The sequence below is a fragment of the Pyrus communis genome, chromosome 12, assembly GCF_041283825.1.
Source record: "Pyrus communis isolate YQ-2024b chromosome 12, ASM4128382v1, whole genome shotgun sequence".
NCBI lineage: Eukaryota > Viridiplantae > Streptophyta > Magnoliopsida > Rosales > Rosaceae > Pyrus > Pyrus communis.
The window spans coordinates 7,052,710-7,188,349 of record NC_142576.1 but is presented as its reverse complement, the minus strand read 5'-3'; the positions used below and the strand labels follow the sequence as shown (position 1 = coordinate 7,188,349).

The 135,640-nt window shown below is 38.2% G+C and overlaps 22 protein-coding genes, 2 non-coding genes and 5 pseudogenes across 32 annotated transcripts; 15 read left to right on the top strand and 14 right to left on the bottom strand.

The window, feature by feature from the left end:
- The first annotated feature begins 3,831 nt into the window (after positions 1–3,831).
- Positions 3,832–6,618, top strand: LOC137744019 (laccase-7-like). The gene is made up of 6 exons (XM_068483880.2): positions 3,832–4,009; positions 4,243–4,394; positions 4,687–4,931; positions 5,039–5,167; positions 5,261–6,208; positions 6,306–6,618. The coding sequence occupies exons 1-6, from the start codon at positions 3,920–3,922 to the stop codon at positions 6,434–6,436; spliced, it is 1,695 nt and encodes a 564-aa protein (XP_068339981.2). The 5' UTR covers positions 3,832–3,919; the 3' UTR covers positions 6,437–6,618.
- Positions 6,619–9,570: 2,952 nt separating this feature from the next.
- On the bottom strand, positions 9,571–11,292 carry LOC137746006 (uncharacterized). The gene is made up of 3 exons (XM_068486048.2): positions 11,085–11,292; positions 10,642–10,968; positions 9,571–9,963 (listed from the first exon to the last, which is right to left on the bottom strand). Exons 1-3 carry the CDS (start codon positions 11,146–11,148, stop codon positions 9,782–9,784), a joined length of 573 nt encoding a protein of 190 aa, XP_068342149.2. The 5' UTR covers positions 11,149–11,292; the 3' UTR covers positions 9,571–9,781.
- A 3,532-nt stretch (positions 11,293–14,824) lies between these two features.
- On the top strand, positions 14,825–17,159 carry LOC137744872 (fructose-1,6-bisphosphatase, chloroplastic). Its single transcript, XM_068484681.2, has 4 exons — positions 14,825–15,351; positions 15,845–16,069; positions 16,408–16,914; positions 16,988–17,159. The coding sequence occupies exons 1-4, from the start codon at positions 14,920–14,922 to the stop codon at positions 17,057–17,059; spliced, it is 1,236 nt and encodes a 411-aa protein (XP_068340782.2). The 5' UTR covers positions 14,825–14,919; the 3' UTR covers positions 17,060–17,159.
- Positions 15,684–15,756, bottom strand: TRNAE-CUC (transfer RNA glutamic acid (anticodon CUC)). The gene has a single exon. It is a non-coding gene; the product is annotated as a tRNA-Glu (tRNA).
- A 41-nt stretch (positions 17,160–17,200) lies between the features above and the next one.
- LOC137744871 (uncharacterized) lies at positions 17,201–20,027 on the bottom strand. 2 transcript variants are annotated; one of them, XM_088681610.1, is made up of 8 exons: positions 19,678–19,983; positions 19,324–19,582; positions 18,689–18,868; positions 18,572–18,595; positions 17,965–18,481; positions 17,752–17,858; positions 17,605–17,664; positions 17,345–17,519 (listed from the first exon to the last, which is right to left on the bottom strand). In XM_088681610.1, the coding sequence occupies exons 1-8, from the start codon at positions 19,849–19,851 to the stop codon at positions 17,491–17,493; spliced, it is 1,350 nt and encodes a 449-aa protein (XP_088537736.1). In that variant the 5' UTR covers positions 19,852–19,983; the 3' UTR covers positions 17,345–17,490. The 2 variants fall into 2 exon arrangements, with proteins under 2 accessions (XP_068340781.2, XP_088537736.1); XM_068484680.2 differs by having other exon boundaries at positions 17,201–17,519; positions 17,965–18,595; positions 19,678–20,027.
- Positions 20,028–20,128: 101 nt separating this feature from the next.
- Positions 20,129–24,630, top strand: LOC137745705 (uncharacterized). 4 transcript variants are annotated; one of them, XM_088680714.1, is made up of 5 exons: positions 20,129–20,649; positions 20,942–21,117; positions 21,597–21,915; positions 22,130–22,267; positions 24,300–24,630. In XM_088680714.1, exons 1-4 carry the CDS (start codon positions 20,218–20,220, stop codon positions 22,235–22,237), a joined length of 1,035 nt encoding a protein of 344 aa, XP_088536840.1. In that variant the 5' UTR covers positions 20,129–20,217; the 3' UTR covers positions 22,238–22,267; positions 24,300–24,630. The 4 variants fall into 4 exon arrangements, with proteins under 4 accessions (XP_088536840.1, XP_088536841.1, XP_088536839.1 ...); XM_088680715.1 differs by lacking the exon at positions 24,300–24,630 and adding an exon at positions 22,897–23,204; XM_088680713.1 differs by lacking the exon at positions 24,300–24,630 and adding an exon at positions 22,813–23,204.
- Positions 24,631–28,095: 3,465 nt separating this feature from the next.
- LOC137746084 (bark lectin) lies at positions 28,096–29,608 on the top strand. Its single transcript, XM_068486145.2, has one exon. It carries the CDS (start codon positions 28,336–28,338, stop codon positions 29,389–29,391), a length of 1,056 nt encoding a protein of 351 aa, XP_068342246.2. The 5' UTR covers positions 28,096–28,335; the 3' UTR covers positions 29,392–29,608.
- A 686-nt stretch (positions 29,609–30,294) lies between these two features.
- On the bottom strand, positions 30,295–32,683 carry LOC137744909 (tubulin beta chain). Its single transcript, XM_068484723.2, has 3 exons — positions 32,078–32,683; positions 31,248–31,517; positions 30,295–31,162 (listed from the first exon to the last, which is right to left on the bottom strand). Exons 1-3 carry the CDS (start codon positions 32,469–32,471, stop codon positions 30,483–30,485), a joined length of 1,344 nt encoding a protein of 447 aa, XP_068340824.1. The 5' UTR covers positions 32,472–32,683; the 3' UTR covers positions 30,295–30,482.
- Positions 32,684–35,428: 2,745 nt separating this feature from the next.
- LOC137746371 (small nucleolar RNA snoR27) lies at positions 35,429–35,519 on the bottom strand. The gene has a single exon (XR_011069841.1). It is a non-coding gene; the product is annotated as a small nucleolar RNA snoR27 (small nucleolar RNA).
- Positions 35,520–36,882: 1,363 nt separating this feature from the next.
- LOC137745767 (heme-binding-like protein At3g10130, chloroplastic) lies at positions 36,883–37,767 on the top strand. Its single transcript, XM_068485775.2, has one exon. The coding sequence runs from the start codon at positions 37,064–37,066 to the stop codon at positions 37,670–37,672; it is 609 nt and encodes a 202-aa protein (XP_068341876.1). The 5' UTR covers positions 36,883–37,063; the 3' UTR covers positions 37,673–37,767.
- A 2,487-nt stretch (positions 37,768–40,254) lies between these two features.
- On the bottom strand, positions 40,255–41,337 carry LOC137745015 (protein transport protein yos1). Its single transcript, XM_068484862.2, has 2 exons — positions 41,199–41,337; positions 40,255–40,679 (listed from the first exon to the last, which is right to left on the bottom strand). The coding sequence occupies exon 2, from the start codon at positions 40,674–40,676 to the stop codon at positions 40,443–40,445; it is 234 nt and encodes a 77-aa protein (XP_068340963.1). The 5' UTR covers positions 40,677–40,679; positions 41,199–41,337; the 3' UTR covers positions 40,255–40,442.
- A 198-nt stretch (positions 41,338–41,535) lies between these two features.
- LOC137745014 (fructokinase-like 1, chloroplastic) lies at positions 41,536–43,913 on the top strand (annotated as a pseudogene). Its single transcript, XR_015954128.1, has 2 exons — positions 41,536–42,327; positions 43,037–43,913. The product of XR_015954128.1 is annotated as a fructokinase-like 1, chloroplastic (transcript).
- A 411-nt stretch (positions 43,914–44,324) lies between these two features.
- LOC137745013 (O-fucosyltransferase 19) lies at positions 44,325–48,103 on the bottom strand. Its single transcript, XM_068484860.2, has 8 exons — positions 47,049–48,103; positions 46,595–46,667; positions 46,435–46,505; positions 46,198–46,286; positions 45,968–46,100; positions 45,657–45,889; positions 45,097–45,573; positions 44,325–45,016 (listed from the first exon to the last, which is right to left on the bottom strand). Exons 1-8 carry the CDS (start codon positions 47,715–47,717, stop codon positions 44,761–44,763), a joined length of 2,001 nt encoding a protein of 666 aa, XP_068340961.2. The 5' UTR covers positions 47,718–48,103; the 3' UTR covers positions 44,325–44,760.
- A 7,754-nt stretch (positions 48,104–55,857) lies between these two features.
- Positions 55,858–59,507, bottom strand: LOC137744824 (uncharacterized). The gene is made up of 7 exons (XM_068484631.2): positions 59,294–59,507; positions 58,965–59,171; positions 58,505–58,571; positions 57,551–57,882; positions 57,250–57,391; positions 56,961–57,086; positions 55,858–56,597 (listed from the first exon to the last, which is right to left on the bottom strand). Exons 1-7 carry the CDS (start codon positions 59,316–59,318, stop codon positions 56,207–56,209), a joined length of 1,290 nt encoding a protein of 429 aa, XP_068340732.2. The 5' UTR covers positions 59,319–59,507; the 3' UTR covers positions 55,858–56,206.
- A 667-nt stretch (positions 59,508–60,174) lies between these two features.
- On the top strand, positions 60,175–61,655 carry LOC137745727 (large ribosomal subunit protein eL33w). The gene is made up of 5 exons (XM_068485729.2): positions 60,175–60,327; positions 60,444–60,479; positions 60,584–60,812; positions 60,916–60,958; positions 61,465–61,655. The coding sequence occupies exons 1-4, from the start codon at positions 60,296–60,298 to the stop codon at positions 60,955–60,957; spliced, it is 339 nt and encodes a 112-aa protein (XP_068341830.2). The 5' UTR covers positions 60,175–60,295; the 3' UTR covers position 60,958; positions 61,465–61,655.
- An 877-nt stretch (positions 61,656–62,532) lies between these two features.
- LOC137745724 (neutral ceramidase 2) lies at positions 62,533–66,733 on the top strand. The gene is made up of 10 exons (XM_068485727.2): positions 62,533–62,785; positions 63,054–63,390; positions 63,804–64,012; positions 64,094–64,447; positions 64,525–64,789; positions 64,876–65,140; positions 65,241–65,366; positions 65,552–65,615; positions 65,707–65,876; positions 66,020–66,733. Exons 2-10 carry the CDS (start codon positions 63,077–63,079, stop codon positions 66,569–66,571), a joined length of 2,319 nt encoding a protein of 772 aa, XP_068341828.2. The 5' UTR covers positions 62,533–62,785; positions 63,054–63,076; the 3' UTR covers positions 66,572–66,733.
- Positions 66,734–70,798: 4,065 nt separating this feature from the next.
- Positions 70,799–73,172, top strand: LOC137745726 (putative sugar phosphate/phosphate translocator At3g11320). Its single transcript, XM_068485728.2, has 4 exons — positions 70,799–71,378; positions 71,885–71,988; positions 72,086–72,314; positions 72,581–73,172. Exons 1-4 carry the CDS (start codon positions 70,932–70,934, stop codon positions 72,737–72,739), a joined length of 939 nt encoding a protein of 312 aa, XP_068341829.2. The 5' UTR covers positions 70,799–70,931; the 3' UTR covers positions 72,740–73,172.
- Positions 73,173–74,599: 1,427 nt separating this feature from the next.
- LOC137745301 (E3 ubiquitin-protein ligase HAKAI homolog) lies at positions 74,600–78,358 on the top strand. The gene is made up of 5 exons (XM_068485233.2): positions 74,600–74,750; positions 74,853–74,943; positions 75,611–75,975; positions 76,137–76,195; positions 77,079–78,358. The coding sequence occupies exons 3-5, from the start codon at positions 75,721–75,723 to the stop codon at positions 78,190–78,192; spliced, it is 1,428 nt and encodes a 475-aa protein (XP_068341334.2). The 5' UTR covers positions 74,600–74,750; positions 74,853–74,943; positions 75,611–75,720; the 3' UTR covers positions 78,193–78,358.
- Positions 78,359–80,797: 2,439 nt separating this feature from the next.
- LOC137744289 (F-box/LRR-repeat protein At4g14103-like) lies at positions 80,798–83,905 on the top strand (annotated as a pseudogene). Its single transcript, XR_015954495.1, has 3 exons — positions 80,798–82,002; positions 82,310–82,493; positions 83,445–83,905. The product of XR_015954495.1 is annotated as an F-box/LRR-repeat protein At4g14103-like (transcript).
- Positions 83,906–85,989: 2,084 nt separating this feature from the next.
- LOC137744288 (putative F-box/FBD/LRR-repeat protein At4g03220) lies at positions 85,990–87,667 on the top strand (annotated as a pseudogene).
- Positions 87,668–88,275: 608 nt separating this feature from the next.
- LOC137744170 (reticulon-like protein B12) lies at positions 88,276–89,922 on the bottom strand. Its single transcript, XM_068484038.2, has 4 exons — positions 89,743–89,922; positions 89,236–89,416; positions 88,777–88,988; positions 88,276–88,673 (listed from the first exon to the last, which is right to left on the bottom strand). Exons 1-4 carry the CDS (start codon positions 89,807–89,809, stop codon positions 88,504–88,506), a joined length of 630 nt encoding a protein of 209 aa, XP_068340139.1. The 5' UTR covers positions 89,810–89,922; the 3' UTR covers positions 88,276–88,503.
- Positions 89,923–90,605: 683 nt separating this feature from the next.
- LOC137745236 (ataxin-3 homolog) lies at positions 90,606–94,244 on the bottom strand. Its single transcript, XM_068485150.2, has 2 exons — positions 93,718–94,244; positions 90,606–91,716 (listed from the first exon to the last, which is right to left on the bottom strand). Exons 1-2 carry the CDS (start codon positions 93,961–93,963, stop codon positions 90,820–90,822), a joined length of 1,143 nt encoding a protein of 380 aa, XP_068341251.2. The 5' UTR covers positions 93,964–94,244; the 3' UTR covers positions 90,606–90,819.
- A 943-nt stretch (positions 94,245–95,187) lies between these two features.
- Positions 95,188–97,613, bottom strand: LOC137746155 (OVARIAN TUMOR DOMAIN-containing deubiquitinating enzyme 3). The gene is made up of 7 exons (XM_068486236.2): positions 97,312–97,613; positions 97,154–97,235; positions 96,931–96,994; positions 96,571–96,676; positions 96,392–96,446; positions 95,938–95,991; positions 95,188–95,780 (listed from the first exon to the last, which is right to left on the bottom strand). Exons 1-7 carry the CDS (start codon positions 97,470–97,472, stop codon positions 95,637–95,639), a joined length of 666 nt encoding a protein of 221 aa, XP_068342337.2. The 5' UTR covers positions 97,473–97,613; the 3' UTR covers positions 95,188–95,636.
- Positions 97,614–99,146: 1,533 nt separating this feature from the next.
- Positions 99,147–105,071, top strand: LOC137745238 (acetyl-coenzyme A carboxylase carboxyl transferase subunit alpha, chloroplastic). Its single transcript, XM_068485154.2, has 12 exons — positions 99,147–99,527; positions 99,889–100,306; positions 100,400–100,474; positions 100,597–100,704; positions 100,860–101,020; positions 101,136–101,250; positions 101,340–101,494; positions 101,855–101,906; positions 101,991–102,059; positions 102,552–102,629; positions 102,703–103,840; positions 104,620–105,071. Exons 2-11 carry the CDS (start codon positions 99,980–99,982, stop codon positions 103,837–103,839), a joined length of 2,277 nt encoding a protein of 758 aa, XP_068341255.2. The 5' UTR covers positions 99,147–99,527; positions 99,889–99,979; the 3' UTR covers position 103,840; positions 104,620–105,071.
- A 4,083-nt stretch (positions 105,072–109,154) lies between these two features.
- Positions 109,155–109,946, bottom strand: LOC137744287 (steroid 5-alpha-reductase DET2-like; annotated as a pseudogene).
- Positions 109,947–111,998: 2,052 nt separating this feature from the next.
- On the bottom strand, positions 111,999–113,882 carry LOC137744286 (endoglucanase 9 pseudogene; annotated as a pseudogene).
- Positions 113,883–116,732: 2,850 nt separating this feature from the next.
- On the top strand, positions 116,733–125,598 carry LOC137745895 (uncharacterized). Of its 3 annotated transcripts, none has more exons than XM_068485931.2 (18): positions 116,733–117,059; positions 117,583–117,723; positions 118,418–118,553; positions 119,750–119,901; positions 120,125–120,208; positions 120,295–120,357; positions 120,640–120,771; positions 120,879–121,091; positions 121,406–121,528; positions 121,705–121,754; positions 122,457–122,619; positions 122,756–122,893; positions 123,469–123,591; positions 123,684–123,782; positions 123,953–124,042; positions 124,187–124,271; positions 124,803–124,933; positions 125,013–125,598. In XM_068485931.2, the coding sequence occupies exons 2-18, from the start codon at positions 117,598–117,600 to the stop codon at positions 125,157–125,159; spliced, it is 2,055 nt and encodes a 684-aa protein (XP_068342032.2). In that variant the 5' UTR covers positions 116,733–117,059; positions 117,583–117,597; the 3' UTR covers positions 125,160–125,598. The 3 variants fall into 3 exon arrangements, with proteins under 3 accessions (XP_068342032.2, XP_068342031.2, XP_088537526.1); XM_068485930.2 differs by having other exon boundaries at positions 117,489–117,723; XM_088681400.1 differs by lacking the exons at positions 124,803–124,933; positions 125,013–125,598 and having other exon boundaries at positions 117,489–117,723; positions 123,953–124,064; positions 124,187–124,240.
- A 1,648-nt stretch (positions 125,599–127,246) lies between these two features.
- On the top strand, positions 127,247–132,570 carry LOC137745067 (protein DEFECTIVE IN EXINE FORMATION 1). The gene is made up of 13 exons (XM_068484940.2): positions 127,247–127,604; positions 127,741–127,851; positions 127,990–128,072; positions 128,161–128,278; positions 128,398–128,552; positions 128,758–129,335; positions 129,474–129,544; positions 130,026–130,285; positions 130,452–130,633; positions 130,957–131,240; positions 131,335–131,452; positions 131,577–131,759; positions 131,906–132,570. The coding sequence occupies exons 1-13, from the start codon at positions 127,465–127,467 to the stop codon at positions 132,218–132,220; spliced, it is 2,598 nt and encodes an 865-aa protein (XP_068341041.2). The 5' UTR covers positions 127,247–127,464; the 3' UTR covers positions 132,221–132,570.
- A 485-nt stretch (positions 132,571–133,055) lies between these two features.
- On the bottom strand, positions 133,056–133,788 carry LOC137746240 (uncharacterized). Its single transcript, XM_068486315.2, has one exon. It carries the CDS (start codon positions 133,636–133,638, stop codon positions 133,300–133,302), a length of 339 nt encoding a protein of 112 aa, XP_068342416.1. The 5' UTR covers positions 133,639–133,788; the 3' UTR covers positions 133,056–133,299.
- Positions 133,789–135,640: the final 1,852 nt, after the last annotated feature.

The following is a 135,640-nucleotide window of genomic DNA, read 5'->3' as shown; positions in this document are numbered from 1 at the left end:
CTGTGTTCGATCGGGTCCCAATCCCATGTGGGCACCCGTAAAGTTAAAAAATTGGAGAAAACCCAGTTGAGAAAACGAGCAGAGAACGCAGAAATTCAAACAATTTTATCAATTGGCGTCGCCCATTGATTACTGAGTGAGTTTTGTGATACATGAAATGTAAAGATAGCAGCCTTGATGAACATTTCTTGTGAGAAAGTGAGCTTGTAGTGAAAGGGAACCCATCAGGATTTTCAAATTCGAAAATATCTAGTGCAGGTTGTTGTGTTTTCGAATGAACAATAATCGCTGAGAAATACCCATCAATCGTTTTTTGTTTAATTAGTGCGAAAAATAAATAAATCTGAATTTCCCTTTTTTCTGTAGCAATATTTGACACAACAGTGTGTACAAACCCACGAAACAGAGAGGCTGTAGCAAACTGTGCAGAGTCACAACAGTGTGTACAGGATTTTCAAATTGGAATTGAGATTGGGCTCGAGGGATTGGATTGTTGTGGTCTGGATTCTTGGGGAGAAGGACCTTTTGGGGTTTTGGGACACCCTTGCTTCTGGCGGGTCGGGGGTGAGACTTTCAGTTCGACATGTTCTCCCTCGCACTGAGTCCGATCGGATTTCGATTTCAGTTCGACATGTTCTCCCTCGCACTGAGTCCGATCGGATTTCGATTGAGGGCAAGAAGAAAGGAGGGGATGGAGGGGTGGAGCCGTGGAGGGGGGGAGGGGATGGAGGGATGTCGGGTGGGGAAGACGTTCTGGGTTTCTTTTTTTTTTTAAATACTTTTATTTAATTAACTATTTTAATATTTTAAATTTGGACGGGAATTTTTCTTTTTTTGAATTTTTAATTTTCACGTGGATCACTTAATGACACGAGGTATTCAGTTATTGTTCACATGGACGTCACATCATTAGTTAATGGGAACTTAAGACAGAGACTAACGTATATATGAGATTGTCTCAAAATTAACATTTTAGGTATGACTCTAGAACGAAAAAAAACTTCATCTACTAAATGTTAAAAACCATAAAACTTTAGATAGTAAACTGAGATTTACCCAACAAAATAAAAGCACGTAATTAGGCCACCATATATAGACTCGATCAAAGGTATTTTACGTGTGAATTTTTAGGGTTCTGTACAGTTTTTTTTTTTTTTTCTTTTTCCTGATACGATTTCAATATATCACCAAATCATCAACCACGGAAAGTTAATATATATAAATGAGAAGGCGACAAAAGGGAAATAGATAGAGCGATTACTTTTTTTTTTAATACCTGTAGTTTCCCCCAACAAAGACAGACGAAATCGTTGATTCCATAGAAGAACTTTTAAGCCTAATTAATAATTTAATTAGATGAGTCAACCAAGTTAAAATAAATTTTGAATGTCCTTGCATCTTCAAAGGTGGTGGCTGTGATGGTTTGGTGTTACGGGAGGATGATTCTTTACCTTTTTAATTTCTTTATCTTTCTATGTTTTTCTATTTGAATAATTATAATTAAATCATGTTAATATCTTATACTGATTTTTTATAAAGATAATAAGACAAAAAATAATGTATGAAAGAAGAGAATAGAAGGAAATGAGCATATAAAGATAGAGAATCCTCCGATGTTACGGGTTAATTCAAGGTTTCTGTGATGTGAAATATATGGATGTCGTCCGTTTCAGTCATGCGGCTTTGTTCTGCTTTAATGTTTTCATTTTTGAAATTATTATTTTTTACATTAGTCCCTTTGATGTATAATTAAAGTATATAATAAATATCGTTTTTATATATAACTTACTTTTGCAATTGTACGGGTATCTGTGGTAAATTCATGATTCAAATTTTGGGGAGTCTCAATGTTAGATAGTAACGAAGCGCAAAGCGAGTAAAAAATATTTTAGTTTATTCAGTAAGGTATTTTGTCGAACATTTGATGGATTTGTTATCATTAATCAAATCATATTACACATATATTAACAAATATTAACATATGTTGAAATAATTTAATGAGCGATATCGAGAGAACTTGTATTGTCGCACAATCTATTAAGATATGTTTAATACTTATTACATCAAATACTTAATATGTATAAAAAAAAAATCCGTATTAAACATTTGGAGGTTCCTCACATTTATGTTCTAAAATTTTGGATAGTCTTACGCTCAAAACGAATAATAAAAATTCTTGGGTAGTATGTTTATTCATCCACGATATCGACACGAATGATTTTGATTCTTGAATAGTCGATTTGAGTCACAAAATATTTTTGTCAACAGCTGCACCGCATGCGTATTGACCATGACAGCTTCAGGAATCAGAACGTGTCTTTTGAATATGACACGATGATTAAAATAGGCTTGACAATGTTTTTGAAGTGACCATTGATACAACTGTGGAAGGTGCCCTGCAGAAGTTTTGTATTTCTGGGATTTTAATAGGGATAAAGATTGTCTACCTTATCATTTTAATGTTTTCTTGTGCTCTTCTGTTTTGTATGATAATGATTTAAATCATGTTCATATTTTATATTATTTTTTATAAATATAATAAGATAAAAATAAATAATAATATAAAATATTAACGTGACATAACCGTGATCACATAAACAAAACGGCACGGAAAGACATCGAAAGTAAGAAAGCAGAGTATCTTTGTCCTTTTAGGTCAAAGATGGAATGTACGTGTAGTAGTTTAGCCTAGGGTTTCACCAAATGAGAAAATGAGCTGAAAATACCAATTGAGTCCCTGTCCGTCACACGGCAACGAAAATAAAGTAGTTTTTTTTACTCAATTTACGGAATAGCATAAAGTAAGACACGAATGATACAAGGAGTTCAGATACACAAATATAAAGTTTAGGGATAAAAATCAAATTTTATATCGGGGATAGCTAAAAGTAAAATTTTAATTTATATAAAAATTGCATCCCCCTTTAAGGAGATGAGCACATTCTTTTTTGTGAATAATGTATCTTGATTGTACAAAATTTATAATTGAAATTATTCAATTTTTTAATCTTCATTCGAATAACATCTATATCAAAAATAACTTTAATCGGAGATCATTTAATCATTTAAATGTATAGAACGAATCGACGGTGTAAGTATTAAGTAACATATTCATGATGAACCGTCTATTTTTTCGATATATTCGGATGCTTAAACGATCTCCACTTCAAATAATTATTTGTATGAGTGATCTTCAAATGAAGATTAATAAATTGAACATTTTCAATCATTGATTTTATTTGGTTAAAATAAGTTATTCGTAAATACATAATATATACGTCCTCACATTGAGAAATGCAAGCATTATTCTTAATTTATTAAGTACTGAGAATTCCTCCTAAATTAAATTAAAAGAAAGAAAGAAAAAAAATTTACAAACACACACGAACTTTTCCACTTTATAAAAAAACGAAATTTGGTATTTCCAATGTCAACGTTCTTCGAGCCGATCAGTTGTTTACCAATCGAGAAGAAGTCTTATTATGTTTACATTGATAATTCAAATCCAAATCCAAACGTGTTCTTCTAGTTCGTCAGCCTGTAAAGTACGTAGATTGGCCACGGTCAAAAGGATCTTATTCAACATGGTTTGTTTTCTTCCAGAACCAAGTTTCTGACTTCTGTTCATATATCTTTATGCTAGCATTCTCCGATGAATCGCCTACTTAATCAAACTGTTAGCTGGATATACAATACCAGTCATTTTGTTCTACTTTTCAAAGTCCTTAATTAACAAAATGATAAAAATTTATTACCTACTTGTGGAAATAATGGGTTCGCAGCTTCTTTCCAAATGCCTATATATGAACAACATATATCGATCTCTAAGACATCACAAGAGTAATACAATACCTTCATAACAGTATACGATTCTCAAACTTCTCATTTCCCCTTCAGCTAGTTCTTTAATTTCTTCCCCATGGCACGCTTAGCATTTGTGCTAGTTTGTGCTGTAGCTCTATTGGCTTCTTCAGTAGCCTCTGGTGCAATTGTTGAGCATTCTTTTAATGTAAGTCTGTTCCCATAATGGCTAAAGAGCATTCTGACATCCAAAATTACTTCTGATTCAATTTGACAGAAAAATTCAAAATATTTTTGGGTCATAGAAGCGGCTTTTAGAAACAATATTCAAACAAGCCCTTTGGGATCCTTGTTTTGTCATGCATATTTCCTCACTAATTATTTGAATGTTTCCTTTGAATAATAGTAGTCATAATTTTCTTTTTATTTCTATTGTTTCAGGTAAACAACATGACAGTTAGCCGACTGTGCCGGAATCAATCGATTACTGTAGTAAATGGGAGCTATCCAGGACCGACAATATATGCACGAGATGGAGACACACTTATTGTCCACGTTTTAAACCAATCACCCTACAACATTACTATTCACTGGTAAATATTAGTTTACATATCCAAAATCATTTACCCCTCAACATATTCTAGAACAAAACAAGAATTCTATTTGAACACAGTTACTAACGCACCCTTCAATAAAGATGACCCAACCAAATTATTTAGGACCCGCATGTGTTACAGAGTGTGAGTTTTATGTATCTAAACCACTTTACTTGGAACAAAATGCAAACCCATATTTTCTTAGTCATTTTTTTTCCTGATTAACAATCCCCCAGGGGAACGTTGGGTTATGTTTTGTTCATGTTGTAAAGTTTCTTTCTTAATGCAGGCATGGAATCTTTCAGCTTCTGAGTGCATGGGCGGATGGACCTGCATATGTAACTCAATGCCCTATACGTCCTGGACAAAGCTTTACATACAAATTTAATATCACTGGACAAGAAGGTACCCTTTGGTGGCATGCCCACGTTTCGTGGCTCCGCGCAACCGTCCACGGAGCACTCATAATCCACCCGAAAGTCGGTCGATCCTTCCCCTTCCCCAAGCCCGCCAAAGAAGTTCCCATATTATTAGGTAATTAACAATCAAACTATACAATTCAACTTAGTTTACATTAATCATGAAACGCACTTAAACGGTGATTTTTATGACTAATTATAAACCGGTTGATGGAATTGCAGGAGAGTGGTACAATGGTAATGTTGTTGACATTGAGGAAGAAGCCCTAGCTACCGGAATTGCTCCTAACGGTTCAAATGCTTACACCATAAATGGACTTCCCGGCGATCTATACGACTGCTCTCAAAATCGTATGTAATCATGCATGCATGCACGTCAATTTATTTATTGTTATACACTACTTTTGCATGATGAATATTACTAATTTAACATCAATTTATCAGACACATATCAGCTCAGTGTGGTAAGAGGAAAGACCTACCTTCTACGCCTTATCAATGCTGCACTTAATAACCAACTCTTCTTCAAGATAGCCAATCACAACATGACAGTTGTCGCTATTGACGCCACCTATACCACTCCTTATGTCACCGACGTGGTGGTTACTGGACCAGGCCAAACCACTGACGTTCTCGTCAAATTCAATCAACCTATCGGATCCTATTTCATGGCCGCCACTCCGTATGCTAGTGCAAACATTAACTTTGATAACACAACCACCAGAGGCATCATCATCTACAAGGGCTCTAGGTCATCAACCCCCATTATGCCCTCAATGCCTAACCCTCGCAACACACCGTTGGCCCACAAGTTCTTCACCAATCTCACCGGCCTCGCCGGCGGGCCCCAGTGGGTCCCGGTCCCACTCAAGGTGGACGAGCGCATGTTTGTGACAATTAGCGTCAACTTGGAGGTGTGTCCGGAAAATGCCACATGTCAGGGTCCGCTTTTTAACCGATTGTCCGCTAGCATGAACAACGAGTCATTCGTGCTTCCGAGCAATACATCCATGATGGAAGCACAATTTAACAACGTGAGCGGGGTTTACACCAGAGATTTTCCTGACGAGCCTCCGGTCAAGTTTGACTACACTGACACGAACGTTAGCTTTGACCTGTCGTTGATATACGCCCCAAAATCAACCAAGGTCAAGACATTGAAATTCAATTCAACGGTGGAGGTCGTGCTTCAAAACACAGCGTTCTTGGCGATCGAGAACCATCCGATGCATCTCCACGGCTTCAATTTCCATGTGTTGGCACAAGGGTTTGGTAATTACAACCCGATTAATGACCCCAAAAAATTTAACTTCATTAATCCACAAATACGTAACACAATTGGTGTGCCGGTCGGAGGATGGGCTGTCATCAGGTTTCAAGCAAATAATCCAGGTTAGTTTTCCTAAGCACCACAGCAGTTAAATGTCTTGCATTTTAATTATATTATTAATAAGTAATTCTGATTATTTGTTGTAAACTATTGTCTCAGGTATCTGGTACATGCACTGTCATTTGGACGTTCATGTGCCGTGGGGGCTAGGCATGGCTTTTGAGGTTGAAAATGGACCGACGCCAGAATCCACTTTGCCTCCTCCGCCACTTGATCTGCCCAAATGTTAGAAGTTGTTTGGAAGACCTCAAAATATTGTTTCGTTTTTTGTATTCTTTAAATTATAATGTCGTGGTCGATTTCATTCTTTTGGTTACCAATCAATAACTTCGTAATAAAATTAGTCACAGATGTATTGTAAAAGTTGGTCATCATTGTTTGGCTAAAATCACAATAAATTATTTAATCATAATATTTCAAGTAGTGTCCTAATTTATCGAATGACTTGACAACCTTTTGTTTACTTAATCCCGTTAGCTCTAGTCTCTTTTCGTTTTTTTTTTTTTTTTTTTTTTTTTTTTTTTTTTTTTTTTTTTTTTTGTGAACAAGTAAAATTATCTAGTCGTATTCTTATTCATTAGTACATAAAAAATCTCATGTTCGATTTATATTGATGATAACAAAATTTAATATTTATGTTAATTATGATACCTAATTATGTCTGATTCATTGATTACTTCGTATAGACACTCCTCCTCTTAGAATTACACTGGAATATCCTTGTTTGAAAAGGGCAAAAAGAAAAAAAAAAAAAAAAAAGACAACTACATCACTTGGATCACTCTGGGCTGTATTCCCTTTTTGAGAAGCAGGCTTAGGCCTAAATGATCTGAATCATAAAAAAGTTATTAAAGATAATCTTTAGTTTAGATCTTATAAACTAACAGCTGTTAATAATATCTTAAGAAAAAATGCATTCCTTGTAAGCTTTTTTACTGAATCTTCACTTTACCTTACGTATAACATGCTAACAACTATGGACATGACTGCTTACAATTTAATATTGTCCTAACTGACTATTACAATTTTATTTCACATGTATTAATGATTTCTCCAGCATGTGATTAAGTTGTGCCCTTGTTGTCCAAGTTGACTTCGAAATGAGTTGGCATCTTGTTATGATAGCCTTGATCACATTGAATGGTCGATTTCTATATCTGGGACGTGTATTCACCTATCTAATAGAGGTGATGAGTAAAAGTGAATCAAATTACATTACTGGTTTAAATGTGTGCGTTTTCTGGCATCATCTACTCTTAAACGATAAGGCTCTCGTACATGCATACTATTTGAAACAGAAATTTGGTGGTCTAGTATTAGGGATTACGCTTCATTAATGTTACAAATCTCCTCCAAAATTCCTTGCTACTAACATTCCAGAGGAGCACCATGCAACATGCATGGCTATAAGGGACGAGGGGAAAATGCAGGATGAAGCTTTCTTCATGAATATTCTTGCGAAACAGGACGAGGGGCATTTGCAGAAGCATCATCATAACTCGAAATTTCTTCCATGGCACGGTGAGGATTGGAACGTTGTTTTTCGCATCGATAAGGCAAGAATACTCCTGCATTTTAATTAAAACAGTTGACAAAGAATGTAAGTACATTTTTTTACCCAAAAAAAAAAAAAGTTAGTACATCAAGTTAGAACACTCTAATACCACGTTAGATAATCACTAAAGCTCTAAGATTAAGAAAAATCGTCAATCTTCTGCGCGTAGATTTTGCGAGATCTTGATTACGTAACTTCTCCAACAGCCATGTTGAAGTAAAGCTCAATAATGTTAGGGCACCTGTGATAACACGCTGTTGAACAAAGCATATTGAGAACTCGAGGGTCGAAGAGGGTATCAGAGGAAATTCTAATTGCCTTCCTATCAATACCGCATGCCTTGATGCACTCATCCGTCTCTATGTACTCCGCCATCTTCTCTACCACCACTCCCGACGTCTTGCATTCGTGTCCAACCTTTCTGCCTTTCTTCACCATCGTCTCCAACAAGCGCTGTTTACCGAAAATGCGCAAATCTCATTTGGAAAATACTCACAAATAATCTCACCTAGAAATTAAAACCAAGATTCTAAACACAACGCACAATGTTCTTAAGTTTAATTAATTTCGAAATGAACTATTAACACTTTAAAAATTTCATTCTACACTCCTCACAAGTGTATTTTTCTTTCTAATTATAGAAAGTTTGAAGTGCAAAATGAGAATTTTGGAGTGCTAATAACAATTCTCATTTCAATCTAACCATGTTTAATGATTAAACGTAATGACATATGTGTACGTAGAGATGCATGGATGAACAGGGAAGAGAGGAAGAGAAGAAAAAGAAAAAGAAAAAAAAAATCAATAAATCCATGTGGTTAATTTGTGTAAGATTGTCGCTAATTGACAAACAAAAAGAGATTAGTCTGTGAGTGGAGAGGTTTAAGTGAAAAGTAAAAGGAGATTATTATGAACTATATATAGGGAGGACACCGGTTTAAAGGTTCTTAATTGTTTCTAGTTTAGCTCCATGAAATTTCAAGCTCTTGATATTTTTATTTTTTTTTCCTTATAACGGGAACTAGTAGCTTGGCAGTCCACTCTTGCGGAGCGAAAAGACTCACAAAAGTATTTCAATCTTCCATACCATCATCGTGTGATACACCAGCGTTAGAAATCGAATTCTTGACGTGTCGTGTGGAATATGAACATGAAATTCATCCCTAACCACAAAATCATTTCGTGATGGTTCTCTTGTATTGATATTGCAAATATCGTATTTCTGCCATTGAAGTTTCAAGAAATTGTGCGGTACTTGTATATGTGGGTTTTAACAAGTGACTGAATTACAGTACCACAAAATACATGAACGTGGAAGTAAAAATGTATTTAGAGGCCCATCTAAGTCGGACCAAACTATCCAGAAATCGTAGCCCAATTCCGAAGGAGTTCGACAAAATTGGACTTCTTGCTGGATGGCAAATCAATAACTTCACTGTGGTTTGTGGACAATTACGTTAGCACATGACCAAAATTTGCACCATATTTGTTGGCCTTTTAATTTTTATTTTTGCACCATATTTGTTGGCCTTTTAATTTTTATTTTTTATATAGAAGCCGCAGCGTGAGTTTCAAAAAAAAAAAAAAAAACAAAGAAGCCTCAGCGTGAGAGTGGCAATTCAAACACAGAACCTCAGTGCATGATAAATGTTTTTAATTACTTGAGTTATAATTACTTTTGGTTCATTTATCATGAATGGTGAGTTCGATACCAAATTGTTACTATAGCAAAGCAAAGCATAGCAAGGAAATAAATTTTAATCAATTGAAAACCCCCAAATTAGATTTTTTGGAATTTTGGAGAAGAAATGTATAAGCATTGTATGTATTGATCTGACATTTGTAAAGTAATACAATTACTTTTGATATAAAGGTTGTATATCTAAACAAATCCCACCCACAAACAAAATGAACCGAATTTCCCCCTCTTCTTTTCCAACTAATTTAATTATTCCTCACTTAATATACACTAATATTATATAATTCAAAAGAAATTATTTGCAGAAACTACATAGCATGATTACATAGGACTAGGAGCAGATGCAGGTTCAAATGCCTCAGAAGGGGGATATGCCGCACTCAACCCTGATGGTAATTGGGAGCCGTGAGGACTAGGGGCGGCCTCGCCAGAGCTCAGAAGCGCGATCATGGCACGGTGAGGGTTGGAACGCTGCTTGTCGCAGAGATCGGGCAAGAATACACCTGCATTTTTCAAAACATATAATTAAGTTCTATATTAGATTATGTTGCATTGTACAGTTCTTACATACAAGAAGAATAAGATGTATAATATACAATCGTAGTAAAACTTGGTCATGTGATCAACATATGATACAATCAAATTATAAAAAAAAATGTTGCATATACCAGTTGTATGTAAGAATATTTCGTTGAATCACATGCCTCCATTTTATTAAAGTGTACCATAGTAAAAGGGGTTGATTAAATTAGAAGGAAATCCATCACAAGGAAGGTATCACAATGCCATCAACATGACAGAAAAAGAAAACGAAAGCAGACCAAAGTGACATATTCCTAGGCAACATTTTTAAGCATGCCTAAAAGTATTATGGGGTTTTTCTATAATAAATCAGTGTATAAGATATATCAGTGATTAAATGTTTAAATTAAAATTTTTAAAATAGCTATGCATATCAAACCGATTAATGCACTAGTGTAACCCATACACCAATAAATTAAAGAATTCTCGATCTATCTTACTCTTCTTTTGTTTTAATATTAGTCCTAAAAAGAAGAGAAGGAATGTTTTAGGTGTGACAAAACAATCATTCTTAACCACTTGGAAGTTTGGAACCACTAAATAATATAATTAATCGAAAATAAAAAAAATTAATTAATGATTTGTGAAAATATTCTTACCCTCTCCAGCTGCCAAGTTGAAGTAAAGGTCAGCAATGTTGGGGCACTTTTGGTAACAAGGAGCAGAGCAGAGCTTAGCCATGAACTGAGGCTCAAGGAGGGCATCAGACGAAATCCCAACAGACTTCCTATCAATCCCACAAGCCTGCACGCACTGATCTGTCTCTATGTAATCAGCCACTCCCTCCACCACAACTTCTGATGTCCTGCACTGATACTCTATGCTTCCATCTTTCTTGGACATGGTCTCTAACAAGCACCTTTTCCCGGCCGACGACACCGAAAATGCACAAACATCGTTCGGCAAATCCTCGCATATAAACTCACCTGAAAAAAAAAATGATCAAAACAAGTTTAATAACTGCAAACCATTTAATTAAGTAGTTAAAGAACATTGTATATAACCATTGCCAATCGAAGACACATTGTCATAACCAACTGACCTAGAACTACATGGATGGATAGGAAGGAGAGGAAGAGAGCCAAAAACTTGGTGGAAACCGCCATGTGTGGAGGATCTGAGAACTAATGTGGGGTTTTGTTGGACAAACAAAACCTCAGGAGAGAGATTTATTTGTGATATTAGAGTGAAGGGAGAAGGGTGGATTTATAACGAGGAGGAGGTTATGAACTGTGAAACAACAAAAGGCAACGACTAGCTATATATAGAGATGGGAACGTTGAAATATAAGGCGGCGTCTCTACATTCATGGACGCGTTTGCAACCTTCCTGCAGGTTGGTGAAACTGTACGTCTACGATCCTCTTTGAATTTTTTATGTTGGAGCCCAATTTGTCATTTGTTCTATTTTCTATTTTTTCTTATTTGTTTTTTGGTTATTATTATTATTTTTTTTTTTTTGTTTTGATTTTGTTATTGTTTATTGACTTGTTTTATTTGATACGTGTTTTATTCTTGACCCCTATAGTTAAAATGCAAAGGTGTGGAAAGCCTGCAATTTGAAATTTCTTCTCTCTCTCCATTTGTGGTGTTAGGGTTTGTTGACATTTAATTCGTATAGATGCATGACCGACGTTGTACATGTACATATTGAACTTTCTGTGTGGCTTCTTGATTATATATTCCTTTTCCATTCAACAAGTTGAAAATTAATATATGGCTTTTTAGCCAAAATAATTATGAGAATGACGTAATTCCTCATTTTGATCTATGAAATTTAAATTAATAGAATTTGTGTCTGAGTTTGTCCATCATCAATCATTTTAGTCTTTTCATGAAAAATCCCCATTAAATAAGAATAAAATAACAAAATATCCTCAATTTTGTCAAATCATTTTTACCTATTGTTAGGGTATTTTTATCATTTTGATCCTTATTTAACAGAGATTTTCATGGAACAACCAAAGCGATTAATGTGAACAAACTCAGGGGCCACTCCTATTAATTTCAAATCTCAAAGACCAAAAGAATGAGTTAATTATGTCAATCTCAGAAACTATTTTAGCTAAAATGCCTTTATATATATTAATGAAGTACTTTAACTAATATAAGTTCTTGTAACTTATTATCTTTGTGATATAACTAAAAGCCAGCAAGGTTAGAGTTGGATATGATTACCATAAAGACCTTAATTAACAAATTTGGTCAAGGTAAACGAAAAATTAAAAAAATATATTTCTACTTCTATTTATTTGTCTTGTTTAGCTAAACTAGACAAACCATTAAGCAAATATTGCATAGTCACGAAAGTTTGTTGGACCTGAATAACATGACAAATGCAATGAATTTGACTTTTCGACACCTGTAATAAATTAAGAAAATAGAAATATCATGTACCCATGCTGTGCGTTTCCAATATTTTTGCTTTACAACTTATAAATTCCATTTGATTTGGACTAGGTCATATTAACGTGGCTAACAACCATCTCGAACCATGAATATGTTGATGGCTAAACCAAAAGTCGTCATCTTGGCGGTGAAGTTAATTTCCTTTGTGTACATTAAACGACAGCTAGGGTTACACGCGTGAACTACTGTATGGTTCACTCGGCTTCAAAGGAAAGTCTAGATCTTCATGAATGAATGTCGTCTCGTTTTTTCTCGGTAATTTTCAGGTGCATGCCATGTCGTGTCGCTGTTTAGAGAAATAACTAATAGAAACAAGCCAATAAATTAGGTTCCGATGATTTCTAGAACACCAGATCATTGCTGCGAATTTATTCACACGGTAAACGACCTAATCATTTGTCAAAGATTATACTTTTTGAGATGTACGGTGTTTAGTCTATTGACCCAAAAAGAAGTATGAATGAAGTATTATAACCTCATGCTGCATGGCTTGAGCATCACCACCCGGTCAAGTACCGTCGGACGAGTGTAATTTATTCTCTTTACTCAACAAATTTCAAAACTTAAACCTGTCTAGGACAACTAATATGGTAGTGATGCTCACGGTCGGATAAGGAATGCGAGCAAAAGTGCTCCCTAAGTTTATAATTACTAGTAAAGAATATGGCTATTCACATTAATTCCATAATTCCATATGGCTAAAAAGTTAACAACTTAAAAAATAAAATTTCTCACCACTTACATAAAAACAAGTGGTGTACCACCCGTATTTCGGTTACAATAAAAAATTTCTCCACCATGCATCCCCTAATGCATGGTCACTGTCCTCCGCCTAGGTTTCTATTGATCCTTACCGCATTACATGTGGTTTGGGTGGCTCTCTTCCAACGGTAATTTGGATTGCAGATCGCTGCATGTGTTTTTCCGACATGCATCACATCATCTTTTTACACTGAGCTATAATCCATATGGACACCAATACGCCATCTACTGGTGCACAAATGCACAGATACGTATCCGTGGCTAAATAACAGTGTGTGATGCCCTCAAGAGGGTAAAGAAAAGAATCTCCACCCTTGTCATTGATTGTACTGCTCCCATCTTTTTTTTTCTCTTTTTAATTAATATTGTCTGCAAAGTCCAAAGGGTGGAATTGAAGGAAAGAATATCAATGTATGGAAAATAAAAAGGAGAAGAAGGGTAGTAGATTACATCAAGGAAAGGATTTGTCATAGTTATATGGTTGATAGAGGTCTTCCATCTGCAAAGTTGTTTAGTTCTAATTTTTTAAATCATAGATAAAAAAGAATTGCCAAGTTATTGCTTAAGTTGTCCTCCGTTTGCTACTTCATATTATTAAAGTAAAATTTGTGTATTTATTTTTTGACATTAAAGTCCAAATAATAAATTTTCAGAAATTAAATATCGTTTGAGGTTTCAAGTTCCAGCCAAATCGTGCCAAAAATTGATAGCAAATCCCTTTCGCCTTTTATTTCTCTCTGTCTTTCTTTAGCTGAATAGTACCAAACAAATTTTGTTTTATGTTTATACGAGATGAGTCACATTCTCTTAATCACTTGATGAATAAGAAGTCGTGGTCACTCACCTTTAGATTTGATATCAAATGTTGAGATTAAAATATCAATAGCACATCTACTTATTCTTCACTTTTAATGTTAAATCTAAGGATGAGTGATCATGCATTCTTTGGTCACTAAGAGGACAAAATACGAGATTACGAGAACCTATAACCTTCATTTCCAAGAACCAACAAAGTTATCACCAACTTTTCCCATAACACTTCGTCATTGCCAATAATAAGACCATGTAAATCTAGCCTAGAGGCATTCCCTTCTGCCAAATCTGGGTCACTTTTGTGGTGAAACCAAGCTTTATGCAAATTGCTAAGAGCTCCTGAGTAAAACTTGCCGCTAAACCTTGTTATAAATTTAAGTTAAAGGAAAACTAATGAAAGTGAATTGAAAACTTTGAGTTTTAATGATAAGGACAAAATAAAGGGTAAAGTAAATAGTATCATAATTGACTTTTTAGTGTAAAAATGTGGTTTTTCATCAAATTAAACAGTACTGTGGATTTTTCGTTAAAACTCCCTTAAGTTAATCCAAATACTTGGGGATCAAGGTTCCTGAGCCTAGGTTTTAAAGCCCACAATCATTAGCAATTAGGCTTAATGGAGTTGATTAACGACCTAAACCAAACCCAAATTGCATTCCCACTTGTTATTTGTTATCTCCCTCCCCCTATTGGCCTCCTCCAGGAAACCATGATCGCAATACCAAACATTACAAAAGCAAGATAAGTGGGACCCAAAATAGAATAAGAAAAATATCAGAAATTGTTGCTAACCTCACAAATCCCACACACACAATCCAACTAAAAAAAAACAAAAAAGCCAGAAAATCAGACAATGAAAAGAAAAATCAGAGCAAAAATCAGAAACACCAAATCATGGTTGCAGCAACGTTAACTTCACCGTCGTCCCAACTCCTATGCTCAAGCTCCCGGTCTCTCTGTAACATCTCTCCTCTCCAACAATGTGTGTTGGGCTCCAAAACAGTCGTCTCGTGCCCTAACTTAACTTACAACAAGAGAAGGCATGCGGCTGACGGGGTTAGGTGCATGGCCGTGGCAGCGGAGACAACGGAGCCGAAGAAAAAGAGCGGGTACGAGATTCAGACGCTGACGAGCTGGCTGCTGATGCAAGAGCAGGCCGGGGTGATCGATGCCGAGCTGACCATCGTGCTCTCTAGCATTTCGGTTGCGTGCAAGCAGATTGCTTCTTTGGTGCAGAGGGCTAGCATTTCCAACTTGACCGGGATTCAAGGTGCGGTTAATATCCAAGGAGAGGACCAGAAGAAACTTGATGTTGTCTCCAATGAGGTTTGTGCTTCTTCTAATTCTTAACTAAAATACAGACGTGAGTTCAGTCAGTTGGTTAATTTAACACTTGGATTCTAATTCCCTCCCATTGAGTTCAAATTACTAATCAATTTGGTGATGGTTTTGGTATTTATCTGAGAAAAACAAAGGACAAAATTAAACAAAAATGTTCCTTAACAAAGGATTGAGTTCAAATTACTAATCAATTTGGTGATGGTTTTGGTATTTATCTGAGAAAAACAAAGGACAAAATTAAACAAAAATGTTCCTTAACAAAGGAAAATTAGGCAGAGTTTTAGTAAAATCAAAATCTAATAAAGGCACAAAAACAATTCCGTTGCCGGGACTTGAACCCGGGTCTTTCGGGTGAGAGCCGAATATCCTGACCAACTAGACTACAACGGATTAGCAATCTTGTTATGGTCACAATAAATAAATGGTTTGAGTTGGCCCACCTTCATAAATAGAGAGTTTGATTATGTAGCACAAACAGGTTTTCTCAAATTGCCTGAGATCAAGCGGAAGGACAGGGATTATAGCATCGGAGGAAGAGGATGTGCCAGTCGCGGTGGAAGAGAGTTATTCCGGCAACTACATTGTGGTGTTTGACCCACTTGATGGATCATCCAACATTGATGCTGCTGTCTCCACTGGATCCATCTTCGGAATATACAGCCCGAATGATGAATGCTTTGCACACATTGAAGATGACTCAACCGTAAGTCCACTAATACAACAATGTTTCATTTGTTCATAAATTTCATTCGTTGATAACGGATAAGGAACTGTCAAATGTCATGTTATATGTCACATAAGTTGATAACTGGAGATACACTTACTTGCTATGAGAATCTCATTGTAGCGGTATTTCAAGTCAATTACGCATTGTCATGTATTTTAACTTTCTCAAATAACGGTGCATAATTGACTTAAGATCTCACCATGGCATTTCCATTGCACGGAAGTTCTTCTCTAATGAGAAACGTTGTAATCCGGCTAGGGTTTTCCCCAATTTTTGCAATTGAATGGTTGGAATGCTTCAATGTTGCATTGCAGCTTGATAGTGTGGAACAGAAATGTGTAGTGAGCGTGTGCCAACCAGGAAGCAACCTACTTGCTGCTGGCTACTGCATGTATTCAAGCTCAGTGATCTTTGTGCTCACAATTGGGACTGGTGTTTTTGCATTTTCGTTGGACCCCATGTACGGAGAATTCGTCTTGACTCAAGAAAACATTCAGATTCCGAAAGCCGGAAAAATTTACTCATTCAATGAAGGGAACTATCAGCTGTGGGATGACAAGTTGAAGAAGTACATTGATGATCTTAAGGACCCAGGTCCTAGTGGCAAGCCCTACTCTGCAAGGTACATTGGCAGCTTGGTTGGTGACTTCCACCGGACGCTGCTCTATGGCGGCATCTATGGTTACCCTAGAGACAAGAAGAGCAAGAATGGGAAGCTGAGGCTGTTGTATGAGTGTGCACCAATGAGCTTTATAGTGGAACAAGCAGGTGGGAAAGGGTCTGATGGCAATACCAGAGTACTTGACATTGAACCAACTGAGGTGAGTACATTGTGAGTTTCTGCAGCTCACTTTGTAAATTGATTGACTACAATTTCTACTTTTGTTTCTGCAGATCCATCAACGTGTTCCGCTTTACATCGGAAGCATGGATGAAGTGGAGAAATTGGAGAAGTACTTGGCATGATCAGAATGTGACAACAAAGATTTAATTTTGTTTTGTGAGATAAAGTTGTATGAGAACTTTTTCTCAAGAAGAACAATGAACTAAAGAGACTTGGACTTTATATTTTGTTTTTGCTGAAATTATGAAAGTCAAAAGCAGACCTTGTTAAATATGAACAATCCTTCGTATTCGAGGAGAGAGACTTACATGAAACGGAACCAAGTACAAGCCATTAGCCTACGTAAGCCCAGGACTGCAACCAGAGCATATTAACTACAAAATTACATGTATTTCTAAGGAGCATGAGACTCACGCCGTGAGTTATCTAATGATACAGCAACTCTAAGTTGTTGAATTGTTAACATAATTAGAAATCTTCAGCAGGAAGTCCAGTACCAAGTCAGCCTAATAGTCATTCCCAGAAACAGTCAGATCGTTGCAGTACAATTCTCCTAAGCCTGAGAGCTTCCGCGATTTTTCACTGCAATTGTGAAAGCATGCGAATTATTAATTCTAGACTTTTGAATGCAAATGAAAGGAAACATAAGAAAAGATGGTGAATTTACCAGGGCTTATAATCCTAATACATTTCGTCACAGACTTCATCGCGGTCAAGGAATCAGATCCTGCAACAACCACGAGTAACTCGTTAGATATTCAAGATGGATGAACAGGATGCAAACTTTATGGCAATAGAAGATGTGTTAAATTACCTTGCACATTCGTGTCCTTCTCTGATAGTACTTCTGTCACAGTTGATGTAAATTCTGACAAAACTTGATTGGCCCCCACGTTACCATCCGCAGATTCATAAGATGACCTATATGAGTTTTGTAGAAGAGAACATAAGAAAATTGAAGTGAAATGAAAGTAGTGAAGAGAATACTGTAGTAGTTGTGATGTAAAGTATGGAAGGTAGAGAATACCCCGAAACCGTCGCAGTGGAAGCATCAAAGTTTGGTAGACCAAGTTCTTCACAATGAAGATCAAATTCACCTAACATTTCAGTGAAGGAGAAATCCGCCCCAATGGCATCAAAGTTCGTCAAATCAATGTCGAAGAGATCAACTTCCTTTTCAGACTCGGGTGATGAAATCTCATCGCCAGATGGTTTCTCCAAGCCCATTGGCACATCAGAACAGTCAAAATTGAGCCTTCCCTTTACGTGGGACTCCCTCTTACTTGTCTTGGCAGGTGAAGAAATGCAATGGTTTGTTTCCACAGTGTAGCAAGATTTGTTTGGGCTCAGAGTCACTCTCTTTGAAGAAAAAATGGTGCAAGATGGATTTACATCTGGAGGAGAATTATAACTGCAAGTAGCAGTGGAAGAAATCTCAAAAGGTGTAGACTTGCTGCCTTGAATTGAATTTGCTCGCTGAGGTGTCTGAGGACCAGAGTTATTAGTTGGGACAGAAAATGATGGCTGGTTGAACAAGCATTTAGCTGCAGTGGAGCCATTGGGAACCAAATCGTGAGGTGATGGGTGAACAGCCAAAGAGGATTGGGTGGATTTTTTATTATCGAGTGCATTACCTGATCCTGAAACCGCTTGTTCTCCTGCTCATTTTAAAGTTCAAGGAAAATAAACACCTAATGATATAAAACAGATTAAGAGCAGCACAACTTTGAAGAACATGCACAGTCCTATACCTTTGTTGTGCATATTGCTCTTGCCAGCAGGTAATTTGCTGCAAGATCTCTTAGCAGCATTCGAACCATTCACAGGAACGTTAGAACTCTTTCTCTTAGTTGTAGGTGGGTCAACTGTAATTGGCGAGCAGAAATTCCCAGGCCTCATGTTGGGGTTGGAAGGTGTTGACACAGGAGCAACTGATGTTTGGTGCATTAAAAGACCCAATCAAAAGGTGCCGAAAAAAACATTAAACCATGTTGAATTCATAACTTATAGAGCGATTATTCTTGTGGGTTTTTGCTAATTTATCACAGCCTCAAAAGGGTTCAAATATTTAAGGCAAACGAAACGAAACACCTAAAAGTTGAAGCATCTAAGCCCTCAAAAGTCACATGCAACTTTCACTATATTCTCAATGAATGCAACAAATTTCTCAAACACAAACAAAAACAATAAGATATTACCTGCAACTGTATATTGTGGCCATCAATGGTTCAAATAACTAGTTAAGGCAAATAAATGTATAGTCTACGAGTTCAAGTTGAAGCATATGAGCTCTCTAAACATGCAACTTCCACAAGATTTCTCAATTCATTCACGCAATTTTTCAAACACAAAGCAAACAACCAGACGGGGAGGCTTAGGATTGTACCTACAGCGGACCCATTAGACGGGTGAGACGGAGTAGCCATAATCATCGGCTTCAGAGCCACAGCCGGAGGTGCAGAGACAGTGGGGCTACTGCCGGCATTGTAAGTGTTCATCACGCTTTGCATCCCCTTCAACAGGGTTTGGACCCGGGTCTTCTCCTGCTCCACCCGGACCTTCTCCTGATCCAAAATCACCTTCTGCTCCTTCAACAGTATGTACTCGTCCAAAATCTCCGCCAAGCTCAGCAAACTCTTCGGCGCCTGCAAAAATCAGGAAAAAACCCAAATCCCAAATCAGACAAATAAGAAATCTTTCAGACCGATTTCGAACAAATCGGGAAAAATCAAGTGGGTACCTCTCGAATCGGCGATTTGGCGATGAGGGACGAAGCTTCGGTTCTGAAAAGAGAGCGGGTTTCCGAGTAGTTGTTGTCGCAGAGGTATCGGTCGACGATGAAGGCGATTTGGACGGGGGTGACTTTTCCCTTCCCCAAGTTCTCAGATTTCTTGCCTTTGGATTGCTTCCCCATTTTCTGAATATTGAGAGATACCGTGGAAAACTAGGGCTCGGATGGAAGCGAGGAGGAAGAAGAAGGAGAAGGAGAGGTTGAGATATGAGGAAAGAGAAAATGGGAGAGACTTTTTAAGGAGGGAGTTTTAGGGAAAAGAGAGGAGGGAGATGCAATGGAACAACAGAAACCGCGCGAGTTTTTAAAATTTTGGGGACGAAGTATAAAAAGTAACAAGCTTGGTTGGGCTCATTGGGCCCAACAAATCATTAAACGGCCCAAAACTAAATTCTGGGCCACCTACAAATCCAGTCATAAATCCAAAGGGACAGAGAATCCGCAACTCCCTCCTTATCTCCTCTCTCTGCAACGCTCGGAAGCTTGAGGATGACACAAGGACTTCTCCCATGGAGTCCTTGCCACCACTCTCTATCTCCCACCTCCCTCTTCGCACTCCCCCTTGCTTTCCCCACTACCAAAAACACCCAATTCCCAGTTTCCATTTCCGCCACTCTAGAACCAGAACCCGCCACCGCCACCGCCACCACCCAACAGCTCACAGCCAGAGAGAGAAGGCAGCTCAGGAACGAGAGGAGAGAGAGCAAAACCGGCACCAGCTGGAAAGAGGAGGTGGAGGAGAAGCTTCTGGAGAAGCCCACGAAGAAGTTCGCCAATTGGAAGGAGGAGCTCAACCTTAATAACCTCGCTCATGAGGGCCCGCAATGGTGGATCATCAAGGTCTCTCGAGTCAAGGGCCAGGAGACCGCCCAGCTCATCGCTCGACAGCTCGCCAGAAACTATCCTCATATCGATTTTAAGGTGTTGGGTTATTTTTATTCAATGTTTTGGTTTTTGGGATTTTTTGCAAAATTGAAGAAATGTGTCACTAACGTCTGTCTAATTTCCTTGATTTTAAGGTATTTACTAGTGTAGTTTAATGTTTTGGTTTCTGGGTTTGCTGCAAATTTGATGTAATCTGATAAAGATGTCTGCTTGATTCCAGCTGAACATGTTGAAATGAATTGTTGCCCTGTTATATGAGTATTTATTATACGATTCAATCTCTAGGCCGAAAACAAGCCGTGTAAATATTTGCTTGTTTGCTATTCAGATATACGCGCCAGCTATCCAAGACAGGAAGAAATTGAAAAATGGTAACTTGGTTAAACCGAGACCCCTATTTCCGGGGTGTGTGTTTATAAAGTGTGTATTGGACAAGGAGATACATGACTTCATAAGAGAGTGCGATGGAGTTGCAGGTTTTGTCGGTTCCAAGGTCGGAAATACGTGAGTATTTATTCTTGCATGATAGGTTTGCTGTGTATTACTATTGCCTAATGTTATTGTTATCATAGTAGGAGAAGTGGATAGTTGATGTAGGAAATATGAGGAAACCTTTTAGATAGAGATGTCAATGTGTGATTTTGTTGAGAATTTACTTGTGTCTAGAACTGATTGAACTTGTCTGGTTTCATTGGTGGGAGTGGGATTGTACGACAAATGCATAAAGTTATGAAGTCATGTTATGTCTGCTCAATTATGTGATATCAAGCTACTTTTGGGCTTATGTGTTCGCTAAAACATACGAAGTAGATTGTGGGTTTAGGTTTCTGGTTTACTGGCGATTTTGCAATCCCCTGATAGCCATTCTTTTCTCTGTTCATTTCTAATCTTGAGGCCATCTAAAGTATATATCCTTCTCGACTACTAGCTACCTTGTGAGATTTCCAGTGAGTATTTATAAAATGTTATTCTCATATGTACAGGAAAAGACAGATAACCAGACCCCGTCCAGTGTCTGAGTTTGACATGGAAGCTATCTTCAAACAGGCAAAGGAAGAACAACAGAAAGCTGAACAAGCCTTTGAGCAAGAGCAGCAAGAAGCAACCCTCAATGATGCTACCGAATCTGATGGAGATTCTAAACCAAAAAGGCGACCTAGAAAAACACTTGATCCTCTCATAAATGGTTCGTCTAAGGGAAAGAGTGAGAAGCTCGTCCCAGGTTCTTCTGTACGAGTTTTATCTGGTGCTTTTGCAGAATATGTAGGCAGCCTGAAGAAGCTGAATAAAAGAACAAAAAAGGTATGTTTTTCGGGTATTATATATTCAATTTAAATGAGTAAAAATTGGGTGGAAATTAAACATGCATGTCCTCTCTTTGTTGTTGGGGATATGCATGAAAGAATTACTACTGTCTTCTGTGGGTTATTTTACTCAAGAATCTCAATATACTACATCAAAGACATTCTCTTTTGGAAACTTAACAAAAAAAAGAAAAATTATTTTCATCGTGCAGGCGACCGTGGGATTTATGCTATTTGGGAAAGAAAGCTTAGTTGATTTAGATGTCAGTGAAATTGTTTTAGAGACCGTTGGAAAAAAAGTTGTTTCAGAGACCATGTAAATATGTTCAGTCATCAATCATTATTAAATGGTAAGTTTTTCAATCTTTTTCCCCTTGTTATATCTTACTTTCATCTGTATGAAAATATTTAGCGCCTTTAAACTATAGTTTGATTTTCTGTTTACTTTGTCATGAAATGAAGATGTACTGCATGCTAATTAGAAGTTTCCAAAATTCCATGCTGTTATATTTTATTTGGTTAGGTGAGGTTCTCATTGTAAATTTCTGATGACGCCATGCACGGATACATGGATATAAAATTATAAATCACATAAACAAGGCAGATTTTTCTGAAGATCCATTACCAACCTTATTAAATCGGAAATAGCTAATTTGGATTTGGCCGTCTTATTTGTGGTAAAAAAAACTGTTGCACTCATATTGGTGATGTATGTCCTTAGTTCTTCCTAGGTCACACTTTGGCCCCCCTCTAGGTGTTTTTCCCATTGGCTGCCAACTTCCTGTATTTGAAATTACGGTGACATATTGAGTGATGCATCGCTTATCAGTGTAGTCTGCTTTCGGTTGTGTTTTGGTACTTGTTTCTTACGCTCTTTCTGGTTACCTGGAATTAGGGTGCAAATTAATCCATACGCGTGAAAGTTCTGTCAAGGCCCTTGAAAAATTTGCGATATGAAAATATATCTTCATGTGCACAGAGATGATAGGCGAGTAGATTATGAAGGGTTGTGATGGGACCTGTTATCATAAGAAGAAGAAAGATGGAGAAGCAGAGAGATAAGGAGAAAAAAATAAAATTAAGACATTCAATATTTCATTCATAATTCTCACTTGAGAACGAAGAGACCTAAATACATAGAAGTTCAGGAAATTACAACCCGAAATACCTAAATGGGCTTATTATACTTAAACGGGTGAGGCCCAATAGGATAGGAACCTCAAAATTTGTAATTGGTAGTGATGATAGGCTTCAGATCAACACAAGAAGACTTCTTTCATTCTTGAATGCTTTGTTCTTCCTCACTCTCCATACACAGTAGATTGTGACAGCAAAAGTCATCTTCTGTAGGGTAATACCGTAATAGCAAGGGATATACCTCTCCAAGCGAAACCAGCCCACACTATGATTTGGTCCACATGATACTGAACAAGGGAACTCCACAATTACTCAAAACCTGCCTCCGGATTCCCTCACTAAACGGGAAATCGAAAAAAGGGTTGAGTATGAGTCCAGTGCTGCAAGACACAAAACACAATTAGCATTAGGCTATAGCTTTAATCTTTAGTTCAGCGAGACAGAAAGCGCAATTAGCATAGCTGGAGGGGAAGAAATAATGACCCTCTTTAAGGTAGCAATCTGCCTTTAGTAGGTAAAGGCCAACCATAGAATAAAACTCGTTCTGTCAATACTATACCACACTACGCGGTAACTTCATGTTTAGACATTAATTTTCTCCCAAGTTTAGCTACCAGATGGGGTCGTTAGTCACCTTATAACATCTGTACCATTAGAATTAGAGGCATGCCAATTCCAAACACCGCCTTGGACTATTGCTACTATCATGGCTTCATGGGGAAGGCTAGCAGGTCCAATTTAATTAGGGTTCCATCAAAGGATAAGGACTAAGGGGTGTCAACTTTTGCGATAAGGACGTAATCCTTCCATCCCCAATAGTATGACAAAAGAGAGTTAGGGAGCCACTCAGCATTAGAATCTTCAGTTCATGAGCAAATCTGTGTAGATTTGCACAGTCAGTCCACTAACTCTACTTTCATGCTTAATTAGTTATTTATTATCATCTTGGGGTCCTTTAGTCATTATCTTAATAAGCTGCTAATTATTTTAATGGGCAATAAAGCAATTGAATCTGCCAGCACTTGCACTAAAAGCGATATCTTACTGGTCAGAAAAGTCACGTTTGCTTTTGCACTCAAGCGTTTTATGATTATACACGTCCGATATGCATATTCGTTATGATTCTGTTGTTTTTTTTCTGGATGTTTTTTTCTTAAGTTCTTTATCCAGTTCTTACTTTCGATTAAGAATATGTTGCGTTTAACCGAGTTCTGTTATATTCTTGCTTGCTTGCGTTCGTTGAAGCCCGTCATCTTCCATGTCCTTTGAACTAGCTGACTGAATTTGGCCAAGGCATACAGATTATGGATTCATGGAGAGTGCTCACTCTTTGAGGTTTTTAGTTGATAGTAAGGTTTTTGCGCTTTGTCCTGGGTTATGGGTGGGACAACGGAACGGGGACCAAATAAGTTGAATCGCAACACCCATAAAAGTGAAATTTGTGAACTGTCATTGTCTTTCATTTGGTCCCCTTGTCTCACTTTAATGCTTGTATTCCTACTTGTTATATGTGGTTCTAAACACGATATGAATACACGATATTGATAAGAAGGCGTTCTTTCGAGTCTTTCTGACATACAGCAATGTATATCAACCTGTAGATGTGAATACACCTTAGAACTTTGGAACCAGGACTTCCTAGGGTGGTGCTATCTGCACACTCCTTTTACTTTCCACACACCTCTTTCAAGTTTCGGCCGTGGGATTGAATGTATTAAAGATTAAATGACGTAAATTATCAAGGGTGTATGGAAAGTAAAAATGGGTGTGTGGATAGCACTAATCATTTTCTATTATACTTCGCAGCATGAGATACTCAAAGGTTTTTTAACCGTTACATCTTTGTTCAAAAATACAAAAGCGAAAATCTCCTAAGCACTGTAGAACTTTTATAACCTGTATCCCCCAATTGTATGGTGGAATCTGTCATTTGAATAAAAAATGGAAAGGATCTTTGAAATTCACCGGAATCACCACCATTAGTCTTGGCCAACTGTAACTGACCACCATAACACCACCAGTGACCCAAAATATTGCTGGCAGTGGCCGAAGTATCGATGTCACGCACCACACCGCTATAAAGTAAATGACTACATGACATTCTCTATTCAATGCTACACCAGTTGTGTTCTGGAAGCCTTCAGTAAACTTGAAAGTGCTGATTGCATTAACCGACGATTCCACTCCTGCAAACTGGGATACTATGGTGACAGTATTTCAGTTACTGTCAAATTCTCACAGTGGTATCAATCGAAGGAATTTTTTACGGTACCCCAGAGTATGAAATACTCAATGTGTTTTAACTATTAATTGTTTAAAAATAAAAAATTACAATCTGATGACTAAAACCCCGAAAATAACCCACATTCCCAAATATTCTGAATTTTCTGTCACTCATAATACAAATATTTCTTTTATTAGTACTAATTTTTGAGCTTATGCAGTTTTAATTGTCTTTTTTTTCTATTTTAAAAAGGATCAGATGATGGTTTTGTCACAGCAGTCAATTTTTTCAGGAATCGAAAAAACTTATAGAAGCATTTCAACTTCTCACTGACCACGATTGTGTGAAGGAATTGCTTAGGCATGGGAGCATATTTCGAGTTTGGAGCAGTATAACTTAGAGCGAATAAGGATCCTAGCAGGATCTTCTTTCTAAAGATTCCGGGATTCTCATATCATATTCGTTCATTGTGTATTGTGCGGTCAGAAATCATTGTAAGCTTTTTTATTTAAAATTTGATATAGACAATACGTGATAAAAATCAACCGTACAATATACGATGAATAGATATACTTTAAGGATTCTCGATGGATCCTCTCTCCCGTGAAAACCAATGGTCCATGTCCATGTGGTAATTCCACCTACCAATAACTGACACGTATGACTACTTTTACTGCCCTCCAACCATTAATAAGTAATATATAAACTGCAAAAATAATTTAATAAAACAGTTAATGGACAAAATAAGGAAGTTCTTTATTAAACAAACAATTTGTTTTGCTTTTACAGTCAGGCAGTGAGATAATATGCAGATTAAATTAGATTAATTAGTTTATTCAGTTAGTGAAGGAGACTCCTTCCTCTTTTTGTTTAGTCCAAGAATAGTAGACGACACAAAAGCACGCGCACATCAGTTTTCTACTGAAAAGAGGTGCTAAACACCAACCCTATCTCTGTCTCTCGCGGGCCGCGGCGCTTGGAAATTTTTTTATTGTTATCAAAATACGAGTGGTATATCAGATGTTTTTATATAAATGATAAAAAAATAAATTTAAGTTGTTAATTTTTTAACATACATATATCATTAATTGTATAATAACATGTAGTGTAGTATCTCGTGTTCGGATCATAATAAAAAATCTCTGCGCTCACTCGTCGGTCTGTCTGGTGTTCCGGATGGTCCCTCCCCTATCTAAAACCAAAAGGAAAAATGAACTGAAAAGAGAGAAGGAAGTGGTGGTGGGGTGAGGGAGCAAAATATTAAAAACTGTAAACTCCCGCTTTGTAATCTGCATAGACAGCTGTCCCACTTCCTTTTAAAACACTAAATTGACAACTCGCTCTATATTTCAACATATTCTACAAAATCCACTTGTCTTTTGTTTATTTCATTTGTTGCTACTATGGAATGGAAGTGAGCTTTTGTATTTCTTTCTTTTGGTGGAAAATCCACCTTGCTACCTAGTTGGACTTGGCAAACGAGTCGTGTTTATCATGTTTGTGTCATTTTTGTGTTATATTGTTGTCTTGATGGGTTATGTTATGTCAAACCGTTATCTTAACTGGTTCTTAACAATTGTCTCAATAACAACTCAATTGGTTCATAGATCTTGTCATTTCGTGTCGATTAAAAGGGTCATGCAAGAAATTTCCATGTTTAATGTATAGATCTGAAAAACAATATCTTATCGATTCTATCAGGTTCTTAATGGGACCTAATAACAACTCAATTCGTTAACAATTTCATAACAAGTGATCGATAATGGCATGACTGATTAACGGGTTGACCCGAAATTTGATATTTTCGTGTCGTTTTTGTGGAGCCAAAAATAATCAAGAAAAATATGGAGGCAACACATGGATTTTTGGGTAAAAAAGACAAGATTACTCTCAAGGCACACCGGGATTTCTACGCACAAACAGTGGGCAATCATCCCTCAATCAAGTCCAAAGTGCCCAAAATAGGTATTTATTCAAAACTTATTTCATCCATCCTCATCAAATCTTCTCCACAAGGTAACCCTCAAACCATTCCTTTCTAATTATATTAATTAGCTAATTAATTGATTTATTATCTAATTAATTTATTAATTAGCTAACAAATCATGAACCTCACCCAAAGGGGCCAGCCACACCCCTGTAGAAACACCCTCATTTTCTCCAAAACCTAAGTTCTACACTCTTACTAAATTCTCTAAATTCTCCAAACACTTTTCCCTCAAAATTCTAACTTTGGAATCGGAGGTTCTTCTGCCAAAGCCCCTCCATTCATCGTGGGCGCATGAGGCTCTTGGCCTTGAGTTAAGGTGTTGTTTGTTTTGTAAATGCAATTTTGTCCAAGAACAAGGAGGAAGAAATTTGCATCCACAATTTTGTATCAGGTTAACGGGTGAACTGATTATGACTATACTTTGCATAATTGAAGCCATCATATTTCATGATATACTAATGTTCTTTTGTCATACTTTTGTCGATAAACAAGTACTTGTTAATATTATGTTGTTGAAAAACATTTTGTCCAAACTCAACCTAATCAATACTCTAAGTTTACATTTTAACGTTATAGGATGTTTATGTTGTCAGATAATCTAGCAAATATATTTCATTGTATTGTACGCTTAAGAATCTTAAAAAGAAAAAAGCGGAAAAGAAAAAGTAGTTTTATGAAATTTATCATTATCAATAAAAGATCAAAAGTAACGGCCAACTGTGCAAAATACACAAAACAAACAAGTACACATGAAAATTTAACAAAAGTAGAAGCACACAAGTGCAAAAAAAAAAAAGAGTCCTTTATTATACTCCCTCAGTCAGCAACAACTCAGTGAAAGTGACTCGAGAGTTCGCAGAAACGAGTAAACGTATTTAATTTTCACAACCTCCAACCCAACCTCCTCCTCCTCCTTATTCTTTACTCTCCTCCTCTGCTTTCTTCCACTTCCAAACCCTAGGAAAAAACAAAGATTCCACCTTTAATTGCAAATGTATCTCTTCCCCAACCCCTAAAAACCCAACTGCTCAATCCCCACCCAGATTCAGCTCCATCCCACTTCATCCATGGCCGCATCTTCCATCTCCCACCACTTCGCCGCCGTGGCTTTCCTTATTTTCTTCCTTAGAACCACTTCCACCGCCTCCAAGTCCTCCTTTTCGTTCACCCATTTCGGTAAAGTTTCAAACTTTGGGTCAGATATTGCTCTGTACGGATATGCAGAGGTCGTCAATGGCGGATACGCAGTTCAGCTCACGAGTTCTGTGAGCTCGAGCGCCGGCCGAGCTGTTTACAAGAAACCCATGAAGCTGTATGAAGGTAAGCCTCGGAAATCCGTGTCTTTTTCGACGAACTTCTCGTTTTCTATTTCCAACGGCGGTGGGGATGGATTGGCGTTTGTACTGATTCCAATGGGTTTTAATCTTAGCGTATTTGGTAACGGCTCTTTTGGGCTTTCTCTGCGAAATGGTGAAAGTAAATTCAAAGTTGTTGCTGTTAAATTTGATGCATTGAGTGATGGAAAAGTTCATGTTGGAATTGATGTGGGTAGTTCTGTTTCTGCTAAAGTAAGCAATGTTTCTGCTAAGAATTTGGGTCCAAGTAGTGGGAATAAAACGCAAGGTTGGATCGATTACGAAGCAGGTTCGAATCGATTGGAAGTTAGGCTGAGTAAATTCGGTGGTTCGAAGCCTGTTGATCCTCTGCTGTGGTATCCGATTGATTTGTCGAAAATGTGGGGAGATAAGGAAGTGTTTGTGGCATTGAGTGCAATGAGTAGGAATTCGTCTCAGACATGTTCTGTGTACTCTTGGAGCTTTGAGCAACGGCATGTGCCTCACTGGATGCACTCGCAGCCGCTAGATCCCAAGGCCGTTGCTAAGAACTCGAAGGCGAAGGCGTTGGAAAAGAAGAAGAATTGTACAGAAAGGGCTTTCGGAGCAATGGTTTTCGGTGTTGCTTGTGGAGCATTGGCGGCGTTTGTTGGACTGTATCTGTGGACCGTCCTTGGCAATAGGCGTCCGGTGGTGCCTGAGGAGTATGCTGAGAAGTCGAAAGAGTTTGAGTACGAGAAAATGAAAGTAGTTGCAGATAATAAAACCATCGAAGATGGAAAGCAGTAGATGCTTGAATGTTGGAAGGCTATTGTTTGTTGTGCTGTAAATCAATCTTGTATTGTTACCTAGTATTTTCGGGTTGTCCTTACTTGTACTAGTTGTAGTAAATGTTGCAGTCAATTGTCAAAATTTAGTAGGTTTTGCTACTTATTTTGTCCATTGTTGAAGCACTGGGATTCCAGTTTAGAACTCAGAAATGGAAACTTAGCATGGTTTTCCCCAACCTTTTAACTGCAATTCACCATAAATTCGCGTAAACTGCTCAAGTTGTTTGCAAATTCTTACGGTAAAATCCAAATTTTCTACCTTGTTTAAAACTCGCTGTTTCCGGCCACTTAGTACTACGGTCTAGTGGTATTATTCTTCATTTGTAAGTGAAAGATCTTAGGTTCGATTCTCGTCAAAGACGAATTTGAACCACGAATTTGAACCACGCTTTTCCAGGACCGTTGTAAGGTTGAATCATTCCTTCCTCCTTAGTGTAGATAATATCTTTTGTTCAAAAAAACTTTCGTACCAAATGCACTTTTGGACACTCTGTTGAAGGCTCGTATCTTTCTCTTTGAATCTCGACCCTCTACATTTTGTCGAACATTTTTCTTTTGGTAGGTTTGATAGAATGGCATACTTAATCCTCAGTTACGAGAGCATAAAACCCGTAAATCATACGCAACACATGAACAAGAAATGCAGGGTCTTTTCCCATTCTCTCTTCACATGACAAGATGGAACATATACGATTCTAAAGAGAATTTACTAAATAACAAATTTTTCTCCATTTCTCTCTTCACATGACGAGATGGAGCAGTATACGATTGAAAAGGGAATTTACTAAAATAACAAATACGGTGCAGTAAATTTCTTAGATTCATACAAGAAATTATGCTTGTACTTTGCGGAAGAACATGCTAGTACTGAAGAGAAGATTCATATCACCATATAGAAGATTTCGGATTACTCAAGTACATATAACAAAGAGAAATTAAACGGAGATAATAGTTTTGGGTTTTAACGATATTAAGACCTACCAACTACAAGGAACTGCCTGTCGCATTGTCATACTCCAGCAACTGGAAGTTGCGGCATTTCAAACCACATTACATCTCCTCCTGAGCTTCCTCCTCCTCGTCCTCATAGTATTCATCCTCCTCAGCTGTGGCATCCTGGTACTGTTGATACTCTGAAACCAGGTCATTCATGTTGCTTTCAGCTTCTGTGAACTCCATCTCGTCCATGCCTTCACCAGTGTACCAATGCAAGAAAGCCTTCCTCCTGAACATAGCAGTGAACTGCTCGCTCACACGGCGGAACATCTCCTGAATTGAGGTCGAGTTTCCAATGAAGGTGGATGCCATTTGCAAGCCGGTGGGAGGGATGTCACAGACAGTTGACTTGACATTGTGGGGAATCCATTCCACAAAGTAAGAGGAGTTCTTGTTCTGGACATTGATCATCTGTTCATCAACCTCCTTAGTGCTCATTTTACCCCTGAACATGGCAGAGGCGGTCAGATACCGACCATGACGAGGGTCAGCTGCGCACATCATGTTCTTCGAATCCCACATTTGCTGTGTGAGCTCAGGCACTGTCAGAGATCTATACTGCTGTGAACCGCGTGATGTCAAAGGAGCAAAACCCACCATGAAGAAGTGGAGACGAGGGAAAGGGATGAGATTGACAGCAAGCTTTCGAAGGTCAGAGTTCAACTGACCAGGGAACCGCAAACAGCATGTTACACCAGACATAGTTGCAGAAATCAAATGGTTCAAATCTCCAACTGCATAAACATTACAATCAGCACACTGTATCCAAAAACAAATCAAAATCAACCTATTGAGTACAATGAACTGAGAGAAACTTACAGCTTGGGGTGCTGAGCTTGAGTGTGCGGAAGCAAATGTCGTAAAGAGCTTCATTATCAAGGACCATACACTCATCTGCGTTCTCAACAAGCTGGTGCACAGACAGGGTTGCATTATAGGGCTCAACAACTGTGTCTGAGACCTTCGGGGAGGGGAAGACCGAGAAAGTGAGCATCATCCGATCTGGGTATTCCTCTCTGATCTTTGAAATCAACAGAGTACCCATGCCAGACCCAGTACCTCCTCCTAGAGAATGACAGACCTGAAACCCTGCAATTCCAAAGAAAACCAACCTGAATTACATGAACCAATAAACCAAAACAAATGAAGTAACAAGTCACTGTGGAAACGTATCAAATACCTTGCAGGCAATTAAGAACAAAGCAAAAGAAATAGGAACATGTCACTGAGGAAATTTATCAAACACCTCACAGGCAATCACAACACTCCATGGACAAAGAAAACCAAACAAACAAAACGATAACAAAAAACACTCAAGAAATTTATCAAACACCTCGCAGGCAATCACAGCACTCCATGGACACATCAAACCAAACAACCGAGACAATAACAATACACTCAGGAAATTTAACAAACACCTAGCAGGAAATCACAATTCTCTATAGACACCTATAACAATACACTCAGGAACTTTATCAAACACCTTCCGAGCAATCACAATTCTCCATTGACACATTTAACAAAACAAAAGAAATAATAGCAGGGGATCAGAAATATCATCGAACACCTTACAGGCAATCATAATTCCACACGAAAACGTAAAAAAAAACTCAATAACCAACTAAAAGATCAGGAAATTAGACAAATACCTTGCAGGCAATCACAATTCTCAGCCTCCTTGCGAACCACATCGAGAACAGAATCGATCAACTCCGCGCCCTCGGTGTAGTGACCCTTCGCCCAGTTGTTTCCGGCACCAGACTGGCCGAAAACGAAGTTATCAGGCCTGAAGATCTGACCGTAGGGTCCAGATCTGACGCTGTCCATGGTCCCAGGCTCAAGGTCCATGAGCACAGCCCTCGGCACGTACCTCCCGCAACTGGCTTCGTTGTAGTAAACATTGATCCTCTCAAGCTGGAGCTCCGCGTCTCCCTCGTACCTTCCGGTGCCGTCGATGCCGTGCTCGGCGCAGACCACCTCCCAGAACTTGGCGCCGATCTGGTTGCCGCACTGGCCACCTTGGATATGAAGAATCTCACGCATTTTTTGGTTGAAAAGGGGATGAAAAGTTGGAAAGGAGGGGGTTAGGGTTAGGATTTGGGGTCTCTCTGAGAAAATCGCAGAGAGAGAGAGACGGATGAGAGAGAGGTGTGGGGACGGAGAGAGAGGATTTTATAGAAAAGTAGGTTTTTTTGGGTCGTAACGGTTGGATTTGAATGGAGAAGCGGGATTTTTTGTTTGAATGGGTTGGAGATGAGCTGTGATATTTTTTAGGGGATTGGAAATGGACGGCTCAGATTGGTTTGGAGCCTCTGTTTGAAATTCAAATTTCAAATTACAGCTGGATACCAGTAATTTGGCTCTGTTTTTTTAAATTTGGGAATAAACAGATACAATTTTTAAAACACAATCTGGCATTAAAAATGAACCTGTGACAAAAAGAAAAGAACTTTCCTTCAATGAAATGTTACTAAAAAAAGAAAATTAAAACGCATGGCATGTCAATCAGTGTTTAAAATATTAATATCGGTAGAAATATCGATATTGATTATTATTGATGAAAATGATGAAAAATTGCTAAAAAAACATGATAATTTAAAATTATTTTTTAGGGAATGTCATATGAAGGCAATCGATACTGATATCGAAATATCTATCTATATTTCTACAAATTTGCATATCGATATTTTTACCAATACCGATATTTTAAATGCTGCATAAATGTTAATTCTTAAAAAGGAAAAACCAAAACCCCAACCAATTCATCGTCTCCATCGAGCAAAGCCCCTTCTTTCTTTTTCTCTCTTTGTAAACCTGTTTCCATATGCCATGGCTACCGTTGTTGCACCCCATCCACTTTTCTCTAGTCATCCAAACCTCTTCCCCTCCCTTCTCTTCATCGTCTTGACACCTCATGGTTTATGGAGCACTAATTCGATTAATAATTGGTACAAGTTCAATCGATTATATTCAACAAAGTAAACATCAAATGATTTTGTTTACCCCCATTTAAATGTGTCGATCTTGTTGATGATATGATGATGATGTTGCATATTAACAACCCCAAATACATTAGAGGGTAGGCCTTTGTTTTAAACGTACCAATAGGTCCAATACATATTTATTATCTTTAATTTTTTAGGAAAACTAAAGAAAAAAGTTTGAAAACTTTGAGTTTTAACGATAAGAACAAAATAAAGGGTAAAGTGAATAGTACTATGATTGACTTTTTAATGTAAAAATGCGTTTTTTTTTTTGTTAAAATGAATAGTATCAGGAGCGTTTCGTTAAAGTTCCCTGATTTTTTTATGCAATTTTTGAAAGTTGAAACCCATGCTATGCTTGATACACTTTGGTCAGCTCAGCCAGGTGATGGTTTTTCTTTACGCTCTTCATGAGCTCTTTACAAGTATATCGTAAACGTGAACCTCCAAAATTTTCCCTATGTGGTTATCGAACATATGGTTGACTAGCGGCTAACACGTAAGTCCCGTGTTCTTGAGCCCAAAAGGCATCACGTTCCAGCAGCAGTAAAGTCCTCGGTCGATTATGAAAGTTGTATTGTCCTAGTCGGCTGGATGCATTCAAATCTAGTTGTAACCAAAGAAAAGCATCGAGAAAAGTTAAAAGTTCGTAACCTGCCGTGGCATCCACGGTTCGGTCGATCCGAGGACGAGAAAAATTGTCCTTCAGGCATGCCCCATTCACGTCCGTATAAATTGTACACATGCACCACTTGGTCGGTTTTCCGACCTTTGTTGCCTTTCTTGTCCATCACAACGTTTGCTACTAATCTTGGGTAATCCACATATCTGATAAATTCGATGTTGAGTAGTTTGTCCACCTCCACCTTCATGGCCTCATAACGCTCAAGGTCATAGGATCACCGTTTTTGCGGGACGGGTCTGTAGTGCTAGTCGAGGCTGAGATTATGTGAGATGATGTTTGGATCCATTCCTGGCAAGTATGCGTAAGACCAAGCGAAGACGCCTGCGCGGGCCCTAAAAATTTTATACCAGTTATGCTCGAAGATCTGCAGCTGGTTTTATGCCATTCTAAACGGTCATGGTCGGACATTCCTCTAACGGTATAAAAATCTCTAACTTTTCCATGGGCTTAGGGTGTTCTCAACCTTCGTCATCCTTCGGATATGGGTGCAGCTGACTCTCCAGGAGTAGTTGGTGATCCTACCGAGTGTTCGGGCTCCATTTACTCGGCCAAGACTAGAATTCTATCTAGCTTCAGTTGTCTAACATCCTTACAAAAGGTTCTCCATGAATCGAGAGAGCCTTAAGCTCACCTGATCCTTACTTTTAGGCATTTAATGCGTCTCTTACATCGATTAACGTGCTGATAACTTTTTAACCATTAGTTGATATTCGACGATGAAGTTATGTTTGATTTGTTGAGATTGCACGCCCTTTTAGGTCATTGTGTGTTGGGCGATCTACTTGATCTTGATTAATTAACCATATCAATCCGAGCAACCGGCCGACCTCCTTTGTATCCCATCCTAGAATTTTGCTTTTGATTGTTGATTGACACATACCTAATTAGCGTATGAGTAAAATTGCTTCTAAAACTTTACATCATAAAGTTGTTAGTCTTCTCACATGTCCTTGACAGTCAAAAAGTACTTTATCTTGCATGGTCGACTAAATTAACGAGATGGATCAACAAAATGACTTAATGAAAGTTACCGAATTTAATTCCTATGGCTCAATTTGCTTGATCCCTAAGCTCTGGACATTAAGATGCGATCAATGGATCCAATTCCAATGTAGGGAGGTCTTGCAGAAAAGCTTAAAACCACTCGTTCTCATTACTTTCTCAATATGAAAAAAAAAATTAAAATGAAATGGTCATCTTATTCAAAACTGCAAACCGATTGTGGAATCCTTCTCTCCCATTTCGCACTTTGGAACGCACCATTAGAGAGGCTCCAAACAAGCCCTACTTCAAACTTATAAAGTTTACCGAACTACTTCAATTTGGCGAACACGAGATCTCAGTAACTTGAAATTATCTTCAATTCCCTCCATGGGAACTTGCAGAAAGATAACGCAGATTTAAGTAGCATCATTGATCCACAACACACACAAAAAGAAAGACATAAAAAAGCATCTCAGAATAAAACCGATGCTCCTCTTTCCAATATATTTTCAAATATTATCAAGAAAAAAAGAAAGAAAAAAACTAACCTAAAAGATTAATGATAAATATAAAAATTAATCAGGCTTAAATTGAAGAAGATGAACAAAGACAGGAAGGAGGGACTTCTGCGAAGGCGAGAGAGAAGGAGGGATTTCGGAAAATATTTGTAAGGGTGTGAAAGTGACCGGACTTAACCCTAACCACCTGTTTGGCAAGTGGGATAACTCAGTCCCTGGGCCACGGCAGTCACGCTCGCACCCGGTATCGGATTAAGCTATTTTTTCTTGCGGGCCTGGGCCTGGGCGATCACCAACATGTTCCCCGCATGCCTCCGGCCCATTTAAATATGTCAGATTTGATATTTGGGCCCGTTTGAGAATACTAAGTACGAAGCATTTCTGCGCAAAAATGCTTCAAGCCTAAAACAATACAAGAAGAATTGCTTGAATAAGCCTAAAGCAATTCTACGATCCGTACTTGCTTTAAAGGTTTTAAGCCCAACGATATCGAGAATCGCAAGGCATTCCTAAGAGAGCAATAAGGGCTCGTCTTATTTATTTGTTTCTCCTCTTAAAATGACCAGCGGATGGTTTTGCCACGACAGTCCATCTTTTCTGGGGGCCGATAATATTCACAGAGGCATTTCAACCTCCTTTTGGCCATCCTCATGCAATTCACCAGCTCCATAAATCGTACCCAAAATATGCCATATGAAATACGGACCTGAAATTCATTACCAACCCCCTGGTGCCTCGTGGTAGTTCAATAAGGGCTCATTTGGGTATTGTGAATGTAGGCTCTAAATTGAATTTACAATTTATGCTCATAAGCGTTTTTTTTCAAGCATGCTATTATGAAAAATAAATAAAAAAACAAGTTAAATTTTTGTTAAAACATAGTGCTTCCTTAAAAATGAATTTAAAAGTGCATTATAAAGAAGCATATAACAGAAACTTCTTTATCCGAACCTCGTCAAAATACAATTAGAATGCTTTTGATGGTCAAAAACATTTTTAACCCTCTAAATAACAATATCAAACATTTCAACCTCATTTGCTAAAGCAACTTTATACTAAAATGCCCCGTTTAAATGTTATACAGATTGGCAAATCATTTATACCTCAGTTAATTAAAGAGCATTTGCGCATGCATATGAAGTCCTCCATGCATCTAAAGTCCTCTCGGAAAAATTAAAATGGTGGACAGATTGTATCCACACGTCCATCACCAAAAACCAGCCACTCGTTCAAGACTGCAGAGTGTTCATTTCCCAACTTTCTTCCCAAGAAATATTTATTAAAAAATTGGAAAATTAAAAGAACAACCGCCTTCCCAAGCAAAACATACCTATATATACAAAGCAAGAACAATCCACAGCAAAACCCACACCTCCCAGCAAGCACCATTTTTTACAGGCCACTTTCAAGGACCAAATCCAGATTAAAGAAACCCAGCTACCACCAAACTCGAATATCTCAAAAATGGGCATGGTTTTTGGAAAGATATGCGTGGAAACCCCAAAATACAAAGTCCTCCACTCCACCGCCCTCTACGAAATCCGGCAATACCCGCCTTCAGTAGTAGCCCAGTTCACCTACGATCCGTCAGACCTCAAGGGCGACAAAGATGGCGGCTTTGCCATTCTGGCCAATTACATCGGCGCGTTGGGAAAACCCCAGAACACCAAACCCGAGAAAATCGCCATGACGGCTCCGGTCATAACCAAAACCCAAAACCCAGAAGGCGAAAAGATCGCCATGACGGCTCCGGTCGTGACGAGGGAGGAGAAGGGGAGGAAGACGGTGACGATGGAGTTTTTGCTTCCGGCGAAGTATGGGAAGGCGGAGGAGGCCCCGAAGCCGGTGGACGAGAGGGTGGTGATTACGGAGGAGGGGGAGAGGAAGTATGGGGTGGTGGGATTCACGGGAGTGGCGACGGAGAAGGTGGTGGCGGAGAAGGTGGAGAAGTTGAAGGAGAGTTTGGAGAAAGATGGGTATAAGATTATTGGGGATCATCTGCTGGCTAGGTATAATCCGCCATGGACTTTGCCTCCGTTCAGGACCAATGAGGTTATGATTCCGATCGAGTGATGTTTTAGATTTTGTTCAACTGTTTGTAATACGATGCTCTGTTTTTTTGTTTTTGTTTTTGTTAAGTATTAATAAAACATGTATTTTGTACTGTAGACTATTTTTTATGCTGGTTTGCAATGATACTTACGTTTACTTATCCGTAACCGGGCGATGACCGATTGTAAAAGAAAGGAAGAAGTAATGAATCGAGGAAGGGAAAGAAGGATATGAACTAATCACTTAGTTGATAACTTGATACATTTATTTCAATTTTTAAGTGTTTGATCACGAAGAGCCACTTGTAAGTAAGAGGTTTGACGTTCGATTCTAATCAAATGCAAGTTTGAACCACGTTATTATTAGTCCATTGTGAGGTTAAGCACTTCATCCTCTTAATATAGATAATATCATTTATTTAGAAAAAAAGTGTTTGATTACGAAGAGAAATTAAGAATCAAAATAGTTTCAATATCCTTAGCTTAGTAGATGCAACAAAGTTAGGAATCATAATAAGAACAATACTTGGCTATTGAAAATTCAAATGTCACTCTTACTTTCACCCAATCAGATTTGAACACGTGTCCAACTTGTGTTTATAATTTCAATTATTTGGACACCGTCCAAATCTGATTGGATAGTAATTAAATCCAACCTTTTTATTCAATAACATGGAAGAAAAAGAAAAAAGAAACATTAAGGAACAACTAGTTTACCTCTAGCGATTTCAGAGCAATTATCAGAAACAGTTTGAACTAAATAGAAAAGAGGCTCCACAAGCTCTTGAAAATTCATCTTGCTATTTAAACCTAACTTAGCTAACCCGTCAGCTACAACATTACTCTCTCTATAAGCATGCTACAAATTCCAACTCTAGTTTTCTTTGATCAGAGTTCGGCACTCTGAGAGAAGACCATAAAAAGGATGATTAAGGCTAAGAGAATCAGGAATGAGAGAGACCAGAATTCAACTTCTTAATTTACACATAAAATTGTTAAACTTTATATATTTCATAAACAACTAAAAAAACTAACCTGAAAGAATCCATAAATAATAAAGATGAATCATCTTGATAGAACGGTGAAAAATAAACTTAACCATGAATAGACTTCTCCTTCACTAGAAATCATATTAAGTACTGATAGAGCTCTGTCCGTAGCAATGTTGATCTGACGGTTGTAACTTGGAAGTGTTCGAGTTGCATCAACAACTAGATCTTTACCCTTGTTTAATTGACACTAGCAAAGGTCACACACTTTGTTGGTGATACACACACACACACACATACTAAATATTTGTTTTTTTTAATTTTTTATGAGGAGTTATTTGTTTCTAACAGATTGGCAGGCATCCCAAAAAAAATAGAAGTTGACAGGAAGGAAAGAGAGAGAGAGAGAGAGCGAGTTGGGAGGGTATTGAACTTTTGATAAAGTGATATAACTGTGAGATTTAGAAAAAAATAAAAATAAAAACTTGTTTGTACAAAATTATTTTGACGTCCACATTGTTTTCTTTTCTAATATTTTCCTTTAGTTTTGTATTAAAATGTATAAAATTAATTTTATTAGTTTTTAGTTGACCAACAGTGTTTTTATTGATACGTACGTGTTTTATTGATAATCAGTCATGTCATCTGCTTATACTGACACATAAATTTGTAACACTACGTGACTTGATGACAATATCAACGTCGTAGTCAATCCAAATTAGCTCTTATTTTCCCACACTAATAATAGTCCTGACCCAAAATCAATCCAAACCCAGCAACCAAAAATCCCTTACCGATCGGCCAAGCATACCTTATTCGAACATTTCTTGACCGCTGGTTCATTCCCAAGGCAAAGCTAGCCAAAAAGCCATAGGAGAAAGGTCTCATACACAAACGGATTAAATGGAACAGATTATCTTCATTTTTAATATTTCCGGTTGAACTTATAGCTTCTTATTATGCCCATTAATCCTAGCTCCACCATTGGTCGCATCGAAAAGTATGTTTGCAAATACTAATGTTGTACTTACGGAATCAAATATTGCAACTGAGCTCGAAGTTGACCTTAAAGGCAATGATAAGAGTTGTTCATGCCCCAAAGGACTGTGAAATAGAATGAAGGGAGGGATTCTATGGAATTTCACTCTCCTTTATGCAAATCATAATTTGACAAGTATGCATAACTAACTCAAAAAAAATCTCTACACATCTGTGTTAGACTATGATTGGCAGACAAGTCAGAATAGGCTAAAAAGCAAGGGAAAATGACACGAAATTGGTTTCCCCTTCTAAATACTACAACATGTAAGTTTATATGATTCGACCAAAATATAGGCAATCAAATGTATGCAATGAGAACCCAATCCCTACTACTTTGTTTCAGTGATCGACCTAGAACTTCAATGTTTGAGGGTATTCGGTCGAAACCCCGTCACCAACATCAATTGGGCAAGGGAAACTTACCAATCACCGGGTGTATGCCCCGTTCTCTATCTACTATCTCCTTACCCGATCATCCCGTGACATGAAAGTTTTTCTCCAACTCTACAAGTTATCTTGGTAACCTGTTCTGAATCCCATCTTTTGTGAACGAACAAAACAGATGACAAGAGAATGCGAAAAACTTAAAAAAACTGATATACAGTTGAGTAACTCTGTAATGTACAACAATAAAGCCATGGATCAAAAACACACCCACATCCTGTATCTGTATTTGGGACTCAAACCCAAGAACGAAAACAGGATGTAACTAGCCGAAAATTCGTAACAGATTACAAAGAGACATAACTTACATAAAGCATTTCACCCGGAGATCAGCTTCACTACAATAGTTACGATGTTCAAAATTATGAGCGGAAATCTGAAGAACTGGCATGCGTGTATAAATCCTATGATCTGCCCCTTAAGCGTGGTTCTCCGCTCTCCTTGAAATTGTAGCAAGGTCCACCCTCTAGGACCCAGAAAACGATCTTCGTTCAGTATTGCAAACGCATTTACAAGAAGCAAGAGGCCTTGGAATAAAGTCCACAGACCCATTTTCTGCACAACACAGGTTGAAAATCTCAGTTTCTAAACATCACAATCTTACATGGAAGGCATGTTTGGAGGTGCTTTTGAAATTGTTAAGGGCTTGATCGGGACACCATATGGAACCGTTTAAAAAGCGCTTTCTAAATACGTTTAGATTTAGCAGAAAAATACTTAAAATCGCTTACGGGACAGAAAATCTCTTTCAGAAGAAGCACCCGTGCTTGTGAAAGAAATACTTATCGCAAAAACACTTATTAGCGGGTAGGAAACAATTCCAACACCGCTTACGGTTAAAAAGCACTTATGAACATAACTGTAAAAGCACTTATCATCAATTGTTGAAATATCAGTCAAAACTTAAATTTCTTAAGCGCATACAAAATTCAGTAAAAACTCCAAAGGCCTATAAATATAATGAAAATTCAAGCGAAAACAGGAAACTGATCAGAACTGAAAAAAGACATGTTCTTTCGTATGTTAACATAATCGAATCCGTCCTAGGAAGAACAAGATGAAAAGAAATCTTACCGGCGATTACTTGTTCCAGACAACAAGTCGTCTCTCGGTCGAAAGCGTTCGCCTTGTTTTCAACGAAACGAAACAACAGCAAAGACTGAAAGTCCTCGCAAATCAAGGATTTTAGCACTACCACCACGTCAGAATCCTCCTAATGTACTTTTCATCCGACGGTCAGGAATCCTCCACGTGTCACCGTAAGAATAATCACTTTGTTCTGACCCGACCCGGATGTTCGAGTCCAATATATGACGACGACCCGATAAAATTTACAGAGGCACTGAGCGAGGTTTTGCTGACGGACATGGATAAACCCTAACACTCAGCTCAAACCATGGCTTCCTTTCACCTCTCTCTCCCACTTGTCATAAGCCCCAGAAGCGTAATTTCGAATGGGGTGGCTTTAGAATCTTTAAAGTTGAAAGCTTTCAATCCACAGTTTTTGCTACTTAAACCCCCCAAACCGCACAATCTAAACTCACCCAGAGCTTCCACCAATGGCGCCGACAACGGAAGCATTGAACCCAGCAAACCCACTCGCCGCGGCAGGAAAAAGGGGCCAACTTCTTCTTCTTCGGAAGCACCGAAAAAACCCAAGCGTTCGAAGAAATCCGAGACTGTGAACGGCGCCGTCGAACCCGAACCCGTAATCCAACCCGAAAACCCGGATTCGGAACTCGAGGATTACGACGACGGCATAGATTTCCCGTACGATGACCCGCCTCTGGTTTGCTGCTTCGGCGCCGCGCAGAAGGAGTTCGTACCGACGGTTCGGGTCTCCGACAACCGGATGCACCCGGATATATACTCGCAGTGGAAAATGCTTCAGTGGGACCCGCCGGAGTTTGTGAGAGCCCCCGGAGGGTCGCCCTCCAATGTGGCGATTTCGCACGTGCGGCTCGGCGGGAGGGCGGCGTTTATGGGGAAGGTCGGGGAGGACAATTTTGGGGATGAGCTGGTGCTGACGATGAACAAGGAGAGGGTTCAGACGCGCGCGGTGAGGTTCGATTCGAGTGCGAAGACAGCGATGACTTATATGAAGATTAAGTTTGACGATGAGAGGATGTGGGCGGAGACGGTCAAGGAGTCCGCCGAGGACTCACTGCTCTGCTCCGAGCTCAACCTCGCCGTGCTCAAAGAGGTATTGTCTATAGTGTTTACGTTGTATTTGCGTAAGGGCGATTTTGCTATTAGTAGAAACATGGCGGAAGTTTCATAAACATCGAAGTGCTTTCTGAAGAAACATTTGAAAATGCTTTCTTGAAAAACACCTAGGAAGTGCTCCTTGAATAAGCACTTCGGAAGTAGGAAGTGCATTTCGAAGAAGCACAGTAGGAAGTGCATTTTGAAGAAGCACCTAGGAAGTGCTTCTTGGAAAAACACTTTGGAACTAGGAAGTACTTCTCAAAGAAGCACCTAGGAAGTGCATTTTGAAGAAGCGCCTAGGAAATGCATCATGAAGAAGCACCTAGGAAGTGCTTCTCCAAAAAATGCTTTTAAATTTTTCTACAAATTGATGTTAGAACCGCCTTTGATTGTCTGCAAGGGCTAAAGCTTTTGATTGTGGGAAAATGTTAGCCCTTTTGGAGCACTCTCAAACAGGCTAAAAATGTCTATACAAAGCAAGTAGGTTGGGTTTTGGTATTACAGTTAATTGAGAGTGCAGCAATCGTTTGTTTGAGCACATCGTTCACCATGAGGAAGTGATTTCCATACTTTCGTATTGTTGTTTGGTTTCAATTCTTAAGTTGTTCGTTCTGCACTCTTATATTGTTTGTTTCGTATGAATTCGTATGTTGTTGGAAAGGGATGAGTTCATTATTATAATATGTTTTGATGTCTTAACGCAGGCCAGAATGTTCCACTTCACTTCAGAAGTTTTGACATCTCCCTCAATGCGACCAACCCTTTTCAGAGCAATGTCCTATTCCAAAAAGTTTGGGGGGCTTGTGTTTTTCGATTTGAACTTGCCATTGCCTCTGTGGAAATCGCGTGACGAAACGAGGAAGTACATTGATAGAGCCTGGAACCAAGCTGACATAATCGAGGTTTCGAGGCAGGAATTGGAATTTCTTCTTGATGAAGACTACTACGTGAGGAAGAGGAATTCCAGGCCCCAGTACTATGCTGAGGAATTTGAGCAAACCAAGAAGCATAGAGATTATTACCATTACATGCCCGAAGAAATATCTCCATTATGGCACGATGGACTTAAGTTTCTCTTTGTGACGGATGGAACGCTTCGAATTCATTACTATTCCCCTTCGTTTCACGGTGTTGTGATTGGAACGGAAGATGTGCTCATAACCCCATTCACTTGTGATAGGACTGGTTCTGGTGACGCTGTTGTGGCTGCAATTATGAGAAAGCTGACCACTCACCCTGAGATGTACGAAGACCAAGATGTTTTGGAAAGGCAGCTTCGATTTGCAGTTGCTGCGGGAATAATATCGCAGTGGACGATCGGTGCTGTTAGAGGTTTTCCTACGGAAAGCGCAACTCAAAATCTGAAGGAGCAGGTTTATGTGCCTTCGATGTGGTAGTAGTGTAGATCCTAGGTCTCAAATGTTGTTCAGAAATTGTTCATTGTATTGTATGATCTCTCGAGTGCGGAAAATTTTGTCTATTTAGGAATAACAGTTGAGAAGAAAGATTGTATCCAATGTACTTGCAATTTTAGCAGAAACCAAATGCAGATACTAAGATGAATTTAGGGTTTAGGGTTTATCCTTGTATTGTATTGTATAACGAACCCAAGCTAAAGAAGCCCCCATCTAATCAAGGAGAAAGTACTGGACTCTCGGATCACGTCAATTGTAAGACAACTCTCACAAAAACGTAAAACTCTCGTGTTTTGGTCGCATTGGCTCCGAATTGAGGGAGCCCGTACAATAATCACAAAAGAAAGCAAGTAATTGATGTGCTGGAAAAGACTCGATGCCCGTTTAGGCATTCTAGGGAATAGTCGCCATACAGCCGGAGTCACCCACAAACTATGGGCGAGGGCTGCTGTGAGGCCGAGAGGAAGAATTCGAATTTGAAACCTCCGCTTTCATTATTAGGGAAAAAAGTACCGTTAGACTAAGAGCTACTTGATCTCCAAGAAATCGCTTGCAGGACAACGACAAGTGAGAAAGCTACTTGAAATGTATGAAACTTCTTTCTATTATAGGTTATGTACGAAAAATTACATTCATATTCATCGCGAAGCTCTCTTTTTTTAGACTAAATCGAAGAAAGAATAATTGAATCAATGAATTACTATGGCAGCTCCATTTCTGACAACGGCAAGAGGTCTCTGTGCCAATCAAACTACTCGAGCTCCACCTTCTCTGCAATCTCAAATGCTTCTCAATCTGATTTCATCATAAACCGAAACTTGCATTGCAAATCACAAGCGAACCCATAAAAACTTCTCGACCATGCATAGCAAGCACAGTTTCTGAGACCGAGCGAAAAAGCACTTCTTTCAAAAGCCCACCATTTCAGCTGCCATTTTGAGCTATGGTAATGTGACATTGTGTAGTATTTTCTACAGCATGAGCTAGCCACATTCATTCTCCATCCTACTGCCTTATCTTTGTGACAAAACACTCATACTTCTTCTCTCATCAGACTTCACGCTAGACATTCGCTCCTGCGTCTTGTCACAGATGCAACCGGGAAAGGGATTTGCATAGAAGTTCTCCTCCAACCTTGGTGACTCTCCGATCTGTCTAGCATATGGTGCTCCGAGCCTGTCAGAATGCAGATTTTTAACCGAAGACGAAAAATTTTCCCATGATATTGCTCCCTTATCCAATTGATCGACAAGTTGAACAAAATTTTGTCTGAAATGGAATTCAAAAAATGTCAGAAAAACTTTCTCGTGTCTGAAATGGAATACTAAATGCATGGTACAAGAGCGAACCTGTCAGGGTTGATAGTCTTCCGAAATCCTTCAAACCTCCTATGTCCCTGCACTGTCTTTGCCATATTACCATCGTAAGTATAAACAAAGACATCACTCTCCATTGCTACTATATAATCCAAGGCTGCAAGGCGATTTTGGTATGGCTTGAAGGCCTCTAGCTCCTCTTCTGTTGCAAGGGTATTGTGCGAGAAGACATTCGGATACTCAGCGCGAAAAGCAGACATGCTGTTGCTGCCATATATCTCGCCAGCGACAATGTAGATCGTAGTCGTCGAAGGGTATCCCATGGCTTTAAGGAATAGGGTAGCCTCTCTTGGTGAAAATGGGCATCCGCCTTGGAGCCTTCGTTCTTCACTATCGATCACTTTCTCCTTCCAATGTTTGACGCTGTACCTCATAACCCGAAGCTCCTCGGACTCCTCTGCTGTGAGGTTGTGGCTGCAGCCGGTGAAGGCAAGCATGTCCTTCTCATATCTGCAATCAAGAACATTTTCATTACTTCCAATACCTCAGGAGCAACGTAATACATAAGGAATCAATCAAAACAACAAAATTACCTCAAATGGAGAGCAATATAAGGATTGCTATTGTTCCTCAGTCTGTCAACCAAAACTCTCCCAAGATCCTCAATCTCCTTTGCATACTGAAGGGCCTCGTAATTTGCACGGCACCTCAGCTTTTGGATGGAGGATGCAAGTCCATTGTTAGCAAGTCGGGAATCCGTGTGTGTAAACTTTATAACCTTATGCTTCTTTAACAACGGGATCATCTCGCTTCTGTAGTATCTCGCCTGCATACAAATCATCGTTAGATACATTTCGAAGAACCTAATCCATACACATTCGAAAATTTATTAACATGATCGCACCTTCGACCAAGAGACTGGAGCCTTCAGAAGAGGCTTCACGGCTGCATATTTGGTCGGCAAATACTCAATAATATCAATATCATCTTTCAATACTTTCATGAAGTGCCTCCAGTCAAATATATCTTTAAAATCACTGCAAATACAAATATACGAAATAATTAATCAACAAAACATAGTTAATTAGCCACTAATAATCCTAACCGACAACATCATTTGCACAGAAATCTTACCTTGGATCCGTCCAAAAAGACTTATGGTCCAGTAGTGGAAGAACCAGGGTAGCATTCATTATCTTTGCAACGGCTACCATATCACATATCTGCACCATCAATTAGGTTGTCATGTCAGCATCCAAAACGCGTCTATAATTTACTTTTTCGACGAGACGATATTGCAAAACGCTGCTCGAAATTACGGGGAAGGAGATTCGAGCGGGGGCGGGATTTGTAAAAACGATTATTACTTACCCCTGTTCTCATTTGATTCAATCCACCATTGGCATGGACAAGCAGATAACCATTTGTTTTCGATGCGGTTCCTGTTGGAAAAGAAATTATTGTTAAAAAAAGGGATAAAAATTTATAAAAATTGACAAATTTGGGTAGGCAAATGCATGTAGACGTGTACTTATTCGGTTCTTGGGTCGAGCTATGCATTTATCAAAATTGTCGCTGTTGGGTTTCCTCCAAATTTCTGGGGTCTGCAAACGAAAACAGATTAATGAATATTAATCACAGATTAATGAATATTAATCACAGATTAATCACTGCATTAAATTCGTAATACAACGTAAAAAGGGACAAATGCAAAACGAGAAAGACGTGAATAAACAGCCAAATAAGAAAAATCTGGCAATCAAATTAATCAACCATTGAAACCCCATTAGAGGTAAAAAGTAAGTTGGTTACTTGGTTAACGTAAAACGTTAATAGCAACAGAAAGATTCGACATTTTCTCATCACTTTTCTCCATTTTCTCGGAAACCAAACAAGTAGTGAAAAATAAAAAATACCCAGAATTTAAATAATTGAAGAATAAAAAAATTAAAAATTCTGGGAGAATTGATTGATTGGTGACTTACAGGCAACTGCTCGAGAAGTCGCTTGAACTTGGTGGAGGATTCGGTTTCCAACAACCTCTCCAAAACACGTTTCGGCATGGAGTTGGATTCCTGGTTCTCGGCGACGGCCCGCTGCGCCACCAACCAATCGTCTTTCACCGTCTTCAGAATCAAAAGCTGGCCTTCCGTCCTCTTCGCAGCGTCCCTAACCACCTCGACGTGGCTGCTCAAGAACGAGAACTTCACGAACAGGGAGATAACCGCCAACAAAAGCAGCGCCCCGAAGATCTTGCGGCCCACGTTCCGCCCCGATTTCAGCGACTGCAACATCGCGACCGTCCATAGAAACCCGTCCTCGATTGGGAGAAGCCACGTGTCGGGCACGCAGAATAATAGCCGCCGACGGAGGAGGAGGTACTTCATCACGGGGTGGTGCGAATAATGGTTGTGGTTGTGGTGGAGGACGTGGTGGGGCCCGCATATTGTTCCGTCGAGGAGGCTGTCGTTTTCCACATCGTCGTCGTCGTCGAAGACAATGTTGTTTTCGGGAGGGAGGGTGCTCGTCGGGAGCCGCTCGCCGGCTTCCATGACTCCGTCAGCCACCCGTCGTCTGGTCTTCGTGGGCAGCGCGACCAGAGCCGGTTGTCTCGGACTACTGTTGGTTGAGCTGTTCGTACCACCGGACGACATCGCCGACCGGCACTAACGTTGTTAAACAAATATGCACCCGCTACGACACAGGATCCGATTCGGTTCTTAATTCCCTCGAAAAATCAACCCGAATCGAATGGAGTTCAGCACAGATGTTTATACTTGTATGAATTTTTCCATGTGCTTTTTGTAAAGTGGGATTCGTTTCTTCCTTTTCTCTCTCCAATGGCGGATCTGCGGGATGTTCTGATTTTTAGAGAGGCCGGTTTTTATCATTGCTGAAGCTTAAGGCGAACAACAAAATGACGACTTTGCCCCTGGTGAATCCCAGAAACGACTGAGTACGCCTATGGGTTTGTTTTTCGTTGCAGTTCTGTTTTCTGTTGGTAAAATAAAAAATGTTTTAAAGCAAAATGGTTAAAACCTTCTTCTTCTTTTTTTTTTTTTTGTTGAAAAGGTTGAAACTTTAAAACGGCAGGAGTTTTCTCCTAAAAATAAAAGTGAATTACCTTACCCTAAATTTTCTCTCTTTTTGTTGGGTGGCTGGAGTTGTGGACGAGTTAGGGTTGACAATTAAAATCCGATATGAATTCGTTTTTGGGTAAGTCATTACTTGGTTCATATCGTAGAAATTAGATTACAATTTATGTATTATAATATAATTATGTGTTTTAACGTTAGGGGTTTGAAAATTTAAAAAGGGAGCCACAACCTCCTTAGAGGTCTGCCTTGCCTTCCTGGACCCACCTAAGCAACAGCTTAAGTTCCGATTCTCACTTAAACAAAAAATCGATAACTTTCACTAAATTTTTTTTTTTTTTTTTTGGTTCAATAAATTGGTAGAGACTTGTTGACACACCCCGACCGAAGTCAGGGTATGCTGGCCGTCACGTGAGAGTGACGTAACCATGTGCACAGTGCGGAAGCTAAGAAATAATAATAAAAGTACGAATAAATAAAACCAAGCTATACACTAAGTAGATAACATACAAGTGCAAGCGTAAGTGTGAAAAACAATATTCAGAGCACAGAAGACTTAGTGCAGTTTGGGGGAACAAACACTAAATAAACACACCCAGAGGTGGTCCTACTCTGGTGATAATCTGTTAGATATGCTGTGAATCCCTCAAGAGCCACCAACAGAGCTATCCAAACTAGAACCTGGAGGGGTGCAAAACAGAAAGTGTGAGTGGGCAAAAACAAAGCTTTTCAAAACCATTTCGTTAACAAAGTTCTAACCCCTCGCCGTAAAACCCGTATAGTTTCCCAGGAAATAAAATATGCATATATATATAAAACATGCTCAGAAATATGCCATGTCGAATGCCTCTAAATAAAATGCAAGTACTCAGGTAATATCAATCAATGCAATATAATTTGTCAGCCGGAGTCACCTAACATGACCTATACGGCTGAATCTAGAGCTCAAATCCACAACTCTTTAACTATACCTGCACACGAGTAGGAACCACCTAAAGTGGTCTGTACGACAAGACTGGGTGTAAATAAATACGCTCAAGTGCTACGATCATGTGAAGACTGGGCGAATAATCGTGGGTCACCTACGAGTCGTAACCACCTATAGTGGTCTGTACGACAGGATTGTGCACCTAACTTGGATCCAAGATGAGCGTGTGGTGCGGGAGGTGAATATCATGTGAAGGACTGTGCCCTACTCTGGACGGGAGCACTAACACCGGGGGTGCAGGTTATGAGCTCTCTATGCATCTCAAATCATTACTAAACACAAACATAAACCATAACTTACCTAGCACTTACCTGTGCGTCCGCAACACCAAACATATATATATATATATATATGCAACTACTAATGCATAATTAAATAGGCAAACGCAAAACATGGCATTTAAAACATATAAACGTTTAATTTCATTTTCTGGGAAAATCACAAGTATATAGGTATATATGGAAAACCAAAAGCCCACTCACTAGTATGTAGAAGGGTCGTAACCCCCTTACCTCGAGTGACTGCGCTTGTCCTCGGGATAGGTCTCACCTATATGCGAAATAACTATAAAAACGTTAATTTAAAGCACATAACCCAAACTAGGTAATAACTTCTCATACAATGCTCAAATGGGGTGTGTGAATACACCAACGTGATCTACTCAACCTCACGAACATCCCCAAAATTTTAAAATAATTTTCTGATGCTGCACGCGCCCCCACGCGCCGGCCAAGGCACGGCCACACGCGCCGCCCACGCGCAGACACGTGCCTGGCACACTGACGACGTCAGTTAACGCCGTTAGAAATATTCCGTTATGTCTGACAGATTCCGTTAAAGTTAACCTAACGCCGTTAGGAATATTCCGTCCAAACTAACCGAATATTCCGTCGTCTTTTCCGGCCAATCTCCGGCGCCGTTTCTGTCGCTGGAAAACCGGGAAATTTTCTAAACTTAATATCTCACTCGTTTTTCACCCAAATTTCACGAAATTGGTACCAAAATGAAACTTACAACTAGAGGAACAAATCCTTACCACTTTTAAGCACTAAAACCAACAGAATCTCACCGGAAAAACTCCACCAAATCCGGACAAACCTGCAACTCACAATCTCAACGTCTAAAACCTTCAAACGAACCACCCCGAGCTTCCTAAGGACCTCACCAAGCTTTCTACAAGCCTGAAATTCCCAAAAACACATGAATTTACGTGTGCATGAACAGTACCCCGATATGAACCTCTCGGGTTCGACGTGAAAACGAAGGTTCCCTTACCTGAAATGGGTATGGTTGAACTCCTAAGAACCTCACGAGCACAAATGTACAGTTTTCTTCCTCGATCTACCACGTTTTCGAGTGTTTTAGTCTTGTCCGTACACAAGCAGAAGAAAAAAGAGAGAGAGAGAGAGATAGAGAGAGACTTAGGACAGGAAGAAGATGAGGATGAAAGTGTGTGGGTGCATGTGTGGTCGAAAATCAGCCCACCAAAACTCCAAAATGACCACACAACGAAACAAAACACTAGGGGTAAAACCGTCATTTTACCCTTACGGTACGAAAAATCCGGGACGGGCTGTCACACTTGTTGGATACTTGGTTGAATACTCATTATATGTTTGTTCCCCATATTTTCAATATGCTATAATCTTTAATTATATGTCATTTATATTGTAATTTATGTATCATAATACAATTATATATTTTTGAAACTATAAATAGGCTCTGCCTAATCCGCCTAGGCGCTAAATCCTAACTCATCGCTCAACTAGTGCCTAACATCTTTTAAAACCATAATTATGCCTTTTGATCTAAGAAACCTCACTACTTTCTAGTTTTAATAATTATGTTGTCTAGCAAGCAATATTTGAATACTATGCTAACTTTGTTTTTCTCGCAAGATGACTCACCTAATTCACGTATGCGTTTCTGACAATATTTTCAGTTAGAGTGGAAAGCTAGCAAGATGCATGCTATGCCTTGTGCGTGTACACTTTGTTTATAACCTCTAACAATTAGTTTTATTTCTTTTCTTATGAAAGATTAACAAACACAATCAATGGTGACTTCCCAAATCATGCAAACTTGTTACGCGTCAAGATTCAGTTTGCTACTGACTTTCACATTTTCGTCCAGATGCCCTATTCTTCATCTATGGGCAATTTTAATTTTTCCATTTTTAATTTATATTTGTTTTGGACGCCAGGCTATTTGCAACTGAAATATTATTTTTTGATTAGTTAGGATGTTTTTGTGATCTTCTTAATGTTGATATATATCGTGTTGATCTAATACCATATTTTCACACTACATTTATTTGCCTTCAATTTTGTTTTTGATAGACTTTTGTCCCGTGTTTTCTATGCGTAGTACTTTTAAAATATTTGTCAAACAACTATTTTTTCAATTGAAGTGCTTTTACTCATTAAAAGTCGCTTTTGACTCTTTCAAAAAACACATCCAAACAATATATTTTTCTTGTAAATCTTCAATCCTAGGTAATTTCCTTCTTGTGATCGTATTGTTTTTAATTATAATTTGATCGGTATGATAATAGAATCGGTAAAAAAAATATTATTAATGTATTTGTAATATTGTTTTGTCATTATTAAAAAGAGAACAATCTTTTTAAGTATGCTAGACGGTGAGTGTTGTACTTCTCTAAAAATTGATAAAATAACGCTTATAATCCCGAAGCACTTATAATGTTTTGCTAACTATTACACGTTTTACATGACATTAGAAGAGTGTCACGGAGTTTCAAGTTTCTCACATTCCACCACAAGATTTTAAACCATACCCATTTATTTATTCTATTTGTTTGATAAGGTTAATTGCTATTTGCCCAAAATGAGGGATCACCTCGTCTTGTTATTATGTTTTGCCTATCCCGGTTGGAGTAAATTTTCACTCTCTACAGACCATAGTCTCTATACGATGCTCCGTTAAACTGTATTATTATATCTGATGTACCGTATCTTATTTTCAATACATTGAAAAATCTATGTACTACTAGTAGCTAAATGTTTCCAATAAACCCTTCACACCTGTGAATCTTACTATCAAATCAAATGTAACTAATTCCCTACCCATAAGGGTAGTTTGGATATTGTAACGCACAAGACTTTCCGCCGTGCAAGTCTCGTACCTCAAAATTTTACTGTTGCACTTTGGGAACGTTCCTCGATCCTCGTTTCCTAGCTGTCAGTTTGTCATTGGACACGGGACGGCAGCCTCTGACTGCTGACATTCCCGCCTTTGAATAAAACATTCAACGCACCACGTGGCACTACTCACGAGCCCACAGCTCGCATACAAACACAACACTTTTCGTGTTTTACCGTACCCTCTCGTGTCGGCACGTCTAAAATCTAACCGTTGTAATAGCCGTTGGATTTGACCAGCCTGGAATTCAATCGCAGCGGTTGATTTCTTGAGCTAAATGATGAGGAGCAGCATTTCCCATATATAGAGTAAATAAGGGTACATCATTATAGCTCGTGTGAATTAGAAAATAGGTCTTTAAAGAAAAATTTTTGGTATTGTTTATTTTAACAGAAAATTATATTTTACATTAATAATGTGTATATTTAAGGATTGAATACAATATTTACATGTATTTAATATAATTATTATCGAATTATTAGATATATTCAATATATGTATTTATATAATTACAATTTGACTATCGATGTGATGATTGTAATATATATATATATATATATATATATAAGTATTGTAGCAAAATCTATAAAGTTGTTAGATTATTAATATTGGATGTCACGTTGATGATGTACATGTGTAATGGAAATCTTTCTCTAGTCACAATATATCACACATGAGATAAACTTTCTTGCAACAAAACACATAATCTTCTCTCTCACACACAAACACAAGAGAAATTGTTCTCTAAGGAAGCCCATGCGATTTCATCTCAGCTCAACAGACTAAGAGATCCCATGTATTTCAGTCTCACACATACTCATTTTAGTGCATTCCATTTGGACAATCATGTGACTTGACAAGAAACTCTATATTCCCTACTTAAAAATTCTCCATAAACACGCATAAACAACCTCATATTTTGGTTAATTTGACCTCGTTCGTGTAACTTGACAACTCCTTATTGAAGATATATATTCAGACTATTTGACACTTATAGGCCGAGTGAATTACACTAAATTTGTGGTGGAGTCATGCCTACAAATATATAAGCAAGGACTAATCATTGTGATTTTCAACCTGGCTACCGAACTATACCATGACCTCAGACTTATGGTAGCCAACAAAATGCGTGTCAAAAAAGGGATGTATTAAACCCAACAACAGGATACAAACTTACTTATAATGATGATTTTACTGCGTTGGTTTTTGAAGCTAGTTCCACACTCGTATGATCTTTAATTGTTTTACGTAAAAAGTGAGTTATTATTTTTGAATAACGTTGCATGAAAGTTTTTCTTATAACAACATGTAATATAGGAAACATTACATTATTATTTTTATGGTAGGTGAAATAGGATAGAAACTTAACTATAATGAGAATATAGGTGTTGTGGTGATATTTTTTTACCTAAAAACGTATGATTAATTTGAAATACTGTCGCATTCCATATAAATTTTTATCGTGAAAATCACGTCGCATGCATGTTTTGTTTCTATTTACTAAGTCAAGAGCGACAAAAATTGTATTTGAATTTCTTGGATTTTTATTTTTGTTTGTTGTTCCACAAAGAATTAAAACAAGAATACAGAAAGATGTGAGCTTGAAAGGTTGTTTATTCCAAATTGAGGGGGGTCCACACGTTACGCCTAACAGATAGATTTGGTGGTGAGTTTAGGCGGTACCGCATCTCCGCTAAAAATAAATTTTCGTCTTCTTTGTTTGGCCAATTAGTTGACGTGTATCGTGTGTTATGAGCTCTATGTATTGTTACATTGACATTTACATTACATTAAAGTTTTGTTTTGTAGCAATATAAAATATAGAAAACGTTACATTATCTTTTTTATATGTGAAATAGGATATAACTTACTTATAATGAGAACGTGATTGTGATGATGAATAAAGTAATTATGTGTTTTAAAATTTTTGCACAGTAATTTTGTTTAATTTGAGATACCGTCACGTTGCATGTAAATTCTTATCGTGAAAATCACGTCGCATGCATGTTTTGTTTCTATTTCCCAAGTCAAGAGACAAAAAATTGTATTTGAATTTCTTGGTTTGGATATTTTTCTTGTTCTTCCTCAAAGATTTTAAAAAGAGTAAAGAAAGATTTGAGCTTGAAAAGTTGTTTATTCCAAATTTCAAACCATAACAGAAACAAATAAGCATGTAGTGAGAGGGTCCACACGCCAAAACCAGCACGGGATGATTTAGTGGTTGAAAGCGAATTTCAGGTCTGTATTCCACACAATACATCTTGAGTTCAATTCCTGACACTGGTGAATCACATAATGATGGTCAGAAGGAAGTTAAAATGTATTTATGAGTCTTTTCAACCCCTAAAAAATCCACACACCACGCCTAACAAATATACTTGGTGGTGGGTTTAGGCGGTACCACATCTCCGCTAATAATAATTCCACTTCTTTGGTTGGCCAATTAGTCGACGTGAGTGTGTATGGTGTGGAAGACTGGAAGTGGGAATCTCTGAATTTTAGGTTGGGACTTGGGAGGGAAGGACACGGACGATGTCAAACTCAATGGCCCTCCACGAAGCCTAAAGTCCTTCAAAACGCTTTGACAGCAGAACAGAAGCATCAAGCATGGTTGGTGATTGGAGAATTGGACTTTCAAGTGCTACGTTGTCACCTCCAAGTCTTCCAAGCTTCCACACACACTCCATACTCAACTTTAAGTACAAAAACAAAGAAATAAATTAGAAAAAGAAAAGCATTCTTGTCTTGGCTAATAAAGATTTTGGTGTCACCGACGCATGAGATTTAGGCTATGTTTGAGCGAAAGATTTCTAAGTCCTAATAAGGAATTGAGGTTAGGTTGCAAAAGAGGGTTTGTTGAGTTGAGAATTATCGTCCTCTTCACTAGACCAAAGTCTAGGTTTGAGTCTCGTTACCAACAATCCCTTTAGTAGGCTATTCGTAAAAACAAAACAAAACAGGACTAAGACCTCTTCTTTACGTCCTCAAAGTGACTTGTGGTATTACCCCTGACCCTGGAATGGGGTAGCCTCCCCTCTCTCTAAACATTTTTCAACAAAAAAAAGAAAAAAGAATGGAGGTCAGGTTAGAAAAACTCTCCATAAGCATAGCACAGTGTAAATATCAGAGGCATTTCTAATCCCCTTTATCTAGTATTTTGTGATCAAACATTAGGGCATGTTTGAGATTGCAGTTGTAAAGCGTCTTTGTAACTTGCCTGAGCTATAAGCTTCAGCTGGAATTGTTGCTATCATTTGAACAAAGCAACAGCAAACTCTACATACAGAGTTCGAGAGAATTTTCAGTGTGTCGGAATATAAGGTTGTACATCACGTGTTACTGTACGAGCGGTGAGATATTTGTGTCAAAAAATTAACAACCTAAAAAATAAAACTTTCCAACTTATATAATAACTACCATTCTTGTTCCAAACGCAATGAAAAATTTCTCAGAGTTCGATTGAAGTAATCATTGATTTGATATTGGCACAAGTAACTAATTTCACAAAAAGCGTTTGGCCAACTTGCATCTCCAAAAGCATTCAAGACCTTGACAAAACCTCATGAACATTTTCAACCACAATATTCTATTATACAAGAAAAACAAACTGAATAATAATATTTATAAGCATACGTTTACAATGTACCGATAACTCATCCGCAACAAGCGACAATGGAAAAATTTTTAGTCTTTGACTCTCTACAACGATGCATTGGACTCGCATCCGTGTGAATCGAATTTGAGACCTCCAACCAAAGTTTACCGACCGCCTCTAGACTCTTGTGCACAAAGTATTATACCTTTTAAAAATACATCTCACGCAGATGCAGCAACATTATTTTTTATTCTCACCGAAAGGAGCAAACCACTAGCAAATTTGATATAGGATTGACAATCTTCAACTGTACAACTTCAACCACTCCAAGCAAGGGCACAACCCCCAGCAAAACCTGGAGGGATAGTAGTCCTTTAAGTACACCTCCCTGCTAAACCCGATGATATAGAAACTGAACAACCGAGTACGATGAGCCATGGTGACACGTGTAACTGGCACAACGGAGATTGTGTGCCTCTCACTTACCACCCTTGCAGTAAGAGGTACATGAGCTCTGTCTGCAATGACTTCGGAGGAGAACTGGTTAAGAAAGAAAGAGTCGGCAAAGAAGGCTGGAGTGCACTGGTATGCCTGAGTGTTGCACAACTGGACTCCTTTTGCTCTGTGGAAAACCTCATCTGGAACAGATGCTGCTCCGCTGGTTGCACTTACCTTTCTGGTTGAAAGCGTCTTCCTGCAAGAGAATAAGCATTTTACTTCAATATACTGTTTCATACAGGATGATGTTACATAAGCATAAGAGGTGCAGTAGGAATGTGAGTTGGATACTTTTTCGTATCCACGCGGCCAGCACTTTAAAAAAAATTGTGTACGCATGTGTGAACGCGCAGGCCTATTACTCATACAGTTTAATGATCCCCCAATCAGAAACCATTTCAAAAGACATGATAAAGAAATTTGGAAATGATATGAGCAATGATGGTCACTTGAAAAAAGAAATGTGGTAATCTGGATTTTATTGCACATCATATGAAAACATATCATGGACTTTGTGCCACAGCCTATGAAAATATATCATCGCTAATGAAAATCATACCATTTAACAAGGGCAACATTACGTGTCAAAAGAGAACCATTCCCTTGGCATGTCAAACATTTTATTAAACCACGAGATCCACACGTTGCACAAGGGATCTTTCCTTTACCATTGCAACTCCCACATCTGCATAGACAATATACTAGTGAGAGACGGTAAAAATTTAAAATCTGAATAATACATATTGCATAAGAAGGTTAGATTGTATAGTCCTCAGATTATAGCTTGAAACCAGATTAGAGCACCAATTATTTATAACTAGATTAGTAGGCAATAATAAGCATCTCACATTGAGTCGGATCCATCTTTATGAGCAATCAAGCCCCTTCCATAACAAGCAGAACACGTAGCCATCTGATTTTCTTTGTAGAATCCAGGTTCTTGATTTGCATTGCATGTAGGACACACAATACCACCTCTTCCCCCACAACCTGCAAATCTTTTTGAACATTTTGTTAGATCACAAGAAGAATATATACTATCACTAAAGCTGTGGGAATGACTTTCTGTCCAGAAGATACTCATAAATTACCACACAAGAAATAGATCACAAGTCCAAAGTTCAGAGTCTGTAATTCCTGAAGCCTTACCTGAACATTTTTCAATGGACTCAGAATGAGGAATTATTGCCCGTGATTCATGATGGGGTATGAATAAAACAGGAAACTGAGACTTCAAATCCAATTCCCAGATTCCAAGTTCTGGCCCCTTATCTTTTCCATCAATATTGCCACCAGGGTATGGCTGCGTTTCTCTTAAGGTTTCCCTTTCTTCAATGAAAGTATCCAGTGTTCCCACATAAACGTTGCAATCTTCTACTTTTTCAATTTTCCAGGTCCGTGCGGGACGACTTCCCCAACAGCATCTATGCCCAACATGATCAATGAGCAATTCTCGTATTTCTACTTCATCCAGGATTTGCCTATACGCAAACATTCAGTTTAAAAGAATATTCTTCACACTACAATGTTGAACTTGAGAAAAATACCATAACAATTTCCGCAGACTATATGCAAGGGTAAAATGATAAATACAGATTTTTTATGCATGTAAATGAGGAAAAAATAACAAGTGAAAATTTCTAAGAGAGCAAGACGGAAGAGGTTAGGGCAATACTAGGTTTAAGTAAACCTATATGACAAAATGACAAGCAATCCTCGTAGAAAAAAAGGTTATAGAATGACAACGTCTGAATCTGGTACGTATTACTTGAAAAGCTCCCCTGATCCTCATATGTTTTTAATTTTCACTTTTATACAATGACCCTTGAACCCATTTCATGATTTTGGATTTACTTTGACACGATCTAACCTAGTACCCATCGCCTTTTTCACCCGCAATGTCACTTGACTCATGTTCTGAACCTCAAGAACATAAACAGGCATTTTGGTTTGTAGTTTCAAAAAGACAATCAAACCAATATAAACAATAAGTAACCGGGAAATGCTTAAAATGTGTGATCCATTCCACCATGAATTTAGAAATATAATCAGTTCAAACGCAATGTGTGTCTCTTAACAATAGATGCATTCCACCAACCATACCTATGGAGTTCACTTGTGGCGCCACCATAACCTTCTCCATATCCACCTTGATAAGCAACAGCTTGCTCTGCAAGTTTGTAACCATCACAATCAATGACAAACAGCAAAGATTCATAGTTCTAAAGTAGGTCCAACAATGTAACCCTCCTTTTCCCAACAAGACAACCAAATCAAAAAGGAAAAACAAGTCAACCCAACACTGTACGTAATGAACTCAGCCATATTGTTCTAGAGGAGATCAAAAATTTCGAATTAATTGAGAAGCTAAAAATCTTAAAATTTAAACATTGTTCTCTACCCTCAATTTCTCAGCAGCCAAACAGAAGATAAAACTAAAAGTTTTAATTTTTTCAACGAAGTTCACTTAAATATCACAAATGACAGCTACCCAATAATCAAAACGCAAAACCCACATCGAAAACATCGCAATTGGGATATAACAAAACACAAATTTGCATACCAGAAGGATCAGGCTCCTGCGGACTAACCAGACCGGCATGGATAGAAGGCGGGTAGCGATCAGAATCAGCAGCCGCCGACCGTATCTCCTCGACGCTGACATCGGTCCCGGCCAGCGCCGCCGTCGGAATCACCGACCCAGCTCTTCCCACGTACTGGTACGAGCTCCATTTCTCACTCCCCTTCTCTCCCAATTCGCCGCTTCTCCCTTCAGCAAACGATCACAAAAAATAAAACCCATTAACAAGAACGGAATCCAAACAAAACAATCAAACATTTTATTTGTTGATGAAATCAGAAAGGTTGGGAATTGGGGGAGTGGGAATGCACCTGATGAAAGCAGAGGCTCCTCCATTGCTGTGTGGGTGTGAGAGAGTGGAGAGGATGAGAGAGCTGGAGATCGGTGGGCTAATTATAACGTGGGATTTGCTTCGCCATTAAGGCATATGAATCGAGTCAATGCCAATCCAATTAATTTTAGATTGATCGGTTGGTCGTGGACTCGTAGGCGCGAGGAGGAGCTGGTCTTTTTACCACTTAGCGCGGGGAAGGATTAACCGCCAAACGGTATTACTTTCAGTACTGTTTATTTTAATAAAAAATTATATTTTTATACTAAAAAGTTAATTTCGATACTATTCAATTTATTCCTTATTTTGTTCTTATTATTAAAATTTAAAATTTTCAAACATTTTTCATTAGTTTTCCTTTTATACTAAAAGGGGGATAGAAGGTTTGAATTTGAAATACAATGAATTATAAAGAAAGACACTAACCACATAGCAATCCACCACTTATGAAAGTGCTTTAGAACTATAACAAACAATTTAAGTTCTTACATCAACCATTGTCGGAAGTGCCTTCAATTATTTAGACTAAACACACTTTCATTTTTAGCAATAAAAAGTTGTTTTTGACTTGTTTGGCAGAATTACTTAAAAGTATTTTGAATTTATAAAAATACACCGCTCAAGTGTTTCTTAGGGTTTAGGAAACAATCTCAAATAATTTTGCATAAATCACTTGAATTTTTAGTAATAATTTTGAATTATTTGTAAAAGTAAAGTGTTTTCTCGAGTAAGAAAATTCTCAAACGCTAAATTATGTCAAATTAAAATTTCACAAGTTAGGGTTTGTCTTGGGCCTAAGACCAATAGGCCCAAAAAATAACAGTACCCAAAGCGTACTAATCACACAGTCCGCGCATACACATCGTATAATTCCTCCTGCCGTATATAAACCCTTCACTGAATCCTCCTCCCCTTTCTCCTAGGGTTTCCGTCTTCCCAACACACCAGCAGCCGCCAGAGACGCACAGAGCTCCGTTCGAAAATGGTGAAGGGACGCCAAGGAGAGCGCATCAGGTCCCCTCCAAAATCCCATCTCTTATACCAATCCTTCGTCAATATCTCCAACCACTTAATAATAATCAAATTTCTCATCATTTTTCTTCTGATTTTTTTTAATAATTTTTTCGCAGACTTTATGTGCGAGGAACTGTTCTGGGATACAAGAGGTACTAAAAATGGAGTTTTTCTGATCTGGGTTATTGAGCTAAGGGCGTGTTTGGCAATGGGTTTTATTGACACGGGTGTTTTTGCTTTTGGGTTTTTTTTGCAGGTCCAAGTCGAACCAGTACCCGAGCACGTCGCTGATTCAGATCGAGAATGTGAACACCAAGGAGGATGTGGCGTGGTACGCCGGAAAGCGGCTGGCGTACATCTACAAGGCCAAGGTGAAGAAGAACGGTAGCCACTACCGTTGCATTTGGGGAAAGGTCTCCAGGCCTCATGGAAACAGCGGCGTCGTTCGCGCCAAGTTCACGTCCAATCTTCCCCCCAAATCTATGGTAATTGATTTGTTTGGTTAAATCTTTAAGTTGCCAGTTTTGCTTAATGTTGATTTGATTAGGGTTTAATTTGTTGATTACTTTGGTTTGTTTAATTGAACAGGGAGCTAGAGTCAGGGTTTTCATGTACCCCAGCAACATTTGAGGTACTAATATTTTTCGTTTATGTGTTAGTTTTAAGGGCATTGTGATTTCAATTATTATTGCACTTATTCTGTTGCTTTATTGCATACCCGAATAGATGAACTCGATTTCAATTACTATGGCACTTTATTGCATACCCGCATCAACCAAATAGTTATGAATGGAAGGAATTTAGGCCTCTCCTGGTTTACGGGTCGAAAACTTATTTCATCTGATCTCTAATAGAATGGTTGAAATTAACAAGTAGTTCAGATTATTAATTGCTCTCACAACAAAGCTATGCAAAAATACTGCACTCTGTCGGGGTTGAACCTCAGCGAGACTGTCAAACCACCAGGATGTCCCGGATGGACTGATGGATATGCGAATTGAGTTTTAATATATTTAGAATAAGCAATTTTCCCTGGTACTTGCACATTTGCATAGATGTTTTTTGTAGTCAATAGTTTCGTTTCTTTCCGTGTGTGTGTTTCTTGTCGTCATTGTCGTCGTTTCATCTGTTTTGCAGGTGTGCGGGCTAATGTAGATGATGGAATGCATTGGAGGTGGAGCGTTTGAAGTTTTGGTTTTATTTCATCTAGAATCGTGTTTAGACTTTATAAATCTTCTTGTACTCGTGAATGTGAGATGTTTACAAAGATGCTTGGTGCTTGTTTTGAATATGCCTCTTGTTATAAAGTCTTCTATCTTGTTTCTGCATTCCATCGTGAATTATCTGCAAGTTATGCGTATCGCTTTTAGTAAAGAACGAAAAGAATTTCAATGCGCGACTCTTTGGTGTGTCGCAACTGCTTGGGTCTGTTTCGATACATAAAATTCATATGCGACTGTTTGGGTCTGTTTCGGATGGTGTGTTTTGAGAAGCTATGAGTTTTGATTCGGTCATTGAATACCTCTTGTATTAGTTGATCCCACTGCGTAAAGCCTTCGTTAGGCTTCTCTGTTTTCCACCGCCATTGTGGCGATGATGAGCCTAACAAATGTGTTGATAGTGCGTCCGTGACTCCGGGCAGAAATTTCTCTCTTGGAGAAACAATGGAGTTTCGCATTGCATAGGATGCAAATCGCTAGGGGAGGGATCGTGTAACCGCAATTTGAACATAAGTTCTGTTTTACTTTGGAAAGAATCAACAGGAGAGGGTTAGGAGGACGGGAATTTGAACTTAAAATCTCTTTTGACGTTGGAAGGAAAAGTATCACTATAACTACATCCATGTAAATTGCATGGTTAGAGGTTAGAACTGCCAAAGTTTTTTCCTGTTTCAGAAAGAGTTTTAGTTAGAACAATCTTTTTACTGTCTCGAATTTTAATGTTGTAAAGTTGATAAAAATGGACATTTTTGAAATTGAGGGATAAGTTTTGGCTATATATGATAAAATCTTTACCAAGTATCATAATATAAATGGTTGAATTTTTTTTTCTTTCAAGTATCAAATTAATTGTACTATGAGATTTGATGTACCGAGCTGTATTCCAGCAAAAATATCTCTCCATGGTGTGGGGAATGGTAGGTAAGCTCAGTGACTCAGTGACTCAGTGCCCCATATCCTCCCACATCACCTCCACCAATATTACGCGTTCACATTAATCTGTGAGAAATATCTTCTACTTTGCAATCATGTCCTCTACCAATAAAACAAAACTGGCACAAATCTTTCCAACCTTTTCACACTCCCCAAATCCCCACCCATTTTCAGAAACACGACGACGACATACGCGTACACATCGTCAAAATTTGGGCACTCCCCTAGCCGATCCCACTGAGTATCGCCTTCTTGGTGGTTTTTTGCAGTATCTGTCTCTCACTCGTTCGGATCTTGCCTATGCGGTTAGTCACGTTGCTCAGTTCATGCATCCCCTACGAATACTCATCTTATAACTGCCAAACGACGATTATTAACACTCCAAAAAACTCATGATCCGCCTTCGTTTGTCGGCTCAACTACTTCTGTTTTATGGCTTTGTACTAATCACAAATTTTTTCTTTTTCATTGACCCCACTGCCCACATGACAGCAAGAAGCTTAACACTCATAAAAGCACTCATACACTTTTCTTTTCTTTCCAAAGTTTAAATCTTTCTTTCCCACTTCGCAGTTCACCGGGACGAAGCATATGAGATGATGTTCATAGTTTTTCTGCTGTTCTCGCTGCACAAAGTCGAAGCAGCGTCTTCGTCTGCTTCTTCTTCCTCGGCTTCGAATTATCTGATCGGCCTCGGAAGCCATGACATAACAGGGCCTGCTGCCGATGTGAACATGATGGGATACGCAAATGCAGAGCAGATTGCATCTGGGATTCACTTCCGGCTTCGAGCTCGCGCGTTTATTGTGGCAGAACAACAACAGGGGAATCGTGTGGTGTTTGTGAATCTTGATGCATGCATGGGCTCCCAAATTGTGACAATTAAAGTGCTTGAGAGATTGAAAGCAAGGTACACATACACAACCCTCCTGCTAATGTTTTTTCCTCATTTGTTTGAAGGTTTGATTTTTCTTACTGGGTTTTACTAAAATTGCTCCCTATAAGCATATATTAGGGAATCATAAAAATACAGCCTATGGAAAATGAGCTTATTTGTGACTGTTTTCAGAACAGTTAAAAGCACCAAAAACGCTTTTGACTGCGTTTAGAATAAAGCTAAATGCTTCAAGGCCTTAGAAGCGTTTTTAGGAAACCAAGTTCTCTTTAGAAAGTACTTTCATGACTTTATTTTAGAAAATTTTGACGTATTTCTAATAAACGCACTTTAAGCAAAAGCGCTTATGAGTAGAAGAATGGCGTTTATATACAATTTAGTGTGTATGTTACTCTATTTCATTTACTATTTCATTTTGTGCAATCAAGGTATGGGGACCTTTACACAGAGAAGAATGTGGCAATTAGCGGGATTCACACTCATGCAGGGCCTGGGGGCTACCTTCAGTATGTTGTGTATATTGTGACTTCTCTTGGGTTTGTAAGACAATCATTTGATGTTCTTGTTGATGGCATTGAGAAAACCATTATTCAAGCTCACGAAAATCTCCGTCCCGGTTCAATTTTTGTGAATAAAGGTAAGGAATTTCACTCATAATTTCTGTAGTCTTGTTACCATTTTGTGATGCTATTTTAAATCTTTTGTCATGGTTTTATAGGAGAGCTCTTAGATGCTGGTGTTAACCGCAGTCCAAGCGCATATCTCAACAATCCTGCAGACGAGAGGAGAAAATACAAGTATGATGTTGATAAAGATATGACACTCATAAAATTTGAAGATGACGAGTGGGGCGCTATAGGTAGCTTTAACTGGTTTGCAACTCATGGAACTTCCATGAGTCGTACAAACTCATTGATAAGCGGAGATAACAAAGGAGCTGCAGCACGATTCATGGAGGACTGGTTTGAACAGAAAGGTGTTAAAGGTTTCGATGGCCTATTTGCCAATAGATCAGATACTGGCAGAATCCCCAGAAGAGTCTCAACCCTAGTTCCTAACGATGATGCGAAAGGTAAGTGAAATTTTTTTTGTCCATGATTTAGTGTAGACTGTTCGGCTTTCTAATAACAAATGGTATGTACGTAACAGGCAATGAGTTGATGAGACTCGCCGCCTCCTTTCAACCTTATAAAGGACAACCTGTGACAAGGCTTTCAAGTTCTGCAAGACGGGTTAGGAATGCTTTGAGGAAGGCGGAAAAGCCTGAATTTGTATCTGCATTCTGTCAATCAAATTGTGGCGATGTAAGCCCAAATGTTCTTGGTGCATTCTGCACAGACACAGGACTTCCGTGTGATTTCTATCACAGTACCTGCAATGGCAGAAATGAATTGTGCTATGGCCGGGGACCAGGGTACATGTTTCTACAATCTCCCTAAGATTCATATAATGGTGAAACATCATACCTATGCGGTTTTGAACAATTTCTTCATTTGGCAGTTCCGATGAATTTGAGAGTACTCGCATAATTGGTGAAAGGCAATTCAGAAAAGCTGTGGAACTGTTTGACAAAGCAACTGAGAAGCTCAAAGGGAAGATTGGATACCAACATGCATACATAGATTTTTCCAGCCTTGAGGTCTCAGTTCCGAAAGTTGGAGGGGCTGAGGTAGTGAAAACGTGCCCCGCTGCCATGGGGTTTGCCTTTGCTGCAGGAACCACTGATGGCCCTGGAGCTTTCGATTTCAAGCAGGGCGATGACCAGGTAAGAATTATCTGGAGCAAGTTTGTGCCTTCTTTACATAAATCTTGATTGGTTAAGCAACTCAACTTTGCCATGATTGTTTTCTTTCATGCTTCTGTAGGGTAATGCATTCTGGAGATTGGTAAGGAACGTGCTGAAGGCACCGGACCAGGAGCAAATCAATTGCCAGTGTCCGAAGCCTATTCTGCTTGACACTGGGGAGATGAAGGAACCATATGATTGGGCGGTATGTATATGTAGCTTTTTTACTGGCTCCATGCCAGATTTGTGATGCTGTTAGCGGAATAACTTATGGTGCAAGGCATTACAATTTGAATAATTTCTACGGTGTAAATGTAATATCAGAAGATAATTTTTTTGTCCGAAATTTTTAATTGGCACTGATGAAAATATGTCTAACTACATCTGCAGCCCTCAATACTACCGGTTCAAATTTTACGAATTGGACAGCTTGTCATTCTCTGTGTACCTGGAGGTACAACCAAACCTATTGTATCGTGTTTACAACCTTCGCGCCATTATTGTTCCTCAACGTAGTAAACTAACCTAGATATCCGTTTCTTCAGAATTTACAACCATGGCTGGAAGGCGCCTCCGCGATGCTGTCAAAGGGGTCCTTATCTCTGGAGGTAGGAAAGAATTTGACAACAATGTCCATATAGTCATTGCAGGGCTAACAAATACATATTCACAGTATGTTACCACCTTCGAGGAGTACAAAGTGCAGAGATACGAGGTTCGATTCACTCATCCCTCAACTTTTGTGGTTTGTTCATTCTGTAATTTATCATGTCTTCCAAAATTAGGAACATAATGAACAGAATGGAGTGTTACATTCCCAGAAGAAACACGAATTCTGATTTTTTTTTCACTTTTAAGGGAGCCTCCACGCTTTACGGACCACACACACTTGAAGCGTACATCCAAGAATTCAAGAAACTAGCTGCAGCTCTCGTCAATGGCCAAACTGTCGAACCAGGTCCACAGCCACCAGACCTCCTCGACAAGCAAATCAGCTTACTAGCACCAGTTGTCCTGGACGCCACCCCTCTTGGTGTTAATTTTGGGGATGTTAAAACCGACGTAACTCTAGATTCCACCTTCAAGAGAGGCAACACGGTTGCAGTCACCTTCTGGTCTGCTTGCCCAAGGAATGACCTCCTGACAGAAGGCACATTTGCATTGGTTGAGATTCTACAGAACGACAAAAAGACATGGGTTCCGGCCTATGATGACGATGATTTTTGCTTGAAGTTTAAGTGGTCACGGCCTGCAAAACTTAGCCCTCAGAGCTACGCAACTATTGAATGGAGGATACCGGAAAATGCAGCTTTCGGTGTCTACAGGATTAGCCATTTTGGTGCCTCTAAGAATTTACTCGGGTCCATTCGCCATTTCACAGGTTCTTCAAGTGCTTTTGTAGTAGCTTAGGCAGTTGGACATGCTGCACGAATGCACACTACCAACATTTTAAATTATGTACCGACGCTCCCCACAAGGCTTATTTGTATTGTTGCACTCCGTGCAGAGTGTAGCAGTAGACCGAGGCAGGTGAATAGTTCTTCTCTGCAATATCTAACGTCTTAAGTCAAAGGAGAAATTGTTGAATAAGAAGAGTATCCAAGATAACTCTAATGATCCCAAGAAGAAGAAAATAGAACACACACTTAAAGAAAGCTCACAAAACAAACTAATTAGCAAAGCTTTTCTTCTTTAGCTCTAGGCTTTGTTTTTCTTTGAATGATTTACAATGCTTGAGAACTTAGGTATTTATAGCAAACCAAATGATTAAACTAAGATTATTTATTACCACACAAAACACATTAATTGCACCTAATAATTTTTATTCAACCATACCTAACATTGCCTAACTTTCCTTGCCTAACTTTGACATTGATTTTCAACACTCCCCCTCAATGTCAGCTTTCATTCTTTGCACTGTGCTGAGCAGACAGCGAAAAATTTCGAGCTTGCCTGTACTTAAACTTTTTGTGAACAAGTCCGCAACTTGATCATTCGTCTTGACTTGTCTCATCTCAATCTTTTCTTGTAGAACCTTTTCTCTGATAAAGTGGTAGTGCACTTCCACATGTTTAGTTCTTGCATGAAAGACTGGATTTTCTGCCAAGCGAATTGCCGATTGGTTATCACAGTACAATGGTACTGGATAATCTACTGGTTGATGTAGATCACTCATCAACTGTACCAGCCATGCATTCTCTTGAGCTGCCATTGCTGCAGCTCTATACTCTGCTTCTGTGGTTGACAAAGATACCGTTGGCTGTCTCTTGCTACACCAAGAGATGGTTCCAGAACCAAGCTTAAACACATACCCAGTTGTTGATCTCCTGGTGTCATGATCTCCCGCATAGTCAGCATCACAGTAACCAACTAACTTGCAGTCTTCACCTTTCTTGTACAAAAGACCATAGTCAATTGTACTCTTCACATATCTCAGTATTCGTCGAACGGCTTCCAAGTGAGGCTTCTTTGGATTTTGCATGTACCGACTCATCACACCAACTGCATAAGAAATGTCAGGTCGAGTCAAGGTTAAGTAGATCAGACTACCTACCAATTGTCGATACATCGTCGCATCTTCCAAATCTTTTCCTTCATGTGCACTCATTTTGACATTTGGCTCCATCGGCGTAGAGATCAGCTTGCATTCGAGCATTCCGAACTTCTGCAACAAGTCTTTTGCATACTTTTGTTGACACAGAAATATGCCTTCTTGTGTGCGATCAACCTCTAATCCAAGAAAGTGCTTGAGTTGTCCAAGCTCTTTCATCTTGAACCGAACTGACAAATTTTCCTTTGTTCGACAAATTTCAACCTCATCATCGCCAGTGATGATTAGGTCATCTACGTACACCAGCACGATAGCTAACTTTCCTTCATTAGCTTTAACAAATAAGCTGGAATCTGCATGCGCCACTGAGTAACCACTTTGCGTTAGAAATTCTGCAATTTTACCGTACCACGCCCTTGGTGCTTGTTTTAGACCGTAGAGTGCTTTCCTCAACTTGCACACGTACTCGGGATGAACTTTACTTTCAAAGCCCATTGGCTGCATCATGTAGATCTCCTGATCTAACTCTCCATGCAAGAAAGCATTCTTCACATCCATTTGGTATAGATTCCAATTTTTGTTAGCTGCAAGTGCAAGTAGGACTCGTACGGTTGTAAGCTTTGCTACTGGACTAAACGTTTCATCATAGTCTAGTCCATATTGCTGAGAGAAGCCTCGAGCCACCAACCGAGCCTTGTACCTTTCAACTGAACCATCAGGACGACGCTTTATCTTGTACACCCATTTGCAGGATATGGGTTTCACATCCCTTGGCTTTGGCACCAAATCCCAAGTCTGATTCTGCTTAAGCGCATTGATTTCTTCTTCCATAGCTCTTATCCATTCAGAACTCTGTGATGCTTCTTCAAACACCTCAGGTTCTTTTGGTGCTCCATCAATTATGACAGCATTGGCATATTTAGGATTTGGCTTTCGTACTCTTGTTGACCTTCTTAGTTGTGCTTGTGGAGTTGATACTTCCACTTCACTAGGTCTAACTTCTTGTGGTTGTTGGTACACACCTGTTTGCCAAGGACTCTTAGGTACTTCTTGCTCGACATCGTCTCCAGCAAGCAAATCTTCAGGCTCATCTGGACTTGATTGGATTTGGGCAGCTTGGTCTCCCAGTTTCCCTTGCAATGTATCTTCTAAATCTTTTGGGTCGGGCAACGCCTCATTTTCTGAGCACCAATAAGATGATGCTTCTGCATCCCATTCTTCCTCCAGGGCTAGAGACGCAATGACGTCCCAATCATCTTCACTTTTCTTCTCTAAGTTGGCGACATTACTTTCTGCAGGCCTTTTGAACCAGCAATCCTTCGCCATGTGGCCATTCTTTCCACAATTGTAACACTTGCCCTCAAATCTTTTATTATTCTGGGACTGACCACGGTTGCCGTGATACTTCGGAGCTCCCCCTGGCCGAGAACTCCCTCCTCCTTGATGACCTTTTTCCTTGTCACCATTTCTTTTAGATCCACCACCAGCACGCTGCTTAAAGCTGCCTTTACTTGTGGTGTAGAGTGCTTCCTCCTCACCTTTTAACGAAACCCCTCCCATTTGCTTTGCCAAAGCTTCTTGATCGGCAAGCAAATTCTCGAACTCAACAAGTGATGGTTGGGTCGGCCATCCTTGTACAGCGGCAACGAAGCCTCGATATTCGGGTCTCAATCCATGGATAATTATTCTTTTTATCCTGGATTCTACAATGGCAGCACTAGGATCTAATTCAGAAATTTCGCGGCATATCGACTTCACCTTGTGAAAGTACTGGGCAATCGTCATGTCGCGTTGTACCATCGATAGCAGCTCATTCTCGAGAAATTGCAATTTTGTATCGTTCCTCTTCGAAAAGAGTGTAACAAAAGTGTCCCATGCTTCCTTTGGCGTTTTGGCATCCCGAATGTGCTCCAACATTTCTTCTTCAATTGTGGTCTTTAAAGCAAACATCGCTTTGCCTGCTTTAATTTTCCACTTTCGCAAGACGCCGTTAGCATCTTCCGCTGCCGGTTGTGTAACTTCACTACCACCGACAACCTCCCACAAGTCTTGACCTTGAAGGTAAGACTCTATACACGTTGCCCACGTGTTATAGTTTTGGTTGTTGAGCTTCTTGATTCCTCCAACAACTTGAAGATCACCCATCGTATCGGCAAGACTTTGACTACACCGAACAAGCTTGAGTGATTACCGTGCAGAGTAATACACTACTCTCGACACAAAGAAGCTCCCTCTCAAGGTTTGTGATAACCCCAGCAATAATCTCAAGAAACCTTTTCTGATGTGGAAGATCAGTCAAAACTGCAACCACAGAGCATACTCGGAATTTCAAGAGACTTTACAACCAATGCTCTACCAAGAACGATCCCTGACCGACTTGGCTCTGATACCAATTGTTGAATAAGAAGAGTATCCAAGATAACTCTAATGATCCCAAGAAGAAGAAAATAGAACACACACTTAAAGAAAGCTCACAAAACAAACTAATTAGCAAAGCTTTTCTTCTTTAGCTCTAGGCTTTGTTTTTCTTTGAATGATTTACAATGCTTGAGAACTTAGGTATTTATAGCAAACCAAATGATTAAACTAAGATTATTTATTACCACACAAAACACATTAATTGCACCTAATAATTTTTATTCAACCATACCTAACATTGCCTAACTTTCCTTGCCTAACTTTGACATTGATTTTCAACAGAAATTACAGATTAGTGAAGATTAACGAACTAACGATGCTTTGCCCAACACTAATTACCACCAAACGACACAAGTCCAACCGAAAACCAAACCAAAGTTGCCGGCCTAACGTTGTCTTAACGGAATATGCGACGCCGGCAGTCGACATCTTAATCGCAATCATCAGTTAATTACAACCTAATCAACATCCCTCTCTGATTCCTTCACTGTCTCCGCTTATTCAAAAGGTGCGCGCATTTTGTCCCACTCCAATATTTCAACAATTCAAAGCTGACAATTACCTGAAAAAAAATATTTAAAGGAAACCAACTACATGATTATCACGCGCAACCCCAACCGTCCGATGAAAGAAACAGCAAACGCTCTCACCATTTGTGGGCCCCGCCAAACCATAAAACCGGCATCACCCGTTGACCGTTACCACAACGTATAACTAAAGCTTGCGCCTTACATCCTCTTCGCACTCTTCGATTCCATTCGATTTGGTTTGATTAGATTCTATTCGATTGATTCATATTCGATGACGATGTCTGCGCCGATCGAATGGACGACGGTCTGGATGGTCGCCGCCTGGTACGGCTCCAACATCGGCGTCCTGCTTCTAAACAAGTACCTGCTCACGAACTACGGGTTCAGGTTTCCGATTTTTCTGACGCTCTGCCACATGACGGCGTGTTCGGTGTTCAGCTACGTCGCCATAGCTGTGATGAAGGTGGCCCTACTGCAGAGCCTGAAGTCAAAGGTTCAGTTCGCCAAGATCGCCGGGCTCAGTGTCGTTTTCTGCTTCTCCGTCGTTTGCGGTAACGTGTCGTTGAGGTACATTCCCGTGTCGTTTAATCAGGCCGTCAGCGCCACCACCCCGTTTTTCACCGCCGTTTTTGCTTTCTTGATCATCAAGAAGAGGGAGGCTTGGCTTACTTATGCCGCCCTCATTCCTGTTGTTGCAGGTGTCATCGTTGCTAGTGGGGTAATCTAATCTTTCTCCTTTTTTCCTTCATCTATGTTCTTTTCTGATAAGACCGTCTAACAAATATGCTATGTTATACGTCTGTTAATATGATATGTGAATATAAATCTTATAATTCAAAAATATAACATGGTAAACTTTCTGACTGCGTAACATCTAAACTATATATGGAATATCGTATCATTGCATAGGATGAGAGTGTATCCTTTTTTTTCCCTCCTATTGTGTGGTATAGGAGACTACTTATGTTCTATCCATAGCGCATGCTTGAAATTGGTTTTAGAATGGGTAAAAGTGCTTTTAGATCACCGAGAGCACTTGTGATAGCACTAGATAGAAGAAGTTAAAAGTGCTTATGGGTTAGAAAAACACGAGAGTTTCAGGAAGAACTTGGATTTTTATAAAAATTTCGACGTGATTCTGATAGATGCGTTTCATACCAACTACAACTAAATTTTATTTGAAGAGGTATCATCTGTTTCATACCGACTTTCATATGGTTGCAGGGCGAACCAAGCTTCCAATTTTTCGGGTTTATTATGTGTATTACAGCTACATCTGCAAGGGCATTCAAATCGGTTCTTCAAGAAATTTTGCTTTCCTCTGACGGGTGACTTTTTCTTCGATTCATTTTTGCTGTCTCAATTGTTTTTGTGGTACACAAGTCAAGGACTAGACTTAACGATTCATACTTTTTTGTTTTCCAGGGAAAAACTGGACTCTATGAACCTGCTGTTGTACATGGCACCATTAGCCGTGGCGTTCTTACTTCCTGCAACACTGTTGATGGAGAAAAATGTGGTTGGAATCACAATCGAACTTGCTCGAAAAGATATCAAACTTATTTGGTACCTGTTCTTCAATTCTTCAATGGCTTATTTTGTTAACTTGACCAATTTCTTGGTCACCAAGCATACAAGTGCTTTGACCCTTCAGGTAATAATTGTGTTCACACAATGACATATTTTAGTAATCTCCTTCTGCACAAGACGGGAGAAACTTGCACTCAAACAAAATTGTCAAGGTGGCGGTATCTTAGACCTATCATGTGACGCCGTTATGCCTTAACTTGCCCACTTAGTATCGTGTTATTGATTTGAGATACTGTCACTTTAACGTCTTATTTGCATGTAAATTATTTCTTCATTCAGAGAGATAGGGTTTTTAATTTTGACTATATAATTGGTCTTTCTTAAAAACAGGTGCTGGGGAATGCAAAAGGGGTAGTTGCTGTGGTGGTCTCAGTTTTGATATTTAAAAATCCAGTGTCATTCATGGGGATGGCGGGTTATGCACTCACTGTCCTTGGAGTTATTTTGTACAGTGAAGCCAAGAAGAGGTATAGTCGAATCCATCTCTAGGGCAAATGTTTGGGGGCCAATGCACCTTTTTGTGGAGAGATTTTTTAATGTGACGGGAATGCAGGGTGGTACATCACGTTTTTTCTATATAAATGGTAAGATTTTGTGTTAAAAAAGTAATAACGTAAAAAATAACATTTCCTACCACTTATATAATAATACGTAGTGTACCACTCGCGTTACGGCTACAAGGAAAAATTTCTCCTTTTTGTGCCCACTTTCATCTTCTTTTTTGTCCATGCCCAATGCGCTTGCGGTGATTCGAACTTAGAAATATAGAATCTCTTTCGACATTTGAAAGAGAAGTACCATTAGTTCAATATATAGTGTACACTTTTGTCGGTATTGTTTGCAAATTGTAAAATAAACTAGCTCGATTGCAGTTAATCAGTAGCAATATGCAGGTGGTATGAAAAACTATTGATTTTCACTTTGTTTGGGCAGTGTTTGCTTAAATACGTTTCGAAATTAACGTTACAATGATTAACTGATCATACGACCAGTGGAAACAAAAGATCTATGTGTGTATCTATTGTTCTATTTAAAATGGTAAGAATAACGAATGTTCACCATAAATGGCGAAGTCATGAATTGTAAAGCGAAATATAAAAGGATAGAAGTTTCTGACTTCTTTTTGTCGTGCTCCATAAAAACACATTCGGTTGCGAAAACTCGTCAAACACTTTCACAATCTTGTCCGTTTCTCCGCATTTGGAATACAATTCAATCAACGCATACACACAAACACATTCAATGCAACCTCGTCATGCTTCTTCATACATATTATTTTCATATGTGAGTACATTAACCTTGCACATGCCGTTAGAGCAATGAGAGTGGTGAAATTATTGAGCTTTTCATCATTGCTTTTTGACTCATCATGTTATGGAAGAGATACAAGGTATCTTCCCATCGATCTCTACAATAGCTTATGAGCATGGCATTCAAAAGAGAGACACTTAAGTGGGGTGTTTCATTAAACACCTTGCGGGTATGACCGATTGACTCATATAATTTATAAGTATGCATATTGGGCTCTATTCGCTCACTCAATATTGCATTAAAATACCTCTTGGGCATCATATACCGGTTGTGGCACATAATGGCCTTAAATAGAGTCTCATAGGACTTGAAACTTCTCTACACACACAGTTCCTTTATACTACCAAACAACTTAACAGACTTTTGAATACTTATAGCCTCATCGTAGTGCTCCTTAACGACACTGTTCTATGTTTTTTTTTTATCATAGACCAAAACAACTTTGTTTTGGCTTGCGTATTAAAAAAATAAAACACAGAAGAAGTAATGAAGCATAAAACACAGAAAGTAACGAAGTAGTGCAGCAGATTCAACAATAATTCAAAGGACCAAAAGGGTGAAATCCTCACTCTCAATGACGATTTTCAGCAATCGAAGAAGCGGCCACCCCTCCTTATCCTCATGTAGCTTCACCATGTTCACAGTCAAAATTCCTCAAATAAGCCGTGTGTTGGATTATCTAGCGCGATTTGCACCCACACATTATTATTTGTATACTACTGCACTCAGCACCTTATCTCAAGATTCAAAGTTATTTCCCCTATAGTATCACTAGTGAAAAAAGTTACGTCATCACAATTAAGCACAAGTTCGTATACTTCTCGTATTAAGTGAGTTGAACTTGAGACCAGTTATCTCGTTTTTTTGAAAAAATAAAAATAAAAAAGTGAGTTGAACTTGAGACCCCCTTCCACTTAAACCTTTACTCCTTTTTATTTTTATTTATTTTTAATTTATTTTTATTTTTTCCCCAAATAGAACCTTAAATTTATTTATTTTAATTTTTCGTTAAAAAACCAAAAGCCCACACCAGCCCTCAAGTGGATCAGCCCAATAACGAACCCAAGAAACCAAACCAGTAAACCAGTCTCCTCCTTCTTCCAAATCTCGTCCCGTAACCCACCCGTCAATCAACACAATTTCAGAGTTTCTTCTTCTTCTTCCGCCGATTTTCCCCAATTCAGTTCAGGTATTGCTTAAATTTCTTCTTCTTTTTTTTTTTTTTTCTTAATCCCCACATAATTTAATATCTAATTACTAATTCACTTCAATTTCTATCGGATTGTATTAGGGCTTGCGGCGGTAACTGAATACCATACCCTTTTCAGACTTGGGTTGCTCGAGCTTACGACCGCCGACGACGTCGTAACGAAGAATTTCCGGTAAGTCTATTTGCTCGTCCCGATCAGTCCAGAGAAAATTGGAAATTTGAGATGTGAGCTTTGGAATGCAATACCAACTTCTAATTGCATCCTGAATTGGATTCAATGGAACCAAACCGAGATTTCATGCTGCAAATTCCAATTTTTAGGATCACCTGCTTAGTTTAATTCCTGATTGATACAGAGTTTCGAGAGAACATGTGAAAATTCAACTTGTTGGTATTACTTTTTTTTTGTAGCACCCACCTGAACCTTGTAGATTAGCTTATCGCAGTTGGAATTTTTTCAGGTCAACCTTTGTTTTATTCAATGATGTTCTGCCTGTGTTGTTTCTGTGTTTGGTTCTTACAACTTAGGAATACCTTGTGGCTGACTGCTTACCTCTAGATTCGTCTTTTGCTTGTGTAGATTTGTGGATAAGCTATAGTCTTTGCGCCTTCTCGTGTCTGACTGTTATCAGTCTTCGATAATTTCCTTAATTCTGGTCATAGACATGAGAAATAAACACGCTAATATCGAACCAAATTCTGGTCAATCTAGTTTTAATTTTCAATCCCAGATAAATGCATCAGTGCTTATACATCAATTGCCATCCATGTGTAAGTGCATAATACACTCTTTTAAATAACCCCAATATGGGGACTTATCATTTTCTATTCATCTACAGGAGAAGATATTCAGTCTCGTAATTGTATGCTGAAGTGGAAATTGTAAGGGTGCTATAGTAAGTCGCAAACTTTATACATCGATTAGAAGAGGGTAACAGTATAGTGAAAGATGCTTCAGATCCGGCTTAAGAGTGTTACACCACCAGAGGGCGCTGCAGGGGCAAAACACTTGGCAGAAGAGACTGTGACTGTCGCATGCCCTGACCACCTTGTCCTTGCTGATCTTCCTGTGGCAAAGGGCATTGGTGCAGCAACCACCACTACTCTTGTCAAGTCTGTAGGCCGCAGGTCTCGTCGGCAGCTTGGAGAACGTGTCCACTTTTGTGTTAGCTGCGATTTTCCAATTGCTATCTATGGACGCCTGGTACGGACCAACTAAATATGTCTTTCCATATCTTCGAGTTGCTTTCCCTTTAAATTTTTCCCTCCTTGTATTGGGTTTCAATATGGTCTTGGTGTTATTTTCATAACTTGAGCCTCATACCTTTAGACGCTGGGGAAATTAACTAGCTTGTGTTCTTGCAGAGCCCTTGTGAGCATGCCTTTTGTCTGGATTGTGCTAGGAGTTACTCAATATGCTATCTGTAAGATTTCTGAACTTTACATGTGTTCCTTTTCTTTCGCCTTGTGAAGGAGCAGAAGGGTTTTCTTGGGCTTGCATGTGTACTTTTATTATTTAGAGGAGGGCTAACCCAAGGGATTTAAATTGAGGGATAAAACACTATAAGGCTAAACTTCTTAGGAATTGGCTCGTCAATGGTTGTGTCCTATTTTATTTAGGATTCTTTTAGGAAAGCGAAAGGTGCACATATTCTTGTCCTACAAGGATTAGGAAAGAATTAAGTTTTCTTGAACTATTAGATTAGGAATCTTAAAGCAGAAACGGAATAGGAATGTAAGTAATAGAATAGGAAAATAAATCAGAAAATAGGCATGTAAACTGCACCCTGTACCTATAAATAGGGTGCGGCAAGGGGCAGAGAAACAAAAAGAAAATAGAGACAGCTGAGAGAAGTCAGAGGGATTTGTTCTTGGGAACTTTAATGAAAAACCACATTTTTACACTAAAAAGTCAATCCTGGTACTATTCACTTTACCCTTTATTTTGTCCTTATTGTTAAAACTCAAACTTTTCAAGCCCTTTTCATTAGTTTTCCTTTTGTTCTAGGGTTTACAAAAGCACTGTATGCTCTATTATCAATTCAAAGAAGTCGTGTTTTCTCTACTTAAGACAAATCACAACTGGACTTAGGCAAAAGTTTTCCCGAACCAGTATAAATCTTGTGTGTTTGTAGTTATTTTCTATTTGCTAAGTTTAGTCTACTGCGATATATATCAAAGAACAAGTTCCATGGGGAGATGAAAATCTAATAAAATTTGCATCAATAAATTATTGATTACCACCATGCATAGGATTTAGTTGATGAATGATTTGAACATCTAACTTTCATGATTTATGTTTCACAGTTGTGATGAACGCATCCAGAAGATTCAGACAATCAAAATGATGGAGGGGATCTTCATTTGTGCAGCACCTCACTGTCTGAAATCTTTTTTGAAGAGGGGTGAATTTGAATCTCATATTCACGAGAACCATGCATACCTTCTTCAGCTAAATGGAGACAAAATGGATGGAAATGAATCAGAATCTCAAAATATCAAACAATGTACAGTATCTGAATCCACTGCTCGTGCTCCATCAAGGCCAGTATTTTCCCCTGGTTCAAATTCTCAGCTCCATGACCGCGAGGACAAAGCTCGGCTTCAACAGTCTAGAGAACAATCACTTCCAAGGCCAGTCATGCAGCCCAACCCAGCCCCAGCTTTTGGGCAAGTTCAGAATAACCCACCAGACCCCAGTCAGCCCCCAGGCTTTGACAGGCCTGCTCCCCACAATCTTTTCCATCGACAAAGCTATGATTCAATGGGTGCTCCAATGCAGGAATCTGGCCAGTTTTCTGATAAGCAGCAAGGAATTTTATCTGAGACTCCCTTTTCTGAATATCCACCCATGCATTCCATTCCGCCCCCCAATTATGAAATTCCTGTTAATTCCAGTCAAATGAGGATGCCCCTTCCATATGGCTTTCCTTTTCCCAGTGATGGATCCCAACAATTTTATGGTGCTCCCTATGAGATGGCACGACAGGATTCAGCCCCAGATGTTGGACCAGAACAGGGGTCGTTACTGGGTTTCGCCCCAGGTTCAGTTGGGAACATGAATTTTCCGGCTAGTTATCCACAGTCTTGGAATGCAGGACAGGCTGGTGTTCCTTTTGAAGCTTCAACAGGGGGTCAAGGAAATACAGATGGTTTCTCTAACTCTGCAGAGTCTCAAGGAAAAGCTGCATTTTACCAAGGAGAATATGGACGGAATCCCGGGGGTTTGCCCTTCAATTCTCCGCAAATGACCAACAAAGCAATGGAAGCAGTGCAGGGTGGTAACACTATGGATCCTAGGGACGGCAAAGGTGTTTTAGCAGCACAGCCCATGTCACTTCCTCCGCCGCCTCCACCCCCACATCACATGTCCCAACTCAAACGTAAGTTTTATCAAGGCGATACTGGACGAGACGGATAGGGCTAGGTCTGGAAACATGACTACCCCCTGATGGATGGTGGTGGCCATGTCCAGAAAAGATTAATTTTTGTAATTTTTCCCTTTTTTTCCCCTCCCTGGAACTGGTTGCTGTTATATTGGTCCAAGGTTCTCTCTGAGTACTTGTATTTCCATGCTTCCGGTTAAACTTTTTGTTCCAATTTTTAATAGTTTGCACGTGTCGAATTTAAAAATGAAGACAATACCTGTATAGCCGTTTTGGAGGTATGCGGAAATCATTTCTCCTTAATGCGGCTTTTGACGGTAGTATTTTAAAATATTTCTCAAAAAGGGGAAAAGACGAAAATATCATTTTGAATGGGATAAAAAAGGACAAAATGTTTGGATTGGAAATGGAGTATAAGTGCAGATAACAACTGGATTGACACGAACACCACAAAAGATATAAATAGTTAACACAACTTGATTACCATCGTTACATGCAACCATGCAAGAGTGGAGTCATTATACATAGGGAAATTGCTAAAATGATCATTTGGCAACTCTCAGTTGCTGATATTATCAATCTTTATTTTTGTCCTCGATGTTCGATCAACGTCGTTGATTTTTCATTTTGATCATTTTAGCCAATCTCGCTCACGGAACCAAAAGGTTAATAATAATAAGAATAATGCTATGTACGTAAGAATGTGTTACAGAAAATTAAAAATTCAACTCAAAAACTTAAAATGAATATGGGAGGGTCTCTTTAAGAATGTCTAGCGAGATATTTATTCAGGGCGAGTCCTTTCTGATTCCATTAAATCTAGTCTCTGTGAGTGACAAACACGAGACTACATTAACCCTTAGTCCAACTAAATTTAATGAAGACTAGCGATGACAAACATACGCATCCTAGAGAATTTGCACGAAGTGGTATTTTGGGAAGCAACAAAATATTGATGGTATTTTTGTATGACAACATGAGAGGAAAGTAAAAGGAAATCGATAAACTACCCTCTTACATTAAATCAAATTCTTGAATTTGTGGTGTGCAATTCCAAATTTAAGGGTATTTCATTACGGATTTTTATTCTTTACTGATAAAAAAAATGAAGGAGAAAAGACTTATTTACCTTTCTTTTTATGTTTACTAATTAATAAAACAATCATTGTCAACCAAAATCCTATGAAATTACCAGTTTAACTCTCTAATTAAAATATAACATGAATAAGAAATATGAGGTAGAAATATAATTTCACACAACCAAATTTTGCTGTTTTTTTTTTTTTTTTTTGAAAGCCTCACATACATGCAATCCTAACATATCTCTAATTAAAAAAATTAAAATAAAGTAAAAAATTTCCTCACTCCCACATTCTCTATCACTTTCTTCGTCTCTCCTTCTATTTCAAAAATAAAAATAAAAAATTTTCTCATACATTTTATGTGTGCCCATATGTTAGTTTATATAACTCATAAATAATTATGTCCTAAAATTTTTGGGTTTATATAGGAAAAGACTTATTTACCCTATAGGTTTAACTGTAATCAATCAATTAACCCTCAGATTATCCTGTCCTCGAATTGTTGGAAGTAATTTGCTCTAGTGGCAGATCACAGACAAATGCTTATAGCGTTAATTACGTCTTTTCGATATATAAAAAGCGCGTATATCTAGGCTTAACAACCACGGTTCGGCTCATTGCGCGTATATCTAAGCGTAAGTGATTCCAACTCCGAATTTCTAAAATTTTCGATTTGAACTTCGAATTTCTGTCGAATTGTACACTTTTCGTTTTCAAAAATTTAGTGGAATTCGTTGATTTCGTTTAAAGTATGTTTGGAAGAGGAAAATAAGTTTGAAATTTAGATAAAAATTAGAATTTATAAATTGATACGCACTAATTTTCTTATTTGGATTCTAAACATAGAAATTTAGAATTTTTCACATGAAAAAAAAATTTGGAATTTAGGATCTATAATTTCCAAATTTAAATTTCATGTAAATAGGTGTAATTTCTTAATTGCTATGATTGAGAGTTTAAAAATAATAAATTTTGTATTCAATTTCATTGTTCTTTTACATTATGTTTGAATGAGGGAAATGAACTTGAAATTCGAGTAAAAGTCAAAATTTATAAATTTACATGTACAAATTCTCTTGTTTTGGAGTCATAAATATAAAAATTTAGAATTTCTGTGTGAAAAAAAAAAAAAAAAAAGAATTTGGGACCTCAAATTCCCAAGTTTAAATTTCATATAAATAGATGTCATTTTCTAATTTCTATGATTGAGAGTTTAAAGATAATAATATTTATATCAAATTTCATTGTTCTTTTAGGTTAACTAAACAAGAAAATTCACAAATTCTAAAAAATAAAATCTTGTTATTTCAATTTTCGTCATTTTAAAATTCGTTAGTAATCTTAAATTTTTTCACCCAAACATTAGGTTAAGCAGACAAAAAAATTCGTAAATTCAAAAAAATAAAATTCCGTCATTTTAATTTCTATCATTTAAAAATTCATTCGTAATATTAAATTTCTTCGTCCAAATATAGTATTAGGATCCTCTGGAAATCGTTGATTTTGTTTAGGGTTTTCTGGAATTCGTTGATTGTGGTAGTGCCTGGAAGGTGTTTGATGATATGCCTCTGAGATTTTGCAATGCCATCCCGTTTAGCTGTAAGCCTTACCTGAGCAATCTTGTGAGAGTGTAGTTACGATATATTGTTGCAAATGTTGGTTGCAGGAAAGGATTATCTCTAGAACCTCTGACCACCGTCTTCAGGAGTCGCTACGATGGAGCGAAAGCGTGAGTTCCGGGCATCTACAAATCCTAAAGCTGAAGGAACTTCTTCTGAAAGTGGAATAGACAGATTTAGTGTTCTTCCGGAGGAAGTTGCTCTTCGTATTCTTTCCTTACTCAATTTCAAGGACCTCACTCGAGTGGGTGCTCTGTCCAAAAGATGCAGATAATCTCATCTCTCAGTTCCAGTGGTGGATTTTGGTACAGTTTGGTGGACAGATGAAAAAAAAGTGGATTTAGCGACGCTGATGATTTCTTTTTATAGATACTTGGATTTCGTGGTCATAACAGGCTGCAGCAAGTCTGCATCGGCTTGGCTTTCTATGCAAGCGATGAAGCGAAGAAAGGTTCTGATGATCATTCTCGAGTAGTACTCAAGTGGATTCGTAATGCCATAAGGTGTAATGTTGAAGAGCTTGACGTCCATTTCTCACAGCTTGCAACTAATAAGTTTTCGTTGCCATCTTTCGTCTTCCATTCTCAATCTTTGCGCTCTCTATCGGTGTCCTTGGGTATGTTTGATTCAGAGAATGTTGAAGCGCCGTCTCTATCCTTTTCTAGTAATCTCCGTTACTTATCATTGCGTTATGTTAACACAGTAGACGAGGGTGTTTTCAAATGGATCTCAAGTTGCTGTAAATGCCTCAAGGAGTTACATCTTTGTTCTATCAAAGATTCAAAGGTATACAAAATATCTTCATTGAAAGTTCGTCTTTGGAATCCTTTTCTTTTTTCAATGATGGTGACGTCCATCTTAATATATCTGGTGAGAAACTTGAAAATCTGGATATGGAATGGAGTGGTCGCTTTGTACCAACAAGCATAAAAAGCAGACATCTTTGAAGATTTTTGCTCCAAATCTTAAAAATCTGAAATGGCACGGCAATTTAAGAAATACCCAAAATCTGGGAGAGTTAAATAGTTTGGCAAGAGTTGAGATTTGTTTAGAGCCTTGGAAAAATGAGTTTGACAAAGTATTTGAGGTTCTTCGCAGTATATGCTTGGCAAAAGTTCTTATTATACATGAGAAGACCATTAAGGTAAAGTTCACTCTATCCTTCTGGACCTTTTTTTGTAAAAAAACTAGTCTTGTGACTTGAGAGTTTTCACTTTTCAATCCTGGAGATTGCATTCTTCTTGTGATGATATATTTGATGTGATATTTGTGAGGCTTGCTGTAGAAATGTAAGTTCTTAATTATTTATGCGCAAGCTCTCTCCGATGAAGTAACTTAAAAAGCATTAGGCTTTAATTTTTTGACAAATTAATGATTATGTTAATCTAGATAGTGATAATTCATGTGGTCTTTCTTTCTCACTAACTAAGATTTTTCTTGATAACTTGCAGGCTTTGAACAATGAAGGTTCCATGCCAGCACTTATATTGGATATATAATATTTTAGACTTGCGTATACATTGTGAGAGCTTGGATGATGACCTTGTTCCTGGAGCGGTCTCGCTTCTTAGGGGACTGCCTAATCTGAATATTTTGGGCATAAAGACTAACTTTGAGAGGTTGACTCCCGAAAAAGTAAGTGAAAGTCTATGTTTCCTATTCATCTTCCTCTCACACATTTCTTGTGGTAATTTGTAGAATCACTTGCTTGTAAATTAGGGCGACTTTATTAAAACCCAACAATTTCTTAAGAAATCCTATTAAAAGAATGAAAACTCAAATTTAACCCAGATTAAATGACAGCAAAAGGGTTAGCTTTTTTACTTTGTTTATTTTTTATGTAGTGATATTTTACGATCAGGGGTGGAGGTTTTGGGCTAAGTCACACAAACTGGCAATCCTAATAATTAGGTTTTGAACTCACCATCCAAGTTGGTCAATTTTGAGACATCCCACTTACAAGTTTGAGAAGAATATCGCTAGTTCATAGTAATAGTGGCTATGAGCCAAGTGTTTGAAACCGAAAACTCCGAAACTGCTGCTATCGATATCCAGAAACCTAACGTGGTCATCACTAAAAGTCTTTAAGTGAAACTTATATAATCTCTGCACTAGCTTCATTACAGTGTAAAGATATAAGTTAAAACAAATCAAATAGACTCTCAAATTGTGTTTTGCTTTTTGGGTCTTCAAATGAGGCATGAATATAATTTTGGAGTATGATTTCAAATTTATTTGATTTTTCATAAGACATGTTTGACAAACCAGAACTTAATGCGTAATGTAACATCTACTGATCTTCGTTATGGAGGTTCGGCAGTGTGCTATCATACATCCTTCTTCGGGTGTAATGGGGTTAGTTTTTGAATATATTGCGTGTACTTACATATTCTTTCAGTTCTTTTGACAGGGGGTTGAATCATCATATTAAGTTTGATGAATTTATGGAATAGTTAGGTTAAACAGAGGCACCCAAAAATTATCGTCAAAAGATAAATTCGGAAAGTTATGTTTTTATTTGGTAATTTTGAAATAAATTCTTTTTTTTTTTTGGCTAAATAAATTCATTTGTTTTTCTGTTTTCAGGCAAGTCACTTTGGTAATGAATACTGGAAACTACAAAACCTTGCTTTTATTCATCAGCTTAAGGAGGTAAGCATCGAGAATTCCTATGGCTCTAATGAAATCGAGTTTTCAAGGTATATTCTCGAGCATGCTCAAAATTTAAAGAAAATAGTCATTGTTCATCGTGATGATGATGCTCCATCAATAGTTGCTGGGATGGTGAGTAGGAGCAAGATGATTTCCACTGCCTTAGTTCTCATTCAACCGGACTACCCTATGTACAAAATGAACTATCCTAGACGGGGATATCATATTTCGATTTTGGGACCTGATGTGTGGATTGAGAGATCTAAGATAGTGACTCAGAGATCTTAGTTAGCGATTCAGGATTATATTTTTAAGCAAACAAAGGGTTTTCTGGGATCTAAGAAAACAAGGTGCTTGTGATCCAATATCTTAGTGGATAAGGTGAAGAGTTTTTACTTATGCGTCTCAGGTTCGAAACTGTTATCTCCCCTAAATATTATAATAGTTTTTGAAACTTCTCCGTCATGGACGGAGGCAGCTAAGGCCCACTGGGGACAGCTGCATCCACTGAAGTTTTGTGAGGGGAAAAATTATGATGATTTTAGAAGGTGCAATGAACATATCGGTCATATTATTGCTACTTCTTTTAGTGAAATATAAAGAAAAAGACATACAACTCGAATTTTACTATAATTTTAGTACTTTAAATAATTTCAGTTATATTCCCATCACTGTAATTCCTACAATTTATGGCTTAATGAAGTTTGCAAAAAAAGAAAAGGCAATGAAATTATGGAAGATAGGGTTAAGGTCGCTCGCGTTAAAGAAAATTTGTAGCTCCATCTATGTTCTCCGCTTCCCTTAATATAATGAAAATTACACACACACACACACACACACACACACACACAGAGAAAAATTTAAAAAAAAAAAAAGAAAAAAAAAAGAGAATTAAAGTTCCATGCGTAGCCTTCTACTCTGGCAGCTAATGGTCAAATTTAAGATGTGCTACATTATAATCCTAAAGAACAGAACAATAACAAAAGAAAAAAGGTCCGTGCTTTAGCCTTCTACTCTGGCTGCAGCGACAAAACAATGGATATGTAAAACCCTAATGTCACCTTTTAGTGTTATATTTTTATTTGTTTGAGACGTATTTAATCGTTTTTTTAATTGTAACTTAATGGTAATTGCATTTATTTGTGTTGGAAGTATAGAAGGAAATTGAGTCGCAGGCTGGGCATTAAGGAAGTCCGCGAGCCAATAAAAAAAAGGTAATTATAGGGAGACTAAATTTGTAGATAAAATTTGCAAACCAAATAATGTGTCACTAATATGAAATGAACACGTTTATCAACGCTTAAATAATAATCTAATCATCAACTTATATATCATTTAGTTTACAAAATTTTCACGAAAACTATTATGGGAAAGTAACCTGGATGCCAGCGAGTCAAGGTTTAGAATACTTCGCCAACCTTGCTTTACAATAAGATAGGCAAAGTAATAATCAAATCATCAACTTCTATATCTAAGATAGGCAACGTGTAACCTCACTATTAGCTATTAACTATTAACTATTAACAAGGAATGAACAAGAAACTGAGCGCACACAATTCATAACCATCCCCATCCAATTAATCTGCTGCAAACCCAAGCTTTATCAGCATTGACCCTAGAAAGCTCTATTCCACCCGATACTATGCCTTGCTCATATCAATTTTCAAGGCCAAACACCCGTTCTTTCCACGCTGAAAATGACCAACTTCAGAAGCGATCAAAGAGTTAACTGGTAGAATTGTCGATTTACAAGGACTTTCTCCCCGATTTTGTAAAGGGCATTGCAGAGGCCAATCGAACGTAGTTGAGTCATGTCCTGAGGGTCAACTACCTTGGGTATGAGAGGCACCATCGTGTAATTAAGTGACTTATAATAATTATGATGGGCTTTTCTTGTTATACAAGCCATAAAGTATTTGATTTCCAAATCCTATTGGGATTCCTATTTTTAGTTTACACAATCACATTGCTAAATAAATACTAATTACAACAAACTTTAATTTGGTATAGAATATGGTTTGTAATTAAAAAATAATAATTTAGGAGGTAGTGCCGTGTATCTCAAGGTAGCACTAGTCTAGGGTTTAGGGAGTGCTTATGAAAATCCCCGCGACGTGAAAACATATTTTGCAAAAAGCAGGACCTGATTGCCGAAGAAGAATTGTTTCAGGCACCACCACCTGTAAGTGTTCCCCACCCCCCCCCAAAAAAAAAAAAAAAAACTCGCATTAAACTTGGATTTCTGCCTAATTGTACCTTTTCTTTTCGAAAATCTGTTAGTCTCGTTGATTTCGAATAGGGTTTTCTGAAATGAGTCGATTGTGATGATTTAATTAGGTATTCATATTTCGCAAAGGCCTCCTGTTTAGCCCTTGTGACAGTCACGTGTGTATAGTTATGATCAATTGTTGCAAAAGTTGGTTTGCATGAAAAGGAATATCTCTAGCAGCTCCGACGACCACCGCCTTCAACAGTAATTATGACGGCCCCCCAGCATAAGCTCCAGGCATCTGCAAGTTGTGAAGCTCAAAGAGCTTTTTCTGAAACTGGGGTAAACAGATTTAGTAATCTTCCAGTTGCTGTTGCTCATCATATTTTTTCCTTCCTCGATTTCGAAGGCATAACTCGAGTGGGTGCAGTGTTCAAAATATGCAGAAAATTTTACTTATCAGCTCCAGTAGTGATTCATGCAGTGCTTGCGCATTAGCTGGAGATTCTGTCCAACCAACCCAGAGAAGAATCTTTGTGGTGATCGTTTTAGTGATGTTCATTTTCTAGTGCTCACGTGGATTCAGAATGCAGTTAGGTGTAATGTTGAAGAGCTTGATCTTCATTTTGTGAACATTGTGCCTCCGTTGCCATCTTGTATCTTTCATGCTCAATCTTTGCGCTCTCTATCAGTGGACTTGAATTGGAAGATTTTTAATGCACCATCCCTATCCTTTTCCAGTAATCTTCATTACTTGGAATTGAGAAGAGTGAAAATGTTAGACGAGGATGTTTTCAAATGGATCACATGTTGCTGCAAATGCATTAAGGAGTTACATCTTAGTTTTATAGAAGATATACAAAGTATCATCATTGAAAGTACGTCTTTGGAATCCTTTTCTGTTTTCGTTATTTGTCAACTCCGCCATCTTAATATTTCTGGTGAGAAACTTGAAAATTTAGATATAGAATGGATTTATTCTACATCAACATGGAGCAAATCCTTGAACATTTTTGCTCCAAGTCTTAAAAATTTGAAATGGAAAGGCACATTGACGTATATCCAAAATCTGGGAAATTTCAAAAGTTTGAAAAGAGTTCAGATGTTGATTTTCGATCCTCGGAACAATAAGTTTGACAAGGTATTTGGGATTCTTAGCAGTATATGCTCGGCAAAAGTTCTTACTATAAATAAGAACACCATCGAGGTATAGTCGGTTAGAATTTGTTTATTAAGCAATTTGCTAATGTAATTTAGAAGCATTTTAGGTTCTGGTCCACTTTCTAAGAATTTTTCTTGAATAACTTACAGGCTCTGTCCAAGGAAGGTTCCGTGCCAGCACCGATATTTGATAATATGCGTAACTTGAGCATACATTGTGAAAACTTGAATGATGACCTAGTTCCTGGAATGGTCTCTCTTCTTCGGGGAATGCCTAATCTGAATATTTTGTACGTAAGGACTTCCCCTAGACCGTTCCTGTTCACTCCCAAAACAGTAAGTTCGAGTCCGTGTTGCCTATTGATTTTCGTTTCAGGCGCACGACGCACATATTTTCCTTGTGGTAATTTCTATGGACATTTTGGTTACTTATCGCCAGCAGATCAGTTTTGCAAGTTATATTTTTGGTAGTTTTAAATTAATTCGCTTTATGCTTGTTGCCTGTTGTATATTTTCAGTCAACTGGCATTGGTTTGGACTATACTGGAAAATGCAAAACCTTGCTTTCATAGATCAGCTTAAGGAGGTAACCATAGAGCATTCCCATGGGTCAAATGAAATCGAGTTTGCAAGGTATATCCTCGCGCATGCGCAAAATTTGAAGAAAATGGTCATTGCTCTTTATAATGAAGATGCGTAATCACAAGTTGTTGCAGAAATGGTGAGTAGAAGCAAGATGATTTCCACTGCCATAGTTTGCACCAGTGTTCTAAAAGTTCCCGTCTAGCGCCGCCTACGCGCTAGGTACCTGGCCACCGTCACAATTAATCAATAGGAGTTTAAAAGATAAGAAAAGTGCCTAGACTTGCATAAGCACCCGCCTAGGTCGCGACTTTCACTTAGACAAAAAATTGATAATTTTATTTTTTTAATAAATTGTAGGAGACTTGGATACGTAAATGAACACTCATTATACCCTTATTTCCCATGCTTTCAAAATGTTCTAGTACCTTATAATTCATGTCATTCTATTTTACAATTTATGTAACCTAATACAATTATGTATTTTATTTAAATATAAGTAGACATTTATTTATATGTTATCTAACAAATTTAACTAAAACTAAAACACATGCCTAGGTCCCGCCTAGACGCCTAGTCGCTAGACCTCTGCCTATCAGCCGACTAGCGTCTTTTAGAACCTTGGTTTGCACTGTGGCATCCGGACTGACTCTTACACAACCTCAGATTCCGAATCGAAGGCATAATATTGGAGCAGACAAAGGGTTTTCTCGCATCTAAAAGGAAGTCTTTGAAATTTTGAGAGAAATTTATGTATGCCCTTAATAATTTTTACCAGTCGAAATGAAACTCAGAGAACATGTAAGACTCAACTTCTGGTATAAACTCAGCATTAGATTACAAAAACTCATGGCACTTTGACAGGACATTTCTGCAATATCTCTCAAACACCACCTCCTTGCAACTTCACTCAAACCTACATTGTCTTGCAAGGAACAAAATAAAAAAAAATTCAACCACACTCAGACGCCTCGCCTTAGCACTCTCGTGACCTTAACCCAAAAGGAAATTCAAAAAAGGTATTAAATGAGAGAAGACAAATCAACTTAGCTTCTTCTTCTCCAAATCCTCGTGTTGAAATCTGTTTACATACTCATAATCTAGTTTAACGTACAACTGCAGCAATTTCCGGTACCCCATCATGACATATTTGTCCACGTAATCTTCACACCTCTCGTAGAGCGCTGGAACTGTTAGAACGATTGCAAGACCTGCCATACAAGGGAAGCAAAAACATAAATCAACTGATTAAGTTTACAACATGTGAATCTGGTGATGTCTTCGATCCAAATGGAAATGAAACTTTAAACTTACTGGTGTAGCTCAAAGTAAGAAAATCAGTCAAGCCACCAACAAGGTAAATCACCAAGAGGGATGCAGCTACTTTGAAGAATGACCTTGAGTCCTTTCCCAGAGAAATATCTTGGAAAGCCGAGAGCAAAGCGTTTACATGAATGCGGATGAAAGATGCCATTTCGTTTACCATTTCTTCTGATAAATGCAATTTAGGCAGGGGAGGAGCTGGTCTGTTCACAAAGTAGAGAGCGGCAAGATTGTAGCACATTTTGTATGTTGACACATAAACATATGCTATTTATTCCAAAATTTAAGAAAGTGTTCGGATAACATCAGCAAAACATGAAACATCTTGAGAAAGAAAAAAAAAAACTACATACCAGGATGTTATGTGTTTTTCTTGTAACGAAATAATCAACTGATTTAACCACATAATTGTTACAATTCAGGAAAAGAAGCAACGGTTTTTTCGTTTACCGGTTAAGAATGGCAGCAGATTTAGCCCAGAGAAAGAGAGTGGTCATGAGGAGGAGGAGAACACTTGAGCCAAGTGACAGCAGAGTGTAACCAGACTTCTCAAACACCACCCAAACAGATAAAGTTACTAGCAGTATCCCCAAAGTCACATTTTTCTGCCTCCACAGAATCACATCTGCAACTGTAAAAACCACAAAAATCACATCTCAACCGGATCAAGAATTTGTTAGGAATTATAGATCAAATGTAAATAATCCCGCATTGGAAGGATGATAGTCATCTCCCTAAACTTCACCGAGACTTTTTGTGATAAACCCCACACACCTGAATGAACAATGCATCCTTACTGGATACAGTATAACACCATAAATCAAAGTGAAATTCAACTTACATTCATAAAGTTTAAACTTAACTTCGAGAACTCCAAGATACTGGATTACAATTTTAATTACTACTTTAATCACAGTTTTAATCAAAATAGTGGTATGACGAACAAATCTGACTTACCAAGACCTCCTCCAAGGATCTCATGAAGTGTTCTTTTCCTGTTGAACAACCTTTCAGATGAAGTCATTTCCAAAATTTAAATCCTGGAATTCCAGTTCAGATCCAACACTCAAATAAAGATGTTGGCTTTGAGTTTTCAGAGGATCCTTAGTAAAAGAGGAGTAATGGGTTCCACGTATGTTATTTATGTTTATATATATGTTATGTATGTGTATATACGGATGAATGTTAAAAGGTGCGAGTGGTGGTGGTCAGACAGTCATAGCTTCCAGCTGAAAAGCGTCTTCTCATGGCTTTTTCGAGTCCGGATCTGCTGTTCCCGAATCCCCTCTGATCACCCTCTGCTCGCTCTCTGCTGTTGACAAGTGTCCTTTGGCATCACATCAAGTTAACAACGTTAACGTTTGTATCTATCTACTCGATGTTGATCGGCGGTGGGTGGATAGGTGAGGTGAGATTTTGGTGGGAACGATTTTGAACAGACGAGAGGCGATGAGGAGCAGATGGGGTTTTTCAAGTTTTTCTTTTATTTTTTTGTTATACAATTGTTATAATATCGGTTGTTTTTTTCAAAAAAAAAAAAAAAAAAAAAAAAAAAGTTGATGGCCTGTCCTTAATTCGTGCATACAACCAACGATATATTCTCCTCTTCGTATATCTCTAGTCACGAGCAGTGACGATATACATTCCCCTCTTCCTAGGTCTCTAGTCACCTGAAGAGCGGTGTAGAGAGGAATGTATCGCTCGTGAACAGCCAAGAATCTCCCCTTCAAAAACTACCCCCAACAGATGAAGCAAGAAACTAGACCTTTGAGAAAATGTGACAGAAACTAAATCCTAATGTCTTGAGCCTATAAGAAGCATTTATAAAATGAAAGATATGTAATCCATTGGAAAAAACTGGGAGGTTATTTTTTCAAGTTTATACAAATTGAGTTGACGAAAGTATAACAGAGTTGTATATGCGGCAAAGTGCGATGACTTTGCGCCAAGGATTGTAAGTCAACTGTGTAACCTGACATCAATGATCCTCAACCGGTAAACAAAAAATCTAAGAAGACGTATACTTTTCTTTTCTCAATCAATTTTCTCTTGGCTGCCTGAACTTTCATTCTGAGGGTTGCCAGTACTGATCTGAGGGTTGCCACTAATGTTCTGAGGGTTTACGATGCTGTTCTGAGGATTGTCAGTGCTGTCTTGAAGGTCGGTGTTGTTCTGAGGGTTGTCGTTGCTGTCCTGAGGGTTTCCAACACTGTTCTGAGGAATGTAAGTGATGTCTTGAAGGTTTCTGGTGTTGTTCTGAGGGTTGTCGATGCTGTCCTGAGGGTTTCCAATGCTGTTCTGAGGATTGTCAGTGATGTCTTGAAGGTTTCTGGTGTTGTTCTGAGGGTTGTCGATGCTGTCCTGAGGGTTTCTGCTGCTGATCTGTGGGTTTCTGGCTTGAGCACGGGCAATGGATGGAGTAGAATCCAAAAGACTGGCAGCTATAGCAGCTTTCAAGTCCTCATCTTCCATTTCTGAAAGCAAATCTGCTTCCTCATTTGATAGAACTTGTGCCGAAGATTGTGGATTCAAATCTGTTCCCTGAGGTTCAGCATTTGTGGAGTTGCAGGATTTAGATATCCTCTCAGCATCTTCAGGTGAAAGCCACTGCCCGTAACCATTAGAAGCTTCAGAGGATGAGATGGGACACTCTTTTGGGAAGTTTCCTCTCACCAGGAAAATGCTCCAACCAGAGCCTTTTAGTGTGTCCAGATAGGCTGAAAGGTAAAACTTTGAGAGGTGCAATGGTGCCGCATAAAGACTGTCGAAATTATACCACTCTCCACTCACTTTCCGGATACAAAACCAATGGTCCTGCAAATGACAGATAAATGCATTTTCAAGCTCAGGATCAATCTGGGCGGGCTCAGCAACCGGAGAATCAAGGGGGATGACCTGCAGATCCCAAACCTCTAAAGCCTTTTGTAGAACCTGCAAATGAAAACTTCAATGGTTTGCAAGTTATGGAAATGCTACAATCTCTTGTGGAGCAAAAGTCATGGTCGAAAATAATGAAACTGCAATCTGATGTTACATCAAAGCTTAAAAAGTGAATTAATTAAAAAAGAACCAACTACATACTTGTTTATAACCACTAACTGATTTATTCGGCAGCAAAACAAGATTAGGAAATTCAGTACAAAGCTAAATTACCAATATATCAACTCACTCTGGAATCACACCCAGCAAAGTAAAATGCTACAGAACTAAAAATATTTCCAAATTTGGTAATTACAATTTTGCAAATGAGAAAATCCGAAGGAAAATCTAGTTCAACGTAATAATATATAAAACAGTACAGATAAAAGAACCTAATTTAATAGCTCATTTTGCATTTCCATGGTCATAACATCCACAAGATTTATCGTCAATTAGGGTAACGACAATCTGCTCAGGCTGGAGGAAGTTGTACTCTCCATGGGTGTATCAAAACTTGTTAACTAATCATGAAGTCTAAAGCATCACTTACTAGCTTGCATTGATGAAATAAACTAACATGATAACATAAAGATACCCCTGGGGGAAGCCCATTTTCCACCAGAGATTTGTGACTGGGAGACACGGTACAGGCAGACACGGTAAAGACCATGGCAAAGCAAAGTGTAGGTAGTATTGGTACTCTTAAATTCTTCGTGCAAAGTCAAATAATAAATCTGAAAAGCAAAGAATAATGAATAATTCAGTTTGACTCACCAAAGCATCGTAATGACATCACCTTCACCATTCATAGACAACTATGCTCGCAAATTCTTCTATCGCTCATTTAAAACATCCCATATGTATACATATGCATTTTATACACACACGCGCGCGCACAAACACACGCATACATAGGGGAATAATCAAGTGTGAATCCCTTCATCCAAGTTAGTCTTACTAAAATACTGGTGTGGCGTATTAGCATAAGAGAAATGCTAAGGGGACACTCTCAAAAGTGGGACTTTCTCAAAAGTGGGACTCTCCATGGACTCTTTGCCACCTCATGTTTTTGGCACAATGTTTTATAATGTTGGCCTGGGAATGACGTTAAACTATGAGGTGGCAGAGAATCCACTTTTGAGAGAGTCCCCTTAGCATAATACAGAGTCATCATTGCCTCTCAAACATAGACAGTTGATACCACGAAAAATGACAAATTTAGATATTCTAATCCACCAAACATGTGGCCACACACACATGAAAGCAAACAACTAATCATACTAATCAATGATTGGGTCCTTTGGTATACATGACCGCAAGCACACACATGGAAGCCAATAACTAATCAGAGTAATCAATGATCAAGTCCCGTGGTACTGCCACTCAGCTGTTACTATCATCTCCAGTGAGAAACAAACACATGACAAGCTTTGCTTGATCAACGATTGATCAAGGCATACATCCCACGGAAAGCCATGCCAAGACCAACCTCAACTAAAAAAGGTGCCAGTTAACATGAAATTCCAGAATTTCTTGCACTCAAACAACAACAACAACAAAGCCTTTTCCCACTAAGTGGGGTCGGCTAAGAATAAAATTACCACACCACTCCTCTTATAATTATCTAAAGGTTCAAGAAGCACCTAATCAATCTCAAGACAAGAAAACCCAAATGGAAAGCATCATTTTCTGCAAACACCGAGCCCCATTCGTGAGCTATTAACAAACAGAAAATCATATAACAAAAGACTTCTTCTTTTTTTTCCTCCAACTAGCTCAAATGTTAAATTCCAAAACGCAATAACCAAATGCAATAAGGATTCATATATCACTGAATCAGGACGATAAAATCACAGACTAACTCTGTAAAAAGGGTTCCTAATTGTACACATTTAAGTTATAGTGAAAAATGAAGAATGAAAACAATGTCGATACTTCCAAACAGAAAAATCGAAACTTTGCTTAAATAAGGGAGAAAGAATAGAAATTTGGGGATTGGAATTGGGACCCGACCTGAATACTGAAATCGCCGTCCAAGGAGACGTTATGTGACTCCTCGGAGAGGAAATCACCGGCGTGGGAGCCGCCCTCGACGAGCATCATCTGCCGCTCCTTCCGATCGAGATCGGAGGCGAGCGCCGCCAAATCGAATTCAGAGAAGAACGGACCCTGCAGCACCGTGTTCACGCAATGCACCGCACAGAGCTTCGACTCTTGTACCTCGTGGTACAACATCCCTCCGTTGCTCGCCCCTTCCATCTCAGAAAAAAAAAAAAAAAATCCCCAAATTACAAAAGAATAAAAAAAAGGAAATGAAAACCCTAGATTCTTAGAATCTTTGCCTCTGAGACGAATTGAGGAGAAATTGGATGTGAATATTTGAGGGAGAAAGCTATAAAAGCAATGAAGAGCAACAGGAAAGATTCCAGTTTTGCATTTTTAGCTGTGACGAGAGCCTTTTGGTGAGGGACCACGTGCTTGAAACGTGTAAAGGCGCGAAGACGAGGTTCGTTTCGCTCTGCCTTTTCATTTATTTATTTATTTTCTTACTCAAAGTGGGAAGCAATACCTATCCAATCCAGTTCAACGTTAGAAGAGCGCCCAGGTACACAGTTACTTTCTACTTTTGATTTAGTTAAAAATCGTATTAGAGACCCCATTTTTTCTCTTTTAATATAAATAACATCGTTGGTTCAAAAAAAAAAAGTCAGCTAGTGTTATTCACGTATATATTTTTATTTCTTATACATCTTTGTTAATTTTTTGTCATTATCTTATTCAATTTATTTTATTCGACGGTCAAAAATTAAGATTGATGTTTGAAAAATAAAAATTGGTGTGTGGATAGTATTACCGTAAAAGTAAACTACCAACACTTTATGAATCAACATTTATTTATGGAAGTAATTTCCGCACCCTTTTTTAACCTTTTTATTTTTGAAAAAGCACTTGTCTCACTTAAATTTCATGATTTTTGTGGCTAATTATATTTTACATCCTATAGGTGTGAAGTGATTTTTGAAATAGACATCTCTAATTTGAGTGTGTAATCCCCAAGGTTTTGAAAATTGTATCCATTTACATTTTTGTCTTTCTGAAATTTGAATGTCTAATCTTGCATTAAATTGATGAGTTTTTTTTGTCAATTTGGTACAAACACGTTAGCCCATATGAGGATCTCAAGATCACCACGTCATCAATTCAATGAATTATCATACAACCAATACACTAAAGGTACAAACTTTCAAAAAAAAAAAAAAAAAAAAAAAGAAGAATTATCGAGTAAAAAGTCAATCATTCGTTCAATAGATGGATTGGGATGAAGTATTATTGACCCGACTAAAACAAACCTACCTCACTTGAATATCAATAATGCTTAAACATACATTAGATACACACACACATACATATAATTTAGGAGTTATTAAATGCACTGTACTTCATTTTAATAAATGAAATTCAAAAATTAACTAACATGCAATAAGCTTACAATACCCAATTCATATAATTTAAAGAACATGAATTTTGGATTATATGACACTCATACAAAAATTAGGAATAAGAAAGAAAGCAACTAATACCACCCCATGAAACCCCACAGCCTAAAAATGGTGTGTGGGGTTGGTTTACCCATTTTCTTGGGCAACAATGTGTTTCAACGATTCCAACCCAATGCCAACCCGAATTTATTGGGTTAACCAACAAGTTGTAATCCAACTCGACCAACCCACCCGATACCCACCCTACTATCTAGATAACATTGTGTATTGGCAGCCATTCTACAACAATAACAAAGTCCTATTTCACTAAGTAGAGTCTGTATGATTGTATCAAAGAAAGAAAAACAAAGGCTAATAAAACAAAAAAAATACTATCATTCTATTCAGTTCGAAATCTCTCTCTCTCTCTCTCTCTCTCTCTCTCTCTCTCTCTCATACAAGCAGATCATAATGGTTCCTGCCACTGTAGAGGAGCCTCACAACCTTTCTGGGCTTTTTGTTTCTAGAACCTTTGGTAAACTCGCTTCCATATTCTGCAATCGGAATGAAACCAGAACCCAGTCCACCATTTGTATGCTGCAAGTTATTTGAACCAACAGATCACAACTAAAACACTAAGTAAATCTCACTATAAATCCGATTAATTGAAGAGAAAACGCGCTGCTAAAATACATGTATAAAGCACACACTAAGCAAATGTGCATTGCTAGCGATTCTTAATGGAAAAATATACCTCATGCTCTGGTATGTAAACAGTGATTGGCTGCCCACACAACTTTGACAGCACCTGCAGTATTGAGGAGGGTGATCGGTCACACAAAACACGCAGAGATAGAGAGAGAGAGAGAGAGAGAGAGAGAGAGAGAGAGAGAGAGAATTCAACACTCACCTAAACTACTGCAAGAAACGAATTACAGCAACAAATATGAGAAGTCGTATTTTTTTCTAACCTACTCGACAAGAAATAGCATTTGGTTTAAAACATCAACTCCCACCATACGGATAATCTCCTACCGGGGACCAATAGCCATTAGTTGAAGCCTAAATTACAGTAATTAGTTAACTTAGGATACCACCTAAACAAAACTTGATTGATAATATCTAAAGCTGACAATCCAGTGATACTATTTATAATACATAGAGTGACAAAGTGTTAGAAATAAAAGAGTCTGATCAAGAAAACTGACCAGCAGCTCAGACTCTCCTCCCCAGAAATCCGGTCTATTGATGCGCTGGCAGTAACTGCAGAAAGACATTTTCAAATATAGGAGATTAATTTCCATTATAACGACATGCTAAAGCACCTGCCAGAACAACAAAACCTGATACAACTTCTGTAATCACGAGGAGAAAGATAGAGGTCTACCGTTTTAAGGACTCATCGACAGTGATTGCCACCAAAGCAGGTTCATACTTAGGGCGCTCTTCCTCATCTTCGCATATAACCTCTTTCACAGCCATTCGTAGTTCGTCTATGGATTCACAGTAAGTTACTCAGTCATGCTCAATTGCCACCAAAAATCGTAAGAAAAATCTCCAAGCCAAAACTTAGTGCAACCTAAGAGACCAGTCCTAAACATTGTCCTTGCAACCATTTTTAGAGCATTTCGATATCATAAATTCAACAAAATTTGACAATTGCTTTCATGACGTCCATCAAATAAGTTCTAAATTCTTGAAATCCACATTGAAATCGAGAACTTTTATGTAGAAAATCAGCATATACCTGCATCATCTTTCTCTTGCCTTGGGCTAAGAGGAACCCCTCTATTCAAAGCCATTCCCTTCACCTGAATAAATTTTAAAACTTTGAGAGAGAGAGAGAGAGAGAGAGAGAGAGAGAGAGAGAGAGCTCAAAATTTTAGTTTTAGCAGACGCGGTTATGCCAGTTGGTCAGGAAATTTACTTTTACTGGTTGTAAGTCTGAAATGTAAAAAATCTCAAAATACCAGAGCACGAAATAGACAGCGCCCGTCGCCGGTAACTTTCTGAACCGAAAAGCGTTCAACTTTCTTCATCGCCGACGATCCTCTGGGGGCTTAATCCTTATGAAATTAAACGAAAATTATAAAACGGTGAAATGTTGAAAAATAGAGCGGGAAATTACAGTGGCGGTCCGATTCTAGCGAAGAACCGGTGGCTGTGGTCCCCGAACGCGGCCGTTTGGTGCGACGGATAATTGGAAGTTGAAATTGAAAGCACGGGGGAGGAGGCGAGCTCGAACCGAGCAGTTCCATTCCTCAACTGCTCGAGAACTGACTCCGCCATGGAAAAAGCTGCTCGGGGAGACGACCGTGGATGGAATGTGAAGGCTGAGACCGGATAAAACAAATGCGTGGGGTTTGAAACGGCGTTGTTAGATAGGGAGACTTGGCCGTTCGTTCGGTAGTTTGGGCCTAGGCTTTTGAATTTTTCTATGCGCGGGTAGCCCAGTCCCGCCTATAAACAGACTGGGCCTAGGCTTTTAAATCGTTTTCCTCGTTTTCCGAATTCAAATCTTCTGTGCTCATTTTATACGTGGTCTTTGTTATTGATTGACATGTATTAGGTTTATAAAAATAGAGTGAAGGAGGATTTAAAATGTGTTAATCAATGATAGATACTAGGAAAACCACACACAAAATGAGTGCAAAACTTTATATCTTATTCTCCTCCTTATATTTTTCTCCAATTATTACTTGTATCGTTGTTCATCTAATTATGCGCTTTTATTTTAAGATCACCTTTACAAAAAAAAGAACCATCAAATTATAGATTACTTTGACCTACTTTGTTCTAGTAAGATTTGCGCTTGAAAACCAGTTGAAAACCTCAAAGCTTTGACAATTGTAATTTGCAATTTTGTTCAATTTCATGTACGTTGTTAATGTTAAGAGCAAAAAATGGACTTTGTATATGTTTATAAATAATTCGGCTACTTTTCGTATTGTCAATTGGTTTTATAGTGAAATCTCAACTTTTTTCATGGTACCAGAGCAAGTTATCCCATGTGCGAAGCTCAATGACCATACGTGCTTCATGTCACCTAATTGTGTTATTCACATGTTAGGTTTAAAATTTCGACACACGTAAGAAGGCATGTGAGAGTATTAATCTTAGATCTAGAAAGTAATTAAAATACTCTTCATATTGTCAATTAATTTTATTATAAAACCTCAATTTTTTAGAGTTAAATTAAAATGGCCCCAATGGCATGGCACCGTCTACCAACCAACAACCTAATAACCTAACAATGATAAGAATTAAGAGGGAGTTTCCAATATTTTCCACTCACGTCCCTCCATTTCGGCATTGCCTACTAATTTGGATTTTGGAGGGGCCGGCACTATCTGCTCCATCTTCTTGTCTTTGTTTCATGAAATTTTACACTGTTTGGGGTAGTTTTAAGAATGTTCGCATGGGAAGCACTTCTGCATTGATTCATTACCTAACACTGCATTGCCCATTATTTACAAAAAGAGAAATGGCCTCTCTCAAAACGAAATTTTTGTTACCTCGTACTTTTGACATATTATTTTATGATATTGTCATGAAAATTAATGTTAATTTCTGAGGTGTTAGAAATTTCATAAAAAATCTCATTTATGTACCCATTGTACCGTCTACTAATAATTCTCCAATGAAGGGGTTTAATTAATTTAATAAAAGATATTAGGAGTGTACCCCTATGAGATTGAACATTGAGGGCATCGAGCCCAAGTCACGTGCACGCAAGAGCCAGAAACACACACGTGCCTGGACGAAGAACCAAAGGGTCCATATCCTTTGACTCCTCTCCCTCCCCTCAACAGAGACACATTCTCTGCCATCCTATTTTTCATGTTTTCTTATTTGTAGAGTCACGGCTAAAACACATTAATATTTTATATTGTTATTCTTTTTTATCTTATTATTTAAAAAAAAAAAATAATATAAAATATTAACATGACTTAACGTGACCAAACAAAACAAGAGGCGCTGAAAGGGAAAGTCGAAGAATCTGCCATCCCCTCAACGGCCAAACCCAAAAATGCTGGCTATTTATTTATAATTTTCCTAACTCGTTCGAACCAGGCCCCTCCCTTTCCCCTCCCCCACCGAGTCAACTCACTTCCAACTCGGAAGCCATAAGAAGTATCGCCCAACTCACGCACACTCGGCTCTTAAGAAAACCCCAACAAAACTGCGTCGCTCTCCTTGGCGATCTCCACGAAGCGCTATTTCTCTCTCCTCTATCACTCTCCTCCCTCGCATTGCCGATAATAACACTCATTCATCTCTCTCCGCCCCCATTATCTTTCAGATCCTCCTCTCTCCGCGCCTTCTCCAATCCGCTACTTTCCGGTAAAGTTCAAATTTTCCCGAGAAAATTTCAGCTCTCCTTTCATTTCTCACTAAGCTCTAGAAAGAGAACACTGCAATTAGGTTTTTTGTTTCGTGCGTGTTGAATATTTGGTTCGGTTTTTTTGTTTTCGATTATTTTTTTCTGCTTGATTGCTAAAAAATGGAGGAAAGATTGTGATTTGGGGGAGAAAGTTTGTATCTTGCTGTTAAAATCGTGGAAAATCAGCTCAATTAGTTCGATTTTTAAGTTTTTGAGTTTAATTATTTGGATTTTTGTTTTGGCGGGGGGTTGGGAGCTGCTAATTAGAAGCTAGCTACTATAGAAATTGCTTTGATAATCTGATTGGTAATTGTTGTTTAGATTCACAATTTCGGAGCTGGATTTGGGAATCTGTGATCTGATTGGCGAGATTAGTGTGTAATTTGGAGGAATTAGCCTTCGGGTCCGGAGAATGGCTTCGATATCTCATTCTCCACTGGCGTTCGCCGGAACAAGCACCGCTTCGGATCTTTTCCGGAGCTCGAGTAATGGTGTTAGCGGTGTTCCGTTGAGAGCCCTAGGGAAGGTAAGGTTGGGCATGAGGAGGAACCTTGTGGTGGCCGCCAAGCTCAGGAAGGTTAAGAAGCATGAGTACCCCTGGCCCGAGGATCCGGATCCCAATGTCAAAGGTGGAGTGCTCACTCATCTCTCTCACTTCAAACCATTGAAGGAGAAGCCCAAGCCGGTTACTTTGCCATTCGAAAAGCCGCTTGTTGATATCGAAAAGAAGATCATTGATGTAAGCCTTCTTGCTGGTTTAAGTTTTTTTTTTTTGTTTGGGAATTTGTCATGCTTTGGAAGTGTTTTTTACTGAGACATTTATTGATCACAGGTGCGGAAGATGGCAAACGAAACTGGGCTGGACTTCAGTGATCAAATTATTTCTTTGGAGAATAAATACAACCAGGTTTGATGAATAAATGCATGGCTCTTGTTCAGTTAGAGAATTAGTAGCTAATGTACAGATTTCGGTTCTCGTTCAGTTTCTGGTTCTCAAGTTTTCTCTGGACTTATATCTTTTGGTTTCAGGCTTTAAAGGATTTATATACGAATCTGACTCCTATACAACGTGTGAATATTGCACGACATCCTAACAGGCCAACTTTCCTTGACCATGTGTTTAGCATTACTGATAAGGTCTGATACTGACTTCTTTACATACTTACGGAGTTTGTGCGTATTGTCTATTTGATCCTTTATTTCCCTTTTTGGAGAAAGGGAGTCAATTAGTGGGTTTATTGGTGGTGGAAATAATTGCACACTAAATGGTTTCTTTAGTTTAATATGTACAGTTTGTGGAGCTTCATGGAGACCGAGCAGGGTACGATGATCCTGCTATTGTCACTGGTATAGGAACTATAGATGGTAGAAGGTATATGTTCATGGGTCACCAGAAAGGTAGAAATACGAAGGAGAACATTATGCGTAACTTTGGGATGCCTACTCCTCACGGGTACTCTAAGTGATAGATACTTGTGCATTTAATAAGATACAAGATATAAGATTAGCTTTCATGTCTAACTTAATATTACTTGAAAAAAAATAATATTGGAACACTATCCATGCAGTTACCGGAAAGCTATGCGCATGATGTATTATGCAGATCACCATGGTTTCCCAATTATTACTTTCATCGATACCCCTGGAGCATATGCAGACCTTAAATCTGAGGAACTGGGCCAAGTATGTTGTAGCTGTAACTTAAATTTCACATGGTTCTTATTTAGATTTTGTATTGGGTCACCTAATTTGTTTGTGTTACAAACATTCAGGGTGAAGCCATAGCTCACAACTTGCGGACTATGTTTGGTCTGAAAGTTCCTATTGTCTCTATTGTCATTGGAGAAGGTGGCTCTGGTGGTGCCCTTGCCATTGGTTGTGCTAATAAATTGTTAATGCTTGAAAATGCAGTCTTCTATGTTGCCAGGTAATTTGGATTTGGCTTTGTCTTGTTCAATATCTTAGAGAAGTTGTTCAAATGGAAATGTGCTCGTCTTTTCTTCATTGTTTGAGTGACGAGATGATTCTCATGTGGTGGTGTACTAGTATATTAACTTTGTAAGATATATCTCTAAAGGGGTCACTTCCCTGGAAGGAGGCTGAGACTGTAGGTCTGCCATATATCCAGATTAATTCCGTTCTTTTCTGGTCATTAGTTCAGAATATTGAGTTCTATATATGAGTAGATCAGTGATTACTTTCAGGCTTGTTTTCCTTTTTCTGTTCAGTTAAGCATAAAACTAATTTATTGTTTTCTTCGGGTTTTCTCCTTTTTTCTTGTTTTTAGTCCAGAAGCATGTGCAGCAATCTTGTGGAAGAGTTCTAAAGCTTCTCCAAAGGTCTATGCGACAGTTACTATTGTCTTAGTCTTTATTTGATTAGTTGATCATAGACTATTAAAACTTCATTTGTATTTTCTGCAGGCTGCTGAGAAGTTGAAAATTACTGCAACTGAGTTGTGCAAGCTGCAAATTGCAGATGGCATCATCCCTGTATGTTTTGCAATCCTACCATTTTAGCTTTCTATATGCGTCTTTGTTTTTAGAATGCGGATATGTCGAAGAAATAATGTAGCTTGATGACATTGTTGTTTCAAATATTTCTGTGGTGCTCCTTGGGGTGTGCTTGATAATATTCCTTGGTTCCTTTATCAAACATGTCCTTGTCATTGGAATCACTGATACATTAGAAATGGTCATTCCCAGCTATGATTTTTTTTTTCTTGATAATCTTTGACTTTGTTCGATTTTGCCAATCTGGCATAAACTTTCTATTTTCTTGCCTTTAACAGGAATGCCATACAGATTCTTTTACTCAAATTCGCTGTTTTTTCCTTTGTTTCATTATCCAAGCTCACCCAGTCTCATGGGAAACTTTGACATTCGAAGAAAGAACATTCCCTAAATGCACATTATCTTTTTGTTAGTGTTCAGTGTTGCTAATGTGGCAGCTAAGATTCGATTCAATTTTATCCCCTTTAACAGGAGCCGCTTGGTGGTGCACATGCGGATCCTGCATGGACCTCTCAACAGATTAAAAATGCAATTAACAAAGAAATGGATGTAAGTGACTTCTCTTCTACAAAAACTAAATTTAAGCTATCATATCCTAACTTATGTCTTTGGTTTTGTTCAGGAGCTCCATAAGTTGGACACAGAAGCATTATTAAAGCATCGCATGATGAAGTTCCGGAAAATTGGTGGGTTCCAAGAAGGAATTCCTATAGATCCAAAGAAGAAAAAGAACATGAAACCAAAAGAAGTGCCTATCCATGTGAAGACCCCGGTTGTGGATTTGGAGGGTGAGGTTGAAAAGGTAAAACAGCAAATTTTGAAAGCCAAGGAATCTTCTAATGAGCCTTCATTGGTGCCACTGACTGAGACGATAGAAAAACTGAGAAAGGAGGTGGATACTGAATTTTCTGAGGCAGTTAAAGCCTTGGGCTTGAAAGAGAGGTTTGCGACATTGCGAGAAGAATTTGCAAAAGTAAATGCACAGAACCAACTCCTGCATCCAGCTCTAAAAGCAAAGCTTGATAAGCTTAGGGAGGAATTCAACAAGGGGCTGCTCACAGCTCCTAATTATGAAGACCTAAAATATAAACTCGACATGTTGAAGGAATTATCTAAAGCATATGATCTTGCAGAGAGCAACAAGAAGGCTGCAAAACTGAAGCAGGAAGTTAACAAGAAATTCAGCGAGATCATGGATCGGAAAGATGTTAAGGAGAAGGTTGTGGCACTTAGGGTTGAGGTTGAAAACTCTGGGGTGTCTAAATTTGATGATTTGGGTGACAGCCTGAAGGAGAAAATCGTGGAATTGAAGAAAGAGTTGGCATTTGAATTTATTGATGTCCTCAAGTCATTGGGTTTGGATGTTGAATTAAAAGCAAAAGAGCCAGTTGAGCAGACTTTGCCCTCAGAAATTAAGAACAAGATCGAAGATCTGAATGGAGAAATTAATGAGAGGATTGAAAGTGTAATCAATTCGACAGACCTGAAGGACAAGATTGAGCTACTGAAGTTGGAGATAGCAAAGGCAGGGACGACACCCAATTCAGCAGCCAAAAATAGAATTGTGGCATTGGAGCAACAAATCAAACAAAGCTTAGCAGCAGCTGTGGAATCTTCAAATTTAAAAGAGAAGCATGAGAAGTTGAAGGCTGAGATTTCCCAAACCGTTGGATCGAATGGAAGTCTGAAGAAGGATGATGAAGATCCTTACTCCTTTGATGCATCTACAGCAGTGGGTGCAAATCGTACCTTCGGTTAATGTGAGTTCATCTATTCCCTGTTTCTTTAATGAGAGTGATGCACTACATTTTCCTTGTTGCTTATCATTTGATATGTTTCCTCTCTGAATGCTGAAATTAACAATTTTTTAACGGTATCATGCATAATCAAAACTGAGTGGATCATATTTTCAGTTGTAATCAATGTATTAAAAGCGTGAGGAATGGGTGAGGTGTCCGAGGGATAGCTCAGCGTAGGTGTGAGGCGAAGCCTCACGGGACCTAAATTTTTTAATATATACACTGAGTGTACACATATATTACATTAAAAAAAAAAAAAAGATTATTAATCAATAATCACCCCGAGCACACACATATATACACATATATTATATTATATTATATTATATATATGTATATATATATATAATAGAGGATGAAAAGCAAAATGAGCACACATATAATAATGCATGCAGATAGCGCACACATCCATTATATAAAAAAATAAAAATCAGAAAAAAAAAAAAGGCAGAGAGATGATAGTGCAAGGAAGATGAATGAGGCAGTTAAAACCCTACCCAAAATTTGGGTTTGGGAGTTGAAAAAAAAAAAAATCCCCCGAGGCGCGCCTAGGCGGCTCCTGCGTCGCCTTCCGCCCACTCCCTCAAAACAGAGGCGGCAACCCTCAAGCCCAGCCTCACAGGGAGCCTAGGTGCGCCCTGAGGCGAGCCTTTTAAAACATTGGTTGTAATTCTACATGTTCTTCATTGGGGAGTCTGCCTTTTCAATTTACACTCATTAGCTTACGCTTTTTTCTGCAGTACTTGTCTTTTAGTCGGATTGTTTGCTGATATGGTGCCCGGAAAGGAATTTGTTCGAAACAGATGGAAGTGCCAAAAGTGGACAAATAGGGTAACCTTGAGCTGTTGTTACTGCCTTTTAGCATCTGTTGACATCTTGCAATAGCGTACAAGTTTTGCATCTTCGAGGAACAAGGAGACACATCTTAGCTCCATAGTTTTCTGAGAGAACTTTTTAAATATATATCAGGTTTCTATAATTTATTTGGTTTTCCCTTCTTTTTCTCAATTGAGTGCATTTCTGTTTCTATAAATAGATTCCGAATAATTTCAGTTTCGCTTTTTATAGATTCGGATTGCTGTGTATAGATTGTGTGGGGGAGGCTAATAAATTGTTTTCAATACTTATCTTTCCTTAACCCCTACTGTTTTTATGATTAAGGCAATATGCATGAGTTGCAGTGCTGAATAAATCTTATGCTGTTCAAGATTTTCCTGAATTGAACTGTTCTACTCTTTGTTCTTCGGAACAAGAATTTCGCTCGGGTCAATATAGTGACAGCACAAGGGGATCACGGTCACCATCCATATTGGCTGCAGCGAAATTCTTGTTCCGAAGCATATGTAGGCTGCTATCTGATTGTAGCGCATTGTTGTTCACACCTCATGGATTTTAATACGCCGCTAATCATTTGTTTGTGCGAAGTCCGCATTTTAAACACATGGCTTAAACAGTTCATTTTTTTCAATCTTCAACCAATATCATCCTCATGAAAACTCGTTGAAAGTAGAAATCTTTCTGTGATTTTATCGTCGATGTGAATATTTTGTTATTATCAAGAGTATGTCCATCCCTTTTCAATTGGAGTTCAACTTTTGTATGGATGATCTTTCCATGATGATCCATCAAATGATCAGTTCTGAATCTTCTAATCATGAGAAATAGTAGAAAGTGAGTCATGAGAAATAGTAGAAAGTGAGCATGAACACTTGTTAACGTCGTATTAACTTTACCAACTTAACGTATTAACTTTACCAACTTAACGTAGTCGATACAAGAATGAGATGACGGCTTTGCTACCCTTGGGATAATCCTCCCCAAACTTCTCCAAATACCATTCATGATTCGTACGCGCTCTAGGCACCAAGTTGGCAGTAAAGAAAAGAATCCAAATTCTTGCCAGATTCTTTTTGTAAGATATTGGAAATCCATAAATTCTATCCGTTAATCGTATATTGTGTCGTCAGAAATTATTTTAAATATTTTTATTTTAAATTAAATCTGACAAAACCCTATCGATGTATGATAAATGAACAATTTCCAAGATCCTTACCAAAAGAATCCGGAAAGGACATAAAGGCCTTGTTTGGCAGATCAAATAAAGGATCGAATAGGATTAGTTATACGGACCCGGGTGTTTGGCGTTCACTTGTACTAAATAAGTGCCGGATTAATTTAATCGGTCTGCTTATTTAACACGGTATACGCCTGCTTAATAAAACCAACCAAAACACTCGGATTATTTAGTTGGTTTCACTCTCCTCTCTCGTGAACTCGGTCCTTTCTCTCTCTCGCCTTCTCTCGGCATCATCGTCCTCCCCGTCACCTTCTCTCGGCATCGTCGTCCTCCCCGTCGCCTTCTGTCGGCATTATCGTCCTCCCCGTCACCTTCTCTCGCCATCGTCGTCCTTCCTGTCACCTTTTGTCGCGCCGCTTTCTCTCGCCATCTCTGCTCTCCTAGTCCTCGTCGCCTTCCTCGTCGTTGATAAGAGCATATCCATGCGACTTAAATGGCTTGTTCTCGTGCATTTACGTTATGTTTCTTTAGTTATTTTAGTACTTTAAGCTATTTTCGTGTGTTTGTAGGTCCAAAGGGCTAAAGGAGCAAAAAGATGCATTTTGGAGACTTTTGGAGCATTTTTGGGCTAAGGATGGATAGCTTATGCTTGGAGCCGAAGTGTTGGACGAAATTGAAGACCTAATTGGAGCCAAAGTGTTGGAACCTTGTTCTCTTTAGTTCTAGGACATTTAAACCTTTCCTTTATCCATTGCATATGCATCTCCATAAACCATCAACACATTCACACATCACCCATTCACCTTTGTGCCGTGACTTCACTCCTTCATCTCAGCCACACCTCACACATAATCATTCAACCATGCACTCCACATGCATTTCCACCCTTACAAGACCCTAATCATTCATCCACCTTTCTCCCAAAAACCGTGCACATGCATACACACTTCATTTCAGCCACATGCAACCATTAAACATTCAATCATTTCACCCCACTTAATGTCGTGAGTTCCCATCAGATTTCCAACCTAATTCACATGCATTCCATCCTTTAATTCACCCACATGCACTCCCTTTAAATATATTCAACCTAGCTGTCATTCCACTTCATTGCACATGCATTCCCTTCATAAATAATTCACATGCATTCATCATCATTCCCCCTTTAATCCACATGCTCTCCCATTTCAGATTACATTACCATTCACCACAGAAAAACACCATCATTGTCGTGGCTTACATGCACTCCCATCCTTTACCATTTCAGCCACATGCATTCATACAAAGCTTTAATCCACATGCATTTCCACCTAGCTTTCCACCTCACAACCACCAAAAATCAACCAAAACCGTGCATTCCCTTTCATCATTGCACCACAAATCAGCACATGCATCCTTTAATTCAATTCCAGAAAATTAACAACCCATGCCGTGCACATTCACTCACCATACCATTCCAACATTTGCACATGCAACCTAGCTGTCATGTTCCCCCCATTTCACCTATAAATACACACTCATTCATACACATTTCACTCACTCATCCATTGCAGAAATGTAGACCATAAACCACCCTTGCCGTGACTCTCCCTTACAATCCAAACACCATCCTTCCATCTCCACAACTCCTCTTCCATTCCTCCACCACTCCCCAAACCATTCACACCATCAAACTATCCCTAGACCTTGTGCTACAACGAAGAGGAAGAGAAGAGAGCCTAAACGTTCATACAATTCAAGTATGAGTTGTTGGAATGTTTAGGTGTTTCTTTGATTTCAATGTTTAATTTCAATACTCTTTGTTTTGTACGAATGAGGAATGGAAGAGAAGAGGGCCTAAACGTTCATACAATTCAAGTTTGAGTTGTTGGAATGTTTAGGTGTTTCTTTGATTCTCTTTATTTTGTACGTATGAGGTACTAAACCCCCCTTGGCTAGGGGGGGATTTGAAATAAATGTTTATGCTTGCATTTTGATTTGATTACTTCTAATTGCGTTTCATAAGTTGTGGATTCAATTTGTTTAACCGTTTGATTGATAACTTATTTATGTATGTTTATTGAGAGTGCACGCTTAATTTTCATGCATGAATATGACGCTAGAATATAAGTGAGTTTCACCTAATCGTTATGAACTTATATTCACAAGTAGTGGAGGTTGCTTATAAACAATCGCGTTAAACGAATTCTTGGCATAAGTTTCATGCGTATTCCATAGTAACGAATGCCTCGTCAACACTTATAGTTTTCATAATGCTTAATGATCTTTGATTGTATCTTTATTGTGCTGTTCACGTAAAGGACTTTTGGAGAATGTTGTGAATTGCGTTGCGCTAACCCATCCAATTCATTAACTTAAGGAAAACTTGACGGTTAATTTAAGCGGACCTAATTAACCCGGGGTGATGAGTTTCATAATTTATTGAAATGCAATTGGAAATCTTTTTATTATGTAAGTGTAACATGTGTGGAGAAGAACCCCTTAGCTATTCTTTCATCCATTCATTCCATTTCATCAATTTCGTTTTTATAATCTGTTTTAATTAGAATCTGTCCATTTAGTTTATTTTCGTCCAAACCTCAATCCCCATTTATTTTAAAGTGTTAGATTAGTTAGAAATACTTTTAGTTTGTGTTTATAAGTGTTTTGATTCAATTTGTTAAACAAATTCGTCCAAATTTGTGTTTGTGCTCAAATCTGCCCAGAAAGTGGTTTTTAGGCAGATTTGAGTGTGTTTGTGTTGTTTTGAGTCTTTTGGTTTGTTTGAGTGTTTTAAGCATTTAGTTTTGCATTCTTTGAGTCTAGTTTAGTATTTTATATTGTGTTTTTACGTTTTTGAGTCAAATCCAAGTGATTAACAATCCCTCCTAATCCCCGGTCCAGAACGATCCCTACTTATACATATACTACAATTGGACGAAAAGAGGGTTTAATTTGTGCGCATATAAATCACGCATCAGTCGTCCTCTCCTTGTGGCCTTCCTCATCACCTACTTGCCGTCCTCCCCTGCAATTGCGGTCTTGCAAAGAAACATGGTGCGGCGGAGAGATGATTTCAATTTGGGATTTTTCTGCAACTGACTATTTGAATTTATTTGGGATTCTTCTGCAGTTGGGGAAGAAGAATTTGGGACAGAAAGGGAGGGTGTTTGGGGGGTGCGGAGAGACCTGGGAACAAAAAAATGATCACTTTTTTTTTTAAATTTTATTTTAAGTTTGATTCCTCCTATCCAGTATAATATCAAACACAGTATAAATAATACGATCATTAGTCTGATACTGCACCAAACGTTCGATTAATTTAGTTAGTACTATCCAATGACTATTTATCATATCCGACAGAAATAGTCATTACAGTCCGAGCTGCCAAACAAGGCCTAACCCTGCCCATGATCACGTCATCACTGCCCATCCTACCCACTCCATTATCTCCCCATAGTAGTTTGGGCAACTCAGCTCACCAACTCAAACCAACCCTCTTTTGGCACTTTAAACCTCCACCCTCTTTTTTAAACCCCACAAGGACCCTATCAGAACAAATATTTACACCCATGCCATAACCAAACACTGCCAACCCAAGCACAAACCGACACCAAAACCACCCGTCGGATTCATAATCTTTGTACTGAGGAACCCACCTGGCCTGAAGATACGCATTCAACATATTGAACCCAAATGCCATCGTCGCCACGCTCACCGGAAAACAGCCGGTGGAGGATTTTGAACTGGCGGTGTTGCGGTGGAGGAGGAGCGAGAAGAGGATGGTGCGGTGTAAATAGTGGCAGAGAAAGGGGTCATGAGCAAAAGGGCTTTTGGGTTGGACGAGTGGCAGCCGGAGGGGAAAAGGAGGAGTGTGAGCCAGAGAGTTGGGCTTTCCATGACCATTAAGAACCAGGCGAGGGGAGGAGACATGGTGGGGCTTGCCGTAGGGGGCTTGGAGGAACCGGAGTGAGATGAAGGTTTGGGGGAGCTATGAGGTAGAAAGCGAGGAGACGGCTGTGGAAGAAGGTCTGATCTGATAATGCCATGTGAGAAATGGAAGATGATCGGAGTGTGGACATCGAAATTTCGGTGAAGTGAATGTTGACCAATAAATAAAATTTCAACGCTCACGTGTCACATAAATTTTACATGTAGCGTGTGACTCAACGAAAAATTGAAATAAATTGGAAAAGTCATCAAATAGGACACGTGTCATTACCTGGCAGAAATGATTTATTTCATCTGATTATTTAAATCCAAAAATCAAGTTTTGGAATTCTATAAATAGGAAGCCAAGACATTCATTTTGAAAGGAAGGGAAGAAAGAAAGAAAGGAATTTACATCACACCAAAACTTTGAAGCTTTGAAACTCTAAAGCTCTCAAGCAAATCTCAAAGGACCAAGAAAGCTATCTTCGTTCTTCGTCAAATCCTCCTTCAAGGTCAAGCCCTAACGGCCCTTGAAGAACTTCCACCGACTCAAGATCAAGCCCCGACGGCCCCTTGAAGAAAGTGTTCATCGTTCATCATCCGTTCATCCTAAAGATCAAGCCCCAACGGCCCTTTGGATCAACAACCTCAACAAATTCACACATCCAATCGTTCTTCAAGATTAAGCCCAAAAGCCTTGAAGATCCGTTCATCCATCAACCTTCAAGATCAAGCCCAAAAGCCCTTGAAGAAATCCACACAACCATTATTCAAGATCAAGCCCCGACGGCCCTTGAAGAAAGTGTTCATCGTTCATCATCCGTTCATTCAAGATCAAGCCCAAAAGCCCTTGAAGAAATCCACACAACCATTATTCAAGATCAAGCCCCGACGGCCCTTGAAGAAAGTGTTCATCGTTCATCATCCGTTCATCCTAAGATCAAGCCCCAACGGCCCTTTGGATCAACAACCTCAACAAACTCATACACCCATTCTTCAAGATCAAGCCCAACGCCCCTTGAAGATCCATTCATCAACTGTTCATCCTTAGATCAAGCCCCGACGACCTTTTGGATCAACAGCTCATCCACAAACCTACACCCTACGAAGATAGAATCAGAGGATCAAATTACAAAGAGATTGTAACCCAAAATCATTAAACACAAAAATATATTTTGTACACGTATTCTTGTTTCTTGTTTTCAGGAATTTTTCGTGTTTACACGGAGTTTGCAGTGAAGTGGGGAAGGGATAAAAGCTAGATGGGATTGGATTAAGATCGGATTTGTTCGCTAATTTTGAGGTAATTTTGTCGGGCAATTGGCCTGCACTTTGTGATTGTCAAATAATGATGATTTGATTCTGGAAAGTACATCAGCTAATTTGGTGGGTCTTTTGGAAGGGATTGTTTGGCAGGTGTGCATTCAAATGTAGGGAAATTTTTTGACACGAATGATATATTACGTATTTTTATATAAGTGATGGTTATTTTTATATAACTTGTGGGAAATTTTACTTTTTAAGTTATTAATTTTTTAACACATATATTTCACTATTTATATAGTGACACATGGTGTATCATTCCGTGTTCCGATCACACTGAAAAATCTCTCCCAAATGTGGTCCTAAACCCAACGCGGGTGGTAACTGGAGGGTTGTTTTTTCTCACAACCTTCAAGTGATGCTTTATTTATTATCATTGTATTTGTTTAAATTTTAAAATCTGTGTCTATCTATTATACATATCTCGAAATTTAAACTTATTCAACAATAATAAATATGATGGTGAGGAACTAGGCAATATTAATCTTTACCGTTAACTTACTTTTGAAATTCAGTTAGTATGATTTGGCAAATGATGTTTCCCAAATGTTGGTGGGTAACTAAGCTGTTTTATTAAGACAATTCTTACACTAGATAAGATAAGCATGTGGTTTGATGAAGGACCAACGAAGAATTATGTGTTTTCCGAAAAGTGCCCTGTAAATATCGTGGTATGACTATTCCAACCCAAATTTTCTTGTGTCTAACTGAAACTACTCGGAGATCCATCACTAAGTGAATAAGAACTAGTAGTGCATCGATTTTGTTGACATTTGAGTTCAAGTTTGAACGACTAATGGTTATCAATATCCGCTAGTTTTTTTGTTTTGTTTTGTTTTTTAATTCCACACACATCAACAATTAGAATCACAAGAGAAACATGCTCCTAAAGTATCTCAATATCCAAGGTAATGGAGGAGGTGGCAGGGGTGAAGGCAGGGGAGGAACTGCATAGAACATAGAGCTTTTGTCAATACCGGCAGGGTTTCCAGTGGGCAATGCAACAAGTGCAGCAACCAGACCTGCGGCTCGGCTCTGTGTGGTTGTAATTTGAACGAACATCCTGGAAATTTTCGTGCTCATCAGGACCAGTAACTATGGCCCCAACAATTGTATTTGGATTCGGTTTCTTACTGTCTCTCCATTTTAATCCCCATTTGCAACCATACTTCTTCTTTCTGGTAATGGATGCTCCTCTATGGTGGACCTGCTGTGGAAAACGTTCACCAAAGCGGACAATGTAGCTTATGCCCCAAGGATTTTTACCGAGAATGTAATCGATTTGGGTCCTGGCAGACCTGCGCAGTTCTTCGGTAGGGTAGAAACTGGATCCGCAATGCCATCCAAGTAATAATCGTTGTATAGTTGAGCTAAAAAAGCTGCATGGACTACATACTGAAGATATCTTGGCCTTCTATTGTTCAATTCAATCAGCCCTCCCTTTGTTCTGTTGAAGCTAGCAAAAAGGGGAAGGTAGGAGCACATTGTTTCATCAATTTGACGGTGGAATGTCCTCAACATCTCTTCGTAAGGGTACCCAAAACTGAAGAACAATCTCAGCCGGCTTAGAAGCAAAAAAGCACCAGCATGCCTGTTGTCCCAGCTAAGTACCCTATTCTTAGGGTCAGTCCACAAATATTTTTCACGAGCAGCCAAGTTGGGGTTAGTGACAAGTTGAAGATAAGATAAGTTCCCTGTTGCAAGAGACAACCAAGATCCACCCCACAAAAATATTCATCCCAAAAACCAGTGGAATTGTAGATAGGGGAAAACGGGTCTGGATCCACCTTATACTTTGCACCTTGCCCTTTGGTAGCAAATCTGAAGAGTAAATTAGCACCGTGAACAAGTTTTTAAAGTAATCTGTATTGTCTTTGAAAACAATGGATGCAGAAGCCATTTCTGCAGCAAAGGTCAGGCAATTATAACACTCATGTCGGATTCTTGGATGGTCAATATCCTCCAGACGTATCCAACAGTCGTGAGTTTTCTCCTGATCACCACCACCAGCGGACTCAGTGTCATCAAACCCTCTAACATATATAACCATATTGCCAATGGAATCAGCTGCGGAGGAATTAAAGGTCTTGAGAAGGTAACATGTACCTCACTTGATGATGTCATTCACATGTTTTAGGGCTGGTTTGGTATTGCTCTGTTTTGAAAAAAAGCTGCTTTTGTTGTGATGTGAGAATAAACAGCTGTGAAATAAAGCAGCAGAGTGTTTGGTAAACTTTTTTGTGAAAGTGCTTTAGAAAAAAAAAAAAAAAGCAGTATTATAGTATTTGGTAAACTTTTATGTAAAACAGATGTGAAAAAAACCGATTTTTCAAAGCTGGGTTTTGCAGCTTCTTGTTTTTGGCTTTTTTTTCACCCAAAACTGTGAAAAAAAGCTGAAGCAGAATGTTTACCAAAAACAAAAACAGCTCACAGCTTTTTTTTATACCAATTTTTTTCAGAATCACCTTATACCAAACCAGGCCTTAGTTCTCCCGAGTGCCGCATATTTTGCACTGTATTGGATCACACTCCAACTCAACATGGTCATGGCAAAAGATGCAGGAAAGCTGTACTTGCTCACGTCTCCACCGTCATAATATCCACCACCAGATTTTTGGTGTTAGAGTCGCCATCACTTAAGCAGAAGTCACCTCTCCATGAAACATTGTTGTACTTGGGGAGTTTTCCGGATCGTTGGGCATTGAAAAATAAGAGGGCTTGGTGAAGCGCTATGGTGTAGTTGTCAGGCATAGACGGGCGGACATGATGGTGGCTCCGTTGGGCAAGCTTTACTATAAGAGTGATTAAAGCCACCAAAATGCCAACCATCACCACACTCTATATGGTGACGCTAAACTTTGCACGACAAATCTTCCTCATCGACATAAACATCGTCTTTATTTCCTGGCTTCAACAGTCACCCTTGCTTCACCTTGTCCGGCGGCGGTGCCTCTGCCCTATCCTCCGCCTCTCATCGTCTTTATTTTCTGTATCATACCCTCTTACGCACATTTATTGTTATGCATCACTTTGTACTATTCTCTCAACAGACAGCTTGGTGTGGCTGGACAACCAAAAGGGCATCTATATGGGGTTTGGTAACTAAATTCATTACATTTCAACATACTCTTTTGTTTTGGGTCTTTTCATCTTTGGTTTTTACTTAGTTTTGGGTCATGTACTAGAATAGAGCATTCCAAAACTCCACCTAATATTTAGCTTTGTTCAGAGTGAGAATCTCGTATTAGAAATTAATTTTGCGTAATAATTCAAAACGATATTCGATTTCTTCACCTCCTTTCCAATTGGTCTTGATATTGGAATCTCAACTTTTTGTATGATATCAAAGAGTAGGTTCGTCCACATTTGAATTCCAATGACTACACATGCTCACGTCATTTAGTTAAAATTATTCACGTTTAGACTTGAAAGCCTGTCACACATGATCTTCAACTTCAAGCAACGAGAGATTCTTAAATATCTCTATTTGTATATCTTCTTAATGAAATACACACAAAAGATATGCAACTAATCACAATATAATTTCTCTCATGCAACATGTAAGAACTTTGTTGTGGATTAAAATGAGACCAACTTTGACGTTTATATCAAACCAACAAAGTTTATGCAATGAAATGTTAGTTTCACATCAACAATTAAAATCACATATGCACGAGTGAGCAATTGACTGTAACATAGTTATCGCTCATTGTAACAATTGATGGTCTTCACAGTAATAAAGCCTCTAAGGGTATATGAGTCATTCTAGGAAATGAAAAGGACAGAGGAAGGATCAAGACTCGATTGAGTTCAAATCTTTTGTATCTATTTTATGTGCCATCTATGCGACATGTTTTATTTATTGACACCTGATTATTTATTTTAATCCCATCTAACAGTGTTTCTTCAATAAAAGAATTAAAAAAAAATTAAAGATAATCAAGACAAAAAAGACACGTATCACTCAAGTACATAGATATAGAGGCTACAGAAGATTTGAACTCTCAAGACCCACCCAGAAGAGAAGAGTATCAAGATGGCCAAGTATTTTTTGGGAAGAATAAGATTTGGCTATTCAAAGGATGAGTATGAGTTTCAATTCAAAATTGTTCGTTACCAATTCATAGAACTTCAAGTTTATGATTAGAACCATTTATATATAAATAACTCTATAAAAATTGTCTTTGCAAAAAACCAATTAAAACCAAGTTTGTTTAGTCATCAAACTGTATACAAATAAGTCTATGTATTTGCTACAATAGATTGATTAGACGACCTTAGTTTTAAGTTCTTTTTTGCAAAGATGACAGAGTAATTCATAATATAAATAGTTATGATCATAAGTACGAAGCTTTGTGATACGAACACAATTAGTTTTGAGCAGAAGTTTATCCTCAAAATAAACCAAACGAATGAGGATTCTTGCCGGATCCTCTTTGTGAGGATCTCGGGGATCCTCCAATCACATCCGTTCATCGTATATCGTGCGATCAGAAATCATTGTGATTTTTTTAATTAAAATTGAATGTAAACAGTACCTAACAAAAACTAGTCGTACGATGTATTATAAACGGATGTGATTAGAAGATATTCGGAATCCTCACAAAAAGGATTCGACGGGGATCCTCTCTCAAACCAAACAATTGAATCCACGTGGTGGGTTGTGATTGGACAGAAGTGTCCGTCACTTAAAACTCTACGTTTTCTTTTGTCGTTTTCACAGTTCTGTCAATCTTAAGACATGCCATTTCTTCTTTCCAATTTTCACGTTCCTTTTTAATGTGATACATAATATCCTTTTACCAACCCTTATTTAATTATGAAAAAAAAGACTTATCTGCATCATCGTAATGCATGTATTTAATTTATTCGAAGTTATTAAAGTGGAAACTACTTTTTGGAGAATATGAGGATCAACCTTAAAATGGTGTTTCAAACTTCATCCATCTTAAAATACAATTATTGTCTCATCCTTCACCCATTTTTTATCTCATTATTTCTTAAATTGTGTTTCAAACTTCATTTTCTTGGACTTTACTCTTTAACGGCCATGGAGAGAGATTTTGCACTATTATCAAAAAAAAATATTTTTTATATGACTGTTTCACTTATTACGCGATTTGCACACCATAAAATTAGAATTAAAATTAGAAAAATAACCAAAAAGAAAGGTGAAAACAATTACCCACATCACATAACATCCTGACCCAATAATACAATCTCATTTAAAAAAGTGAGTACATAATTACATTATTGGATACAAAAGCCACGATAATAGTTGAATAAATTTTACCATCAGTTAAATCTGAACACATTAACTGCATTTTCCTCTTTGATCATAGAATACTTGTGTCACGTGGCGGTACCTAAAACCAAATGAAAGTAGTTTTTATTCTTTGGTAACAAGTAATTTTCCTTTCTTTTTGGCCAAACAAAGTAAGTTTCCGTTTTTGATAATTTACTCTAGGGTTATTTTCTTCAAGTTTCACACTTTTCACACGTGTACAGGTAGTTAAATTTTTTTTTTTTTTTTTTTTTTGTTTTTGAAAAATTCAGAGTCATACGCTTGTATAAATTCATCGTTTTTTTCTGGAGGGTTTTATCCGTTTTGTTTATTCGATTCTCCGAAATGAATCGTGCATTCCTCTCTCTCTCTCTCATGACATGGATTGATTAATGAAACCATCTTGAATTTTTACGCTCTCTCTCTCTCTCTAAACCTACACACCCCACACTTTCTCTCTCTTAGGGTTTCGCAGAGAGCTTCCCAGTTGCGAGGAACAAGATAAACAGAACAATCTTTAGGGTTCTTGGCTTTCTTTCAACTTCCAGACGAAGCCGCTGGGTTTGCGCTGATCGCGGAAGTGTTAATTTCTCACGGCTACTTCAGGGGCACGGTGAATCGGCTTCCGATTGCAGTTTCGTGAGGTTTGAGTTCTTTCTCGATAACTGTGAAGCTTTTGGAGTTTTGGAATTCGATATTTGTATGGGAAAGTTATGGTTTAGGGTTTGTGGTTTTGGTTTGCTAATTTTGGTGCTGTTAGAAATTGGAGGGGAGATGAACAAATGGAGGGTATTTTATGGGGATAGGGCTTTGGGCAAAGCAAATTTAAGCAAATTTGTAGTTAGATTAAGTTGATTTGGAGTACATTACATGAATTTTATACTTTTGCTCTGCTTTCCCATGTAAGCCAAATGCCGTATTTCGGCCAAGCAGTATAGTCTACATTTTTCTTTTTCGGTTTCGAGACAAAAGATTCTACGCCTATACAGGAGTATCGGTTTGTAAACTATGTTACTTATTAGCTTTTAGTTGCTTACATGGATTGGTTATTGACAATGTGCGCATTTGTGCAGCTGACGGTTTGAAGCAATATTTGAATGTAAGGTTGTTTACAAGTTATCAAGGGAGAGTCCCCCTGACCATTTGATTCTGCGTTGGTAAATGTAGTGTAGAGGATTATGAATGATTGCTGTCATGGACTTGAATGCCTCGCCAGTACCTGAAGAAGATGAGGATACTTTTGAGAATCATATAGAATACATTGCCCCAGAAGAACGTATAGAGAGTGGAGCTGATATAGCACGGCGGGTACTATTTTTTTCTCGTTTAAATGGCCTATCTCTTGCTCATGTAGTGGCAACTGGATCATATCGTTTCTTTTGTTAGTGTAGTTATTATTCTGGCCATATATGCTTTTGTTTGGGATCTCCAGCGAGATTGAAAGCATTAAAGGGCATTTTGCATTGTTTTTGATTGATTATAGTTGGGGGCATTCATTACATCTGAAGCTTATATCTTTCCATGGCCTTTGGAATTGATGGATATTATTTTGTATGCAAAAGGTTGTATGGAAACAACCATAAACTTGGTGGAAGCCCTTGCAACATTTACGGTCATAAGACGGGGATTTAGAAATTCAAAATAACATAGGGGACAAAATACTTTATGCTGCTATATTTAACTGCATGTACAATTTTTTGAAACTAATATGTTGCTTCCACCTCGCTGTGGGGCAAACAGATTTTTTTGTCTGGTTATATGGGGGAAATTATGCCTTCGGAAGTTTTACAACTCTCTCTCTCTCTCTCTCTCTCGCTCTCTCATGTGCGTGCACACATTCCCCATGCACACACCTGTTAGCACACACACAGCAGTTCACATACACAAGGATTAGCCATGAAATCTTTTCATTCTTTTTCATTTTATTTTATATATTATGTATATATGTTGATCTCAACATTTTATGTGCCGGGCTGCTGATCTTGTGTTTTCCTTGTATTAGGAGCGTGAAGAAAGACGTAAGCGATTGAAACGAGAACGCCCAGATGAAAAACCAGTGCATGTTTCTCAACCCCCTGCATACGATTCATATCAAACAAAAAACCCCAAAGTTTACGACAAATCTAGGCTCCCCAATGGTAAGTATGCTGTCTGTAGTATTCTTTTAGGTTTACTAATATGTTTTTATTTCCATAAGTTGCATTGCTTGGTAGAAGTTATATAGAACTACATTTTCATCACTTCCATGACAAGCATTAACTGAATTATTACCGTTTTCTGTTACGTTAAAAAGTGATTCACCCTTTCATAGAAACCTTTTTTCTTTGGTATTGGTTTCTTGTATGGAGACTGAGTTTAATGCTATAAATTTTTAAACTTCAATATTATTTGTCTTTTTAATCTTGGAATTAAATTTCTTCTTTTGATATTGAGTTAGCGGGTTTGACCTTTTAGATTTTCCAATTATTTGAGCCAAACTCTAAACTCATGTGGAGATATAATGTGCATATTGATATGTCCCAACTGTATGTTAAATGAATGTGTCATGATTTATTTTTTTATCATCGTGCTAATTAGTGAGATACATTTAAATCACTAGTAGCCTTCTGCACTTGTTCTGTGTGGAGAGAGATGCTTTCTCCAAAATACATATAGAAGTGAAGAAGATAAAATGGGAAAATAAATTTGATTCATTTTATGGATGAATTTAATTTCAAATGCATTACAATGCTCAACTCTGGTTCAGATGGAGAGGTGGTTGTAGATGGTTTTGGGGTGGTGGTCACAACTGGAGTGAAATATGTTTCTCAAAGGAGTGTGAAGAAATGGAATTGGATTTGAGTTGTGAATTCTAGTTTTTATTTTTATTTTTTATAAAGATGAAATTGATAAAGTAATCGGTTTACTGCCTTTGGGTGAGTTTGGTAGTTCACTTACCTAGCTATCCCTATCATTTAATTCTTCCATTAGTTTTGGGATGATGTGGAAGGGAAGTGTGTATTTGAAATAAATAAAATTTGATTCATCTTGAAGACCGTGGCTTAAAAATACTGGTGTTCCCTTTATATACTAGTATGGATAAAGGATTTTAGACCTTTATCTGGGGAAATAGTTTCTGTCTGTAGCACTTATATGACTCAGGAATGTGCTTATTTGGTATTACTTTTGTTGTTATAATTTGTGATATTATTTTAAAGTTGATTAGCTTAAGAATCCTAGTTTGTTTTCTGTAATTGCATCTAAAGAGTTATGTGTTTTAGTTATTAGCTTCAATTGCCATCTTCTTGGAGCTTAACTTCTGTCATCTCTAATTACATTTTTCTTCATAATGCAGGTTGGTTGGATTGTCCGGCAGCTGGTCAAGAAATATTTTTCATGATACCTTCTAAGGTGCCACTGGGTGAATCGTACAATGATTGTGTTCCTCCTGGTAAAAGATACTCATTTAAACAAGTGATTCATCAGCAAAGAGTTTTGGGAAGAAAGGTAAGGCTGCTGAAATTATGCTCCTTTTCTTCTAGTCTTATTTTTTTTCTTGATAATTGAAAAGTAGTTTTTGTCACATGCACTAGCTGTCAAAGTTTGGATACTGTATGTATATATTTCTTTTTTGAACAACGGGAGTTGAACTAAATAGTACCTCTATGAGAGTCATTCTGTCTTGTTCAATTGTTGAAATGATTTTAAGGTCGTCTTCACTCATTTTCAGCTTGGTTTGGTGATTGATTTGACAAATACTTCTCGCTATTATCAAACATCAGATTTGAAGAAGGAGGGTATTAAGCATGTCAAGGTGAGTAGTAGATTATGGTACAGTTTGTATTCCTTGGTACTTCTGTCTGTATTTTATTATTTATGGAATCGTGTTCGATAATGTAGATTGCATGCAAGGGGCGGGATTCTGTGCCTGACAACCTTTCCGTAAATCAGTTTGTATACGAGGTTTGTTTCATTTTTCACACTTGCCTGTCCACACTGTGTGAATTTTTTACCAAATTTTTTCGGCTGCAGGGATGATTCTTTTGTTATTCACTTCCATTTCAATTGCACTGCCTGTTTCTCAGTTTAGTTATATGTTTATTTTGGCCATGGGCTTGCCTATTTATATGCGAGGAAGGAAGCTTTTTTATTTATTATTATTTTTTTTTCAAGATATCACATATACTCATTGTTTATGTAAGTAAAATTCTGGTTATGATGCTTTATTAATTATTCTCATTTCAGGTTATACAGTTCCTGTCACGTCAAAAGCATTCGAAGAAATATATTCTTGTGCATTGTACACATGGGCACAATCGCACAGGGTATATGATCATCCACTACCTAATGCGCTCATTACCAATTTCAGTCACTCAGGTAATTATGAGGTCGTTTTAACTGTCTAAATGTAGAGTAAACCAACCTGCTTTTATACTCTTTATCTTATTCTTGTTATTTCTCTGATGCTACATTGTATTACACAGGCATTAAAATTTTTTGCGGATGCACGTCCTCCAGGAATCTACAAACCTGACTATGTTGATGCTTTATACTCATTCTATCATGAAAGAAAGCCTGATACGGTTGTCTGCCCCTCAACTCCTGAATGGAAGACTTCAGAATTTGATCTTAATGGCGAAGCTGTTGCAGACGACGACGACGACGATGATGGGGGTCCTGCTGCTCCTGTAAATAATGTATGCACCGTCTTTCTAGTGGAACTCTTTTTATTGGATATGATGTATTTCTTTGCCAAATGAATGGCACTTGAAGGTCGGACAATCCAGTAAAGGATAAGTGGTCATCTGTTTTTTTTTTGCATGGCATTGATGGAGGAGTAATTTTTATTTTATTTTTTTGTAATGTGTTCTGTTCATTATTTGTAATCCACCCCATACTTCCTGTTTGATCATGTAATGGAAACAAATGACCTTTTGCTTCGTAATCATGATACATGTTTGTTTTTTATTGTTGTCTTCACTGTAGTTTTAACATACCTCTTCTATTTCAGGAGAGTCTGGATACAAATGGATTGATGACAAATGATGATATCTTGGGCGATGAGATACCTTGGGACCAGCAGGAGGCAATGCGGCAGTTCTGCTATCAGACTCTTAAGCTGGTTAATGTTGGGGTAGGCATGTTGAGACCTATCTCTATTCTTGATGGTTTTTGGCTTTTGCTTCTAACTCCACAAATATCTGAGATCTTGAGTTAGCCTGTTTTGATTTTTTGTCACATATTTTAGCTTAATTCCAAATTGCATCCCATTTTAGTATTTTACTAGAACTTTATTTTCTTTCATTTCAGCCTAGAGGAAACTCGCAATTCCCAGGGTCGCATCCCGTGTCTCTTAACAGGTGATCCTTGCTCCTTTTTTGGGTTTAGGTTTCCTTTTTTCTAATTTGAGCATATAAAATTTCTTCATTTTTACCAATTGTAACTTTCTTTGACTCAATAGTGATATATGCGATAAGCTGTACAATTTCATCATAACTTGGTGAGCAGTATCTTGAAATGAACTTTCTTTTGTTAACATGCTTTGTGCTGTGCATTTTAGTAAGTAAGAACATTTGATCTGTAAAGAAAAGTTTGATGGGCAATTATCATGCAATGTTTCATTTGGAATGATAACTGAAAATGGTAACTCAATGTCGTTGTTGACATCGACAATGAACCTATTGAAATTGGTGGATGCTTCTGGAATTGATATTTGAAATGTTATACGTAAGCACAGTTTGTAGTTTGTTTTCTGCTTAACAAAGATATATTTCTAGCACTGTTGAAGCTTAGTTTTAAAAGAGACCCAATGTGGCTTGACATTTGATTGCATATTAGATATTTGGAGGTGTAATGTGCTTGGTTTCGTAATAGTTGGCTGATAGATGACAAATTCCTTGTGCATCTGTAAAGACTCCTCGAGTACTGCGTATCAGATATTTACTCTATTCTCATATATTGTTTTATACATGTTGCAATTGAGTATTGTAGGTCTTTTTTACTTGGTAATGCTCCATTTTGAGATTGTCATCTGAATGGACTTCCTTCTCACATGCATGCAGGGAGAACTTACAGCTGTTAAGGCAACGTTATTATTATGCTACATGGAAGGCTGATGGAACACGATATATGATGTTAATAATGATGGATGGGTGTTACTTGGTTGATAGAAATTTTAATTTTAGAAGGGTCCAAATGAGGTTTCCCTGCAAACACACAAATGATGTATGTATACACTTACTTTTGCAAGGTTAATGAGGGAAGATTTCATCTCCCCATTTAGCTGTATCCTTCACAAGTTAGAGTAACCTTGTTTGTCTCCATTTTTTTATTTTTTATTTTCCTCTTTTTTGTCTTGAAGGGTTTAGCCGAGAAGACTCACCACTACACATTACTGGATGGGGAGATGGTAATTGATACCGTGCCTGATTCACAGAAGCAGGAGAGAAGATACCTGATCTATGATATGATGGCAATCAACCACCTTTCTGTCATAGAGGTTGGTGTGCCCTTTTTCTGCGCCTTTTTTTGTATCCCTTTTAGGGTGATCTACCTTTTAAATTATGGTTGCACAAACTTGAGAATTTAAGATATTGTATTTATAATCACATGGTATATGCTATATGGTTGTGTAATTTACCACTCGATTATATTTTTGAATTCATTTTTCAAACTTTGGCTAGATTTTTGGCAAGCAAACATGTAAGTCATTTGCCAACCAGTAACACACTGTAAACCGAACACAGGGAGTGAACTTTCAGATATAAAAGGAGTCCTAAATTTTGAGAAGTAGTCGGGAACGTGCACAAGGGTCTCTGTAGGCTTGTGTTTTGTTAGGTATGGAACAATCAACTTGAAGAGATATCTGCACTGTGATTTTTGACATCCGTATAATCATCAGTAGTGTTATCTGCACTGTGATTATATTGTCTTAAATTGTAAAATAACAGTTGGACCCATCGTCAGTATCTGCATTGGTAATGGGGTGTTCAAGGTTGTAAGTTGCCTTAGTATATTATGTTCTGTAATGTTAAGCTACCCATTATACAGTCTAATATTTTAGCATTGTTGCAGCGGCCTTTTTATGAACGGTGGAAGATGCTTGAGAAAGAAGTCATTGAACCTCGGAATTATGAGCGCCACAATATATACCAAAGTAGGAATCCTTACTACAGATATGACCTGGAACCATTCAGGGTATGTATCAATAAACTCTGTGTTCAGATGTCGAACTTCATTCCGCTGTTTACTTTTCTGCTGGGATTGATTTTCTCAGTGTGTTCAATCAGGTGAGGAGGAAGGACTTTTGGTTGCTCTCCACTGTAAACAAGCTTTTGAAGGAATTTATTCCAAGGCTTTCGCATGATGCAGATGGTCTTATCTTTCAGGTGGTTCTATGAAATATGATTCGAACATTTTTATTAGTTTCAAATTACTTGGTTAGCTGTCAATATAATTTGTTTATTGCCATGTCAGGTCCTATTATTGGTTCTAAATTAGCTATCCTCTCTCTGATTTGGTTGCAAAGAATTAATAATTTATATTTTTTATATGCTAGGGTTGGGATGATCCTTATGTTCCCCGCACACATGAAGGACTTCTAAAGTGGAAATATTCTCATATGAACTCGGTTGATTTTCTCTTTGAGGTTGTGCTATCAACTTTATTGAGTTATTTTGAAAACTCTATTTTGTCATTTAAACTATTTTTCTGTACATCTCTCATCCCTTTCCATATCTGCTGTAATTTCTTCTGTGCTTGTTTTCTCATATGAAGCTGCTTGTGTGGACAGGTAACTGATGATGATCGGCAGCATCTTTTTCTGTATGAACGTGGAAAGAAGAAACTAATGGATGGAAATAGAGTTGCGTTTAAAGGTCGACATGAATATCTTCAGATATACATATATATTTTTTCTTCTGTTTAAAACGTGACTCTGTATAATCATGATCTGTACAGCTGAAGTTTTGCATTGGGGTGCTTCAGATTTTTTTCTGTTTAAAACGTGACCTGGCAGGAGCTTCTCCAGAAAGCCTTTCTATGACTCAAGTATTTTTTTGGTTTTCAGAAAGCACTTTTAGCTCTTCCAGAAGCAGTCTCAATAGGCCCCAACCTTATAAGCAGATTTATTTTATTTCTTTTTGTTTAAACCGGTGGACATACATGTGGATACACGTGGATTGATCCCAAAAAAGAAAAATGTCCGGATGAGAACTTTTATTGTTTTTATAGCCTTCCCGTTATCGCTTAGTGTTTTGGGAAACCTAGATAAAATAATGGTTGCTTCATCGTATCATCTTCTACAATCTAATTGACACTAACATCTAGTATTATGTTTTGCTGGGTGTGATTTGGTCATGATCCTGTTGTGTTTAACCTAATGCTTTTTTTGTATTCCTATGTAGCAGATGGTGAAGACCCCACTTCTTATTCTGGAAAAATAATCGAGTGTTCTTGGAACGGTGAAGAACAAGAATGGGTCCCTATGCGCATCAGGACTGACAAATCAACTCCAAATGATATCAATACGTACAAGAAGGTCCTTCTCCACGTATTTTGAATCTGTTTTTCTTGTTTAATCCCCACTTTGGGCTCATTGATTGCCGATTTTAAAACAGGTCATGCGAAGCATAAAAGACAATATCACGCAGGACATCTTGTTGAATGAGATCTATGAGATCATTCGCCTGCCTATGTATGCTGATAGGATACGGAGTGATAGCAAAGCAGCCCAGCAGCATGCAAATGCAGCACGAAGGAGGTGACTTGCGGAGGTTTAAGCAACACTGGAGTTTCGTGCAAAGGTTTGCTGATAGCAGCTTAGCTTAGTGCAGAGGCTGCCCTCGGACACCTGCTTGGCAAGTCGTTCAGAGTTCTATATGGTCGTATCAGCTGGTGAATCACATATTCAGTGTAACTTCCTAAGCCTAGCTATAATTCGTAATGAGTGCTGTTCTGGCGAGTTGTTTGATCCAGTTTGGTACGGCGATAGCCCCTGGGATTGCTGTCACATTTATTTGGTTCTGATAGTAGTTCAGATGAAGAGGAGTAGGGTTAGAGTCAGATGTGTATATTTTGACGACGATATTGTTAAGTTGTTTAAAAGGTAGGCATTTTTTTAACGACCTAAGTTTTTGCCTTTCCCTTTTCATGTGAATATATAACTTTGGGAATAGGCAAGTAAACGACTCTACTCTCTCGAAACCCTGGTTTTAGTTACTCGTGTTTTTGGTGTTGTATTTGTTTTTGACCTACTCGTCGCAAATCATCACCGTCTATTAGGAATCCGGATCCTCTTCGGATCATTTTTGTGAGGATTCTAGAGATTTGTGAATAGTGTTCATTTATTGTACATCGTGCGGTTAGTTTTTGTCTAATATTGTTTGTGTTTAATTTTAAATAATAAAATTTAAAATGGTTTTTAACCGTACGATGAACATACACGATACACGAATTTTTAGAATTTTTACAAGGAGGATCTGGAGAGGATCTTTATTCGTGTATTAGCATGGGACTTCGTATGATTGCTCGAGAGATTTGTTGTTAACAATTGTTTATAGAGATGATGCATCTTTTAGTCCAATTTGATCATGTCCATAAACGTGGACTCCTTGATGACTTTTCGGTTCTTCTAGTGTTTTGACATCCAAGACTTCCCTAGTCTGGAGAAGTTCCCGTTCTCTCTCACGTTAGCACTTATTAGAGCAATTTCGTCCCTCAAAAAATGCGTCAGCACCCAGCTTATTTAATCCACTCAGTAAATAGTGATAAATTTCAATGAACAATAATAGGCCAAATTCATCTTCATCCCTAAAAAAAAATAGCCTAGTCAATTCTATTAAAATATTATTATTTTTTATTATAAAAAATTAATTTTTTTTTTTTAATTTCTAACTTTATAAAAAAATAAAATAGTAATATTATTATTAAAATATTTTTATTTTCTCATCTTTCATCCCTCTTCCTCATCCTCACCGACATCCGCCCCTGCACTTCCCTTCCATTCCCATCGCCGCCTCCAAACCTCATCCTCCCATCCTTCGACGCCGTCACCCTTCTGTCCTTCAAATCCCAAGTTGACCTCAACAACAAGCTCTTTTACACAATTAACGAGCTTCAACTATTGCATCTCCACACCTCTTCATCGTCCGCTTCGTCCTCCTGTCCTTCTCCCTCCGTGGCTCCTTCCCTCTTGACACCCTCTCCTACATCGACCAGCTTCGCTCCTCAGCCTCCACAACAACTCCCTCTCAGGCGCAACAAAAAAAAGGTGTGGTTGACATCAGCATGCGTTATGTAGGCTGTCCCATGGGTCTGTCGATTTTGGGCCGGTCTCTTGCCTGGCTTCGGCTGGGTGCCAGCTTATTAGGCTGGGCTGGAGTGTTTTAGCTGGGTGCCGGGCTGTTTGGGGGACTGGGTGCCAGGCTGTCAAGCCTCAGTGGAAGCTCTTATATGTGGCAAATGAGTTGTGTTTGTCGTGTTCGTGTCGTTTTTGTGTCATAATAGTATCTTAACATACCATTTTGTGACAACCCCATTATCTTAACAAGTGACTCGATAATGGGTCATGCAAGATTTTATCAAGCTTAATGTCTAGACCTACAAATGGATTGACCAGAAAGCGACTTGATTCGTTAACAAATGTCTAGACCTACTCATTACATGTCGTACCTATTATCTTAACGAATGATAAAAAAACGACTTGATATGTTAACAAACTCTTAATTAGTAACACAATAACAATCCTACTTATTAACAGATTGACTTGAAATATGTTATTTTTATGCCTTTTCTTGTCGGATAGTGCGAAAATTATTTCTTTTAATAAATAACGTGACACTAAACCATTTTATTTGGCCTCACTTTTTTGACGTAATTTTCTCAAACTGAAGGTGCAAATGCCAATCACAGTCCTCGACTGTCGACTCTGCGCACCCACCCATGTCCTAAATCCTCTCCGACTCACTAACCCACACCGCCGATACATTTCTTAGAACCCTTGTTAGCAGCTGGGGTCTACCTTCTCCTCCGCAATTTCGTCCCCATTCTGATCGAAACGAACCGGATCATATGAAATTCCCGGCGATTAGGGCTTTTCTGATCTGTCTAATTCTCTGCGCCGGTTCGAGCTTCGTTCATGGCGAGGAGCCGGCGAAGAATAAGTTCCGGGAACGAGAAGCCAGCGACGACGCCCTTGGATATCCGAACATGTATGCATATTCATTTCTTAATCCGTCTTAATATCCCGTGATTAGTGTACACTCACAGAGATTTTGTTGATGTTGGGTTAATTGTGTTTGGAATTCTTGCATTTGATTAATGCGTTGGATTTGTGCGTGTGGTTAGAGATGAGGATGCATTGTTGAATACGCAGTGCCCTGCAAAATTGGAGCTCAGATGGCAAACGGAAGTTAGTTCTAGTATATATGCTACGCCCTTGATCGCCGATATCAATAGGTACAAAAAAGATTGTGTTTTGGTTGGAAATTCTGTACATTTACCAGTGCATTTTGTGAGTACCATGGCGATCAGTTCTGTGTCCAGCATTGATTTGTGTGGTCTTTTTTTTCGGGTATTCGTTTTCTCTTATTGCAGTGATGGAAAGCTTGAGATTGTGGTTTCTTCTTTCGTCCACTATCTTGAAGTTCTTGAAGGTGCTGATGGAGACAAACATCCCGGTACGAAAATTCCATTCTTTGTTTTACGTTAAGCTGGCTTGAAGTTTGGTGAAGTGATTTTCCAAGTACCTGCTTGATGATTTATCAGGTTGGCCTGCTTTCCATCAGTCGACCGTACATGCGAGTCCTCTCCTGCATGATATTGACAAGGATGGTGTGAGAGAAATAACTTTGGCAACCTACAATGGTGAAGTTTTATTTTTCAGGTAATTCAGTTACATTGCCCGAGTAATGTTACTAAATATATTACAATGTTTTCTCTCGACTATGAAATTATATAACAGACTACACAAGCTCATAAAAGTTTGTGTATATTTTTTTTTAGGGTTTCAGGTTACATGATGCTAGATAAACTTGTAGTACCTCGTAGGAAAGTTAAAAAGAACTGGTATGGGGGTCTGCATCCGGATCCCGTGGATCGCACTCATCCAGATGTCCATGATGATTCTCTTGTCATGGAGGCTTTGGAATCAATTCATCGTAAGCTATTTGCATGTTAAAGTAGTTTTTTTCTCACAACCACTGTTGTTTTTTTGAGGGTATCCTTATTCATATCATCTGCTTTAGTAGACATTTAGGAAGAGCATGCCGAGCCACCTGAAACAGTTCTGACTTCATATTCTTGTGAAAATGTTACTTTTTAACGGGAACTAATCGTATTTGCAACTGTTGGTTATTTTTGTAGAAACAAATGGAAATACAGCTAAATTAAACAATTCTGCTTCTATTTCAACTTCTGATTCAAACACTTCAACTATTATTTCAACTCCTGATACAAACAATTCAGCTACTATTTCAAAAGAGAGCAACCTTGGCATGGTAAATGCATCAAATCCAGAGAATAAAGGGGAAACAAATTCAACTCAGGTGGAAACAGTCATCAAGCTGCCTACAGGCACGGACAATTCTTCTGTGAAAAATTTGTCAGAGGAAACTGTTAATGTAGTGAATGGGACTAGTTCTGGGAGACGGCTTTTAGAAGATAAAAAGTCAAGTGAATCGCAGGAGGGTAGTTCTGAACCCAAAGATAATAATAAGGAGGATGTTCCTGTTGCAACTGTACAAAATGAGGGAAGCTTGGAAGCAGATGCTGATTCATCTTTTGAGTTGTTCCGTAGCAGTGAGGAACTGGCTGATGAATATAGTTATGACTATGATGATTATGCTGATGAATCAATGTGGGGAGATGAGGAATGGGCTGAAGAGCAGCACGAGAAAATGGAGGATTATGTTGATGTTGATGCACACATACTCTGCACTCCTGTGAGTTCTAACGTTAATGTTTCTTTTATACACATATATAGGCACACTGCACATGGATTTATTTATGTAGACATGATATTTAGTTACTATTTGCCATATGCAAGTTAAATTTGGTTGATGGTTTCTTTTTTCCTTCAGGTCATAGCAGACATAGACAATGATGGAGTATCAGAAATGGTTGTTGCTGTATCTTACTTCTTTGATAGCGAGTGAGTTCTCTTCCATACTGTCAAAATTCACTTATTCATTAATATTTTTGGAGTGGAATGCAATCACATCACATTTAGCGCTTTATCCTCATTTTGCACTGTTGGAGTTAAATCTGCATTTTGAGTAGTTGTGATGACCTGGTATGGCCGCCAATGAGTTCAAAACTATAGCACTATTTGTATTGACCAGGAGGCACTCATGAGATCAGTAGATATGTTGTAAATGAAATAGAAGAATAATTTAAATTTGTAGGTAGATTGTGTATGATCTAGTAATTTACCATGCTCTTGGTTTCTTCCTTCAGATCTATACAATAAATTGTAATAATCCTTTAAGTTTTATTTCCTGCAAAATCAATTTAGTGCGCTTTCTTTATCATTTGTTATGCAGCATCAACCAAGATTGAAATGTGAACCATATATTGGAGTTTGCTTAGTAATTAATGGTTTGATAGTAATCTCCCACCTTGTACATTTGCAGGTATTATGAGTCCAACGAAGATCATCGAAAGGAATTGGGTGACATTGATATTACAAAATATGTTGCTGGCTCAATAGTTGTGTTTAATCTCGACACAAAGCAAGTTAAGTGGACTGCGGAACTAGATCTGAGTACAGAGACTGCGAAGTTCCGTGCTCATATATATTCTTCTCCAACTGTAGTGGATTTGGATGGTGACGGGAATCTGGACATTCTTGTTGGAACTTCCTATGGCTTGTTCTATGTCTTGGATCATCATGGTGAGTTAACTTTTCTTACTCTCATTGCTGCAGTTGCTGGCATTTTCCCCTCAGAGAGCATGAGTTGCTTTAAGTTCCCCGGCATACAAGACGCTGGATCATCTTTGATGTTACATACAACTCTTTTTGTTAGTGATATCAAAACTAAACTGTTTCTTTTGTTCAGGCAAGGTCAGAGAAAAATTTCCTCTTGAAATGGCTGAAATTCAAGGAGCTGTTGTTGCTGCTGATATCAATGATGATGGAAAAATTGAACTAGTGACTACTGATGCTCATGGAAATGTTGCTGCATGGACTACAAAAGGAGTAGAAATTTGGGAAAAGCATCTTAAGAGTCTAGTTCCCCAGGTACGGTTGAGGGTTTGATTGGATATTAAGTAGAGTGCCAGTACAATATTTGGTGGACCACATTTTTGGGTCAGTTGTTTTTTGGAAATTTCTTTTCTGCTCTGGACCTTATGAGTTTAATTTACCATTTTCCTGGGGAGATTATAAGTTTTCAACTTGTATGCACTATGCTCAAATTTATGAGTGTCATTTTCTCAAGAACACTACATATTTGTTTCTACGTATTAGCACTGTCAAGGTTTCTACATATATGTGATTTAATAGACATTGCAACTCACCTTATTTACTTCACAGTGAATCTAATGTACATTTTTGTTCCTCAGGGTCCCACTATTGGTGATGTTGATGGGGATGGCCATACTGATGTTGTGGTTCCAACTTTATCCGGCAACATATATGTTCTTAGTGGCAAAGATGGGTCAATTGTTCGTCCTTATCCATATAGAACTCATGGGAGAGTTATGAATCAAGTTCTTCTAGTTGATTTAAGTAAAAAAGGAGAGAAAAAGAAGGGACTCACCCTTGTTACAACTTCGTTTGATGGTTACTTGTACCTAATTGATGGACCTACATCATGCGCTGATGTGGTTGACATTGGTGAAACTTCGTAAGTTATTTTTAAATCCTTCAATGTTCCTACATCTTTACTTATTTCTCCTCCTTTTCATGATTTACCTGAAACATTGATCTCTGCATGACAGATATAGCATGGTCTTAGCAGACAATGTTGATGGTGGAGATGATCTTGATCTTATTGTTTCAACCATGAATGGCAATGTTTTTTGCTTCTCGACTCCTGCTTCGCATCATCCCCTCAAGGCATGATAGATCACAAGCTTGATCTGTCAATAGTTTCTTCTGTTGTCTTCAGTTTTTCTTTTTTGCTTTTTGTTTTGTGATAATGTTTTATTTTTAATCGTCTTTAGTGTGTTTCCTTTCTCAGGCATGGAGGTCGCCTAATCAAGGAAGAAATCATGTTGCAAATAGGCATAACCGTGAAGGTATCTTTGTTTCACATTCATCAAGAGCTTTCCGTGATGAAGAAGGCAAGAACTTTTGGGTGGAGTTCGAGATCATAGATAGCTATAGATACCCATCGGGGTTGCAAGCACCCTATAATGTCACAGTAAGTTGCTCATTCCCACCAATTATTTTGGCCAAAGTCAACTACACGGTCCTCCCTCCCTCTGTCTCTTGTATACACACGCAGGTAGCTTGTATGTACAATATAAAAAACTCAATTCAACATTTGTCTTCTTTCAAACTATGTAGGTAACGCTGTTAGTGCCAGGTAATTACCAAGGAGAGAGAAGGATAAGAATAAACGAGACCTACAATCGTCCTGGAAAGCATAATATGAAGCTTCCGACAGTTGGTGTAAGGACTACGGGTACTGTTTTGGTGGAGATGGTTGACAAGAACGGACTCTATTTTTCAGATGATTTCTCCCTCACATTCCACATGTATTACTATAGACTGTTGAAATGGCTGCTCGTCCTACCGATGCTTGGAATGTTTGGCATACTTGTAATCCTACGTCCTCAAGAAGCTGTGCCCTTGCCATCATTTTCGCGAAATGCTGACTAAATGTTCAACCTTTATCAATGCAAAGACAGATGACGGACATTCTCACCCGAACAAGTGAAGAAACCATGGCGGATATGACATCACTGCGCACTCCGGTGAACATTTTTGATGTCCACGCTCAGATTGATCTTGGTTTGGCCCCAAAGAAACCGAGTTTTGAACAAGTAGATATCGGAACTTGTAACATGGTTGGATATGAGTTCAAGGAATGAGTACCAAATCGAGTTTTTTGTTGATGATTCTTTTAGAAGAGATGTAATGCAAACCAACGGATATTCATTTACATGAAATTCTCTCTTGATTTTATAGTGGATGATTATCTATAAATTGGCAATTTCAATTTATTCAAATTTACATGTGTACTTGGAAAGAATTGGCATTGAAATTATTTCGACTCTTCGACTTTCTATCTGTATGCTAGTGCACGAGTACTGAAATAATTCTTCGAGTTCTTCTCATGCGTTTACTAATACATATGACATCAATAAGTACGTGAATTTGACATTACAATTCGTAATTCAGTACCGTTACTACCAAATTCGCTACTGTCTCTACTCTTCCTAGCCACACCAATTCATAACTTTTTCTATTCCAAGTAAACATGCCATCAATAGGTTTGCTCTCAAAACCGATGTCCCGACTACATGCTCCTATTGAACTCGTGCTGCCGACTTTAAAGACATTGTTATTGACATTCTAAAAAAGTCATCTGGTACGGTCGAATGCACCGTAAATGACTTGCTACAGGCCAAATATGAGCAGATTCATAATTTGATGCAAAAAGTTTATCATATAGTAATATTATAGCCAAAACTATACAGACTCAGAAATCTAATTACAGGAAACCCTTGTCTATTTATCTCTCAACAAGACAATACAATCATGTTCAAAAATACAGACCAAAAGTAGAAATACAGGTCCAATATGCAGAATTGAACTTGATCACAAGATAAAGTAGTGATTGTCACGCTCTCGTTTCTTCTTTTGTACTTGCCTTTTATTTCTGTGCAAAAATTAGAAAAAAAAAATCGAAAACGTGAGTGCGAAAATCACTTCAGAGTTCTCGTAAAACGAGAGCGCTAAAAGACATGCAAGACAGGCCTCTTCCCGAGCCTCTTAATCTCTCTGTCCATATTACCCGAAAGCATCAAAGCAAACATCTTGAAATCGCAGAAAAGGGACCAAAACGGATGCCCGAACGTCGCCGGAATATTCCCCTCCACGAAAAAATGGCTGTACCACGCCAATCCGTACCCAGAGAGAGGCACACAAAGCAGAAACCGCCAATCGAACAGCAGCGAGCAGAGGAGGAAGAAGATAGAAGCTAGGGTTCCTGCAAAATGCCACCGCCGCGTCGCTGGTTTCGAGTGCTGGTTCATGTAGAAGGCCCAGAACTCCTCCAAGCTCCTGAAATTCATAATCTTTTGTGAAAGTAAGAGCAACCCAGTTCAGGATTCAGATTTTTGTGAAGACCCAAGTGAAAAAAATGATCAGAATTTGGATTTGGGAAAGATTTTGGAAGCTTTGAGATTAAACCCAGAAAAATAAAAGAAGAAAAAGTAGCTGGTGGATAATCTTTTGGGGGTTCACTGAAATTTTGAGCAGAGAAATCTTGAGGATGGGACGAAAGAATAAATTCGGAGTTTTGGTGATGGATTATAGTTTTATCCGCTGTGTGGTTGGTGTTTGTGGAAGGGTGAAACAGAGCAGGGTGAAAAAAGTCTGAGAGGGTGAACAGTTTCTGTGCGTCAGTGGATTGAATAACGCAGGATTTATTAGAGACTAGAGTCGTCCACGGCAGTGACTTTGTACTTATCATCGGATTTTTGTTATTTTTTCTTGGTTTTGACATGTTGATTACTTGAACAGAACAAGGGGGATTGAAGAGTTTTTTTAATCCAAGAGTTTGATATTTCATTTCGAGAACTTGCATGAGACGCGATCACCTCAAGTGACATTAATCCGCATGATTATACATTAGTAAATCAGAACGCTATAGTGTTTATAAAGCCACTTTATGCAACTAGTCTTTATTTCTTAGATGTTGGTTTTTCAGAGCATCTTCAACAGGAGATCAGACAGATATATTCCCTATCAAAAGTTGCATGGTCACTCAACATTTGATTTGATACGAAATGTAGAGAGTGATGATGTCCCCTCATCACGAATTGGTCATCAAGTGGAATGCTTTGGAATATGCATTTTATAATTATTGTTAGCCAAAAAATCTCCAACGGACAAATTTTAAAAGTTTGATTTTTTTTCTTTCTTTACAAACAATATTATTACATTAAAAAGATAATGGAGTGAGCTAAACTTTACAATGAATTAGCAGTAATGTGATTCAAATTCGCATTTAACGATAATCGAACTTAAAACATCTTAATTACAAATGAATATGAATATCATTATATCGTAATACTAAGTAACAATTTTAAGAAAATGTTAAATACTCATCTTAGCTAAAACATATAAATTTACATCTTTAAGGTAAGCCAACCAATTAAAAAAGAATAATCATTAGAATTTTAAATTTACATCTCGCGGTTAAAAGAACTGAGAATTCAATAGAAAGTAAATGTAATTTTTACATCTCAAACGCATCACCTCTCCATTATGCTCTAAGGTATTAATAGTTATGTACAACATCCAATAATGATGAGTAACACCATGTCGGTCAGAACGTCACAGTCATCCGATTGTGAAATGCTGCTTCTGTGAAGAATGATTCTCTTCTCTTTTTTTTACCTTCCTTTTCGTTCTCTCCTATTTAAACGATCACAATTAAACCGCGTTAATATTTTATATTAATTTTTTTATAAAAAAAGAAAAACAAACTAGAGAATATGAGAATAAATGATAGAAAAATGAGGAACGAGAATCCTAGTCCCTGTTCTATTGGCCCCATATCCATTCAGATCGCTTGGTGGCAACATATGCTTGGAATTCATTGGAGGACACAAGAAGGAAATTAATATGATATATAAAAGAAATTAAAAAAAAAAGAAAAGAATAAACCTTATGAGTGGATGACAATCTTGCAAAATTACCGGCCAGCAGAACTTATGAGGCACGGCTGCACCTCCCATCATACATGTGACGACGATATATATATTTGTAGTGGTTTAATATGGTTTTTTGTCGGTGACTTAAACGGTTTGGTGATATTCACTTGTTCAGTAAAAATAAAAGAGAGCAAATACTTTACATGAGAATTTTTTTTCTTCTTAATAAACGATATTATTTATATTAACATAGTAAAAAAATGAGTTTAAGTCTCTCATTATATTAGTAATAACGTAATTTAAATTCGTTTTTGGAATTTGACTGCAGTCCAACAAATAATGTTACCCAAACATTATTGTATATTTTTGTAACAAATAACCATATTGACAATATTTGCGTGTAGCAGTTTATTGG

Bases quoted from the DNA above. Each gene is read 5' to 3' on its own strand.
- LOC137745301 (XM_068485233.2), top strand. From the start codon at position 75,721: ATGCTTCAGATCCGGCTTAAGAGTGTTACACCACCAGAGGGCGCTGCA. The intron at 75,976-76,136 runs GTACGGACCAAC...GTGTTCTTGCAG, and splicing joins TTGCTATCTATGGACGCCTG to AGCCCTTGTGAGCATGCCTT. The intron at 76,196-77,078 runs GTAAGATTTCTG...TATGTTTCACAG, and splicing joins AGTTACTCAATATGCTATCT to TTGTGATGAACGCATCCAGA.
- LOC137744909 (XM_068484723.2), bottom strand. From the start codon at position 32,471: ATGCGTGAGATTCTTCATATCCAAGGTGGCCAGTGCGGCAACCAGATC. The intron at 31,518-32,077 runs GTATTTGTCTAA...TTGGAATTGCAG, and splicing joins GAATTGTGATTGCCTGCAAG to GGTTTCAGGTCTGTCATTCT. The intron at 31,163-31,247 runs GTAAGTTTCTCT...ATGTTTATGCAG, and splicing joins CAAGCTCAGCACCCCAAGCT to TTGGAGATTTGAACCATTTG.
- LOC137745013 (XM_068484860.2), bottom strand. From the start codon at position 47,717: ATGTCGTCCGGTGGTACGAACAGCTCAACCAACAGTAGTCCGAGACAA. The intron at 46,287-46,434 runs GTAAGTAATAAT...TTGATGGTGCAG, and splicing joins TGAATCAAATGAGAACAGGG to ATATGTGATATGGTAGCCGT. The intron at 46,101-46,197 runs GTAAGATTTCTG...TTGTATTTGCAG, and splicing joins TCTTTTTGGACGGATCCAAG to TGATTTTAAAGATATATTTG.
- LOC137744019 (XM_068483880.2), top strand. From the start codon at position 3,920: ATGGCACGCTTAGCATTTGTGCTAGTTTGTGCTGTAGCTCTATTGGCT. The intron at 4,395-4,686 runs GTAAATATTAGT...TTCTTAATGCAG, and splicing joins TACAACATTACTATTCACTG to GCATGGAATCTTTCAGCTTC. The intron at 4,932-5,038 runs GTAATTAACAAT...ATGGAATTGCAG, and splicing joins AGAAGTTCCCATATTATTAG to GAGAGTGGTACAATGGTAAT.
- LOC137746084 (XM_068486145.2), top strand. From the start codon at position 28,336: ATGGCCGCATCTTCCATCTCCCACCACTTCGCCGCCGTGGCTTTCCTT.
- LOC137744871 (XM_068484680.2), bottom strand. From the start codon at position 19,851: ATGGGGAAGCAATCCAAAGGCAAGAAATCTGAGAACTTGGGGAAGGGA. The intron at 18,869-19,323 runs GTACAATCCTAA...ACCAAACATCAG, and splicing joins GTCTAATGGGTCCGCTGTAG to TTGCTCCTGTGTCAACACCT. The intron at 18,596-18,688 runs GTATAGGACTGT...TAAAATGAGCAG, and splicing joins GAGCAATATGCACAACAAAG to GAGAACAAGCGGTTTCAGGA.
- LOC137745895 (XM_068485931.2), top strand. From the start codon at position 117,598: ATGATTGCTGTCATGGACTTGAATGCCTCGCCAGTACCTGAAGAAGAT. The intron at 120,209-120,294 runs GTGAGTAGTAGA...TCGATAATGTAG, and splicing joins AGGGTATTAAGCATGTCAAG to ATTGCATGCAAGGGGCGGGA. The intron at 124,272-124,802 runs GTCGACATGAAT...CCTATGTAGCAG, and splicing joins AAATAGAGTTGCGTTTAAAG to ATGGTGAAGACCCCACTTCT.
- LOC137746155 (XM_068486236.2), bottom strand. From the start codon at position 97,472: ATGGCGGAGTCAGTTCTCGAGCAGTTGAGGAATGGAACTGCTCGGTTC. The intron at 96,995-97,153 runs GTATTTTGAGAT...AAATTTATTCAG, and splicing joins GCTGTCTATTTCGTGCTCTG to GTGAAGGGAATGGCTTTGAA. The intron at 95,781-95,937 runs GTATATTTTTCC...AATAACTTGCAG, and splicing joins TTTACATACCAGAGCATGAG to CATACAAATGGTGGACTGGG.
- LOC137745236 (XM_068485150.2), bottom strand. From the start codon at position 93,963: ATGGAAGGGGCGAGCAACGGAGGGATGTTGTACCACGAGGTACAAGAG. The intron at 91,717-93,717 runs GTCGGGTCCCAA...TTTCATTTGCAG, and splicing joins ACGGCGATTTCAGTATTCAG to GTTCTACAAAAGGCTTTAGA.
- LOC137745238 (XM_068485154.2), top strand. From the start codon at position 99,980: ATGGCTTCGATATCTCATTCTCCACTGGCGTTCGCCGGAACAAGCACC. The intron at 100,475-100,596 runs GTTTGATGAATA...TTTTGGTTTCAG, and splicing joins TGGAGAATAAATACAACCAG to GCTTTAAAGGATTTATATAC. The intron at 102,060-102,551 runs GTATGTTTTGCA...CCCCTTTAACAG, and splicing joins TTGCAGATGGCATCATCCCT to GAGCCGCTTGGTGGTGCACA.
- LOC137744170 (XM_068484038.2), bottom strand. From the start codon at position 89,809: ATGACTTCATCTGAAAGGTTGTTCAACAGGAAAAGAACACTTCATGAG. The intron at 89,417-89,742 runs GTAAGTCAGATT...TGGTTTTTACAG, and splicing joins GATCCTTGGAGGAGGTCTTG to TTGCAGATGTGATTCTGTGG. The intron at 88,674-88,776 runs GTAAGTTTAAAG...CTTGTATGGCAG, and splicing joins TCTTACTTTGAGCTACACCA to GTCTTGCAATCGTTCTAACA.
- LOC137745767 (XM_068485775.2), top strand. From the start codon at position 37,064: ATGGGCATGGTTTTTGGAAAGATATGCGTGGAAACCCCAAAATACAAA.
- LOC137746006 (XM_068486048.2), bottom strand. From the start codon at position 11,148: ATGGCGGTTTCCACCAAGTTTTTGGCTCTCTTCCTCTCCTTCCTATCC. The intron at 10,969-11,084 runs GTCAGTTGGTTA...TTTTTTTTTCAG, and splicing joins ATCCATCCATGTAGTTCTAG to GTGAGTTTATATGCGAGGAT. The intron at 9,964-10,641 runs GTAAGAATATTT...TGAAAAATGCAG, and splicing joins CAACTTGGCAGCTGGAGAGG to GTGTATTCTTGCCCGATCTC.
- LOC137745727 (XM_068485729.2), top strand. From the start codon at position 60,296: ATGGTGAAGGGACGCCAAGGAGAGCGCATCAG. The intron at 60,480-60,583 runs GTACTAAAAATG...TTTTTTTTGCAG, and splicing joins ACTGTTCTGGGATACAAGAG to GTCCAAGTCGAACCAGTACC. The intron at 60,813-60,915 runs GTAATTGATTTG...TTAATTGAACAG, and splicing joins ATCTTCCCCCCAAATCTATG to GGAGCTAGAGTCAGGGTTTT.
- LOC137745705 (XM_088680714.1), top strand. From the start codon at position 20,218: ATGACACAAGGACTTCTCCCATGGAGTCCTTGCCACCACTCTCTATCT. The intron at 21,118-21,596 runs GTGAGTATTTAT...TCATATGTACAG, and splicing joins GGTTCCAAGGTCGGAAATAC to GAAAAGACAGATAACCAGAC. The intron at 21,916-22,129 runs GTATGTTTTTCG...TTCATCGTGCAG, and splicing joins TGAATAAAAGAACAAAAAAG to GCGACCGTGGGATTTATGCT.
- LOC137744824 (XM_068484631.2), bottom strand. From the start codon at position 59,318: ATGGAGGAGCCTCTGCTTTCATCAG. The intron at 59,172-59,293 runs GTGCATTCCCAC...CGTTTGCTGAAG, and splicing joins GGAGCCTCTGCTTTCATCAG to GGAGAAGCGGCGAATTGGGA. The intron at 57,883-58,504 runs GTATGGTTGGTG...GTTTGCGTATAG, and splicing joins GCCACAAGTGAACTCCATAG to GCAAATCCTGGATGAAGTAG.
- LOC137745726 (XM_068485728.2), top strand. From the start codon at position 70,932: ATGACGATGTCTGCGCCGATCGAATGGACGACGGTCTGGATGGTCGCC. The intron at 71,379-71,884 runs GTAATCTAATCT...ATATGGTTGCAG, and splicing joins GTGTCATCGTTGCTAGTGGG to GGCGAACCAAGCTTCCAATT. The intron at 72,315-72,580 runs GTAATAATTGTG...TCTTAAAAACAG, and splicing joins CAAGTGCTTTGACCCTTCAG to GTGCTGGGGAATGCAAAAGG.
- LOC137745067 (XM_068484940.2), top strand. From the start codon at position 127,465: ATGAAATTCCCGGCGATTAGGGCTTTTCTGATCTGTCTAATTCTCTGC. The intron at 131,241-131,334 runs GTAAGTTATTTT...TCTGCATGACAG, and splicing joins GTTGACATTGGTGAAACTTC to ATATAGCATGGTCTTAGCAG. The intron at 131,453-131,576 runs GCATGATAGATC...TTCCTTTCTCAG, and splicing joins CTTCGCATCATCCCCTCAAG to GCATGGAGGTCGCCTAATCA.
- LOC137745015 (XM_068484862.2), bottom strand. From the start codon at position 40,676: ATGGGTCTGTGGACTTTATTCCAAGGCCTCTTGCTTCTTGTAAATGCG.
- LOC137746240 (XM_068486315.2), bottom strand. From the start codon at position 133,638: ATGAATTTCAGGAGCTTGGAGGAGTTCTGGGCCTTCTACATGAACCAG.
- LOC137745724 (XM_068485727.2), top strand. From the start codon at position 63,077: ATGATGTTCATAGTTTTTCTGCTGTTCTCGCTGCACAAAGTCGAAGCA. The intron at 63,391-63,803 runs GTACACATACAC...TGTGCAATCAAG, and splicing joins CTTGAGAGATTGAAAGCAAG to GTATGGGGACCTTTACACAG. The intron at 65,877-66,019 runs GTTCGATTCACT...TTCACTTTTAAG, and splicing joins ACAAAGTGCAGAGATACGAG to GGAGCCTCCACGCTTTACGG.
- LOC137744872 (XM_068484681.2), top strand. From the start codon at position 14,920: ATGGTTGCAGCAACGTTAACTTCACCGTCGTCCCAACTCCTATGCTCA. The intron at 16,070-16,407 runs GTAAGTCCACTA...GTTGCATTGCAG, and splicing joins ACATTGAAGATGACTCAACC to CTTGATAGTGTGGAACAGAA. The intron at 16,915-16,987 runs GTGAGTACATTG...TTGTTTCTGCAG, and splicing joins TTGACATTGAACCAACTGAG to ATCCATCAACGTGTTCCGCT.